The sequence below is a fragment of the Salmo trutta genome, chromosome 23 (genome assembly GCF_901001165.1).
Source record: "Salmo trutta chromosome 23, fSalTru1.1, whole genome shotgun sequence".
NCBI classification, from domain to species: Eukaryota; Metazoa; Chordata; class Actinopteri; order Salmoniformes; family Salmonidae; genus Salmo; species Salmo trutta.
Genome location: NC_042979.1, coordinates 14,680,869 through 14,801,307, shown reverse-complemented (window position 1 = coordinate 14,801,307; position 120,439 = coordinate 14,680,869). Strand labels below are relative to the sequence as shown.

Sequence of the window (120,439 nt, the reverse complement as noted above, 5' to 3'; positions counted from 1 at the left end):
CCACAACCAAGTCTCCCCTATTCAACCTGAGCGTCTTCACACTACTCAACACTGCAGCCGAATCAGAGCAGATCACCACTCTGAGTGTTTTAACCTCTACCCATCTCCAAGCTATAATCATGGCCATCAACTCTGCCGTATACACTGACACATAATCAGTTAACCGCTTACATACTCTAATGTAAACACCCCAGCCACCACCCTTCCACTGTACATATCCTTAAAAAGGAATCAAACCGCTGATCTATATATCTCTCCACACACCATCTCACGTCCTCACCCCATTCTCTCCTGCCCTCAATCATGTCCACATCTACACTTGGTTTTGGAAACAGCCACAGAGGAATGTTGCCCAATGCAATTGCCAGACCTATCTCTCTCTCCCCCAGTCCATATTCTACCACCGTCTGTCTGATTGTCCATTCGTATGCTCTGTGCTTACACCCTCCTCGCTCCCAGTATTCCTCAGTTGCCATGACTGCAGGATGTCATTCTAATTTCCCTTTCAACCTCGCCCAGTACGGTGATGTAAGTTTGTCCCACCTTATCCTCAGTGGCAGTTCCACACTGTCCACCTGCAATGTCTCAACAGGTGTCGTCCTGAAGGCACCCACACACAATCTCAGGGCCCTTGACTGACAAATTTCGGTCCCTCTACCAATAGTGGAGCAAAATTCCCGCCATGCCTCTGCCTTTTTTCCCTCTTAATCGTTCTTTATCGCTCTCTTCCTTTGATACTCCATGAGATTCCTTTTCTGTCAATCGATTCACTCTTCAGTACCCGTAGAGCTATATACCCTTCCTGCACCACCTTTGAGCAGTCATCTGTCCACCATGGCACCACCCTCCGTCTTCCTCCCCCCGAACACACTGGAACAGTCACATCTGCAGCTGATATAATTACAGATGTTACTGCCTCAGCGTTCTCATCCACAGACCCCTCCATTGATACTGTTTGTCCCGCCCGCTCACACAGGTACTTGAACATCTTCCAGTTAGCGTTCTCAAAGCACCACCTCATGTTATTACCTCTACTCTGCACACACACACCATTATTGACCTTACATCGAACCGGAAAATGATCACTCATCACTTCCCATTCACACCTATGTCGTGTCTTTGGCTATGCCGGATTAAGTGATATGACATGCTAACTTATAAAATGATTTCTCTGTAATTAATATTACCTGATTAAGCTAATCATGGAAATGTAATTAACTAGAAAGTCGGGGCACCACGGAAGAACGTTTATAGAGCTGTTATCTTCCGAATAAACTCTTAAAATACTTAGTAATATTTTACATCGATAGCAGTCAATATTAACCCTTAAGTTATTTTCAGTCTCATAATGAAAGTTGTAAATTCTTGGTTATCTTCACGAACCCTGGCTAACAAGTTGAATCAGCAATACAAAATTGGGTTTAATTATTTATTTACTAAATACCTAACTAATCACACAGAATTACAAATACACAGAATACAAATGATGTCATACAGAAAACGTCCTGGTGGACGGAGCCTGTATCATGGCTGGTTACACAATGGAAAGGGGGTTGGGCTTGAATGAAAGAGCGGGAAGATTTAGGAACAAAGAAACAGCAGCTATGCTATCGTAAATACATTATCTTATGCATTCTAAATTACCGCCCATTTGGAAAAGGAAAATGCAATAAATATTTACTCTGAGCTGCGCTTCGGTAGATTGGTCGTAGATGCTGGCCGGGTTGGCCAACAGATCTTCCTGTAGTGGAAGAATGTCAATGGTGGTAAATTGGATACGTGGTGGTATCTTCGTCTGGTTGTTAGACTGGATCCGTCGTCCGTCCTTTCCTAGCCCACGTTAGCAGCGGCTAACTCAACGACTAGGAAGTATCACTTCTGTAGTGAATAAGCTCAAAGTTCATACCAGTTCATACCATAGCTCACGCCGAGGTTGGCTTAGTTCTCATGTCATGTGTGTCCTTCTAACGTAGAGGCTGCAGACCTCCCATACTGGAACTGCTGGTTATCTTTTCATCAAAGGCTTATATAGTGGAGAGGGGGAAAGGAGGTGTTTCATCATTTATAACCCCTGTCTCTTCACAGGGTTAGCCACTGATCGAGCAGGGCACTTTCCTTATGAAAACCCAATTCTCTCATTTGGAAGCTAAAATTACATTTAATCTCCTAACAAACAATTTCAATATCAAACATTTCAATTGCATAACAATTCCATGTGACTCTGATAACTAGAGGGTGTATACTTTCTCAGGTACAGTTTATGTCATCCTGTCATCAATCATAATGTCCCAGATAACAACGAACCTGACATACATACTCATTACGTTATCAAGCATATTTCCAACTGGTTTTATTATGTAAATATGGTTCCTTTCCCCATTTGTTTGATGTTCCCAGACTCTCTATATTTAACAGGACAGCAGTCCTTCAGTAGGGTCAGTAAGAGAGGGGAAGGGAGAAAGGTATTTATGGGGGGGGTCATAAACCTTACCCACAGGCCAACGTCATGACACCTCCCTGCCTCTGCCGCAGGTACCAACGTCAAGTCCAAGCATGACTCCACATTGATTCTTGTCCCCCTCCCATCATTAACACCCACCAATCCCCTTTCACCAATACATTCTTCAGCTCTACTCCCATTGTTATCTTTAGGCGTACTTCCCTAGAATTCATTATGGGCATTAAAATCACCACACCATATTACCTTCCTACCCCTACATGTCCTATCAATCCCTTCTAACTATGCTAACATGAACGGTTTGCAGGGGTTGTAGAAATGAACTATTACAATCTTACCCCTACCCCTATATACTTCTATTCCCACACATTCCATTTCTTGTACCTCCAATACTCTGTACGCCATCCCATCTTTAACGAACGTAGCACAACCCCCACCCGACCCCTCCACTCTATCATACCGTACCAAACTGAATCCCGGAATCACAAACTCCAGTTGAGGTTTGAGCCATATCTCTTGTATACACACTACATCTGGTACTACATCCATGTCATATACAAACTTCTTAAACTCCTGCCCGTTAGCTATTAAGCTTCTAGTGTTTCACTGAAGGACCTCAAAAACCATACTGAAAAGGATGTTCCGACCCATCACCTCTTGGCTGATTCAACATCTCATGCATCATTACTCCAGTTGCTTCTGTAATTCCCAGGAAGGAAATCTTTGGCCTCGCGTACCACCACGTCTATGCTTGCAGACTTTTTGTTAACCTGATCACTCATATTCATCACCCTACACATGAACACCAAGAAATCAACCCTGTTCACCACCAACGATTCTTTTGTAACCGCACACTGATATTTCATGGAAACCGAGTTTGTGCGATTCCCTCACCTCCCCCTTCCATCGGACGCCGCTGTGCCAATTTCTTCACAGGTTCTGTACTTTGAACTCTCCGTGCTGCTTCAGCATATGCTACCTTGTTTGTGATCTTATATCTCAGTATCTCCTCTTCCTGCTTCAGTACTATACAGCACCCAAATGCAGCACTATGTTCCCCGACATAGTTACAGAACCTTGCCTTAACCTCAACTCCACACTTGCCATATTCATGCGGTCCCCCACACTTCGCACAACGTCTCTGCCCCTTACAGATGCCAGCCACATGTCCCATGCGTTGGCACTTAAAGCACCGAAGCGACTCTGGCACAAACTCCATAACATACAAGCTGATGAATGCTAGATGTGCTTGTCTCGGAAGATTCACTTCAAACTCTAGCAGCATCATAGTGCTTTCTACTCCACCCTACCTTTTCTTACTGTTCATTCGCCTCGCCTCAACCACTTTCCCTCCAGTCACCTCCCTCTTAAATTCCTCCATTGACACCTCCATTGGTACTTCCGCAATGACCCCTCTCACTTTCACCCTACTGCCAGGGATTTGGCATTTCACCCTACCTCCATTTAGAGCCTCCATGTTCTATATCTTGTCCCTCTGAGCTATATTAACTGCAAATATCAATACCTTTCCTTTCCCTACGGACCTTGCATCTTTTACATGTCATATATCTGATTTAATGGCCTTGACAATGTTATCAGATGTAACACTGCTGGTTGGCTGAGGAAAGACCACCATTACTCTGTTCTCCTGTACCTCAAGTCCCTGCATGTTTGCTTTTCTAGATCCCCCCCCCCCCCATCTGTGGTAAATCCACCCTCATCCCCTTTTCTGAACCTTTTCCTGTTGTTTTTTCCATACAGTCGTGTAGGTAGACTCATCACTAATCCGACTACTGTCCTTCATCCATCTCAGACTTACTCATTGGTGAAAGTAGATTTCATTTCTTCCCAGTACTTGACCTCCTATGTGTGCACACATGTGCATTTAAGAAATGTATGGGCATAACAGGCCCGGCTCTGGACGTTCTGCTGCCCTAGGTGAGATGCAAAATTGCCACCCCCTCCTATCCCCGCTAAACTAGAACAGGGGTCGGCAATAGGTTTGGCCCTGGGCACATTTTTTTCACAGCTAATAATTGGCAGAACAGAACATACTGGCAATACATGTTTAACACATCTGGTTAGTAGGCAATATATCAGTTCAATGTCAATAACATGACGTATACACATTTTTTTGTTAACTTAATTTATTCACTTATAGCACCACCTGAACCTCCTGCCTCCACTCCAACTGCACGACGGGTAGGAAGTAAAAGGCCGAAATGGCTCTTCTGGCTCCCCTGGTGACATATCCAAACCCTCAGCCACGGCCACACCCTGACAACGCGACAGCCTATACAGCATGGGACCCCGTGCTGTGGATTCAAAAGACTTGGTGACATGGTGAAATTAATGACATTGCAAAAGATCTTCTCGATCTCAGTCAGGACTCTGTCAAATTCTGTGTTGATTGTAAACAATTGATGAGACAATACAAACCCTCTGCCGCCGAAATTAGAAAAAATAAGGGTTTGAGATGGGGTGATGTAGAGGGTGGGTTTAACTCCAATTTATTTTGGCAGAATGACGGTGAGTTCCAGAACCAACTGGGACAGTTACTTCAGAGGATAAAATATCAATATCCCCCTAAAACAGACTGACCAGCGATTCAGACATGTACACAAGGTGACGAAAAGTGCCTGGAAGATTACAGGAAATGCCTGGAAACCTGCTTTCGCCAATTTAGCGTGTTGAATAGGCAAGAAGCTGGGTATGAACGTTTGTTAAAAAGCGCCTTGGTGTCTGGCTTGCGCTCTGAAATAGGGAAGATGGTGAGAACAACCTGTATCGGATGGGAAACTACGCCACTTACAACAGTGGTGGAACCTTGCAAGCACGCCGAACGACAACTGACACAAGAAATGAGTGAGACGCAGAAAGCTAAAAATGATGAACTACATGCGGCCAAACTGACTTTTTACCAGGGTAAAGTAGAGGGGAGAGGGAGGGGACATGGAGGAAGAGCAACTTACAGAGGGAGAGGACGTGGAGGACCAGGGGGAGATTGGTGCTGTTTCAACTGCGGGAAACCAGGACACTTTGCTGTTCATTGTAATGAGCAACCAGCCGCAGGAGATAGAGCCTGCCAGGACAACCAACAACCAGGCAGAGGATGAGGGGCACCGAAGGGAAGGGGAGCCTATTCAACCTGGCAGATGGGACCACCTGCCCAGAGAGACAGAGGACGAAAAGCAAAAAGAGGTAGTTGGAAAGAAAGAAACAGGGGAAGTAGAGAAAACAGGACACAGTCATGAAGAGCACACTATTTTTCTGAAACTTTATTCTGAAGCAAGAATGGAGCCAATAATGAGGGCCTGTGTGAGTCAATACATTTTCTTATTCATACTGAGGCTGCAATGTCAGTGATTAACTGTAGAGCTATGGAAAAACCTCACATGTCTAGTGAATCGGTCAAAACTGTTGGGGCATTGGGCATTTTTATGAGAGAATATCTCTCCATGCCTCTATCAGTAGAATTCCGTGACAGAGAATATCAGCATTAGTTCCTGTACTCTGACCAAAGTCCTGTAAATTTAATGGGGAGAGATCTCCTCTGTAAATTTGGAAGTAACATTATGTGTAAAACAGAGGGGTTAACAGTAACCCATGAAGAGGGACATGATGATTATCTGATGTTGATGTCTAAGTTTTGTGACTGGTACTATTCATGGGATGTTACAAATGACTGCACTACACTTGAGCGTGTTCTTTCATTTGCAAAAAGCCACTGGAATCATGCAGGCAGCTTCATGTCATATACAGACTTGCATTGCATTTCCCACTTCTCACCATTGACCAGGGACCTCCACTTTGAAGAATCTTGGCTACCACAAGTGTATCAGTCAGAGCAGTTGATATGTGAGAAAATGTATTGCAGTAGTGATTTCTGAGCTTTATGGGTTAGTTTAACCCCTGCACAGAAAAAGTGATATCTGTTTGAGAATAGTGTGCCTCATGTGTCTATTGCTAAGTCAGACCAAATTGAGTGGGAGGATACTGGAGTTTGGATGACAGGGGTGTCGGGAAATACTGATTGGCAAACTATGTCTGGTGGGTCACAGTTCTCTTTAGGCACTGCTGTCATCTAGTGGCCAAAATCTAAATGGCACCTGGGCTAGAATAATACATTATGGCCTTTCTCTTGCATTTCAAAGATGATGCAAGAGAAAGTATTATCTTTTACCAGATCCATTGTGTTATATTCTCATACATTCCTTTCACATTTCCACAAACCTCAAAGTGTTTCCTTTCAAATGGTACAAAGAATATGCATGTCCTTGCTTCAGGGCCTGAGCTACAGGCAGTTAGATTTGGGTATGTCATTTTAGGTGAAAATTGAAAAAAAAGAGGCGGATCCTTAACCTCTTATGGCTAGGGGGCAGTATTTTCACGGCTGGATAAAAAACGTACCCGATTTAATCTGATTATTAGTCCTGCCCAGAAACTAGAATATGCATATAATTATTAGCTTTGGATAGAAAACACTCCAAAGTTTCTAAAACTGTTTGAATGGTGTCTGTGAGTATAACCGAACTCCTATGGCAGGCAAAAACCTGAGAAGGTTCTGTTCAGGAAGTACCCTGTCTGAACATTTCTTGCCCTTGTTGATTCTCTCTATCTATTACAAGGGATCTCTGCTGTTACGTGACACTTCCCACGTCTCCAATGGGGTCTCAGAGCCCGGGAAAAACAGGAATGACGTAATTCAAAGCCCTGGCTGAAACACATGAGAGCAAAAGCTAAGTGGGCTATCAGTGGAGAAATGCTTAGGCTCGTGACCTGCCCCGCCCCCGTCTTTCGGTGATTTACCATTGGGATAGTGTCTAGAACGCACAAACAAAACGTCGTTGATGGAACATAACGATGGATTATTTGGGACCAAACCAACATTTGTTATTGAAGTAGAAGTCCTGGGAGTGCATTCTGACGAAGAACAGGAAAGGTAAGACCATTTTTCTTATAGGAAATGTGATTTTGGTGAAGGCTAAACTGGTTGGGTGTCTAAATAGCTAGCCCTGTGATGCCGGGCTATGTACTTAGAATATTGCAAAATGTGCTTAATCCGAAAAGCTATTTTAAAATCGGACATATCGAGTGCATAGAGGAGTTCTGTATCTATAATTCTTAAAATAATTGTTATGCTTTTTGTGAACGTTTATCGTGAGTAATTTAGTAAATTCACCGGAAGTGTTCGGTGGGTATGCTAGTTCTGAACGTCACATGCTAATGTAAAAAGCTGGTTTTTTATATAAATATGAACTTGATTGAACGGACATGCATGTATTTAATAACATAATGTCCTAGGTGTGTCATCTGATGAAGATAATCAAAGGTTAGTGCTGCATTTAGCTGTGGTTTTGTTTTTTGTGACATTATATGCTAGCTTGAAAAATAGGTGTCTGATTATTTCTGGCTGGGTACTCTGCTGACATAATCTAATGTTTTGCTTTCGCTGTAAAGCCTTTTTGAAATCAGACAGTGTGGTTAGATTAACGAGAGTCTTGTCTTTAAATAGCTGTAAAATAGTCATATGTTTGAAAAATGGAAGTTTTCGGATTTTAGAGGAGTTTGTATTTCGCGCCACGCCCATCATTGGATATTGGATGTAAGAGGTTAAGTTGTTAAGCACTCGCCTTGGAAGGCAGTTCCATCATGTTGCCACAATGTCTGTGCTCACGTGGGTGTGGTTACTGACTCGGCAAAAGCTTACATGAAAAACTATTCTCCTCTAGAAGGCTAAAATCACATTTAATCTTCACACAAATAGTTTCATATTTAATCATATAACTTTTACAACATTTTGATGTAAATCTGATAATTGGGATGTATACATTTGTAGAGTTACAGTTATTTAATTATACAATCCTTAATGATATCACAAAACAATACATTTTTGACAGGATTTATTGTTTGGATCCCCACCAACCATTCCAGACATTTGGATTTGAAAACAAATGTTCCAATGCACAATATTTTGATGTTTGAAGTTTTGGCAAGAGTTTCTCTCTACACACAAAGGATTTTTGACTTCTCCACACTGCAGTGCAAAAGAGAGAAAGTTTACGACCGGCCGTTAAAGTCATATAACCGGCCCCACTCCCCCCTTCCTCTCTGGTGGAAGAGAGTGGGGGCTGTCTTTGATTCTCACCCAGAAGGGAAAGTTATGAAATGACGCTGTGCATGCGAGAGCCCCAATTGTTCCAAACCAGACTACACTGCTATCAGCGGTACCAGCAACAGCAAATTGGTTTTCAGTTGTTGACCTGGCTAATGCTTTTTTCAGCATTCCCCTCGCACCAGAGTCACAGTTCTGGCTTGCATGCATGTTCTTAAATCGCCACTGGACTTGGACGGTGGCGCCAATGGGGTACACCAAATCCCCCGCATTTTTTTCTTCCGCATTGGCACAGCATTTTGAGGGTTTCATGCCCCCCGAGGGGAGCAAGCTGATACAGTACGTCGACGATTTGTTACTGTGCTCTGAAACCTTTGAAGCATGCGAAATTGACACCAGAGCTCTGTTCATGATTTTAGCAGAAAATGGCCATAAAGTCTCATAGAAAAAGTTGCAACTTGTCTCCCAATCAGTAAAATATCTGGGCCATGACATTACTCCAAATGGTAGGCAACTGGGCTCAGAGAGCATCAATGCAATTCTGTCTGTGCCACAGCCAGTAACAAAGCAGCATATGATGACACTTACTGGAATGGCAGGGTACTGCAGGGCATGGCTGCCTGAATATGCAGAGGTTGTCCAGCCATTGTCTGGTCTAATTTATGGTCACAAGATGGCAATGAATGACAAGATAAAATGGACCCCTGAAGGACTGGACTCTATTGACAGACTGAAACAATTGTTGACTTCTTCTCCCTGTTTAGGATTGCCTAACCACTGTAAACCTTTTAACGTTTTGGTTTGTGAAAAGAATGGGTTCATGTCGTCTGTCCTTACACAGGAACATGGTGAAAAGCAGAGACCTGTGGGATACTACTCCAAGAGACTTGACAGTGTGGTGAGGGGGCAGGTGTGTTGTCTTAGGGAAGTAGCATCTGCTACAGAAGCAGTTTTGGCATGTGCTGATATTGTAGCAATGTGCCCACTAACTGTTCATGTCCTCCATGCTGTTCACACTCTGATTTCACAGGCCAAGACTGCTCACTTGAATCCTGAACGGTTGATTCACTATCCGATGTATTGTTAACCATGTCTCATGTTACCCTAAAGAGATGTACCATTTTGAACCCGGCAACTCTGTTGTCTACCGAAGATGACGGGGAACCACATGACTGCACCGCTCTGGTGGTGCTGGTGTCAAAACCACGTTCTGACCTATCGGATATACCACTACTTAATGCTGATTTTGAATTTTTTGTAAATGGCTTTGCACTGCGATCAGATAATGGACCGCCATTGGTGGCATAAGCAGTAACTTCTGCTTCCACTACACTGGAGAGCACTAAACTCCCCTCTCATCTGTCAGCACAGGCAGCTGAATGATTTTTGGTACATTGTGGAGACAGCGTGGGTTCCTCACCTCCTCTGGAAAGACTATTTCCCATTCAAAACTAGTGGACAATTTGATAAAGGCTATTCTTTTGCCTTCGGAAATTGCTGTTTGTAAATGTCAGGCTCATACTAACTCTTCTGACCCTGTCTCGAAAGGAAACACAGTGGCTGATCTATCTGCGAAAGCTGCCAAAACACTCCTCTGTCTCACCCATTCTCCAGATGATCTTACTTCCTGTTTCTGTAAAAAACATGTTTTCTTTACAGGACGTTTCTGACCTGCAATTGTCTGCAGGCCTGGTGGAACTTTGCCTATGGAGAAACAATTGTATATATGACCCACAGGAAAACCTATGGTTGGGATCAAATGGCCTGACAGTTTTTCCTCGCTCCACTTTTCCATATATGGCTAAGTTGGCACACGGTCGAGAGCATGTGTCAAAGGGGGAGTTGTGGATATTGTAAATCATTTTTGGTTTGCTCCTGGGTTTTCAGTATTTGCTGAACAATTTTGTGCAAAATGTGTGACATGCATGAATAACAATCCAGGGAGAGGTGTTCCTATGTCTGTATCAGCTCATCCAAGGCCCGAAGGACCTTTTGAAAATTTGATGATGGATTTTATTGAACTAACTCCATGCCAGGGGTATAAATATAGCCTGGTAATAGTTGATGCATTCTCTAAGTGGGTTGAAGCATTTCCATGCAAGCATGCACAGCAATGGCTGTTGCAAAGAACTTGCTGTGAGAAACCATCTCTAGGTGGGGTCTGCCGTCCAAATTAACATCAGACAACAGCTCACATTTTGTAAATATGGTAATACAGAGCCTGTCAGAAAGCCTACAGATTGATCTAAGGACACATTGTAGTTATCATCCACAAAGTGGGGGGCTCGTGGAGAGAGCCAACCAATCGGTAAAAGTGAAATTAACTAAACTTATGGCTGAAACTGGACTGTCATGGGTGACATTGATACCCCTGGCTTTGATGTACATGCGCGGCCGAGCGCACTGTACCACTGGTTTGGCACCACATGAGATACTCACAGGAACACCCATGAGAATGTTAAACATCCCTTTCCCACAGAACAGGTTGACTTTGATGGGCTGCGATGACCAAATAATCTCTAAATAATGTTCTGAAAGCTATCTTTTCCAGGGTGAAAGCAGCTCTACCACAACCGAAAGAGAGGGGTGTCTACACAAACTGTAGCCTGGTGATTGATTGGTGATCAAGGATCTGCGCAGGAAGTACTGGAACCAAAAGCGTTGGACTGGCCCATTCCAGGTGCTCCTGACAACCCAGACTGCTGAGAAGGTCGCTGAGACATCAACGTGGGTTCACGCCAGCCACTGCAGGAAGGTGCCATATGATCCAGTTCCAGATGTACTGGAGGATGGGCCTCCGCCTGCCACTACCTAGTTGGCCGTGGGAGAATCAGGATGAAGTCAGAAGAATCCTGGTATTTGCATTCTAAATGCCACCGCAGTCCCACAGCGGGAATTAAATAACAGCCGCTCCAGCTCGAGCCAACGCCAGGCTCAGGACAGGAGTCCAGTAAACAATAGCCGCTCCGATACCAGAAAAAGCAGGAGGTACTGCATCCTCCTGTTATGTATGTAGTCTTTTTCCACACTCAGAGATCTCGCCGTTCTTACAGTGTTCAGTAGAGGCCAGCATTAATGACACTCTATGTGCACTGGAAGTGCTCTTATTGAATGAAACTTCATGGGGTAAACCTTCACAGGGTTAAACTTTGAAGGAAAAATGCTTTAATGGTGATTTGGCATCGACAAAAGATATGAGAGATGGATTTGATCGTAAACGTTGGTGTACCAAAATTCTTTTATAACCTAGACACCGTGTACCAGAACCAATTCTAATCCAACCCCGGGGAACCCCATTCCGAACCTGCCATTGTCACAACCCAAGTAATATCTCCATACCACAATCTAATGAATCCTATTTGGGAATGTCAACATATGTTAGTTATAGAGTCTTCCCAATAGGATGTAGCTGGATAAATGGAACATGCGATTCTAACTGGCCCGGTAAACTGAATGTGGGGCAGACCTTTATTTAGCAACAATTGGACAGGGTGCTGTGTTTTTGGTAAACTAAATATCTCCATTGTTGTAATGCATAAAACGAACTATCCCATTCCAAGCAGATTAAGACGGATTAGGAGGAGCATTTCACAATTGAATGATGTTTCAATTGCTGGATACTGCCCTCACTATGCCATTGCTTGATGATCATGCTTTATCTGAGGATGATGATGAGAATAATGATGATGTGAATAAATGATAGAATGCCTGATTTTCAAGATCAATTTCCTATTCCTGATTACATATCTGATGATGAGGACCCCAACCCTAATCTTAGGGCTGAGGGTATTGAACTAATGGTCCACTCAGTTTATAGAAAATGTCCCACAAGAAAGGTAGATGTTCTTGGTGTAAAAATCAATGAATGTTAAGGATGGACATTTTCATCATGCTGACCCATACCATCGTGCATGGTGCCAGCGTGATGACTGTCCTATTTGCTGTAATGAAGCTTGTGTGCGAGTTTTTTTTTCATGTTTAATTTTCTGTTCCATATTGACTGTTTTGATTAGAAAGGTCTAAAACTCAGCAACCCAAAGGAAGGTTGTTTACCGTGGATGAAATGTCAGGCGCCAGAAAGATGTATTTGGTTTGTTTAAATGTATATTTAACAATAATTACCGTAATTTCCGGACTATTGAGCGCACCTGAATATAAGCCGCACCCACTGAATTAAAAAAATATATATTATTTTGAACATAAATAAGCCGCAGGTGCCTACCGGTACATTGAAACAAATTAACTTTACACAGGCTTTAACGAAACACGGCTTGTAACAAAAATAAATAGGCTTTAACGAAACACGGCTTGTAACAAAAATAAATAGGCTTTAACGAAACACGGCTTGTAACAAAAATAAATAGGCTTTAACGAAACACGGCTTGTAACAAAAAATAAAAAATTAGCAGTAAACAGTAGCCTACCAAGAAAGTCATTGGTCACTATCTTCCTCTTCCTGAGCTTGTGTGGCCTACCACTTTGTGGCTCAGTTGTTGCTCCTAGACATTTCCCCTTCACAATAACAGCACTTACAGTTGAACGGGGCAGCTGTAGTAGGGCAGAAATGTGACATACTGACTTGTTGGAAAAGTGGCATCCTATGACAGTGCCATGTTGAAAGTCACTGAGCTCTTCAGTACGAGCCATTCTACTGTCAGTGTTTGTCTTTGGAGATTTCATGGCTGTGTGCTCGATTTTATAAACCTGTTATCAACAGGTGTGGCTGAAATCCACTAATTTGAAGAGGTGTGCACATACTTTTGGCCACGTAGTGTAGGTTGTAATCTCATTATTAATCAACATATCAACCAAATATTACCCAATTCTCCACGTTGAAATGACGTGGTGTGCCGAGTGGGTAGCTACTCTAACTTCATTGATATGTGACTGTACACCCAGTTATGTTTCTTGCCGCTTGGTCTACTAGATTAAGATTCATATATGTAAAGAACATTTCCCACCCTGAGTCCACATTAAGTTCACTTTATTAGTCAATTGCACAGAAGGTCCAATCGAAATGAGATTTTCACGTTTAACCCAACACCTCCGAAAGACACAAATGTTTTGGGGAGGTGCAGGGGGCTGCCACATTGGGCACCCAGGGAGCTGTTGTGGGGGTTAAGTGCCTGCCAATGGCATCTAGGATTTAATACAAGCAACCCTCCGGTTGCCAGCTCACTTCCCATCAGATTTTTCTTGTTGGACCTGGGATTCGAACAACAACCCTCCAGCTGTTGGCTCAACTCTCTAACAGCTAGACTACCTGTCACACAGAGCTCAGAGCTTTAGTCTAAATTGATAATCTTTCTAATCCTCAGAGTAATTATTCCGATTGCTAAAGAACAGGGGAACCTACGACTACGACACAGCTTGTGTGCATGTATCTCTCAGTCATGGAGTCATGACAGTGTTTCCTTTCTCTGCTATGTGTAACACCTGGGGCTGCAACTGTCAGATTCATTTTGAGTGTCTGCCATGTCAAGGTGTGACTGTGCAGCCTACAGTAGCTTTTGAATTGGGAGACAGTGTGTGTGTTTGTGTTTGTGTGAGAAGCCTTCTCAGCATATTCAGGGCTTACCCATAGGATAAGCTGCTTTCCATTAGCCCCTGTCTCAAAGCCCCCTCTCCCCGCCTGACTTAAATGCCCCTCGCACACACACACACATACATATTTGCATCTGTCTAACAACATTTTGCTAAAAAGGCAATGCACTTTTTCACCAGTTCTATTGTTCTCTATCCCAGTTCTTGACTTCATTCTTTAGTTTTTATTTTATTTAAGATGACAGACACCAGTTTCATTGTTTTATCAAATCATTCAATACCATGGGATGAACACAATGTTCTACTTCCAGGACTGAGACAAACTTGATACTTTTAGTCCAAATATTTCTCATGACATGAAATAGCATAGGTACAGCAGATCCCATTATTGTATGGGACACTTTTAAGTGTGCCTTTAGAGGCCATGTAATTCAATAGTCATCTTTAAAACAAAATATGTTTAAGTCAAAATAATCCATATTAAGAAAGGAAATAGAGGAGGACTAACAGTACAGATAGATAGCAATACAAACAGTACCATAGAGGCATGGAATATGTTAGAGGTAAAACAAAAAGAAATGGAGGAACTTGTGAAAAAAAGATCAAGTGTAGTATACAATATCATAAAAAATAAAGCAAACTGGATGGAATATGGGGGAAAATGCACAAAATCTTCAACATAGAAATGCGACCAAAAATAATTTACTGAAACTTGTTTCCAGTGTTGGAGTCACTGTCACGTCCTGACCAGTAAGGGGTCATGTTGTTATTGTAGTATGGTCAGAACGTGGCAGGGGTGTGTTTGATTTATGTGTCTTGGGTTTTTGGGTGATGTCTATTTAGTCTATTTCTATGTTCAGGTTTTGGTTTGGCCTTCAATTGGAAGCAGCTGTTCTTCGTTGCTTCTAATTGGAGGCCATATTTAAGTAGGGGTTTTTTGTCACTGTGTTTGTGGGTAGTTGTTCCATGTATAGCTGTGTAGCCCTACAGGACTGTTTTCGTCATTGTTTGTTATTTTTGTTAAGTGTTCACGTTTATCCAAATAAAAAAGGAAGATGAGCATGATACCCGCTGCGCCTTGGTCCACTTTTTACGACGCACCTGACAGTCACCCATGATTCACCAAATTATATTTTGAAAGAGGAAGCAAAGTACTTTAAGCATCTGATTTTGTTTCAGTCTCCTCCATCTCCAGTAACCAAAGTTAATTGTAAGGATTGTTTTCCTATTAATAATGTAAAATGAACAGTTGTACAGAAAGACAAATTACAGAGGAGGAACTTATTGATGCAATTAAAGCCTTTAAGTCCAGTAAAACTCCAGGGCTGGATGGCATACCAGATGAGGTATACCAAACCTTTTTTGATATACTCAGAGGACCGTTATTAGCATGTTTTAACCACTCCTATAAAAATGGTAGATTATCAGATATTCAACAAGAAGGTCTGATTTCATTATTAATTTACAGGACCCAAGTGGTAAATATAAAGATCCAGTCTACTGAAATACTTATTTCCGACTCATTAAAATGCAAATCATTTTATAACATTTTTGACATGCGTTTTCAGGATTCTTTTGTTGTTATTCTGTCTCTCACTGTTCAAATAAACTTACCATTAAAATTATAGACTGATCATTTCTTTGTCAGTGGGCAAATGTACAAAATCAGCAGGGGATCAAATACTTTTTTCCCTCACTGTACTTCTCAGAAAGTAGCCACTATTGTCAAGAGGAGTAAACAAGGTTGTCCGCTATCGGCATATCTATTTATTATGGCCATTTAAATGTTAGCAATAATATCAAGGGCCTAGAATACCAGGGCTTAAAAACAAATGTGTCATTGTATGCTGATGATTCATGTTTTATTTTAAATCCACAGCCTCATAGATGGTCTAGATACTTTTTCTAGCCTCTCTGGATTACAACCAAATTATAAGTGTACTATATTACGTATTGGATCAATATAAAATACAACTTTTACATTACCATGTAGTTTACCAATAAAATGGTCTGATGGTGAAGTGGAAATACTCAGTATTCATATCCCAAAAGAAAAAAATTAGCTCATTACAATACATTTTAATAGAAAGTTAGCAAAAATAGATAAGATGTTGCTACCGTGGAAAGGAAAATCCCTGTCAATCGTTGGAAAAATCACCCTGGTTAACTATTTAGTCATATCCCAGCTTACCATTTGCTTATGGCCTTGCCTACACCTAGCGACTTGTTTTTTAAATTATATGACCAAAAAAGTCAATGAGATCTTCACTTTCTTGGCAAATTCTCGCATGGAACAGCCTTGATTTCTCAGAACAAGAATAGACTGATGAGTTTCAGCAGAAAGTTTTTTGTTTCTGGCCATTTTGAGCCTGTAAACGAACTCACAAATGCTGATGCTCCAGATACTCAACTAGACTAAAGAAGGCCAGTTTGATTGCTTTTTTAATCAGAACAACAGTTTTCAGCTGTGCTAACATAATTGCAAAAGGGTTTTCTAATGATCAATTAGCCTTTTGAAAAGATAAACTTGGATTAGCTAACACAACGTGCCCTTGGAACACAGGAGTGATGGTTGCTGATAATGGGCCTCTGTACTCCTATGTAGATATTCCATAAACAATCAGCCGTTTCCAGCTACAATAGTAATTTACAACATTAACAATGTCTACACTGTATTTCTGATCAAATTGGTGTCATTTAAATGGACAAAAATGTGCTTTTCTTTCAAAAACAAGGACATTTCTAAGTGACCACAAACTTTTGAACGGTAGTGTATATATATACAGTTGAAGTCGGAAGTTTACATACACTTAGGTTGGAGTCATTAAAACTTGTTTTTCAACCACTCCACAAATTTCTTGTTAACACAGGTTAGGACATCTACTTTGTGCATGAGACAAGTAATTTTTCCAACAATTGTTTACAGACAGATTATATCACTTATAATTCACTGTATCACAATTGCAGTGGGTCAGAAGTTTACATACACTTAGCTGACTGTGCCTTTAAACAGCTTGGAAAATTCCAGAAAATAATGTCAGGGCTTTAGAAACTTCTGATAGGCCAATTGACATCATTTGAGTCAATTGGAGGTGTACCTGTGGATGTATTTCAAGGCCTACCTTCAAACTCAGTGCCTCTTTGCTTGACATTATGGGAAAATCAAAAGAAATCAGGTAGGTACCACATTCATCTGTACAAACAACAGTAAGCAAGTATAAACACCATGGGACCACGCAGCCGTCATACTGCTCAGGAAGGAGACGCGTTCTGTCTCCTAGAGATGAACGTACTTTGGTGCGAAAGTGCAAATTAATCTCAGAACAACAGCAAAGGACCTTGTGAAGATGCTGGAGGAAACAGGTACAAAACTATCTATATCCACAGTAGAACGAGTCCTATATCAACATAACCTGAAAGGCCGCTCAGCAAGGAAGAAGCAACTGCTCCAAAACTGCCATAAAAAAGCCAGACTACGGTTTGCAACTGCACATGGGGTCAAAAATCATACTTTTTGGAGAAATGTCCTCTGGTCTGATGAAACAAAAATATAACTTTTTGGCCATAATGACCATTGTTTTGTTTGGAGGAAAAGGGGGATGCTTGCAAGCCGAAGAACACCATCCCAACTGTGAAGCACGGGGGTGGCAGCATCATGTTGTGGGGGTGCTTTGCTGCAGGAGGGTCTGGTGCACTTAACAAAATAGATGGCATCATGAGTCAGGAAAATTATGTGGATATATTGAAGCAACATCTCAAGACATCAGTCAGGAAGTTGAAGCTTGGTCGCAAATGGGTTTTCCAAATGGACAATGACCCCAAGCATACTTCCAAAGTTGTGGCAAAATGGCTTAAGGACAACAAAGTATTGGAGTGGCCATCACAAAGCCCTGACCTCAATTCCATCGAAAATTTGTGGGCAGAACTGAAAAGGCGTGTGCGAGCATGGAGGCCTCCATCTCTACTCAGTTACACCAGCTCTGTCAGGAGGAATGGGCCAAAATTCACCTAACATATTGTGGGAAGCTTGTGGAAGGCTACCCGAAACGTTTGACCCAAGTTAAACAATTTAAAGGCAATGCTACCAAGTACTAATTGAGTGTATGTAAACTTCTGACCCACTGGGAATGTGATGAAAGAAATAAAAGATGAAATAAATAATTCTCTACTATTATTCTGACATGTCACATTCTTCAAATAAAGTGGTGATCATAACTGACTGAGTTAAAATGTATTTGGCTAAGGTGTATGTAAACGTCCGACTTCAACTGTATTTACAAAAAAATATATGGGGGATTGGAAATGATGCAGACAATTACATTGATGGAATCCACAATCTATCTGCAATATTAAAGTTGATCTCCAGCAAAAAAAAATTAAAAATCCTAATAACATCAGAAAAATGTGGAACATAAGTAGGTTACACCAAACATTGTGAAGAAGCTGACCAGAAGATGGCAGTTACAGTTACATATTAACCTTCTAGTTTGCAGAAGATATGATGACAATGAGTTCAACCTCACATGTGCAATATGAAAATATCTAGATCATTTTTACAAAACCTGTGGACTCTTTGCACATAATAATTATGAGCTGTCCAATTGAATGTTCTGTGCATGATAATACAAAATCAAGTCTCTTTTTCATGTTGTTCGTTTTATTTTCTTCACACACCCTCACACAACCAATATTTCAACAACCAAAACAAACCACTAAACCATTAGAAGTCTTAACGCTCTGAAAATAAGACAATATTATTTTCTCAAACATGTACAGTGCTACACATATACACACAAGATGGGAAGATTCAGAAACAAACCACTTTAATATAAGCTGGAGCTTGGGAGTATAGAAAGACAGATATCATACCACACCAAGTGATCCAGGCCGATAGGTAGAACATATTTATAGACATCCCTTCAACTTACTATATAACAACAATAATGTACATTGCAGATTTACTCTTGCTTTGGTTTTACATTTGTGTACATACAGTATTGATACGAGTCTGTGTAGCACTTCTTGGGGTAACGCTTAAACTTTTAGCGATTTGGACTAGCCCCCTACAGGATGGAGTCACTGATAAGTAGATTGCTCTTAGATGTAAAGCCCCATATTTAGGGGACTTTGAGCAGTTCCGAACAACATTTTTGTGTACAGAGTGCCCTGTGAATGGCGCAACATCGATTGCTGTGCACTCCGTGAAAGCTCTGGTTGTCACTCTTCTCATGCCGCTCTCCGCTCTCAGCTGAGATGCAGTATGTGAAATTGCATATGAAACGGAGAGCCTAGCGATTGCAGATAAAGCGGTCTCATCTCGCTGTAATGTTCTCAGATGGATTTAGAGCTCACAACATGAAAAAATAAAAAATAATTTAGTAGAATTGAAACAATGAGACTTTCTCTTGGTCACAGTGGGAGGAAATCCCTTTGTGCTTAAAGCTGGCGTCACGAGTCTGCTGGAATTTGAATGGCGTCTCTGCGTCGCTCAGAGGATGTTGGGGTGAAAAGTCTCTGTCGTCAGTTATTTGAAATGGTGCCAATTTTGTATGATCATATTTATTTTAGTTATAAGGTGAAATCTTAGAGTAAGTCGTTTATAATTTCATTGTAACTATATTTTGAAAGCATTTCAATAATTAAAATTCATAATCCATATTCCCCCACTTTTGTTGAATAGGAAAACAAATACATATATGATGTTTCATATTTTCATATTTGCACAGTGTACTTGAGCTTGTATCCTCAAAAGTGACTACACCTTAGCAACTTATAACTATTTTTACCAGAATGGTGGGATTGTAATCTTTCTGGCAGTATAAGCATTAGCTGGTATTGTTTATGGCCCTCTCATGATAAATAATTAATTTTGGGTATGTCTATTTAGGCAGAAATCTACATGTTGACATTACATTTAACAGGTTTTAAGAAATAGAGACAACTGGTTGACCACCATGAGGAATGTTGCAAACTACATCTCGTACAATGCACTGCTTTTATGAGTGCAGTGACAGTGTGAGGTCAGATCAGCATAGAAATAATGGACCATATCAGCCCTAGATACTATCATCATATGGTCTTTACTGGCCTCATTTCAACAGTCTTATCTTAGGGATAGATTCAATCTGTATCGCAGAAACAAATTTAAGGGTAATTTCCGATTGAGCCGAACATATGCAGCGTTTTCCGGGAACACAGTCTCCGTGAAAGCGGGAACATTGCCTTTAAATTTCGAGCTATAATGCTACAATAATTCTTCGATATGGATTGAATTCAACCTTTAATGTCTCTGCATATTCATGACCCCACAGATATTGTTGGTTGGGCTCCTCATAAACTTGTCTCTCCAGTCTTGCCTGGTGACCTGCCCCCTGTGGGGGTGACCTGAGTTTGTCTATGCTCCCCCAGGATGGCAGCGATTAGAGCCTCTGGGGCTGAGACCCCGCCTCCAGGGGACACAGGGCTGCGGGGGGTGAGCGGGCTGATGGGCGACGGCAGGGTGTCCTGGGGGGACACCAGGCGCTCCTTCTTAGCAGCAGAGCAGGGCGAGCGGCTGCTTGGGAGCCCCTCTAGCGGACGAGGATGCAGGCTGAGGCCCTGCAGGGAGGGCATGGGGGTGTTGGAGTGAGCAGGACTGCGGCTGCGGCGATGGTGGTGTTTTCTTTTTCCAGGGCTTGGGCTGCGGGAGCTAGCAGGGGCCAGCAGGACCAGTGTGCTGTCATCCTCTGAGCTGACGTCAGAACTGTCTGAGCGGCATACTGGTGGGGCTGTCGGGCTGTGCACAGGAACATGGATCTATGGGAGATGGAGGAAGGTTGGAGAAGAGAGTAAGAGAAAAGGGTGGGAGGGAACAAAATTAGGAGAAAAGGAAAAATATCCAGCAGAACTGAATGGCAGACAGCAACTGCTTTATTCTCTGTTCATTGAACAACACAGGAAGGAAAATGTCAGGAAGGGTCCTGACCTGAAAGGGCGATGTCACGCCGATAATAGTGTTCATGTTATTACTGTAGAAACCCAAAATGTATTCCCCTTCATCCCTGGGTAAATCCTCCTCTGTAAATGTCACCTGAGAGAAAGGGGAAGAGAGTGAATAAAAGTACAAATAGAGAAAATGGAAACATTGTAAGTGGATGTGTGGATAAATGTTTTCTCATCTCAATGGATAAATGAGGTTGAGTTTGTGGGAGTATGTTTGTCAGGCTTTGTATCCTACCTGTGACCCATGATCTGCTTTGGCCCACACATATGTTACATAGTCCTTGTGATGTTTGAACCCAACCTGTGTAGACAAATCACAGACTTCAATTGACCATGGAACAATTACGCATAGCCCTAATAACCTATAGATATTGTGTGAGAGAAAATATGAAATCTCACTGCTTTGAAGTTGAAGTCACAGTTACCTTGTATATTGCAACCCAGTCCCATGAGCTGCGCTGGAAGTTGGACATCACAGTGAATCTGACCGTGGCATCAGAAACCTTAGTCCACTCCTTCACATACTCTAACGTTACAAGAGGAAGGTCCACTTTAAATGGGAACTGAGGGAGAGAGCATGAGAGTGAAAAATAAACAGAGAGATAGAAAGATAATTTCAGAGGGTGATTCTTATGTGATTACTTTCTAAGGCTATAATGTAACAGTAACTGTGAAGGTTTTTCACCATATCTGGATAAACATCAAACAGTGACTGCTGGGGTGAGACCCCAGGGGTCACAGGGAGGTTGGACTTACATGTAATGAGAAGACAGCAGAGACAGGCTTGTGGTCGCTGCAGGTGTAGCCCATGTGACTGCGGTAGGAGTGTTGCACCACCTTGGTTGCCCCACCCAGCCAAGAGGTCAGGCCGCGCTGCAGCGCCGCATTGTGGGTAGGAACAGGGGAGCCCGTACAACGCAGACGCCACAGGATACGGTCTGTCCATGCTGGCTTTCGCTTCTTACTGCTGTGAGAGGAACAGAGAGAGAGATAATAGTGGGAATTGGAGGTCAGTGAATCAGTCAATAGAGGTGTTATTATGAAACCAATAACTTGCCAATTTTGCTGCACTCATTATGTCTAAGGCCTAGCTACAAGGTCTGTAACCTGATTTGATGTGTGCATAAATGTGAGAAGTAAGCGTATGCAACCAGGTGTTGAATGCATGTACCCGGGATACAGAAACCTTACCGTAGGTTCAGGGCCACCTCAGTCAAAGTGGTAAGCCATAATAAATAAAAACAAAAGAAAACTACAAAGAATGTATGAATCTTTACGTATATATATATATATATATGTATATGGGTATGTGTATGTATGTATATAGATATATATATATTTACCCCAAAAATATATGGGGGATTGGAAGTGATGCAGACATTTACATTGATGGAAGCAACAATCTATCCGCAATATTAAAGCTGATCCACCCCCCCCTAAAATAAAGAGGCTAACTAACACAAAACAACACCAAACACTGACAGGCCGAGAAGCATCTGGTCAAACACACACGCACGCACGCACGCACACACACACACACACACACGTCATCCTGATTGCTCACACCTGTCAACTTCTCCAGGCTTCCTGGCAGAGCACAGCCCTTGACCCGGTTGGTGCTGCCACCTGGGGATGAAGTGTGGACGTGTATCCTGGTAGTGCGCTGCCTAACTGTGTCCTAACTCTGAACTACCCCCCATATCATAGCAAGTCAGTAAAAAGGGAGCGTCACATCAATCACAAACCATTTATTGCTCTACACAGTATCACGTACCTGGTGTCGTATGTGTGTGTCCCCACATCAAACTTATATGTGGGGGGGAATTTGAGAGGGCCTTCTAAGAAGCCGTCTAAGATGGACTCACTGTTTTTGGCTATGTTGAGCTGCAAAACAAACATGCGAGAATGAAGAGAGAGAGAGCGAGAGAGAGGGAAAGAGAGACACAGACAATACAATTGAATCATCAAAGTAGCTTGCTTGACTTGATGCAGCCACTGTGTGATTGAATATTATTGGGTGTAGGTTCATTTTTGTTGGTGCTATAGCTATTTCTGCTGGTATTTAATCAACAGTCATTGTTTTCAAAGATAAACATGACTTCCATTTGGTACTCTGTTTTCAAAGAAAATTCCATTTTGACTTTTTCCTTAAATGTCAAATAACTGACAGATTTCTCACCTGGTCTCTCTCCCACAGCAAAGGTAGTTTATTGCTGTCAATGGCACTCTTCACCACATGAATGTCATAGTCCTCTATGCGGAAGTTAAGATCTCCAAACCAGAACACCACACTGGGAGAAGAACACAGGACCATTTCACCACTCTATGAGCCAACGACTGATCATCAGAACACCAGGCTCAAAGATGGCGCCGGAGGGTAGGGCTGCCGTCTTATCGGCTCTTAAGCAACCATGCTATTTTGTCAGTTTTTTCGCGTTGTTCGTAACTTGTTTTGTACATAATATTGCTGCTACCGTCTCTTATGACCGAAAAGAGCTCAGAACTGGGATTACTCACCTCAAATTGGACGAGGAGTTCTTCTTCAATGAGTCGGACGCGAGGGATATACTACGGACACCCGACCAGGCCCAGATCCCTGTGATTCGCTGGAAAAGGAAACGTAGGTTTCGCGGAAAGAGATCAGGATGCCTTGTGAGGATCAGGCGACGAGTGGCTAATCTGCCCTTGCCTTCCATTCTGCTAGCTAACATTCAATCGCTGGAAAATAAATGGGACGAACTGAAACCACGTATATCCTACCAACGGGACATTAAAAACTGTAATATCTTATGTTTCACCGAGTCGTGGCTGAACGACGACATTAAGAACATACAGCTGGCGGGTTATACAGTCTATCGGCAGGACAGAACAGCAGCCGCTGGTAAGACACGGGGCGGAGGCCTGTGCATATTTGTAAACAATAGCTGGTGCACGATATCTAAGGAAGTCTCAGGGTTTTGCTCGCCTGAGGTAGAGTATATCATGATAAGCTGTAGACCACACTATCTACCTAGAGAGTTTTCATCTGTATTTTTCATAGCTGTCTACATACCACCACAGACCGAGGCTGGCACTAAAACCGCACTCAATGAGCTGTATTCTGCCATAAGCAAACAGGAAAACGCTCATCCAGAGGCGGCACTCCTAGTGGCTGGGGACTTTAATGCAGGGAAACTTAAATCAGTTTTACCTAATTTCTATCAGCATGTTAAATGTGCAACCAGAGGGGAAAAAATTCTAGACCAGCTTTACCCCACACACAACAACACGTAGAAAGCTCTCCCTCGCCCTCCATTTGGCAAATCTGACCATAACTCTATCTTCCTGATTCCTGCTTACAAGCAAAAATTAAAGCAGGAAGCACCAGTGACTCGGTCTATAAAAAAATGGTCAGATGAAGCAGATGCTAAACTACAGGACTGTTTTGCTAGCACAGACTAGAATATGTTCCCGGGATTCCTCCGATGGCATTGAGGAGTACACCACATCAGTCACTGGCTTTATCAATAAGTACATCGAGGATATCGTCCCCACAGTGACCGTACGTACATACCCCAACCAGAAGCCATGGATTACAGGCAACATTCGCACTGAGTGAAAGGGTAGAGCTGCCGCTTTCATGGAGTGGGAGTTTATAAGAATCCCGCTATACCCTCCGATTAACCATCAAACATGCAAAGCATCTATACAGGACTTAGGTCGAATCGTACAACACTGGCTCCGACACTCGGCGGATGTGGCAGGGCTTGCAAACTATTGCAGACTACAAAGGGAAGCACAGCCAACAGCTGCCCAGTGACACAAGGCTACCAGACAAGCTAAATAACTTCTATGCTCGCTTCAAGGCAAGTAACACTGAAACATGCATGAGAGCATCAGCTGTTCCGGACGACAGTATGATCACGCTCTCTGCAGCCGATGTGAGTAAGACCTTTAAACAGGTCAACATTCACAGGCCATTGGGCCAGACGGATTACCAGGACATGTACTCCGAGCATGCACTGACCAACTGGCAAGTGTCTTCACTGACATTTTCAACCTCTCCCTGTCTGAGTCTGTAATACCAACATGTTTCAAGCAGACCACCATAGTCCCTGTGCCCAAGAACACTAAGGTAACCTGCCTAAATGACTACCGACCCATAGCACTCACGTCTGTAGCCATAAAATGCTTTGAAAGGCTGGTCATGGCTCACATCAACACCATTATCCCAGAAACCCTAGACACACTACAATTTGCATACCTAATCCAACAGATCCACAGATGATGCAATCTCTATTGCACTCCACTCTGCCCTTTCCCACCTGGACAAAAGGAACACCTATGTGATAATGCTATTCATTGACTACAGCTTAGCATTCAACACCCTAGTGCCCACAAAGCTCATTACTAAGCTAAGGACCCTGGGACTAAACACCTCCCTCTGCAACTGGATCCTGGACTTCCTGACGGGCCACCCCCAGGTTGGAAGGGTAGGTAACAACACATGCGCCACGCTGATCCTCAACATGGGGGCCCCTCAGGGGTGTGTGCTCAGTCCCGTCCTGTACTCACTGTTCACTCATGACTGCACGGCCAGGCACGACTCCAACACCATCATTAAATTTGCTGATGACACAACAGTGGTAGGCCTGATCACCGACAACGATGAGACAGCCTATAGGGAGGAGGTCAGAGACCTGAACGTGTGGAGCAAGGACAACAACCTCTCCCTCAACGTGATCAAGACTAAGGAGATGATTGTGGACTACAGGAAAAGGAGGACCGAGCATGCCCCCATTCTCATCGGCGGGGCTGTAGTGGAGCAGGTTGAGAGCTTCAAGTTCCTTGGCATCCACATCACCAACAGACTAACATGGTCCAAGCACACCAAGACAGTTGTGAAGAGGGCACGACAAAACCTATTCCCCCTCAGGAGACTGAAACGATTTGGCATGGCTCCTCAGATCCTCAAAAGGTTTTACAGCTGCACCATTGAGAGCATCCTGACTGGTTGCATCACTGACTGGTATGGCAACTGCTCGGTCTCCGACTGCAAGGCACTACAGAGGGTAGTGCGTACGGCCCAGTACATTACCATGGCCAATCTTGCTGCCATCCAGGACCTCTATACCAGGTGGTGTCAGAGGAAGGCCCTAAAAATTGTCAAAGACTCCAGCCACCCTAGTCATAGACTGTTCTCTCTGCTACCGCACGGCAAGCGGTACCAGAGCGCCAAGTCTACCCTAAGCCATAAGACTCCTGAACAGCTAATGGCTACCCAGACTATTTGCATTGCCCCCCCCCCCATGCTGCTGCTACTCTCTGTTATTATCTATGCATAGCCACTTTAATAACTCTACCTACATGTACATAATTACCTCAATTACCTTGACACCGGTGCCCCCCGCACATTGGCACATTGACTCTGTACCGGTACCCCCTGTATATATCCCCGCTATTGTCATTTACTGCTGCTCTTTAATTATTTGTTATTCTTATCTCTTACTTTTTAAGGGATTGTCTTGAAACTGCATTGTTGGTTAAGGGCTTGTAAGTAAGCATTTCAATGTAAGGTCTACTACACCTGTTGTATTCCGGGCATGTGACAAATAACATTTCATTTGATTTGATAATTAGGACCAGGAGTATTTCCTGACCACACATGACCTGACCACCTGACCTCACCACCTGACCTGACCACATGACCTGACCACCTGACCTGACCACATGACCTGACCACATGACCTGACCACCTGACCTGACCACCTGACCTGACCACATGACCTGACCACATGACCTGAACAAGAAAAAAACGGTGACACTTTACTTGAAACCCAGTGACATAGCACGTTATGACACGGGCATAACCATGTCATAATATGTCATAACAGCTGATGTAACTTGTCATAATCCTAACATTGTCATGACATGTATTTTTACACATATATTGTGTTATTTTATGGCTGGTTATGACACCTACATAAGACTGTCAAAACCCATATTTATTCAAGTAATTTTTTTCCCTGCCAAGAAGTTTCCTTTCATTTGAAAGTTTGTTTCTTAAATCATTTGTTGTTGTAATTAATGTTTTTTCATCATATTTTAAATATTTGGTAGAAAATACACTTTATGACACTGTCATGAAGCATTATGACCATCCTGTGTCACTTTACTTAGACTAAGAAAATACACTTAATGACACTGTCAAGAAGCATTATAACATATAATCCTCTCTAGGTTTCTTCCTAAATTCCTGCCTTTCTAGGGAGCTTTTCCTAGCCACCGTGCTTCTACTGTACATCTGCATTGCTTGCTTTTTGGGGTTTTAGGCTGGGTTTCTGTATAAGCAGTTTGTGACATCTGCTGATGTAACATCTATAAATAAATTTGATTGATTGAGATAGGCCTATCAGGTACATGCTCTTATGTCAGTCATCAGTCAAAAAGAGGATGTCTTGTCCTGCTCCTGAAATATACTCCTGTATTCATCCCAGTCATCAGCAAAAGTGCATTGGGGTAAGTGAATGTCTGATATCAATGTGTGTGCATATACAATGCTAATTTAATATGGTCAACAACAAAAAATAATGATATAACATAAACATACTGTTGACACGTAGGCTGTGGTGTAATGGAATGTTTTGCCTTGTGTGGTAGGTTATGTGGGTTTTGACAGTCTTATGTAGGTGTCATAACCTGCCATAACAAATGCAATATATGTCACAACAGGTCTAAATATATATGTTATGACAAGTTATGTCAGCTTTTATTACTTTTATTACAACGTGTTATGATGCTGGGTGTCAAGTAAAACGTCACCAAAAAAACTCCCATAGGTGGTCTGGTGGGATAAACTCCTGGCCCTAGACATACTGTTTACATCAGCCCTCCCCATCCAAATGACCCACTCGTGGTCCAGCACACCCGAGGCAGTCCCGCCCTCAAACTGCTGTTGCTGTAGAATGCTCCCAAAGTCCTCCATGCGCTGCTCCAGGTTCCGCATGTGAGCCGGCAGGTGACAGTTCAGGAAACATACCGGGTGGCCGAACATCGTCATCCTCGCACTTACACCCCCTTTATTACCCTGGGGGAGGGGAATAGAGAGATAGTATGAAAATGTAACACACACTGATGGATAAAAGATGGATGCTCTACCAGCCTTTGTAATCAAACATCCACTGTGATAAGGATGAAAGGACAGATGGTATTTTGGTATCATCTGTATCAAAGAGCCAGACAGTCAGACAGTCCTGCTGCACTGACCTCAGAGAGAAGGAGACTGCTCTGTCAGCCAGTATTGATGCTGACATCAACACGCTCAGGAAGGTCACACACACACACGCACGCACACATGCACGCACGCACGCACGCACGCACGCACGCACACACACACACACACACACACACACACACACACACACACACACACACACACACACACACCTCTTTTCTCTCTCCCTGGCATATTAACATATTTTGATGCAATTTAAAAGCTACAGTGCATTCGGAAAGTATTCAGACCTCTTAACTTTTTCCATATTTTGTTACGTTACAGCCTTATTCTAAAATAGATTACATGTATTTATTTCTTTATCAATCTACTCACAATACCCTATAATCACAAATCAAAAACAGTTTTGCAAATGTATTACAGATAAAAAACAGAAATACGTTATTTACATAAGTATTCATACTCTTTGCTATGAGACTCAAACTTGAGCTCAGGCGCATCATGTTTCCAATGATCATCCTTGAGATGTTTCTACAACTAGATTGGAGTCCACCTGTGGAAAATTCAATTGATTGGACATGATTTGGAAAAGCACACACCTGTCTATATAAGGTCCCACAGTTGACAATGCATGTCAGAGCAAAAACCAAGCCATGAGGTCGAAGGAATTGTCCATAGAGCTCCGAGACAGGATTGTGTCGAGGCACAGATCTGAGGAAGGGTATCAAAAAATGTCTGCAGCATTGAAGGTCCCCAAGAACACAGTGGCCTCCATCATTCTTAATGGAAGAAGGTTGGAATCACCAAGACTCTTCCTAGAGCTGTTTGCTCGGCCAAACTGAGCAATCGGGGGAGAAGGGCCTTGGTCAGGGAGGTGACCAAGAACCCGATGGTCACTCTGACAGAGCTCCAGAGTTCCTCTGTGGAGATGGGAGAACCTTTCAGAAGGACAACCATCTCTGCAGGACTCCACCAATCAGGCCTTTATGGTACAGTGGCCAGATGGAAGCCACTCCTCAGTAAAAGGCACATGACAGCCCGCTTGGAGTTTGCCAAAAGGCACCTAAAGGAATCTCAGACCATGAGAAACAAGATTCTCTGGTCTGATGAAACCAAGATTGAACTATTTGGCCTGAATGCCAAGCGTCACGTCTGGAAGAAACCTGGAACCATCCCTACAGTGAAGCAAGGTGGTGGCAGCATCATGCTGTGGGGATGTTTTTCAGCGGCAGGGACTTGGAGACTAGTCACGATGGAGGGAAAGATGAACTGCTCAAAGTACAGAGAGATCCTTGATGAAAACCTGCTTTAGAGTGCTCAGGACCTCAGACTGGGGCAAATGTTCACCTTCCAACAGGACAACGACCCTAAGCACACAGTCAAGAAAACGCAGGAGTGGCTTCGGGGCAAGTCTTTGAATGCCCTCGAGTGGCCCAGCCAGAGCACAGACTTGAACCCGATCAAACTTTTCTGGAAAGACCTGAAATAGCTGTGCAGTGACGCTCCCCATCCAACCTGACAGAGCTTGAGAGGATCTGCAGAGAAGAATGGGAGAAACTCCCCAAATACGGGTGTGCCAAGCTTGTAGCATCATATCCAAGAAGACTCAAGGCTGTAATCAATGCCAAAGGTGCTTCAACAAAGTTCTGAGTAAAGGGTTTGAATACTTATATAAACGTGATATTTAAGTTATTTATTTTTTATAAATGTTTTTTTATAAATGTCTAAAAACCAATTTTTGCTTTGTCATTATGGGGTATTGTGTGTAGATTGCTGAAAAAACAACAACAATTTAATACATTTTAGAATAAGGCTGTAACATAACATAATGTGGAAAAAGTCAAGGAGTCTGAATACTTTCCGTATACACTGTATGTATTTAACAAGGGTTTTTGGACACTGCATTTACCAACAAGCTCCTATTTTAGAGCAGGGGTTGCCAGGGTGACACTCACCCAGTAGCCCCCGAGGCCTGTGCGTGTTTTCTCTGTCTGCAAACCCCTCAGAAATGGAAGATGACAAAATTTTGAAAACACCAGCAACAGCACCCCCTGCATACGCTGGGACGTCACCTACAGCGATAGAGGGGGAGGTGAGAGAGAGAGAGAGAAATAGAGAGTAACTGTATCCACAGAGATTGAGACAGTGACTGGCCTGGCACAACATTGCAAGTTAACTCTTTACTGACCAGCACATATCCAAATCGACTCAGTGTGTCCATGCAGAGTTCACTCCACTGGTCGGTGAAGAGAGCATCCTTCAGCCGCTTGTTAATCATAGAGTTCACTTCCTGTAGCCTGAGTGGGGAGGAATAGAGAAAGAACAACTCATAACTCAGTGGGAGGAGAAGAGGAATAAGAAGAATGTTTGGATGATTAGATGTGGTGACATCAGTAGTAGAGGAGAGATCAGAACAGTGACAGAGGTATGATGGAGGAGACATTGAATGCTGGCACCGTTTTGATTGGAGCAGAAGCTCACCCAATGATAAACATGTCTGTGCTCCCATCGCCAGCATGCGGCCCAAACAGAGAGGTGATGTCATCAGGAGGAAGAGCAGAGCCCACATTCCATGTGACAATGTGAACCCTATCAGAGGACGACACAGGAGGTAATGCACATCCTACATTATCAGTAAAACTACATACATTAGTTAAACTTTACATACACTACATATCCAAAATTATGGGGACACCTGCTCGTCGAACATCTCATTCCAAAATCATGGGCAGTAATATGGAGCTGGTTCCCCCTTTGCTGCTATAACAGCCTCCACTCTTCTGGGAAGGCTTTCCACTAGATGTTAGAACATTGCTGCGGGGACTTGCTTGGGCAATTAGGCCTAGCTCGCAGTCAGCATTCCAATTCATCCCAAACGTATTTGATGGGGCTGAGGACAGGGCTCTGTGCAGGCCAGTCAAGTTCTTCCACACCAATCTCGACAAACCATTTCTGTATGGGCCTCGCTTTGTGCACGGGGGCATTGTCATGCTGAAACAGGAAAGGGATCTTCCCCAAACTGCTGCCACAAAATTAGAAGCACAGAATCGTCCCGAATGTAATTGCATGCTGTAGCGTTAAGATATCCCTTCACTGGAACTAAGAGGCCTAGCCCGAACCATGAAAAACTGCCCCAGACCATTATTCGTCCTCCACTAAACTTTACAGTTGGCACTATGCATTGAGGCAAGTAGCGTTCTCCTGGCATGCTCCAAATATAGATTTGTCCGTCAGACTGCCAGATGGTGAAGCGTGATTCATCACTCCAGAGAACGCGTTTCCACTGCTCTAGAGTCCAATGGTGGTGAGCTTTACACCACACAAGCCGACGCTTGGCATTGCGCATGGTGATCTGAGGCTTGCATGCGGCTGTTTGGCCATGGAAATCCATTTCATGAAGTTCCCGACGAACAGTTCTTGTGCTGACATTGCTTCCAGAGACATTTTGGAACTTGGTAGTGAGTGTTGCAACCGAGGACTGATGCTTTTTACGTGCTTCAGCACTCAGCAGCCCTGTTCTGTGAGCTTGTGTGGCCTATCACTTCGCTGCTGAGCCGTTCTTGCTCCTAGACGTTTCCACTTCACAATAACAGCATTTACAGTTGACCGGGGTAGCTCTAGCAGGGCAGAAATTTGATGAACTGACTTGTTGGAAAGGTGGCATCCTATGACGGTGCCACGTTGAAAGTCACTGAGCTCTTCAGTACGGGCCATTCTACTGCCAGTGTTTGTCTATGGAGATTGCATGACTGTGTGCTCGATTGTATACATCTGTCAGCAACGTTTGTGGCTGAAATAGCCGAATCCACTAATTGGAAGGGGTGTCTACATACTTTTGTAGTGTAGATTTGCAATCATAACTGTGTAGTAATGTAATTATTATGTAATAATGTATAGCTCAATGTTATGGAGACTATAAACTGCACCTACAGGAACAATCTAATCTAATATCAGTAAAAGTGATTTAAGTGGTTGTGAATAGAGAGAGAGAGAGAGAGAGAGAGAGAGAGAGAGAGAGAGAGAGAGAGAGAGAGAGAGAGAGAGAGAGAGAGAGAGAGAGAACACTGTCTGGGACCTCTGTCAAGGAAATGTGCAGCCTGTATGCATTCTGTCTAGTTCAGATGGTTCTTACTGAGATGTATGGCATTTGATTCACATGACACATTCTGGCTCATATCAACCCATCATCCTGCAAATGGCTTCTAAACCTGAGGCTGGGTTCTGCCTAGCTCGTTTGCCATGCCAAGGACGGAAAGAGAGAACAATCTCCATGGAGACAACAACATGTTACTGTATTTAGTCAGGGAGTAGAAAGAAAAACTAGAACAAATGTAATATACGGTTGGCATGCTACTGAAATAGTACTTGGCGTCATCATTCGTGATCTGTCTCACCTGAAGCCGTAATCTGTTTCTCCTTCAGTCTTGTCAGTCTGTGGCTGGTTCTTCACTGCGCCCCCAGGGGATCTGGTCCTCTGGGGTTGTGGACTGGAGCCTGGTTTGGGGCTGAGGCTGGATGGCGGGGTGAGGCAAGGCTGAGGCAGGTTAGGCTGTGGGATGAGGTAAGACTGGCCTGTGTAAGGCTGAGTGCTATGAGGACTCTGAGGACTGCGGGACAACAGGGAAGACTCTGTGGGGGACTGGGACAGGGAGATGGGGCTGTGTGGTCCAGGAATGCGGTTTGGAATAAAGGCCTTATCCTTCATATCAGCCTCTGGACCTCTGGAGGAATTCAGTGCAGTAGGTCTGGGACGGCTGATATTGACTGGAACTGCAGCACTGGACCCAGGCTGTACATTCTCCGGCCTCACCGGGTCTGGCATCTCACGTACACCTGAGGCCTGAACTAGACCCATTCCTGGGAGTTTCCCAGACCCTACTATGGGACAGGTCATAGAGGTGTCCTGGGCTGTTGGTTGCAGGGGTAGAGCAGGTCCTGGAACAGCATTCAACCCAGGTTGTCCAGAGAGTCTTGCTGGATCTATGCTGCTTTGTTTCTGCTGCATTTGATCCATTAACCTGATTAGTAACCACAAATCATGTGGAAGGGATGGGAGAGCGTTTGTTAGATAAAGAGATTGAACAGATGGGAGAGCAATTACAAGAGAGAGGAATGTGCAGTCTGCTGGGCTGGTTGTGTAATTGATGCAAATGTAGAATGAGAAGATGAGAGACCTGTGTTTGTTTTCCTTCACAACCCCTTCCCTCATCCCCCCTCTGATCACAGACTGTCTCCATCTAACACCGAACCCTGTGGCCCGACTGGGAGGGGGAATTGACATGGAGCCAGAAGGGGGTGAGGGAACTGGCTCACACTGAGTACCTGTTCACCTCCTGCCCCCCAGTCCCCAGACATCACAGTCGACATCATAACCATACTAAAGCATAGGCAGTCGGTGGGAACCAACTTTCTACCCCAATCCATGTCTACTTTCCTGTTGCTTAGCAACACATTTCAGTCCCCTAGTTCAATCCCCTTTCTATCCCATGACTCCCTGCTCCATTCCCTCCTTGCATCTTCCCTTTCAACTACTGTATGTTATGGAGGGGAAGGGTGGGCTTTTCTACTCTTCAAACTAATCTATCATGCCCCTCTGCCTCAGAAAATGCAGGTAGAACAATGTATATCTCTAACACACTCTAACATACACACTATGTGTTGCAGCGAGATAGTCTCAGACAGAACACCAACCCACTGCAGCAGTAGATACAGAGCAAGAACACAATGGGTCACATGACATTAAGTAGGCTACATAGTAGTCCTCACTCTATGAGAATCAGCCTATAAGATGCCAGTGACAGCAAGAACAGCTCACTTACCAAACGCATTGTTTGTCCGCCGACCTCCATAAATGAAATACCCCCCTGATTTATTCATGACATTCAGAGTGGCTCTGGAAACTGAAAGGTACATGTGACCACTAGAATGTGCAAGGATAGCCTAAACATAATAGATTGTGGTTGTGGTCATGGAAGGTGTGTCACTGTCAATAAAGCAATAATTGGAAAGAAAAAAGCCATCACAAATGTTGTTGTTAGTGGCTATATACATGTTGATTCAGCCATTGAATGGACAGCCATCGATCACGTGACACCAATCATTCCTATGTGAAGACTCAAAAGCACATTGAAGCCAAATGGTGTCGATTAAGATGGCATCTCATGGACACATAACATGCACAGTTTGAGGTACTCCAGGAAGTGACATTGCAGGCTAGCTCAGTGCTCTCATTGAGTAACTCCAGTTGAAGGTGGCTGGGGTACTGCAGGCTGCTATTAGCAATTCAATAATCCTTAGAATTTATTTTGTGTGCAATTTTAAAATAATCGGTTAAAGAACATACATCTGGTGTATTAGAAGCAATTACGTAACATGATTATCTTCGAAAATAAAGTATTTTCACAAAGATTGCCATTTTCCCATTCACTACAGTGTTTGCTGACAATGCCTGCAGTACCGTGGTCGGCCTTGAACTTCCGTGGCTTCAATGAGTGGGAAGCCACAGAAGCCCTCATTCTCCCCTGGAAGACCTGGTTTCAGAAGAGGTGGAGTCATATAGGTGGACTACAAGTGACCTACAGCAGCTGTAAGAAAGCCTGTCCCTTTAAGAGCTCAGTGATGATGTCACAGCTGTCGCAAGCTGGCAGTGTTTAGTTCATTACCAAGCGCAGCTTGCCGCCTATAGCTGTGAACACAACTCTCAGTTTTGGACATTATTTATTTTCTGACCAATGTATTCATCACTGTGCGTGAATACCAAAACTGTAAGGTTTATGTTTTCCCCCTGTTTTACTGACGAAGTTGTCAATAGTTTAAGAATATTTTCATAATTATTACAGCATTATGTGTTTCATTTTTTATGCTGAATGTGCCTTATCTTAGTATTGATGCTTATTATTTTCAGACCACATCTTGTATGGATAAATGGCCAGTTAATTGGATAATCAAATCTGAATGACATGACACAAAATTGCAAACATTGTTAATCTCCAATCAACATTAAAGAATCCTAAACTGCGGAACTGTCTCTCTCACCATCTCTCTAATAGGAGTACAATCTCCATAACTTCACCTACTCAATCACTGAATAAATTCCAGAGGCATCATCCTCTAATTCATGGTCCTTAGAGTTGGATTGTGTAAACCACCTGAAGATATGGATCCGACACATACGGACCCATCCAAGAAAGACATCCCCTAACTCACCTGGGCGATTATACTGTTGAATATCTCCCCACCACTCAGGCACCCCCCTCATTAGGACGAAGGAGTAGTCGAGCGGACATCCGATCAGAGAGGAGTGCTACCAGATCCAGATATAGTGCCAGCTTATCGGTGAGTCGCTTCCCAGATCTATCCCACTTCCAAGCAGCTATGTTGGAGAAAAGAATGAAGCTCATGGAGTTTAATGACCTACAACGCCAGCTAGAGCAAGATCACAACGTTGACGTAGTGTCGACGCATAGCAGCCGAAGCCAGAGAAGTTCAGCGACAACAGGAAGAAACTCAGTGTCGACAGGAGGAAGCTCATCGGGCCCGAGAACCAATAGCTACACAATTGAACAGGCAGTGGCATCTACAGAAGGTAGCTAATGAGCTTGATCTAGCCAAGCTTGTCACATCCTTTCTTAAAGAAAAAGATGAAGGCGTTGATGCAGCCAGAACCCAGATGACTCAGTCAGAGCAGAGGAGCCCCTCACCAGCACTGTCTGATGAATCATGTGACAGCTTTGCGTCTATCCCACTGACACAACCACAACACGCCAACCTAGGAGAAAGAGGCGGAGCCTATGAAGACTCACATCATCTTCTCCCTGCCTACCCGAGGCACTCATCAGCAGCTCCCGTGGTTCCGCAACCTGCTCCAGCACCTGTGGTTCCGCACCCTGCTACAGCTCCCGTGGTTCCGCACCCTGCTCCAGCACCTGTGGTTCCACACCCTGCTACAGCTCCTGTGGTTCCGCACCCTGCTCCAGCACCTGTGGTTCCTCACCTTGCTACAGCTCCTGTGGTTCCACACCAAGCTCCAGCACCTGTGGTTCCGCACCCTGCTCCAGCTCCCGTGGTTCCGCACCTTGCTCCAGCACCTGTGGTTCCGCACCCTGCTACAGCTCCTGTGGTTCCGCACCCTGCTCCAGCACCTGTGGTTCCTCACCCTGCTACAGCTCCTGTGGTTCCGCACCCTGCTACAGCTCCTGTGGTTCCGCACCCTGCTACAGCTCCTGTGGTTCCGCACCCTGCTCCAGCTCCTGTGGTTCCGCACCCTGCTACAGCTCCTGTGGTTCCGCACCTTGCTACAGTTCCTGTGGTTCCGCACCTTGCTACAGCTCCTGTGGTTCCTCACCCTGCTACAGCTCCTGTGGTTCCACACCTTGCTACAGCTCCTGTGGTTCCGCACCCTGCTACAGCTCCTGTGGTTCCTCACCCTGCTACAGCTCCTGTGGTTCCGCACCCTGCTACAGCTCCTGTGGTTCCGCACCCTGCTACAGCTCCTGTGGTTCCGCACCCTGCTACAGCTCCTGTGGTTCCGCACCCTGCTACAGCTCATGTGGTTCTGCACCTTGATACAGTTCCTGTGGTTCCGCACCCTGCTACAGCTCCTGTGGTTCCGCACCCTGCTACAGCTCCTGTGGTTCCTCACCTTGCTACAGCTCCTGTGGTTCCCCACCTTGCTACAGCTCCTGTGGTTCTGCACCTTGCTACAGCTCCTGTGGTTCCTCACCCAGGATCGACACCTGCGGCTCCATATCCTGGACCAGCATCCGCAGCGCCATATCCTGCACTAGGATTTACACCATACCCTGTTCCAGGTGAACCCTACTTAACTGCGGGACAAAGCATACCTTATCCAGTCCCAGCAGCACCAGGCTTCCATCCAGGTTTAAGCGTGCCCTATCCCAATCAAGCAGCACCATATCCTGCTCCATCATACGGCATGCTGAAGCAGTCTTTGCCCTACTTTGAGAGCGGTAGAGAGAGTGACTTTGCCCTCCTCAAGATGGCCCTAGATACCTGATGAGCAGTCACAGACACCTAAACGAGTGGTATAAGTATCAAGTGCTCCTGGCCCACCTGAAACTACAGAGTGCAGTCCAGCTTGCTAAGGCCTACATGCACGACCCGAGACCTCACACTGTTGCCTTAAAAACCCTGCAGGACAAGTACGGTCAGCCCCGCCAACTCGTCCAGTGTGAGCTAGCCACCATCCTAAACTCCCCTGCCATCAGGTTCGGAGATGCAGAAGCCTTCGACACCTTTGCCCTATCATGCTCAGGACCCTTGAGGGGCAGAATGGCTATGAGCTCAGATGTAGGCCCACGTCGACCATCTCTTGAGCAAGCTACTGGGATGAATTCGTTGAGTACTGCTTAGATTGCGGCATCCTGAGGACTGGCACTGAACGGACGTACACCCTACACGACACCCTACAAGTCCCAGGCTAACCGCATATCAAGCAGAGCCACAGCCCTCTATCAATGTGATATGCCTTAGCCATTCAAGAACAACCACCGTGCCTTAACGGGACAGAAGGAGAAATCTGCTTCAATCCTTTTCAACGCAAGTGAAGATTCAAACCCAAAGGAGCCTGCTCAATCCAAGGGAGAAATCCAAACAAATCCAAGCCATACTGTGACAGTAAAGAACACTTTCTCAACACATGTGAAGAGTTCAAGAAGCTGAACACAGGACAAATCGTCAAGTGGTTAAGGGATGGAAAAAGGTGTTGGAAGTGTGGACGATCCCACAAAGCTGATGCTTGCACCCTCCGACGACCTTGCAAGACATGTAAAGAGCAACACCTAACGATCCTTCATGATGCCATACAGGAAAACCAGAAAAGCGTGATCATGGTGAGTATCCCGAAGACCAAGGTGTACCTGGACAGACCCAACCAATCAGCGAAAGTAATGCCACAGGCTGTTCAACAACTTAACCTCAATTCTAAGCCTGAGACCTTCACCCTCAGGACAGTTCGACAAGACGTTGTGCAACTGCAAGGTGCCTCAGTTACCTTTGACATGTTCCCCCTGCTCAATCCTTTCAAGAAGTATCAGATAAGACTGCAGACAACCTAGGCCTTTCCAAACACTCCCACCAAAAGCAATACGACCACCTCCGTAAGCTGCCTTAGCCCAAGCCCAACCTCTGCTGCTGATTGGTTCAGACATGCCTCACCTCCTGATACCCATACAGCGACAGTGTACAGGCCCGCCTGGTGGACCCATTGCCGTCCACACCGAACACGGCTAGTCCTTGCAAGGCCCTACTAGCTTAGTCCACACAGCACCAGCGGATTTAGTTTTTTTTACATTAAATATATTTGTGGTCATATTTGCAGTGAATGTAACAAATTAAAGGCCTATTATTATTATTGTTAAAAATGTGTTTGTGAAAAGTCATGTAAAATTGCTTATAACACCATTATACTTCCTAAACGGTTATTTATTTTTGGAAGAAAAAAATGATCTAAAAATAAATATACTCTAAAAATAAAGATATTAAAACAATTCACGGACCACCTGCAGTACCCCCATGGACCACAGGTTGGAAACCACTGACCTAGAGATTCTTTTCTACCCATCTGTCACACATCAAAGATTACATATGATCTATAACATCACTTGATACAGGTCTACTCAGCCATGCACCTCTTTGCTACGGCACACTGAACTATGAAAAATAAAAAACAAGAATGTATGATCAATCAACATGCAATAATAATCACATACAGACATGCTGTGGGGTTGCACACACTCTGTGACAAATAATTTACCTTTCATCTGCAAGGTGAAATGCTTCGCCAGTGAATCGGTCTCAATCTGGCGCAAGGCAGGGCATGATGAAATACTTATCCAATTGAATTAGTCCATGATATGGGACAAATATCTACAGGTTTTCAATCGTCAAAACACCAGCACTTTACTGTTAACGGCTTTCTTCTAGACTCATCTGAAATATACTACGCCCCGGGGAATGACAAGTCGATACCGTGGCGAATGACAGCCAGTGAGTGACACTAGCGCGACCTGTCAAAGGTGAAAAACCGGGCGCTGTTCCCGGTACGCGAGTTTAGTGTCCTAAAACGTGAAAAACAGTAGACTAGTGCCTGATGTCCAGTAAACACAGCATCCTTGAGATGGTGGAGCTGGTGGAGCTTCTGTGCGCGTGATACCGACTGTCCAGTTAACGGGACAGTTGCCTGCGCCTCGATCCTGCTTACCTGCTATCTCACCGGTGCAACTGTTTTCCTAGAGAGGAACCAACATCACTTACACACCGTCCTGAGACTGATTAAGAATAGAGTCAGAGCTGGCGACCGTAATAAATGCACCCAAAATGAATCTCAACCTCCAAATTCAGCTGACGTTGTGACTAGGATTACATAAATGAATTGAGCTTCTGTCGTGTCAATTATGTAATTAATCCGAGAGTTAGTCGTACACCGCCATACAGAGAATTAAAATGTCACAACGTCAGGCAGGTTGCTAGGCTACCTTAAAGCGCAGACTAGTGTAATGATATCGTTATTACAGGACACTGCGCAAGAGCGCCCGGAGTTGGTGCCCCACGTGACCACTATTCTTGAGCGCAGTTAATCATATTTCAAGCAAAATCATTCTGACAGGATTGGCAGAGATTACATAATTGAACTGTTATGTGAACTATGATTGCCCGTTTAAACCGTAAAATGTAGGCTCCTGGGGTGGATCTGATGAATATATCTGGTAAAACAGAGTAGGCTTATGTCATTAAACAGATTTTCAACATTTTGATGCTACCTTTATAATTATCTAAAATATATGCAACAAATTGTCCACCAACAGGTTTTTGTGACAATGCACCACACAACCAATAAGCAAAGCATACGGATTTCGGGCACTTCAACATCATGGTTTGCATTTTCACCCCCACCACCACAATCAAATAGACTATGTAAATTTCAACAAACAGAAACTACATCCCTCCCTTGTACCCAGTATCGAAGGCTTGGTTTGACTATCTCTTAATGTCATACATTTTTGGGGTGTTTTGTAACAGTGTAACACCCTGGCCATAGAGAGGGTTTTTTTGTTCTTTATTTTTGGTTAGGCCAGGGTGTTACATTGGGTGGGCGTTCTATGTTCATTTTTCTATGTTTTTGTATTTCTTTGTTTTGGGCCGTGTGTGGCTCCCAATCAGGCACAGCTGTAGTTCGTTGTTGCTGATTGGGAGTCACACATAAGGAGCCTGTTTTTCCTTTGGGTTTTGTGCGGGATTGTTTCTGTTTAGTGTTTTGCACCTGACAGGACTGTTTGGCTGTCGGTTTTCTTGTTTTGTGTGTATAGTGTTCTTACGTTTATTAAAATTCAAAGATGAACACTAACTCCGCTGCACCTTGGTTTACTCTCTCTTCAGACAGCCGTTACAAACAGATGTCTATTTCCATTCATCAAATGACGTTTGGACGTGTAACCGATGTGAAATGGCTAGTTAGTTAGCGGTGGTGCGCGCTAATAGCGTTTCAATCGGTGACGTCACTCGCTCTGAGACTTGAAGTAGGGTTTCCCCTTGCGTGGGTGTCAGTTGTTGATGTGTGCAAGGGTCCCTGGTTCGAGCCCAGGTTGGGGCGAAGAGAGGGACGGAACCTACACTGTTACAGATGCTGGAATGATATTTTGGACAAAAGTGCGCAGGTAGCCTACAGGAGACTTTTGAAGTAGCCCAATCAGATTAAAACATTGTTACTGCTTGTGTTTATGCCACACATAAAAGGTAATATATTTTAAAAGTGAAATGACAAATACTTAGGCTGTATTGAAGATTTAGGTTCTAGGGTGCTCAAGGAATAGCCTCAGAGAGGAGGCAAGAGCCTCATTAAAGGAAAATTCCACTCAAAAACTTTAGGTATTTGTTTCATTAGTCCTCTTTTGATACAGTTCCAAAATGTTTTGCATGTCAGCAATCAAGTTTTCAAGATCTTTAACTTTCAAAATATTAAAAAGTGTCACAGTATGATGTGTTTAGCACTTTCTGTATTTTGAAAGTTCTATATCTAGAAAATGGATTGCTGATAAGCAAAACAATTTGGGACTGTATCAATACTGGACTAATGAAACAAATACCAAGAGTGATATTTTCCTATAAAGATCCAATGCAGTCGTTTTTACTTCAATATCAAATCATTTAAGTACCTTACTGTGATAGTTTTCAATAAAATTGTAAAACAAAAGTTTCAACAATTTCACAGTGTTATTCAAACCTCAGTGTACAAATATACATAAAACACAGGAAAATCTAGGTTTTGACTGCACTGGGCCTTTAAGCTTTACTGAATAACTGGGCCTTCTGGGAGGATATGTATTATTATAGGACGACTTGTTGGGAGAATGATGATTTGCAACAGACTGTGCATTTCAGTATCACAAAATCAAAATACAGCCAGACTGGCCTGCTACTGTCCCTTTCTAGACCTTATAAACTGTTGAGTAGAGCCACAACTGATCCAAATGGAATGAATGGAATAAAACATTTAAATCACAGGGCGTTGCGCCATTATTCAAATTACATTTTTTCTGCAGTTTACAGCTTAGAGTAGGATTTTGTTCTCACTTGTACTCACCATAATACAAGTATTCATTGCATTGTGGCATTCTAGGCTACACTAGATAATGTTATTGTCCCTAAACAAGATCAACAGGGGAGCTTTTGAGCTGCATGTTTCATGTCTTCACTGTTCTTTCATACACAATGACACACCTGGCCTCTTCACTGCCAATCAGCTATTCCTCCTTGTTCTTGTGGATTTATACTGAAAATGTATGCAGCTTTGAATAATTGTATGTTTGGCTAGTTAACCTATTGCAGATCAGGACAAATGATCCACCTACCACTATTGTCACTGTGAATGGTAGATAGAGGGCAGGATATACAGTTAGACTTGTAGACTATATTGACCTGTGGTATAGTTAGCTGGCGGAAAAGTACCAAACCACCTTGCTAGAGAAGGTGCATGCAAGCAGAAGAGTAAATTACCCTCCCCCGTCCCATGTGCCCAATAAAAGAAACTCACAACCCTCCCGAAAACAAAACCCTCCCCTATATTGCAACTCGGTGTTTATATAGTATGATTCTAGTCTGTCCCTGAGCACATGGTGGTCCCGAGTAGTTTCGAATGAATCAGTCTTACTGTGAGCCACAGCCTTAGAATAGACTTCAGCGATATTTGCCATTTTTTGACAGTTACCAAACACGGTAATGATTGGGCAACAATCCTCTTTCAGGCTGAAAATGGTATGGGTTCCCCATAATAGAAATGTGGTAGGCTAGGCCTACTCTAAAATGTGATCAGAACAAAATAAATGTTCACAAATCAAATCACATCATTCACATTATATTTGACCTCATGCACAGTATCTTTAATCCATACATAGCCTACACACAAAAAGGCATTATAGTCAGGGCACAGCACCTCAGCACCCCAAAAGACCATTCACAAATTCACTATGGCTCTGACTGAGATTAATGTAGATGTGTAATCTCAGTGGAATGTACTGATCCTCAGTGCCAACTGTCTTCTGAAAACATACACAGATAAGTGTAAGCACACACAAACCAATACAAAGACACCCACACACAAATAATCCAAATCCCAGATATGTGCTTACAAGCTGCTGCAGCAAATTGCTAACTTTTATATCCCCTCCCCATGGCACGTGGACGCAACATGTATTTAAGTATATTGTGAAACAGTGTATTTAGAGTTTCTTTTTAGTTTTAACTAGGCCCTTCTCCACCAGGCATCGGTAGAACTCCTGGATGTATGTGTACACACACTTCCAGTCAGGCTCATTCATCCGCAGCAAGTCTTCAACGTCCAGCAGAGGGGGGCAATCTGCCAGCCTCCTGCAGCCAAAAGAGAGAAGAGGAGAGAGACACAGGCCTGAGCAATCACAATCATTATGTCCCCAGGCAGGATCTACTGGCAGTTGAGCTAGAGGACACTACAGGGGAGTTAAAAAAAGAAGTGTTTTTGTCAAGTTTAATCTATCACTGCACAGCCCTTGGGGCCTTCATGTGCATAAAGTAGGAGAAAGCGCATTTTGTCAGAGTAGGTTTCTGTGGCTATGTGTGTGTTTCAATGTTTGTTTAGAACAGATACAGAGAACTTACTCTGCAGTGCTGAAGGCCAGCTCAAAGTTGTCCTTGCGTGCGTTGGGGTTGAGGATGGAGTACTCAAATGCATCTGGGAAGAACCTGTGCACCAGCGCACAGAACGCTATGCCATCACTCCAACTAGAGGAGAAGTTGTGGATTTCCACCCCCTGCATGGAATAAGGGAGGAAGGGACAGAGAAAGAGAAAAACAAAGAGAGCAGGGAGAGTGTGGATTTACAAAGACAATTATATAGTGAAGTAAGGTTGGTATGCTGGGGACACAACAGGACATTCATGTAGACATAAGATGGAGAGTGTTCATATTCCCTGCCGTTCTGGGTGGCATCCTGTTTATGCACAACATTTGCATATTCTCCGGTGAGAACCTGCCCGAACTTGTTGAGTGCTCAACACATTTCCCCCTGGTGCACCTTGCCTTTTGTTGTTTCTTTACTGATAATAACTTTGTACATGTGTGCGTTCATGCAACAAAACCACACACACACACAAACACACAGTATTCAACATAATTTGCCATTAGACATCATAACTGTCTGTAACTGGAGTTGTTGACATCTTTCCTAACTAAGATTGAGGCCAGCTTTTGTATGACTAGCAACATTTAGTGAGCATATGCTCCTTTACAAGTGGTCCCTAGAGACAGATTAGTACATCAGCTGCGCTAAGGCATACTCCAGTAACTATTATGATGGAAAACAACAGCCAACACAGAGTCCCCGTCCCAGCATGGTCCGGTGAGTCCGACACATCTGGATGACTATGTGTTGATTTTCTCTCCACATCAAGGGCTCCCGAGTGGCACGGGGGTCTAAGGCACTGCCTCTCAGTGCTAGAGGTGTCACTACAGACCCTGGTTTGATTCCAGAGTGTATCACAACCGGCTGGGATTGGGAGTCCCATAGGGAGGCGCAGTGTCGTCCAGGTTAGGGTTTGGCCGGGGTAGCCGTCATTGTAAATAAGAATTTGTTCCTAACTGGCATGCCTACAGTAGTTAAATAAAACATTTGAAAATAAAAATCACCATGTTCCACCAGCGATGATGGAGCCATCCAACATGACATCAACAGCGGTATCAGTCAGTAGCGCTGAACTGAAATTTCAGTTATTTTTCGTTTTTTAAACAACTAATTGACCTACATTGGTTCAATTATTTGAATTCCATTTTGTTCGTTTTTTTTCTGTGAGCTCAATGTGCAGTCTCTCTAGAGACAAATCAGATCAAGCCCGGACTGTGCAACGTAGTCGGGAGTTGTAGTTTCCAACAGGCCAATATTCTACATAGTTTAGTGCATAAAATGTGGTAATTAACAACAATGATCATAATCCATTGCATACTTACTTGTCCGGTCTGTGTGGGGCAGACAATGAAAGGGAGATAAGAGACAAAAGACATGCGATCGAGAAGGAGTTGCTTCGTGAGGTATCTGTAACTGAATATACAATATCTAACTGATTAATAGTTGGTATTCAGCAGTCATAAAAGTATGCCTTATTTACTTTGAAGAACTACTAAAATAATGATTTTGTCAGACAGCATAGGCAGCAGCTTTATAAAACAAATGTAATATACACAACAATTGACATATTTGTAATGTGATTAAATGATGGTTAATAAGTGATAAGCCGTAATGGGCAGTCACTACCATCATGGGACTTTTGTTAATTGTTTTATTTTGCGTTGTTACAGTATTCAACCCACATAATGCATAGTGCATTTAATGTTTAAAAAGATTATCGAAACCAAAATCAAAAACCGTGAATATTTTTTTTACAATCAAACTCAAACTGAACCGACCTCAAAAAGCACCAATTGCTCAGCACTACCAGCCAGGGGACCTGCATCAACTATTCAACTCCCCACGTCCAGGAGAACATGAGGACGAGAGATAGTGATGCATGGAGTCATGCGTTATGGACATGAGCAAGCAGATGAAGGAACTCTCAGTTGTTATGGGCAACGCAGCACGAGCGCCCTACCCCCACAAGTACAGTCGTGGCCAAAAGTTTGGAGAATGACACAAATATACATTTTTACAAAGTCTGCTGCCTCAGTTTGTATGATGGCAATTTGCATATACTCAAGAATGTTATGAAGAGTGATCAGATGAATTGCAATTAATTTAAATAACTCCTTTGCCATGCAAATGAACTGAAACCCCAAAAAACATTTCCACTGCATTTCAGCCCTACCACAAAAGGACTAGCTGACATCATGTCAGTGATTCTCTCGTTAACACAGGTGTGTGTTGATGAGGACAAGGCTGGAGATCACTCTGTCATACTGATTGAGTTCGAATAACAGACTGGAAGCTTCAAAAGGAGGGTGGTGCTTGGAATCATTGTTCTTCCTCTGTTAACCATGGTTACCTGCAAGGAAACACATGCCGTCATCATTGCTTTGCACAAAAAGGGCTTCACAGGCAAGGATATTGCTGTCAGTAAGAATGCACCTAAATCAACCATTTATCGGATCATCAAGAACCTCAAGGAGAGCGGTTCAATTGTTGTGAAGAAGGCTTCAGGGCGCCCAAGAAAGTCCAGGAAGCGCCAGGACCATCTCCTAAAGTTGATTCAGCTGCGGGATGGGGGCACCACCAGTACAGAGCTTGCTCAGGAATGGCAGCAGGCAGGTGTGAGTGCATCTGCATGCACAGTGAGGTTAAGACTTTTGGAGGATGGCCTGGTGTCAAGAAGGGCAGCAAAGAAGCCACTTCTCTCCAGGAAAAACATCAGGGACAGACTGATATTCTGCAAAAGGTACAGGGATTGGACTGCTGAGGACTGGGGTAAAGTAATTTTCTCTGATGAATCCCCTTTCCAATTGTTTGGGGCATCCAGAAAAAGCTTGTCTGGAGAAGACAAGGTGAGCACTACCATCAGTCCTGTGTCATGCCAACAGTAAAGCATCCTGAGACCATTCATGTGTGGGGTTGCTTCTCAGCCAAGGGAGTGGGCTCACTCACAATTTTGCCTAAGAACACAGCCATGAATAAAGAATCCTCCGAGAGCAACTTCTCCCAACCATCCAGGAACAGTTTGGTGATGAACAATGCCTTTTCCAGCATAATGGAGCACCTTGGCATAAGGCAAAGTAATAACTTAGTGGCTCAGGGAACAAAACATTGATATTTTGGGTCCATGGCCAGGAAACTCCCCAGACCTTAATCCCATTGAGAACTTGTGGTCAATCCTCAAGAGGCGGGTGGACGAACAAAACCCCACAAATTCTGACAAACTCCAAGCATTGATTATGCAAGAATGGGCTGCCATCAGTCAGGATGTGGCCCAGAAGTTAATTGACAGCATGCCAGGGCGGATTGCAGAGGTCTTGAAAAAAAGGGTCAACACTGCAAATATTGACTCTTTGCATCAACTTCATGTAATTGTCAATAAAAGCCTTTGACACTTACGAAATGCTTGTAATTATACTTCAGTATTCCATAGTAACATCTGACAAAAATAGCTAAAGACACTGAGGCAGCAGACCTTGTGGAAATTAATATTTGTGTCATTCTCAAATCTTTTGGCCACGACTGTACACGTATCCTTATATCAACAGCCTATACGAATATCCCTCATACATCTTGCAATACAACAGCTTTCCTCACCTGGAGCCTATTCCCAACCCTATCAAACACTCATCCTGGAAGTCAGCCCAATTCACTCCCCAGTGAGAACTACTCAAGTTGAACTGACACAGCTGGTTCCAGCTCCTCAGCCAGGGCCCCAGCCATTCCAGCCATCCCAGCCAGCATCACCGATAGGTCCAGCTTAGCATGCCCAGACACCTCCACGTCCTGGGTCACAGCCCCTAGATCCAGCGCAACCTGCCAAGTCACCTCAGCCCAGGCCACAAACAGCGACACAACCCGGGCCACAGCCAGCTCCTCAACCCGGGCCACAACCAGCTCCTCAGCCACCACATCCCGTGCCACAGTATCCAGTGCTACCCTACTGTCTGCAGATAGCACCACCGTATCCAGTGCCACTGTACTGTCTGCAGATAGCACCACCGTATCCAGTGCCACTGTACTGTCTGCAGATAGCACCACCGTATCCAGTGCCTCCATTTGTACCTCAGCCTCAGCCTATGCCACCTATGCCGCATAATGGAGATGGCCATTACGTCATTCTGCGGGATACCCAAGCCTAATACACCATCTTCAGCTCCGGCAAGGAGAGTGACTTTGTCATGTTAAAGAAGGGACTGGACAGTGTACTTGGCAGACATCGGCACCTAACAAAGGAATACAAATAACAGGTGCTGCTGGATCCCCAAAGATCCCAGCACCTACCAGGTGGCTAAACGGTATGTGAATGACCCAACACCATATATAAAGTCTAAGCAGGCCCTTTAGCAGAGGTACCGTAAAACCCAGAAAACTGGTCCATGGAGAACTAAAGGCTATCCTGAACTTTCGCTTCAGCTGCCTACACACTAATGGGGATGTTAAGCACCATGACCGGGTCATCTAGATCTGAACTAAGTTGTGGTTCCCACGTTCACACACTGCTCACCAAGCTTCCCTCCAGCTACAGAGACAGTTTTGCTGAGAAACTATATATCCCGGGGCATCATCAGTGGCAGAGACCAAATTTACACACTACCGGATTTCGCACAGTGGCTCGCAAATAAGTCCCAGGCTATTCAAGGCTACCATCTACCTCAACAGTGAACAGGAGACAGAGAGTGTTTCTCCTCTAACATGCAGATCTTCATTCCCTAACTCCGGTTATACTTCCACACCCAGGAGGAGTAAGTACAAGCCTTTCTGCCCTTACTGTAGTTCTGAGGAGCCCTTCCTAAACTCCTGCACAGACCTCATTAAGTTGAACCCTGCTCAATGGGCTACATGGGTCCAGGAAAAAGGCTACTGCTGGCGTTGTGGAAGAGGCCACAAACCAGAAGACTGCACCCTTAGGAAATCCTGTCTAGCCTGAGGACACTTGCACCTGACTATCCTACACGACATGACCATGACACAGAGCCACCACTAACGTTCACCTCAACCAGTCTAGCCACTCCAGTCGAGTCCCCCTGAAGGTCCTCCCACTCTGGAACAACATAAAGTCAGTGGACACCTTCGCCCTACTGGATGATGGTTCAGAGAGAACCATCATTCTCTTGGAGGTGGGACACCAACTCGGTCTACCAACTCGGTCTACAGGGCCCAGAGGAGAAGTTGGCCCTCCAAATAGAGTGGGATGTTGTCCAGCTCCTAGGGCCTTCTCAGCTGCCCCTTGGAAGCACCTATACGTGCACCTGCAAGGACTGCCTCTCCAAAACTTTGAAAGGGCCAGTCCCTGATAGGTTCAGACAACCCGCACGTAATCACCCCTACTCAGCCTGTGGACCCGGGCCCACCAGAGACTCCCGTCGCAGTATGTTCTGCACTGGGTTGGGCTGTTGAGGGGCCTACCGACCACCTCCCTGACTCAAGCCCTGAGCGCCGGCTTCTTCCGACATCCACCACTGCACTACCTCTGGGTTCCTCCAAGCCTGAGGACTCCAGTGCTGCAGTAAATTGCCCCACATTCTGTGGCCTCATAGTAACAGAGCCCTGCTACAAGACCAGCCAACAGTGTCTTCAAGGGGCAGCTGCCTGGAGGCCTCTGTCCTCTGCCCCTCAGGGTCTGCCTAAGCCAGGCAGGAGAGAGCGCAGATAACTACACCCACACAGACAGTGTGGACTCCTCCCATGCAATCCTAGACCTCCTAACACTGTTGCCGATGGAGCAGCCACGGTTGAGAACCCCCAGCTAACAACTAACACAACTTTAGAGAACGTTCCCTTTTATGAGTCTCATTAGGTCATTAACTAGTATTTTCATAGGAAAGTTCCTGTGATGGGCCTGAAATGTTTCCAAGAGACCATTCCCTTAATGTCAAATATAACTTATCTCAGAATGTAAGATATTAATGTTCTAGACATGTTTTATGGGAACGTTGTAGGAACATTTCTGTGTATCAGTTGTCAGGATAACGCCTGATGGAACCAAAGAAACGTTCTCCCCAAAAAGTAACACGCCTTGTTACTGTTTTCGAGCCAATCAAGGCCCTGATTGGTGAACCACTCATAGCTCTGTATAATACCACTCATAACTCTGTATAATACCACTCATAGCTCTGTGAACCACTCATAGCTGTATAATATTCCCTGCTGTTCTGAGTGCTACCTCACTCACCTGTTTCTGTGCATGAGTAGATATGTTTTTGCATATCCTTAGGTCAGAACCTGTCCAAACTTCTTGAATGCAGCAACATATTTCCCCCTGGTGCACCTTGCCTTTTCTTGTTTCCTTACCGATAATAACTCTGTACATATGTCGTTCATGCAACAAAACCACACACACACACACTTACAAACAGTATTCAACATCATTTGCCATTAAACATCATAACTGGAACTGGAGTTGTTGACATCTTTCCTAACTAAGATTGAGGCCAGCTTTTGCACGACTAGCAACATTTAGTGAACGAACACTCCTTTACAGAGAGACCTCAAATGCTTACCTCATATGGTTTGGTTTTGGCCCTGCACCAATCCAGTAACATCTGCTTGACATTTTTCATGTTGGGTGCTGCAGCGACAGGGGAAGACTGATGGGCTGTTGTGATAGCTGGGTTGGCCATGCTAGGGAGAGAGGATAAACACGTTATTTAACACATTCTTAGTGTCACCGTGCTGAACAGACATACACATGCAGAATTTGATCAATCACACGTGAAGCATGGCTGACCGTTAGCTCAATGACTCACCTGCTAGTTGTCTTAGACAAGGAGCTGGTGGTTGATGCAGGAAATTGGCTGTGCACTGTAGAGAAACAGAAGGGGATAGCAAGAAAGAGGCAGGGAGTGATTTTGAGTAGGGGAAAAGTTCATCTTTGATTGATTTGATTTGAAAGCCTGAAGCTTGAAGTGTGTGTGCGTGTGTGTTTATGTATGTTTGTGTGTGGCACGCGTGTGTGTGTGTGTGATGTGTCCTGGTGAGGACATGATACTCACTGTGGGATTTAGGCTGGTGATTGCTGGTCTGGCCTCGGTTCATTCCCATTCGTCCTGTGCCTGCTTTACTCAAAGCCTGCTGTCTCAGGTCATCTTGCCGTGACCCCCGCTCTTTCTCTCGCTTCTCTTTAGAGAGGAGGAGAGAAGTAGAGGGAGAAATAGCATTGTCGTATAGAAGAAGGACAGCGAGTAGACATTAGAAACGATTGTCAGTAGTTATAGGTACTAGAAGAGCTGGGAGAGTGAGAAACGAAAGATGTGATCCTGGCAAATTTCACATTGAAGTTCTCTCTGACCTTACCTCTCTTCTTCTTGAGCAGGTCCCTCAATGCAGCGCGGATCATTCGCCTTTCATCAAAATCCACAGCCTTATCCAACTGTCAGAGGTAAACACACGCAGAAACCAATAGATGAGAAGTCCAAAATCAACCCAACTACTGCATGTCTATGTGAAGTACGCACCGCGAGTGCCCCACCAGTTTATTCAGGACTTCTTCATCCTCAATAGCAGCTAGCTGCAGACTGGTCAGTGTGCCTGACGACGTGTTGCTGGGGGTTGTCTCGGAGGCCTCGTTGGCAGACGCAGCCCCCACTGCTCCCTCATCAGGTCCCGCCTCCATGTCCAATATACTGTATGGGACTTATAAAGAAGGTGGATAATGGAGATAAGGGGGTTCCAACGGCAAGAACTCCTACACAAATATCTAAAGAGCCAGAGCAAATAACGTTGTTAGTTTGATTATCATCCATCATTGATGGATCCATGGAAAGTAGTTGCATAGTTGACAGACATACATGGGCCTACATAAAACATCAACCATCTCTCTTTTCCCATGTGGCAAGACACGTGGTCAGAGGAGGAGGACAAAGTATAATCATTTGGTGGGGGCTTATATTGGTCCTCTTTCACACATGCACAATTGTGTATTAATACACCTGTGAATTGGAAATGTGTTTTTTTGCATATCCCAGAGAGACCCTCAGAGAGTGGGGTCAGAACCAGGCTCTGCCATTATCAATGGTGACCCTGGAGCAATTAGATGCCTTGCTCTATGGCACATTACCAGATTTTTCAACTTGCCAGCTCAGGGATTCAAACTAGCGACCTTTTGGTTACTGGCCCAACACGCAAACCGCTAGGCTACCTGCCACCCTGTGTGTGTGACACGTGTGCGTGCGTGTGTGTGTTTACAGCACTTGTGTGCTAGAGAGGAAAAAGATGTGTAGGTGTGTGGAGAGGAGAGGGATAGTTCTATCTTTAGTAGCCATTATCAGTACATACTGTACCATCATTCATAAATTATAGTTTAGAAATACCTTCATAAAACTGATAGGGTTAGGCACCATTGGCATTTTAAGTTTCAACTCCCAGTGATGTGCAGAGAGCAGAAATGTCATCATTTAAAAGCATAACACCCTCTGTTCAACCTGTAGTCTGTTCAGCAATCTGAATATAAACACCGGGGGGTCTAAACTGACATAAACCATGCTGCTCTCGAGAACTGTTTGATTTAACACTGAAGTGCCCTTCTTATTCTCTTAGCAACTGGCCTAGAGCAGCACACAAACAGTATAAAACAAATATAGTAATAACATGTACAAATATAGTAATGTAGCTTCGCTCATTTAAACATCAATCATCCATGAAATTTGCACAAGTACATAGAATGAGAAAAATAGATGGATAAAAACACAGACGCACAGACTGACCTAAATATCCAAAAAGTAACTACACATACAGTACACAAAGCATAACGTCAATTCATATAGAGGAGATAAACCCACAGGGCACACCACGTCATTTCAACATGGATAACTGGGTCATATTTGGTTAAGAGGTTGATCAATGAGATTACAACCTATATTCACCCACTCAAAAGAGACAGCCAAAAGTTAGTTGAATTCCCAATGTGTTATCATTATGCCTTCAACCATCTAAAAGCACAACCAAATTCCAATGGTAAAACAATGTTTGATGTTTGGTTAAGTTTTCGCTGTGCTTTCAAGCAAGTTCAAATGGGAATACAATGTCAGATATTTTGTTTATCACTGTGCTTCATCTAATAGCAGAACCAAATGACATGGTGCAAGTGATCAATAACATTTGAGATACTGCACAGATTATTACAGCAATTGTGAATTTCTCCATACTGCCCTACCAAGCAAAAAGGCAGTAACTGCTCATTTGGTCGAAAATGAGTTGTAATTTTCCTACATTAAATACATGCTTAATCATGTGGACATGTATCCTTCCTCTGTTGTATTGTGTTTGGGAGAAAATGGGGGTCGTGTTAGCAGTAACTGCATAAAGTTACTGTGAAACCAAGGTAAATAAAAGCCATTTTTCTCACTTCCACGCTATGAGCAGTTACTGCCTTTTTGATTGGTAGGGCATCATAGACCTGCGATGACCTATGCATGCTGTCTTGAACTGTCACGTCCTGACCAGTATAAGGGTTATTTGTTATTGTAGTTTGGTCAGGACGTGGCAGAGGGTATTTTGTTTATGTGGTTCGGGGTGGTGATTTATGCAGTTGGGTGTTTGATTTATTATTTCCGGGTTTTAGTCTATGTTCTTTCTGGTTTGTTGTATTTCTATTTTTAGGTTGATGGGGGTTGGACTCTCAATTGGAGGCAGGTGCTTTCTCGTTGCCTCTGATTGAGAGTCCTATATATGGGTAATTGTTTGGTTTGGTGTTGTGGGAGATTGTTTCTTGTTTTGCTGAGTGTGCGTGACAAGACTGTTTTGTTGTTTGTGTGTTCTTTGTTTGTTATTTTGGTGTTCTCTTTTATTAAAAATAAATACAAGATGAGCATCCACATTCCTGCTGCGTTTTGGTCCTCTATTCCCGACGACAACCGTTACATGAACATGCATGCTTTATGTGATTACATAAGAAGACATTTATAGTTACAGTAACCTCAAAATGTGACCATGGATGTGTTACTCATTTTAAGGTTAAATGTTTCATTCGTTTGTAGTTTGCCTTAACTTCAGGCCTTTCACCGTATTAAAAAAGTAATATTGAATTGAATTTGGTTGTCAACGCAACCAAATATCAACATTTGATGGGGATTCATCTTCTGCTTGGATAGTTCCATCTATACCACTGACTTAGTCTGGCTTTAATTCCAGTTTGTCTACAAATTAATAATTGATATGTTAGATTCAGGTCTCCATCTCAACCACACATCTAAGCCCTTTCCTGCAGTCAATGACCAAAAGCACCCTCTTTGGCCTCATGGGTGGAATGTTATTCATATTTTTCATCATTTTATAATGAATAAATATATGTTAACAATGAATGTCTGGTGTTTCTATGTCAAAGAGTTTTGTTATATTTCAGTCTTCTGTGATGACTATAAAGTGTAATATTGAGTTGCAAACTCAACATTGAATACATTTGAACTCTATATCTGACGTAGTAAACTTGTCTTCTTTTTATAAGCCCGTAGACATATGTGTGAGGTGTATACTTTTGTTTCAGAATAGATTTGTTGAAGACACTGATTTAGCCCACTGCAGTAAAAAGTTAAAGAATCGGACGAAATCAAATCAAAGTTTAAATCCACATTAAATGCTACTATGTATATAGGCCTAAATAGCATCATTGATGATCTATGAGAGATACAGTATGGTCACATTTCATTTGCTCTGTTAACCCTACCCTTTGGAATGACTTCAATAACAACAATGAATCTATTTTATTTTTAAGCAGAGATTTCCCAACAATCATTCTCATCATAGAACATTGGCAATAATCAGTGTTAAACATCATGGCTAAGCAGGGCTGAGCTTGGTTAAAACCCTGGATGGGAGACTAAATGGTACTATAGCTGTAGATATATACATTCTCCAGTAGGTGCTTCTCATCCTGTAGTTTTTTTTATGATAGTGGATGTAACGTTGAAGATCTGACATTGATGTAAAGGTACAAATTCAACATATTTTATGCAAAAAGTAACCACCCGCAACCGCAGGGCTCTCCAGAGGGTGGTGCAGTCTGCCCAATGCATCACCGGGGGCAAACCACCTGTCCTCCAGGACACCTACAGCACCCGATGTCACAGGAGGGACAAAAAGATCATCAACGACAACAACCACCCGAGCCACTGCCTGTTCACCAGTACAGGTGCATCAAAGCTGGGACCGAGAGACTGAAGAACAGCTTCTATCTCAAGGCCATCAGACTGTTAAGCAGCCATCACTAGGTGGCTTCCACCCGGTTACATAACCCTGCACCTTAGAGGCTGCTGCCCCATATATATAGACTTGAAATCACTGGCCTCTTTAATAATGGAACACTAGTCACTTTAATAATGTTTACATATTTTCATATACTGTCTATGCCACTCTGACATTGCTCATCCTAGTATTTATATATTCCTTCATTCCATTCTTTTACTTTTAGGTTGTGTGTATTGTTGTGAAGTGTTAGATATTACTGCACTGTTGGAGCTAGAACCACAAGCATTTCGCTACACCCGCAATAACATCTGCTAAACATGTGTGTGACAAATACATTTGATTTGATTTGATTACAAGGTTTTTCTATGTTGACATTTGGTTACCATGACCTAATCCTGTGTTTGAAATTTCACCTTCAAAACAACCGTTGCTGAATTTTTAAAATCCATATATTTTTCACCATACGTTGACAAATTACATGGAAACAATGTTGATTGAACCAGTTTGTGCCCAGTGGGAAGGCTGTTATAGGAATAGAGACTAGAAGAGACAGCAAGGGAGTTAGAGTGAAAGTGTCACAGACCTACCTGTTCACTGGGTTCTGTCGGTGCGTCTTAGGGGACAACGCAGCAGCTGTTTGCGGCAGGTGATGAAGACTTGCGTTTTCCCTCGATGTTCAGTACCCCTGTCCCACTCTCTCCTCTTCCTCAGACTTGCACAAGGGAGGGCTGAGCCCTAACACCACACCCCCTGCCTCAGCGGTGGACCAGAATGGATGTTTTGGGGGGGAGAGGGGTACTAGTGAAAATAACTACTTAGGGGAAGGAGGAGGGAGAACAGACTGAATCGTGGGACTGTCTGTCCTCCCTTCCCTTGCTACTTCCTTCAAAACTCTTCTCCTCAATTGACCTTTATGTCATGTAAAACTTTATGAGGCTTAACTAGATAGATTACCAAGTCTTTGTAATGACACCATTTTGACACAAAGCTCAGGGGGTGAGTGAAATGTTGTTTAGAGAGCCCTATATACAAATGATTTGAGAGTAAGGGAAAGGGTGAAATGCTGAGCAGAAGGGGGAGCAACAACACTACCTTATTCAGGCAAAAAAGCCAAGGAGTTGTTCAGCGACATCACTCTGTTTACAGAGAGCCAAGACATCCCTGTATGGGAAGAAAGAACACACACATATTTGGCTGAGAATTTAGATAGAAAAAATGATCTACTCTCATTATGTTATTTTCTTACGACAAGGTTGACTGGGGGATTTTGAGGTCAAACATATCAGTAACCAGGGAAATGGCTCCACCATGTATGTGGTAAACTGAATAAAATTCATACAGTATTGTATACAGGTAGTCTGGCTATTTATTTTACTACAGTGTGTTTGGGCTGTTTGTTCAACTGTACTTTGTGTGTTTGCTTAGTGTGTCTAGACATGCCATTGTCCATTTTGCTAAACTAAAATACGACAGGAGACACATATGTTTTTGAACCAGTATATTTGAGCCAGCCTTCCATGATTGTAAAATCAATACAATAAAATAATTATTTACATGTAACGTTTTCAGACAACATCAACAGTATATACATAAGAGCCATACACTGTAAAGGCAGCATCTCCATAACTCGTCAGTGCAATATGTGTGTTGCCCTGCCCTTACAGCCAGTCAAAGACAACCTCTGTGTGAACAAGCAGCCTGACTAGTCAAACCCAGAGATGTCAAACTGACTTAGTCTGACAAATCAAACCCAGATCTGTGACGCTGGTACAGTTTAAATAGGTTTTTCTAAGGGCTGTGTGATTAAAAAGTATCTTATCATAAATTCAAAGTTGCTAAACAAAATTGGCCTTTCGATCAGTAGGCTATTTAACAAACAGATTATAACAGTTGAGCAGTAGACAAACCGTTGTTGTGGGCAGACATGCTTTCAGCTATTTGATCTCGCTTCAACTGCCAACTTACTTAAGTCATTAAACAAATGGTTTACAACAAACTATGTTGAAGACTGAGGTATTTAACTACCATCAATAACATGATCCTCTCAATAGAACTCTGTGTTACATTTTTTGGGGAATGGCATTCATCTGATCTTCATTCAAATTACTAATTTATCAGGTTGAGGCTGGAAACAAATCATTCTGTGTCTACTGCTGTGCATATGACAACATATTGGGGGAAAAACATCAGGCGGGTATAACAAAAAATATATAACCATTTCCAAATAGTCTATCAAAGGCTGAACTGAGGGGCTAAGTCTCACACCTGAAGGTTCTTTGACTGGGGAAGGAAGATTAGAAACAACCTTTCAGTAGCACTGGCCTTAAGATGGGTGTAATTGAATGACTGTATATGAATGGACAAAGCCATTGATCACGTGACACTATTCATTCCTATGTGAAGACTCAATAGCGCATTTGAAGCAAAATTAAGTCGGTCAAAGGGCCTCCCGAGTGGCGCAGTTGTCTAAGGCACAGCATTGCAGTGCTAGCTGTGCCACTAGAAATTCTGGGTTCGAGTCCAGACTCTGTTGCAGCCGGCGTCGGGAGACCCATGGGGTGGCACACAATTGGCCCAGCGTCGTCCAGGTTAGGGGAGCGTTTGGCAGGCAGGAATGTCCTTGTCCCATCACGCACTAGCGACTCCTGTGGTGGGCTGGGTGCAGTGCATGCTGACACGGTTGCCAGGTGTACAGGGTTTCCTCCGACACATTGGTACGGCTGGCTTCCGGGTTAAGTGGGCATTGTGTCAAGAAGCAGTGCGGCTTGGTTGGGTTGTGTTTCACACTTCTTCTGTGTGTGATTTTAAAATAATAAATTCAAGAACATACAATAATAATATAAGCAATTATTGTTACCATTTTTATTTAGACAAAGATTAATCACGAAGATTGTCATTTTCTCATTCACTATAATAGAGGATCCTGTTTTCGGCAAACAATGCCTGCAGTACCGTGGTCAGCCTTGAACGTTGTGGCTTCAATGAAAGGGGGCCCTCGTTCTCCTCTGGTGTAAATACATCAGATTCGGTTCCAACAGCCAAAGATCTACAGTAACTTGTTGGAATGCAATCTCACGCCTGAGTCTGGGAGTTACGCTAGAACTCCAGTCACAGAACATACACTACCGTTCAAAAGTTTGGGGTCACTTAGAAATGTCCTTGTTTTTGAAAGGAAAACACATTTTTTGTCCATTAAAATAACATAAAATTGATCAGAAATACAGTGTTGACATTGAACCTGTTATGGATAGGGGGCAGTATTTTCACGGCCGGATAAAAAACGTACCCGATTTAATCTGATTATTACTCCTGCCCAGAAACTAGAATATGCATATAATATTATATAATAATATGCATATATATTAGCTTTGGATAGAAAACACTCCAAAGTTTCTAAAACGGTTTGAATGGTGTCTGTGAGTATAACAGAACTCATTTGGCAGGCCAAAACCTGAGAAGATTCCAAACAGGAAGCGCCCTCTCTGACCATTTCTTGGCCTTCTTGATCATCTCTATCCAAAACAGGGGATCTCTGCTGTAACGTGACACTTCCTACGGCTCCCATGGGCTCTCAGAAGGCGGCAAAAAGCTGAATGGTGGCTTTGCAGGCCCTGGCTGAAAAACATTAGCGCATTTTGATAGTGGTCGATCAGAGAACAGAGACTGGAGGGGCGTGCACGAGGCGACCCCATGTTTTTATTCTTTCGTCTTTGAACGTAAACAACGACTCCCGGTCGGAATATTATCGCTTTTTTACGAGAAAAATGGCATAAAAAATGATTTTAAACAGCAGTTGACATGCTTCGAAGTACGGTAATGGAATATTTAGATTTTTTTTGTCACGAAACGCGTCGGGCGCGTAACCCTTCGTCACCCTTGGATAGTGTCTTGAACGCACGAACAAAACGCCGCTATTTGGATATAACTATGGATTATTTTGAACCAAACCAACATTTGTTTTTGAAGTAGCAGTCCTGGGAGTGCATTCTGACGAAGAACACCAAAGGTAATCAAACTTTTCTAATAGTAAATCGGAGTTTGGTGAGGGTCAAACTTGGTGGGTGTCAAAATAGCTAGCCGTGATGGCTGGGCTATCTACTCAGAATATTGCAAAATGTGCTTTCACCGAAAAGCTATTTTAAAATCGGACACCTTGATTGCACAAAGGAGTTCTGTATCTATAATTCTTAAAATAATTGTTATGTTTTTTGTGAACGTTTATCGTGAGTAATTTAGTAAATTCACCGGAAGTGTTCGGTGGGAATGCTAGTTCTGAATGTCACATGCTAATGTAAAAAGCAGTTTTTTGATATAAATATGAACTTGATTGAACAAAACATGCATGTATTGTATAACATAATGTCCTAGGCGTGTCATCTGATGAAGATCATCAAAGGTTAGTGCTGCATTTAGCTGTGGTTTTGTTTTTTGTGACATTATATGCTAGCTTGAAAAATGGGTGTCTGATTATTTCTGGCTGGGTACTCTGCTGACATAATCTAATGTTTTGCTTTCGCTGTAAAGCCTTTTTGAAATCGGACAGTGTGGTTAGATAAAGGAGAGTCTTGTCTTTAAAATGGTGTAAAATAGTCATATGTTTGAAAAATTGAAGTTTTGGGATTTTTGAGGAATTTGTAATTCGCGCCACGCCTATCATTGGATATTGGAGCAGGTGTTCCGCTAGCGGAACGTCTAGATGTAAGTTAATTAATGTTGTAAATAACTATTGTAGCTGGAAAGGGCTGATTTTTTATCTACATAGGTGTACAGAGGTCCATTATCAGCAACCATCACTCCTGTGTTCCAATGGCACGTTGTGTTAGCTAATCCAAGTTTATCATTTTAAAAGGCTAATTGATCATTAGAAAACCCTTTTTAAAATATGTTAGCGCAGCTGAAAACTGTGGTACTGATTAAAGAAGCAATAAAACTGGTCTTCTTTAGACTAGTTGAGTATCTAGAGCATTAGCATTTGTGGGTTTGATTACAGGTTCAAAATGGCCAGAAACACTTTAATTACTTTCTTCTGAAACTTGTCAGTCTATTCTTGTTCAAAGAAGTGAAGGCTATTCCATGCGAGAAATTACCAAGAAACTGAAGATCTGGTACAACGCTGGGTACTACTCCCTTCACAGAACAGCGCAAACTGTCTCTAACCAGAATGGAAAGAGGAGTGGGAGGCCCCGGTGCACAACTGAGCAAGAGGACAAGTACATTAGAGTGTCTAGTTTGAGAAACAGACGTCTCACAAGTCCTCAACTGGCAGCTTCATTAAATAGTACCCGCAAATCACCAGTCTCAACATCAACAGTGGAAGGGCGACTCTGGGATGCTGGCCTTCTAGGCAGAGTTGCAAAGAAAAAGCCATATCTCAGACTGGCCAATAAAATTAAAGATTAAGATGGGCAAAAGAACACAGACACTGGACAGAGGAACTCTGCCTAGAAGGCCAGCATCCCGGAGTCGCCTCTCCACTGTTGACGTTGAGACTAGTGTTTTGCAGGTACTATTTTTAATGAAGCTGCCAGTAGAGGACTTGTGAGGCGTCTGTTTCTCAAACTAGACACTCTAATGTACTTGTCTTCTTGCTCGGTTGTGCACCAGGGCCTCCCACTCCTCTTTCTATTATGGTTAGAGCCAGTTTGTGCTGTTCTGTGATGGGAGTAGCACACAGCGTTGTACGAGATCTTCAGTTTCTTTGCAATTTCTCGCATGGAATAGCCTTCATTTCTCAGAACAAGAATAGACTGACGAGTTTTAGAAGAAAGTCTGTTTCTGGCCATTTTGAGCCTTTAATCGAACCCACAAATGCTAATGCTCCAGATACTCAACTAATCTAAAGAAGTTAAAGTTTTTCTTTCAAAAACAAGGACATTTCTAAGTGATCCCAAACTTTTGAACGGTAGTGTACGTTAGTTGGCCAAGTGACAGACCAGTTGACTAGACCTCCAGTTACTGAGTGACTTCTAACATATGTCAGTGTTCTGGACACATCATGTAAGAGCTTTCCAACTTCAATAAAGTAGTTTTAGTTTCTGATCAAGGTCAATTCTGGTAAGAGACATACTACAGCTTTTGTATTCAATTTAGTAGGTGGCAAAACAGAAATCCAATAACAACTTCCTCTTTGTCCTGTGTAAGAATCATAAACAGGACAAAGAATAGTGTTGCTTACAGAAGAAAAAATAAATACAAAAATACCATTGCATCATAAATATTCAAAAATTCAAATGGAGTTACAATAACACTGTCCAGCAGAGGTCAGTTATAAAGACTAAATGTAAAGGTTAAAAACAGTGGCACCCTCTGAGTGGAGAAGACATTTCTGTTCGAGTGGCGGTAAGGAGAGGATGATGAAATACTTTTTATGGAGTGTGCTAAAGATGAGTGAGACTCCTTAGAGAGTGGATAGGCCTTATAATAGACATTTGCTGCAGTGAGAACTGCTTTAAAGGTAGGAGGTTATTAAACTGATTATAATAGGTTCCTTTTATTAAGAGGAAATGAAGTGAAATACAATAAGGAGTCGTTGAGTGGGACAAGGTGGCTCCCCTCAGATCTATGCCTCACTATGCAGTAGATTAACATTGTGGTTTACTGGCCGCCATGCCTACAAACAGCCAGGAGAAATGATATGCTGAACCTGTTAGCTTGAATGTTTCCGCCATTGTAAACTTCATCTAGACAAAAGCTATAGCACTATAACAAATGCAGAACCCCCATTTTAAGATCCCCAAATAAAAAGCTGCCAGAAAACCTCTTTCCCACTGATATGAGACCAGGGGAATGTTAGGTAACAGTACCATACGTTTAAAAAAAAAAAAATTGTGCCTATCCATATGAGGAGTGTTCCTAGTCCTTCCCACCCAACCATCCCACTGAGCACTCACTCAGAGAGAACATTTTCACAGTGGAGTAGTGTGAGTAACAGTGCATGATATCTCATGAGATGTATCACATAGTTTGTGTGCTCATGCATGCATACCAGTATGTGTGCATGTATGGGTATTTGAACAGTACAAACTCAACTGTCACTTTCCTAAAGGCATCTGTTTTTTTTTGTCAGCTGGCCTAGACTGACTTCTGTTCCATGAGACCATGGCTGAAATAAATACATTGGCACAGTGAAGAGGTAAAAACAACCCAACCAAACAAGTTCTGTCACTCATGTCATCATCATCAACTATGACATCATGAGGTCACAGCCCATTTCCTGAATCTCTCCACAGAACCACCTGACTTAACTAACCCTAAGGACAGGAAAGCCTATTCTCTCTCTCTCTCTCTCTCTCTCTCTCTCTCTCTCTCTCTCTCTCTCTCTCTCTCTCTCTCTCTCTCTCTCTCTCTCTCTCTCTCTCTCTCTCTCTCTCTCTCTCTCTCTCTCTCTCTCTCTCTCTCTCTCTCTCTCTCTCTCTCTCTCTCTCTCTCTCTCTCTCTCTCTCTCTCTCTCTCTCTCTCTCTCTCTCTCTCTCTCTCTCTCTCTCTCTCTCTCTCTCTCTCTCTCTCTCTCTCTCTCTCTCTCTCTCTCTCTCTCTCTCTCTCTCAGTCCATCTTGTCCTCTCGCTTGCCGCCAGCGTCTACTCTCTCCTGCTGGTCTTGGGGGGGCGGTTGGAATGGGCCAGCAATATCCTCCTCCCTCACTCGGCTGAGCTCCCTGGCTTTAGCTCGCCGTGCATCCAGGTAGTTGGAGATGAACTCAGAGTTCTGGTAGATGAGCATGCCAGAGAGAGTAAGAGCCACCCCGGCACAGCTGAGCGCTGACATCTCGTTGCCGAACAGCAGCTGGGAGAGCAGCAGGTTGCCCACCACGCTCAGGTTGCCCAAGATGTGCAGGGTGACGGCGGAGGTGAGGGTGATGACGCAGCAGCTGGCCAGGTTGTACACGACAGAGCCCAGGCAGCTGAGCAGAATGAAGAGCCACAGCTTGTGGTCATAGTGCATTGGAGACTCCAGCACGGCCCAGTTCTCCAGGGCCAGAGCAGCTACGGCCAGGATGCAGAAACTGGGGATAGACATCAGGTACAGCAGGAACACAGAGTTGATCTTCTCCTCCTGGAGCAAGATACCTGAGAGACACACACAAAGAAAAGCATTTAAATATAATCTACATATAGAGAAGCAGAATACACACAAAAGTTGGCTTAAATACAAAGTAGTCTCATGACAGACTAAACATTATAGCGCAAACACAAGATTTGGTTTTGGGTGGCGCGATTAAATACAAAGATAAGAGAGGATAGAGAGAAATAAAACCCAAATCATACAAAACACCACTGTAGTTCCACATTCATATCATTGAGATGTGTTATATTTGTGAAACAACACGTCAGCTAATTGCATGGATACCAAGGGAGTGAGCCGCCTGTAGCAAAATAACAAGACACGTGCACCACTGATATGTGTCATATAAAGTAAACACGTGAGACCTTTACGAGGGTAGTTTGAAAATAGCAGCTGAAATACGACACGACACCATCCAACTGCATTGGTATTTCAGGGTGGTGGTTCTGAGTGAGTAGAAAATCCAGACCATGAGTCATTATTTTAACATAATGTCAAATCTGCCATGTTCAGAACATGGAAATGTCATAGGTTTGTTTACTTAGAATGGATTTCACATCATGAGACTAGCAGGTTCATTATCAGTACAGCACTATACAGTACACTAACAAAACAAGTGGAGAAAATATATGAACAAATTCATACTGTTCAAATACAGGAAGGAAATTAAGGAAGACTCAAGAGCTTTAATCTATACTTTTCATAGCTGTCTATTTTTACATTACATTTCAGTCATTTAGCAAACGCTCTTATCCAGAGTGACTTACAGTAGTGAATGCATACATTTCATACATTTTTTTTTCTCCGTACTGGTCCCCCGTGGGAATCAAACCCACAACCCTGGCGTTGCAAACACCATGCTCTACCAACTGAGCCACGCAGGACTATTTGCCACCACAAAGCGATGCTGGAACTAAGACCTAAACAAATGACAAAATGCTCATCCAAATGCGGCGCTCCTAGTGGCCAGTGATAACTGAAATCCATTTTACCTAATTTCTAGGGCCAGGCTTCCTGCCATCCAGGACCTCTGGACCAGTCAGTGTCAGAGGAAGGCCCTAAAAATTGTCAAAGACTCCAGCCACCCAAGTCATAGACTGTTCTCTCAGCTACTGCACGGCAAGCGGTACTGATGCACCAAGTCTGTAACCAACAGGAATCTGAGCTGCTTCTACCCCCAAGCCATAAGACTGCGACATAGTTAGTTAAATAGTTACCAAGACTATCTGCATTGACCCTTTTTGCACTAACTTTTTTGACCCATCACGTACGTGCTGCTGCTACTGTTCATTATCTGTAACTTTATTCGTAGTTATATTTACATATCTACCTCAATTACCTCGTACCCCTGCACATCGACTCGGTACTGGTTACAAGTTATCGTTATTCATTATGTATTTATTATTACTTTTATTATTATGTGTTTTAGTCTTCTATTATTTCTCTATTTTCTTTCTCTCATCATAGTTGGAAAGGGCCCTTAAGTAAGCATATCACTCTTAGTCTACAGCTATCGTTTACAAAGTATGTGACATAATATTTGATTTGATTTGAAAGTATGACAGTAATAAAGTGATAGGACTAATTCCTGGTAAACAGGATGGAACTCTGCCACAGAACTAGAATGAGCTCTCTGCCTGGTTTACCTGGCAGGAATTAGTCCTTTTTGAGAAGTTTTTATTGGGTCAGCCCTGTCAGTAGTTTTGAAAGTGTCCTTAGCAAAAGGCAACACAACACCTCTAGCTAGACTGGGTGTGTTACTTGGTGACTCAGAGCACCAGTAAAAATGTCCAGCACTGACTGCAGTGTGGGAAGTTTAATATGACCATGGGATTGGAGAGAACACCAAATATACACTCTCACTGATGTCAGAGAATTTCAGTTAGTGGACATGTTTTCCACTCTCTTGAAAGGAAAGTATTTAAGTACACGGACATTTCTGATTTGTCCTCCAAAATCTGATAGCACCCATATGTTGATATTGCTTATGGGTCATTCCATATAATTGCCATCACTTCTGACTGCACCCCGTTTGATTTGAACGAAACCTTCCATACATGTTTGCCCATGGTAGAAGTAGTCAGAAAGTGACTTTTTGGACCTGAATGCCAAAAAATTCAAGAGATAGAGGTGCTTAAAATTGACCCATTTTGCATACCTGTCACATCCTGACCTTAGTAAGATGTCATTTTCTATAGTAGTGTAGGGCAAGGCGTGACAGGGGGTGTTTTTGGGCTGATCTATATTTTCTAGTTCTATGTTTAAATTCTAGTTTTCTATTTCTATGTTGGATTGTTTGGGGGTTGATCTCTAATTGGAGGCAGCTGATCCTCATTTGCCTCTGATTAGAGATCATATTTAAGTAGGGGTTTTTCTCATTGTGGTTTGTGGGTTATTGTCTTTTGAGTAGTGTGTTGTCCTCTCTGCGTTGCGTTTTTGTATTTTCAAGTATTTCAGTGTATTGCGTTCAGTTTCACTTTTAATAAATATGTGGCACTACGAACACGCTGCATTTTGGTCCGCTCCTTCGAACAGCCGTGACAGAATAACCCACCATAAAAGGACCAAGCAGCGTAAGAAGGAGCAAGAGGAATGGACATGGGAGCAGATATTGGAAGGCAAGGGATCCTGGACATGGGAAGAAATCCAAGCTGGTATGGATCGCCTCCCATGGGAACAGGTGGAAACAGCGAGGGAAGTACAGCGACGAGATCAACAGGCAAGGCAACGAAGTAAGTGCGAGAGGCAGCCCCAAATTATTTGGGGGGGGGGGGGCGGCACACGAGGAGTTTTGCTAAGTCAGGATGGAGACCTGAGCCAACTCCCTGTGCTTACCGTGGGGAGCAGGTGACGAGGAAAGCACCGAGCTATGTGGAAATGCGCACTGTATTGCCCATACGCATTCAAAGCCTGGTGCGCTTGGCGCAAGCTCCTCATCGTTGTTGGGCTAAGATTGGCATTCAGCCAGGAAGGAGTGCCTGCTCAGCACGTTTGGCCACCAGTGCGTCTCCTCGGCCCAGTTTATCCTGCACCTGCTCTACACACGGCAGCCCTCATTCCCCAGCACAGCCCAGTTTGCCCTGTGCCAGCGCTCTTCCCGTGCCAGGCTACAGTGACCAGCCAGCCAGAACGGGTTGTGCAGGCCGTGCGCTCCAGACCTCCAGTGCGTCTCCAAGACCCAGTGTACCCTGTGCCTGCTCCGCGTACTCTACCTCCAGTGCGCCAACATAGCCCAGCACGTCCTGTTCCTACTGCCCGCACTAGCCTGAAGGTATGTGGTAAAAGCCTGGCGCCTCCTATGCCAGCCCCACGTAGCAGACCTCCAGTGTGTCACCAGAGCCCAGTACGTCCTGTTCCTGCTCCCCGCACTCACCCTGAGGTGCGTGTTACTAGTCTGGCGCCTCCAATGCCAGCCCCACGCATCAGGCCTCCAGTGCACCTGCCCAGTCCGGGGTGTCCTGTTTAAGCTCCTCGCACTATTCCTCCAGTGCGCATCCATAACCCGGTACAGCCAGTGCCTGCTGTGATCAATCGGCCCTTAGTGCGTCTCCCCAGTCCGGTGAGACCGATTCCTGCTCCTCGCGCTCTCCCTCCAGTGCGCCTCCATAGCCCGGAGCCTCCAGCGACGCTCCGCAGCCCAGTGTCTTCAGCAGCGGTTGGCGGTCCGAAGCCTCCGGCGATGATCCATGGTCTGGTTCCTCCGGACATACAGAAGCGGGGGGGGGGGGGGATCAGCGGGCGGTGGGGGTACTACGCCCGGAACCAGAGCCTCCGCCATAGACGTCACCCACCCTACCCTCCCTTTGTTTTTTGTGGTTGCTTTTTGTTTGCATTCGGAGTCTGCACCTTTGGGGGGGGGGGGGGGGTACTGTCACGTCCTGACCCTAGTAAGATGTCATTTTCCATAGTAGTGTAGGGCAGGGGTTGTTTTTGGGTTGATCTATGTTTAAATGGTAGTTTTCTATGTTGGATTGTTTGGGGTTGATCTCTAATTGGAGGCAGCTGATCCTCATTTGCCTCTGATTAGAGATCATATTTAAGTAGGGGTTTTTCTCATTGTGGTTTGAGTTATTGTCTTTTATAGTGTTGTCCTCTCTGCGTCACGGTTTGTTTTGTATTGCATTCAGTTTCACTTTTAATAAATATGTGGAACTACAAACACGCTGCATTTTGGTCTGCTCCTTCGAACAACCGTGACAATACCCCACCCTAGCATGAGACATGTCTTCATCACTGAAAAAATGTAATGGTTGAGTTTAATATCATTTGAGAATTTACAAACAGGGTTGTCAAATGTTTTAAGCTTTAATGTCAATTATCTAAACGCGTAAACTCAGATTTTTGTGTTTATATACGTTTTAGCTTAGACAATATATTACATCATCTGAGGTGTTTGTTGTGCCTGCCATCAGTTGAGACACAGCATACTCTTGAATACAGGGTGAGTCATGTTTTGGCTGATAATGTGAAAAAGTTAATGTAAACTTTCAAATGGTATAGTACTACAAAGATGGTTGGTCTACAACATCATTAAATTATAAAATAAAATGATGCTCCCGCCTCAGCCGGGCTAGACAATCTGGACCCTCTCTAAAGTTATCTGCTGAAATTGTTGCAACCCCTATTAGTAACCTGTTCAACCTCTTTCGTATCGTCTGAGATTCCCAAAGATTGGAAAGCTGCCGCGGTCATCCCCCCCCCCCCCCCTCTTCAAAGGGGGTGACACTCTAGACCCAAACTGCTACAGACCTATCCTACCCTGCCTTTCAAAAGCCAAGTTAACAGCTTACCGAACATTTTGAATCCCAGCGTACCTTCTCCGCTATGCAATCTGGTTTCAGAGCTGGTCATGGGTGCACCTCAGCCACGCTCAAGGTCCTAAACGACATCATAACCGCCATCGTTAAGAGACATTACTGTGCAGCTGTATTCATCAACCTGGCCAAGGCTTTCGACTCTGTCAATCACCACATTCTTATTGGCAGACTCGACAGCCTTGGTTTCTCAAGTGATTGCCTCGCCTGGTTTACCAACTACTTCACAGAGTTCAGTGTGTCAAATCGGAGGGCCTGTTGTCCATACCTCTGGCAGTCTCTATGGGGGTGCCACTGTGTTCAATTCTTGGGCTGACTCGTCTCTGTATACATCAATGATGTTGCTCTTGCTGCTGGTGATTCTGTGACCCACCTCTACACAGACGACACCATTCTGTATACTTCTGGCCCCTCTTTGGACTCTTAACTAACCTCCAGACGTGCTTCAATGCCATACAACTCTCCTTCCGTGGCCTCCAACTGCTCTTAAATGCAAGTAAAACTAAATGCATGCTCTTCAATCGATCACTGCCCGCACCTGCTCGCCCATCCAGCATCACTACTCTGGACGGCTCTGACTTAGAATACGTGGACAACTACAAATACCTGGGTGTCTGGTTAGACTGAACTCTCCTTCCAGACTCACATTAAGCATCTCCGATCCAAAATTTAAATCTAGAATCGGCTTCCTATATCGCAACAAAGCATCCTTCACTCATGCTGCCAAACATACCCTCGTAAAACTGACCATCCTACCGATCCTTGACTTCGGTGATGTCATCTATAAAATGGCCTCCAACACTCTACTCAACAAACTGGATGCAGTCTATCACAGTGCCATCCGTTTTGTCACCAAAGCCCCATACACTACCCACCATTGTGACCTGTACGCTCTCGTTGGTTGGCCCTCGCTTCATACTCGTCGCCAAACCCACTGGCTACAGGTTATCTACAAGTCGCTCTGGATAAGAGCGTCTGCTAAATGACGTAAATGTAAAGTCTCTGCTAGGTAAAGCCCCGGCTTATCTCAGCTCAATGGTCACCATGGCAGCACCCATTTGTAGCACGCGCTCCAGCAGGTATATCTCACCGGTCACCCCCAAAGCCAATTCCTCCTTTGTCTTTCCTTCCAGTTCTCCGCTGCCAATGACTGGAACGAACTGCAAAAATCTCTGAAGCTGGAGACTCATCTCCCTCACTAGCTTTAAGCACCAGCTGTCAGAGCAGCTCACAGATCACTGCACCTGTACATAGCCCATCTGTAAACCACCCATCTATCTACCTCATCCCCATACTGTATTTATTTATCTTGCTCCTTTGCACCCCAGTATCTCTACTTGCACATTCATCTTCTGCACATCTACCATTCCAGTGTTTAATTGCTATATTGTAATTACTTCGCCACCATGGCTTATTTATTGCCTTAACTTACCTCATTTGCACTCACTGTATAGACTTTTTGTTTTATTTTGTTCTACTGTATTATTGACTATGTTTTGTTTATTCCATGTGTAACTCTGTTTCTGTTGAATTGCTATGCTTTATCTTGGCCAGGTCGCAGTTGCAAATGAGAACTTGTTCTCAACTAGCCTACCTGGTTAAATAAAAGCCTACCCTATTCCCTACTGAAACGTACAGCACACAACAAACCATCAAACATAGTCCAAATAGTATTGTAGGACTACGTAAATCCATGACTCTTATATTTACCATGCGACTCACGTAGACCTACACATAATAAACCATAGGCCTAAAATTAAAAGACTGAGACTAGAACATAATTGAAATTTCAAATGGTACCACAAAGATGGTAGGTCTACACATCAAAGAATGTTGCCTTGAGTGAGAATATCCATTGTTATAAATTAAACTATCAATCTTCCATTGAAATCCTATATATATATAATAGGATAGACATTCCCATTCAAGTTGACATTCGACAGTGGGTGGACCATCAGCCATCTTACTGGTAGTAATTAGAAGTTTCAATTAAATGTAAATGTCAATTGTGTAGCAGCTAAATTGTAGCAAAGATTGTCTATTATACAGTATTAACAAGATATTCGAGTGACCGCTCTAGCAATGGAAATACATGTCCTCAAACAGAAAGCAGGCGAGATCAGGTGGGACCATTCTAGCCAATGTGAGGGCAGATGTGTGTGAATACCAGGCCAAAGAGATTACTCATCTTTCTATGTGTACCATTATAGCATGGGCGGTGCCATTGGGGCTACCTATCTCCATTTTAAAGAAGTACATTTTCTTCTCCATTTGCTGATTGCTCCCAACTCATAGGAATCCCCACCCAGTGGACTACTTTAAACTGGGGGAAGTCCTCAATGGCAATGTCCATGCTAAAACAGATTATATCCATGATGAGTCCTCTATCTCTCTCTATGACAACAGGCACAACTCCAATATAATGTTTCTTTCAAAATGCCACGTGCGTCCACCTATATCAGTGCATTCGTAACTAACAACCAAACCATTACAAAACGTATATTTGCTCAAATAAGCCTCACATAGCAAATTAGCATTTACATTTTCCTTTGACCAAATTCAACACTCACACTGACCTCTATACAAAAATGTTATTATTATTTTCTTGGACAGATTTTGGGTGGAGTAAAACCTTTCTCTTCGTGTCATCTGATTGCAGGGGTCTGAAGGGATAGGTCCATTCTATGAATTATATTTCTATGATTGAAATTATACCCAAGAGTATGCTGTGTCTCAATCGATGATGGGCACAACACAAATACTTCAGATGATGAAAAATAGGGTCTAAGCTACAACATTTGAAAATGAGAAACATCTGAGTTTACACGTTTTTAGATAATTGACGTTAAAACTTTAAAATGATATTTAAAAAAAAAAAATTCTAGAAATCATAAAATAGTTTGACAACCCTGTTTGTAAACTTTCAAATTATATCAAACTGAATCTTTTTCAGTGATAAAGACATGGATGTCTTATGGTAGGGTATGCAAAATGGGTAATCTTTGAACACCTCCACCTCCTAAATGTTTTGGCATTCAGGCCAAAAATGAAACTTTCTGACCACTTCCACCATCGGCTAACATGTAAGAAAGGTTATGTTCAAATCAAAAGTCAGGAAGTGATTGAAATCCTTAGGAACGACCCCTAGGGCTTATTATACAGTTATACAGAAGTTTATTATACAGTTCAACATTTATAAAGTGATGACAAATATGTCAACCACCATCAGAGATGCAACATAACAACTATCATAAAGACAATTTGAAGGTAGCAGCTGTGACTAACCTTGTTGGATGGTTTTGACACCTCTCAACATTGTCGCAGCGAATACGAAGAAGCAGCCTGTCTGGTCGTACTGGACCTCGCCCATGATGCTGAACGAGGCTCCCAGACAGATGGGCATCATGGCTGTGTATTTGAGGATGTGGTGTTGCTTGCCCAGGATCAGAGTGGAGATGGCCAGGGTGAAGATTGGCGTGGTGGTGTAGATCATTTGGGCAAATGACAGCTGGACATAGTTTAGACCCACGTTGCCAAATGCGATGCTGGCACAAAATGTCAAGCTCAATAGAAACACCTTGCATTTGGCGCTGGTGGTAAGGTCCTTCTGGTTGTCAACCCCACCGTTTTGCTGGAGCATTCGCAGTTTAATAAGCCCATAGTCCACCACTATCGCTGTCAACATGTGCAGGGCCGACAGCAGTAATGGGTACCTGAAGTTGTACACTGCAAAAATCCATTTGTTAAGACTGGAGATGGTCGTCCCCGTCACAAGCCAGACAATGACAGCAGACAGAAGGTGCAACATCTCCGCCTGTGGCCTTTTCCCAGGCTCGCGCCAGGTCGCCTCGCATTTAGAGAGGCCATCGGTGCTAATCATGTTGGTTTCATCCTCGTTTCTGTAAGGCAAACACATTTTGACTTGGTTAAGCAATAACTAGCCAACTAAACTCCACTCCATGATTCACGATGGAGTTGAGCAGTGACTGTGTGGGCGGACTGAAGCTCCAACGTCACATAAAATTAAGTTTTTATCAAAAACAACTGTTTTCAGCACCCAAAGAATAGCCTGCAATTACACAGAACAATGTTGTGTACTTGCAGCTAAATTGACTTGAAAATGGCTTAAATTGACTTAAATGGCTGTGTAGCAATGATCAACAACCAACTTGATAGAGCTTGAATAATTTTTAAAAGAATAATGTGCAAATATTGTACAAACGAGTTGTGCAAAGCCCTTAGACTTACCCAGAAAGACTCACAGCTGTCACCCAGCTGCCACCTGCCAGCTGCCACCCACCACCATTCTTGGAAATATATAGAGATGTGCTCAGTGATGTGTTGTGTTGGATTTGCCCCAAATGGAACGCTTTGTATTCAGGACATAAAGTTCATTTCTTTGCCACATTATTTGCCTTATTGCAAACAGGAAGCATGTTTTGGAATATTTGTATTCTGTACAGGCTTCCTTCTTTTCACTCTGTCAATGAGGTTAGTATTGTGGAGTAACTACGATTTTGTTGATCCATCGCCAGATTTCTCCTATCACAGCCATTAAACTCCGTTACTGTTTTAAAGTCCCCATTGGCCTCATTGTGAAATCCCTGAGCGGTTTCCTTCCTCTCTGGCAAGTGAGTTAAGGATGCCTGTATCTTTGTAGTGACTTGGTGTATTGATACACCATCCAAAGTGTAATGAATAACTTCAACATGCTCAAAGGGATATTCAATGTCTCCTTTTTTTATTTGACCCATCTACCAATTGGCGCCCTTCTTTGCAAACCATTGGAATACCTCCATGGTCTTTTTGGTTGAATCTGTGTTTGAAATTCACCGCTCGACTGAGGGACCTTACAGATAATGTTATTTGTGGGGTACAGAGATTTGATTTGGATCTCTTTTAGTCCCCATTTGGACTAATCTTCCAAGAGTCCTTAAATATTAAAATACAATTTATATACGAACACATTTTCACATATAACACACTATTACAAACATACATAATATACTAACGTAATAAACCAATAAATAATCAATCTAAAAAATATGGATTCTTCATCTACTGTAATCCCACAACATTTCTGTGTATTATATTTAAATTGTTTTAAAATAATGTTTCAATTTATATATTGAAAGGTTTCTGGTTTGCTCAGTAATTTATTCAATTTCTTTATTGCTCTAAATCGAAATGTTATTTTGCCTATTTCTCTTTTCTGTCTGGATAACGCATAGATGGTGGACAATCTATTCCTAGTATTTACGGAATGTCTGTCTCTTACCAACTGATTACCATTGTGAATAGAACTTGGCCGTTTTAAATGATGTATATTATGAAATAAAATAAGCATGTTTTTTTCAATTATCTTGTCGATTGATGACCAACCAAGAACATTGCGTATGACTGCAACAGAAAAACCATATCTCCACCGTAAAACAATCCTTGCTGCTTTGTTCTGTGCAATCTGCAGCCTCCTAACTTCACTTGACGATGCATTTCCCCAGATCACAGAACAGTAGTTCACTTGACTCTCAATTAAAGCTTGTGTTATTTGCTTAAGGATTTTTCCTGGTAAATATTTAGCTATCCTTCTGATTATACATGCTGTTTTAATATTTTTTTTTACAGAGATTAGTTATTCGAGATGACCATGATAAGCAGTTGTCTAGCTGCACTCCTAATAGTTTGGTTTCTGCCACTTCTTCAATTTGTACTCCTCCCATACTTAATTGTATCCCATGCTGTTTTGGCCTTTTCCTAGGGGGTACAGAGATGAGGTAGTCATTCAAAAATCATGTTTATCAATATTATTGCACAGAGAGTGAGTCCATGAACCTTATTATGACTTGTTAAGCAAATGTTTACTCCTGAACTTATTTAGGCTCACCATAACAAAGGGATTGAATACTTATTGACTCAAGACATTTTAGCTTTTCATTTTGTATTAATTTGTCCAAAACACAATTCCTTTATGAGGAACTTTATGAGTCAAAATGCAAGCCGAGTGCAATTCTCTGCAGGGAGCGGGAGATGAAGTGCACCTACAATGTATTGTGTGATATCAATTCAATGCATGGGCGGAGAAAAGTTATAGTGGGCAAAGTTCGATTTCCCAAAAAATTACTAAAAATGATAGGCTCATTACATTGACTGGAAATAAATGGGCAAGACAAAATACTTAAGTGCCTTTGAATGGAATATGTTAGTAGTTGCCAGGTGCACCGGTTTGTGTCAAGAACTGCACCGCTGTTGGGTTTTTCACGCTCAACAGTTTCCCGTGTATCAAGAATGGTTCACCACCCAAAGGACATCCAGCCAACTTGACCAAACTTTGAGAAGCATTGGTGTCAACATGGCCAGCATCCCTGTGGAATGCTGTCGAGACATTGTAGAGTCCATGCCCCAACAAATTGAGTCTGTTCTGAGGCTGTTCTGAAGCTGTTTAACTCAATATTAGGGAAAGGGGATACCTAGTCAGTAGCACAACTGAATGCATTCAACCAAAATGTGTCGAATCAGAGAGGTGCGGAAGGTGTTCTTAATGTTTTGTACACTTGGTGTAGTAGCGACCCGTCATTCAGCGCAGGTGGAGTTGCCTGTTTTGCGTGTTATTTTGGCATTAATAGGTGTCACATATCAGTTTGCAAACAATGTAAAAGAAAATAAAAAACATTGAGTTAATAAAGCCACATACAAACATGGTCTCTTTTTTGCTTTCTTGAAAATTCAAGCCAATTGGGTGCTGCCATAGAGTTACATTAGGAGTCCCCATCCAATAAGTCTCAAGGCAAGCACCACACACGACAAAACACCAATCCAATGAGGGACCACGAGCAGACGGCGCTGTGAGTGGAATTAATTACTCTCACAGCAAGACCAGCAGCAGCTACCCTCCTGTACAAGATGAGAGAGAAACCCGTTCTTCTTCCAGAACAGTCGTAATGTTCCTGAAGCTGATAGGAGAGGAAACTGAGAAGTTGACACGGGAGATACTGGAGCTATCGGAAGAGCTAAATTAATCCGCATCAATTGGTCCCAAACAGTTCAAGCCACTAACTACCCAGGCTGACTCGCAACAATAAGGATAGAGCCTCACCTTCATTAATAATGGCCAACTCACCGGCCCCCCATAGCAGGCGCACCTCGACTAGTCAGCCTGAGTGGGCACAGCTGGTGACAACCAGAGATGATAAACTGCAGTTACAAAGGCAGTGTGATAAGATAGAGCACCTCATTGAAAACCTTAGGATCAGAGGGCTCTCCTCCTCAGACCAGTCATCCTCATCATCATCATCATCTACTCAGTCAACCCCTCGACATCGTGAGTCATCGCACCAGCGAAACCGGTCGACTTCTCATTTCAGAACTTGGAGCACTAAAGCGTCACCCAGAGGGCTGACTTCACAGGATCGCCAACGTCAGCCCTAACCTAACCGCTGCGGTCAGCCTACACCTGATCGCAGTCGTCAGCCCACACCTGATTGTCGCCGTCGCGACTACTCACCTGACCGTTACGGTCAGCCTACACCTGATTGCCGTCGTCAGCCAACACCTGACTGTCACCGCCGCGACTACTCACCTGACCGACGCCGCTGCGACTACTTACCTGACTGCTATGGTCAGCCTACGCCTGATTGTCGTTGTCAGCCCACGCCTGTCACCCCTGCAACTACTCACCTGACCGTCGCCACCGCGACTACTGACTTGACCATTGTCATCACCCCTCACCTGACCATCGCCACTGCAACTACTCGCCTGACCGTCGCCGCCCGGCCTACTCACCTGATCGTTGTCGGCACTCACCTGTCCTCTACCGCACACCTTCTCCACCCAGCCGGGAGTGCGTCTACCGACACCATGGATTCCCTCACAGAACTGTATGGCCAGCACCACCAGCTTGCCCTCCAATGCATCACAGGGTCAATGGATGGCCCCAACATCAAGAGTGGTGACACCAAGGCATTCCAAAGATTCGCTCTGATGGTGCACTCTGAGAGTGAGCTACACTGCAGAGACCCTCTACGATGATCAACCTTCCAGCAGCAGCAAGGTGCTGCTGAAAATGAGTCGAGTCATCTTGCGGAGCGGCAACAAGTCACTTGACACGTACACCCTGTTGAACGACAAGTCAGAGCGCACTATACTTCTACACGAAGCAGCAGAGCAGGTAGGCCTCCTAGGCAATCCTGAAGACTTGGCACTTTGTACGGTTCGTCAAGATATCCTAGACGTCCATGGAGCTTCTGTGTGAGTGGCCCCTGTTAGTCAACCAAACAGGTCCTTTGACATCCACAGAGCCTTCCCAGCTGGGCGTTGCACCGCATACCTACTGGACAAAGCCCTTCAGAAAAGATATTGGCACCTCAAAGGCCTACCCCTTCAACTGCTGGATCAGGTGCAGCTGTTAATGCACATCAGATCAGACTATCCCCATCTAATCACCCCAACAGAACCAGTGCATTTGGATCACCCTGGCAAAGCTGCCACCATCAAGACTCAGCTCAGATGGACCCTTTATTTCACTACACAAATCAGTTAAGAACAAATTCATATTTACAATGACAGCCTACCAGGGAACAGTGGGTTGGTTAACTGCCTTGTTCAGGAGCAGAACAACAGATTTTTACCTTGTCAGCCCGGGGATTCGATCCAGCAACCTCCCAGTTACTGGCCCAACGCTCTAACCACTAGGCTACCTGCCACCCCTTCAAGGGCCTTCAAAGGGTCTTTAAACTTACACAGATGTCTCAGGTCACACTGCTAAGGTGTTAGTCAAGTATTCACGTTTTCAGTGATGCCTCAGAACATGCGTACGGTGCCGTCGCGTACCTCCGTACTGAAGACACCAATGGACGGCTCCAAGTGACATTCCTTGCAGCAAGATCAAGAGTGGCCCCAAAACGGAGAACAGTCCATGCCAAGACTCGAGCTCTGTGCTGCACTCACCAGTGCCCAGCTGGCCGTGGTCATCAGAAAATAACTCACCTTGGAAATCCATGAGGTCATGTACTGGTCGGATTCTACAACAGTCTTAACCTGGCTCCAGTCAGACTCCTGTAGGAACAAAGTATTTGAAGGCACAAGAGTCACAGAAATACAGGAGCTCACGAACCCCCAGGCCAGGCGTTACATGGACACGGAGAGAAATCCGGCTGACAATATCACACGCGGCAAGACGCTGTCTCAGCTTTCAGAACACAACCTTTGGAGTCAAGGTCCTCCATTCCTGTGGCAGGCCCAGTCATCCTGGCCGAGAAGACCAGACCAAGTACCCCCTGATGAAGCAGAGGAGCTGTGAAAGCCTACCTTCTGTGGGCTCCTGTCAACGGACACCAAGTCGTCTCTCCCTGATGTTGCCCAGTTCAACACTTTCCATGAGCTGGTGGAAGCCAGAGTGCAGTTTCTACATGGGGCGGCCAGTAGTGCCGACAGCCCTTCAGCCAACAATTTCAAGCAAGCAGCAATTCAAAGTACTCAGACATGCTCAGTCTGAGATCTTTGCAGAAGACTTCTCCCTACTAGAAGCAGGCAAGCCAATCCCTCTGAGCAGCTGTCTGGTGACGCTGACCCCGGAGCGTGACAACGACACCGGACTGATTTGTGTTTGAGGTCGTCTTCAGAGGTGTGACCTGTTGGACCCTGACGTTCTTCACCCAGTGGTTCTGGACCCAGGTCATCCACTCACCAGGTTGTTGATCAAGAAATATGATGAGCAGCTGAGGCACCCGGGCCCAGAGAGGGTGTCCGATCGAGGAACAAATTTCAAGGGAGGGGAGCAAGAACTACACAAGGCATTCATGACTCTCCACCAACAGCTCCAGTAACAGTTAGCCAGTCAGAAGATTCGATTCACCTTCAACCCACCAAATGCACCACACTTTGGAGGATGCTGGGAGAGGGAGATCAGATCCATCAAGACTGCCCTGCAAACAACCCTTGGTGCGCAGACCATCTCCAAAGAGGTGCCGAGGACTGTCCTAATCGAAAAGAAGGTATCTTGAATTCCAAGCCCTTGGGATATGTGTCTTCGGACATCACGGATTCGGATCCAATCACTCCTAACTCTCTTCTCATGGGGCAGCCAGACTCGTCACTAGCACAGGTGGTCTACCCAGAGTCTGAACTGCTCAGTCGCAAAAGATGGAGACGCAGCCAAGTTCTAACCGACCATTTCTGGCACTGCTTCACACGGAACTACTTACCTGCCCTTCAAGGCTGCCATAATTGGCACAAGGATAAGGAAGACCTTGTAGTTGGGACCGTTGTGATGATCGTGGATGATCAGTGTCCTAGGGCACTCTGGCAAGTTTGAACTGTAAACTCAGTTATCCCTGGAGCAGACGGGAAAATGAGGACAGCAGAGATCCAAGTCAAGAACAGAACCTACGTCAGGCCTGTTGCTCGACTCATTACGCTGCACGCCCTTCCTCAAGAAGCTACTGACCCTTAGCTGGCAGTTTAATCAAATATGTACAACACATTTGGGGGCGGCTGTAAATACGGCCAGCTCGTCTTCTTTCCAAGACCCCAACTTTCCTTTGGGTTTCCTATTGGAATATGGTCACGCCAATGATCATAATATTATTAGCCAATTAGCAGCCTTTTCCCCCATGACTTAGCATAATACCGGACCAGGTAGGGCTTCAGACAGTCTGTAGTTTCCATTCTGATGACCAACCTGTTTTCTCTCCTGCTTATTCTACCCCCTTAGGAGAAATTGCTTTTCTTTCTGATGTTTATTGTGTGTGCAGCTAAATGTAAGTGCCAATATCCTGGTGTCTTGTTGTTTGGAGCTAAATAGTGCCTGTTGTAAATATGTACCATTTGTGTTAAACTTGCTACCTTGCGTACACTTTGTAGCGTTAGCATTAGCATTGTCATCCAGAATGCATTACTATTTAGCATGCTTATTAGCGATTAGCATTTGTCTGTGGTGCTAGGCCATTTTCAATTTTAGATTGCTCATGTTTATTTTGTTTTATAATGTGTAGATATTTCTACATTGCTCTATTGTTCTTTGTTCAACTAACGTGTTTGGGTCCACATAGCCTGTTTAGTAGTTGACATGCAAATACGCATATTTTTCCCATACTGTACTATAGCCTAAGTTCTCCTCTTTTCTTTACAGAACCACAATTAGTATCAGAGAGAGTGGTGTTGTATGTGTGTGTGTGTGGATCTTCATTAAACCCTTGAGCTGGAACTACTACTTCCTCGTTTTCTGAACAGACACCCTGTGGTGGTTACTACCAACCTAAAATCCAGGACATAAGATTTTTATCCCTTTTTATTGGTCCTTCGAACTCCCCATATTTTTCACACCCCCTCCCTACCGCTTGCTATGAATTATATCTGATGGTGTATGTGTAACTGGTGTAAAATGGCTAGCTAGTTAGCCGGATGCGCGCTAATAGCGTGTTAATTGGTGACGTCACTCGCTCTGAGATCTTGAAGTAGTTGTTTCCCTTGCTCTGCAAGGGCCGTGGTTTTTGTGGAGCGATAGGTAACGATGCTTTTTGGGAGGCAGTTGTTAATGTGTGCAGAGGGTCCCTGGTTCGAGCCCATGTTGGGTTGAGGAGAGGGACGGAAGCAACACTGTTTCATTGATACTGCGGAAAAGGAGGAGGTCAAAGGGGGGTGAGCGTGACAGGTGTGAAATAGTTAGCGAGGTGCGTGCTAATAGCGTTTCAATTGGTGATGTCACTTGCTCTGAGACCTTGAAGTAGTTGTTTCCCGTGGCTTTTGTGGAGTGATGGGTAACGATGCTTCGAGGGTGTCAGTTGTTGATGTGTGCAGTGGGTCCCTGGTCCGAACCCAGGTAGGGTGAGGAGAGGGACGGAAGCAAAACTGTTACATATGCATGTTTAGGCCAGTGCTTGACTTGGACCCAAATAGCTGCCGGGACCATTTATATTTCGGTGCAGGAGTTCCTCAATAATAGGTTAATACTTTTGAGAAAATATTCTAATATTCTATAGGAGATGCAGGAACTCAAGCAGAAGACAATTTGAGGTGCTGGTACTCAGTTCCAGTGAGCTCTTGCCCAAGTCAATTACAGTGCTTAAGTAAAAAGACAAATAATGTCCCATTTAGAACACTGACAAGTAGAGCATAATTCATTTTTTTGTTTGTTTTTTCTTGCTCAGTCTGCGCCTACACAGTCCCAAATCGCTATGTCAGAGTTTACACTTCTTCTTCCATTTATAACGTGGGGAGGTCAAAATAACAAAAACTATCTACCAAATATATTAATTTTAAAATGCTGATTACTTCACCTTGCCATTATCAATCACCTGATGATAAGACATGCAGGGCCGGCTCTAACCTTTTGGGGGCCCTAAGCTAGATTTGGTTGGGGGGCCCCCCACCAAGCAAAGAGAAACATTTACGTTTTAAAGTACATTTCCTGCAGTTGTACACATTTTTCCATGGAGCGGAGAAAATATTCTGCAATTTTATAACACATTTCATGCAATTCTACACATTTTGCCATGACTTGTGCTATCTTAATATCTGAGTGAGAGTGACAAACAAAATCAATGGGGCCCCATGGAGGTCAGGGCACCTGGGCACATGCCCTGTGTACCAGGTCCGTATTCGACCATGATTACTACTGTACAAGTTTAGATAAATGGCTAGACTAACTTACCAATCTACAAATTGTTAGCTGACATGGCCAATTAACTGACTGTCAGGGACTTACAAAAGAAGAGAAAAACTGCTGATGCACAATCACATTTCAAACTTGCACCTTGTGTATTCTACTATTCTAAAAGCCAATTTAGGCTTGATCCAAACATGTGGTCAGAGGCTTTGTATGGAGGGTGTGATGCAATTGCGGAGCCATGCAGAGGCCAGATCAAGATCTGTACTGCATCGCTGTGCGCCTCTCAAATTTTGTAACAATGCGGAGGGCTCCGTATAGCTCCGCATTGACATGATTGGTTGATGGTAGGTGGTACGTCCTGTATAAACACAAACTTCCTTCCTTGACAACTCCCTTCACAATAGCTCTGCTAATTGCAAGAAGTATGAAAGGCCTGAAGTATTTATTTTATCTTTATTTAACTAGGCAAGTCAGCTAGAAAAACACCTTATTTTCAATGACAGTATAGGAACAGTGGGTTAACTGCTATGTTCAGGAGCAGAATGACTGATTTTTACATTGTCAGCTCAGGGATTTGATCTTGCAACCTTTCATTTACTAGTCCAACACTCTAACCACTAGGCTACCTGTCGCCCCAAGGCTACCTGCGGCTGTACGGCCACTTCAGACATCGGATTGACCATGAAAAGCATTTTACTTTCAACAGTAAGTTGAAAAACGACTGAGTTCCTAAAAAAAATCATTCTATATATAAATGTGGGTTAGGGGGCCTAAGCGACCGTTTATGTCTGGGAGGGGGTTTCCTAGGCAAGAAAAGGTTTAAGACCCCTACCATTGAAAACTGTTGACTCTTCTACTTCCTCTACAGGTGAGTCTGTAATTGGTTACAATTTCAAATCCAAAAGTTATGACAGAGAAAAGTTTCCAAAGAGTATTACATTTGCTACATTCAGCTGCGGGGATGCTGTACATCTTTTGCCTGAGCTGGTCCTGCAAATTGATATCTGTCCCTATCTGTCAGCTAATACAGGACTATTAAAGTCCCAGTGCCCAATTTTTTACATTATTTTAATTCCGATTTTTCAGGGGGCACCATTACTTCCCGCGGCTATATTTAGCTGGCTACATATCTCCTACTGTTGTTAGCCAGAATGAAGTCGCCAGCCAGGAATGTAAGCAAGCCTCCGCTCTAGCAGCTGCAGTCGCAAGTAGCTATCGAAGATTAATTTATGCAAGTGGTCTCGTGATTAATAGTAGCAGAACTACGACGATTCATTTAACCCACTCGACAGCTAGGCTACACATGAGACATGAATCAGAAGCGCGAGCGCGGTGTAGAAAATCATGACGTGTCCTATCAACTGAAGTTGTTATAACCCACCCTGTCCTACCCGTATACATAGGGCGGCAGGGAGCCGTCCTAACGGTTAAGAGCCTTGGACCAATAACAGCAAGGTCGCTTATTCAAATCCCTGAGCCGAGTAGGTTAAACATCTGTCGATGTTCCACGGAGCAAGGCACTTAACCCCCTTTGCTCTGGATAAGAGCGTCTGCTAAATGATGTACATGTAAAACAAAGTCGGAATAAAATATTAGAGGTGATAAACGACGAAACACAGAATCGTCAGCTACCACTGCAATGACAGACCAGATTAAACAGCAAGTGAAACATCCTCACCATACGCACATTTAACATCACGCGGCAGCATAACGCTATTGCCTATGCTTTTTGGTTACATTTACCTCTTTCTTTGTGGATCTTCGGCTTGGTAACATCACAAAAACATCCCGGGCGCACATAGCGGAATGCTTGTCTGCCTCGTTACCGCCTGATCAGCTGTGCGGTTCACGTCACTGCAATCACCCTCTCTTCATTCACTGGGACAGTCACTAAGAAAAGATGACCTCGGCTAGGACAAAAGCTGACAGCGGAAGAAGAAGCATTACTCTATTATGCAGTGTAAGCACATATGGCACACCTCTTAAGGCGTTTGTTTTTATATAACACTTCATAAAACATGTCTGCAGAAATTTGAATTACATAACCTAAACAGAGCACTCAATGTACACAGTGAACAAACGTTGACCTACTGCTGACTATTAAAAAACAAACAGTCCACCAACGCAAATATAGCTTATGGGAAAGAAATCACAGTGAGAGATTGTTCCCCTCTCACCCCCACCCTGCTCTCCCACCTTCAAGTGAGGAGTTGTAGTGTGAAGTATGCATGAGTAGGACACTTTTTGGTAGATTGCTATGTAGACAAATCAGAATCAGTTATTTAAGTGATGTGTATTTCCATTAATTAATGTTGAAACAACTTGATAATGTATTATTCAGTGGATGCTACAACCCCTAAAACAACATCAGACCCGTACTTTTGCTAAAGGGCCTCTTTCAGTGTCAGTGGGACACTTTAGTAAATGAACTGGGACACTATTTTCTCATTAGAAATACATCAGTGTCCCACTTCACCTCACACTTGTTACGAATTCATCAATACGACTTTGTAGAAGCTTGGAGATAACACAGGGTGAGGGAATACACTCCTATTTAACTAGTCTGTGACTCACTTATTTAACTAGTCTCTGACCTTTCCTGGTCAGAGGAATAAGGCAACCTCAACACACGCAGGAACGTTATTGCCAAACAGGGGTATGGACACGGAAATGGCCTTTCCCCATGCACTCCATGAACTCACTGCCATATATCCTCCTCTGATCTTACACTGGAAGGTTAAAGGCGATTGACAATATGTTCTATATATAGGGCTAGCCAGTGCAGGACCAGCTAGATGTCCTTAACCAATCAGAGGGTGCATGATCAGTTTGGGGAAAGTGGGCACCAGCTGATTTAGCTGAGACCACTGGCCATGCCCTGATCGATATCTCCTCACGTGAGGAGAGCTAGACTCAGCTAGCCAGCCAAACATAAACAGATGTGCACATAAACAAGGAGAAATGTGAAATAAGGTCCTGTAATGCCCTCAACAGGGGGAATTCTGGACACACACTGTTTTTACAATTTTATGACAATAACCTTTAACTAAACCATCTCCATGACCTTGGAAAATATATTTGGGGACATTCCAAGGTCTTGGTGAAAATCTAACTAAAGGAGTTTGCACAGCTTTTACTTGATTCTGAAACACCTCTACTTTCCCCCAAATTCTGTCCCCTTTCATAAATGTACCCTCTTTTCTATCCTCCCTTTGTTATTACATCTCACTGTGCTTCCTTTCCTACCCTTGTTATCCTCTCTAATTTCTTCCACAGTCATCCTATGCTGTTTATTTGCTATATAACATCTACAATTGTTTCAGAGAGCTTATGAACAACTAAAACAACATATTTCAATGTATTTTAGAATATCCAATGAATAAAAATACATTTAAATTGATTAAAGGTTCATTTTGTGCATTTTAATAGCTGAAATGGTCCGTGTCCCACTATCCAAACACCATTCAGGGGAAGTGGGACAGTATTCTAAATCTGATTTAGTAAAGTGTGTGTGGCGTACAGCAGGTCAGCCACCAGGGGGAGACTCATCGAGGCCTGGTGACAGACGGAGTATACATCACGAGGCGATGGCTCCATCTGCTGGACTGCCAGGTCTCGACGGGCTCTATGGCCAGGACTAATTGGGGCTGATTGGGGATTGGTGGGTAATCAAGGGCTGATTGCTCACCAGCTGTACAAGTCCCATAAAGCTGCCAGAAGGGCAGCACACAGGGAAGAGACTGGGGGGGAGGAAAGGACTCCTGTAAAGTTGAGGATGGTACCAGAGGTAACAGGAGGGAGTTCAGTTTTTAATCCCCACAGGATTCAGCAAGACCTGGAGCCCAGAAGAGGGTATCCCAGAGAGGGTCTCTTGGGGGAGACCTATTCTTTTCTTTTGGACTGTTATTTTAATAAACACCTTTGAAACTGTGCTAATCCTACTCTGTCCGTGTCTGATCTGTGTAAACGTTTTGACCCAACCCCCTGGTCTGCCACATATGATAACTGTTTACATGAATTATTATTATATTTTAAAACTACCAATTACTATTAATTTTAACACCAACAGGTAGATTGTTGAATTATAATCGACAGCATTACAGCCATATCATTAAAGCGCAAGGTTTCATATATACAGTGTTTTTTCATGAGTTTCAACTGGTTACCCCATCTAGGAAACCTGACCACACACGCTACAATGATGTCACACTAACCAAAACCATTTTTCAAGCACAAAACACATTCAGCAACAAGCCAATAAAATTGGTTGTGATTGGGTTGCAAAATGATCACAATATAGTACCCTCAAACACAAATGTACCACTACACCTGATGTCCCACTAATGCTGACAAAAACAAATGCAAACTGGATTGCATGACACTGCCTCAGTTTGGAACATACTGTTCTCAGTGTAGAATACAGTACATTGCAGATATGTCATATAGTCAGGGAGCACGATCGGCTTCGGTTTTATTTACACAAATAGGCCTACGTAAATGCATGTGCCACAATGGTGTACTTTGGCAGTTTACAGTAAAGAAAACTGAATTGCAGGGCATCTTACATAAGATACTAAGCGCATAAAAAACATTACAATGTGATCTACCCTATCCAATGTCCATTTAATAGCTTAATCAGCTAAAATATGTACTAACATTAAGTACTGTACAATAAGTACTGTAATGCGTAATTCCAAAAGATCTTTCATAAGAATACGTACTAATACTGGGATATTCTATTCTCTAAATTTAAGGTAACCATAGATTATGTGAATCCTCAATTCTGAGGATTACATAATTCTGTGCCATATCAATGAGGTAACATAAGGTTGTGTATGTACAGTACCAGTCAAAAGTTTGGACACACCTACTCATTCAAGGGCTTTTCCTTATTTTTACTATTTTCTACATTGTAGAATAATAGTGAAGATATTTAAAAAATACCAAAAAAGTGTTGAACAAATTAGTAGCCACCCTTTGCCTTGATGACAGCTTTGCACACTCTTGGCATTCTCTCAACCAGCTTCATGAGGTAGTCACCTGGAATCCATTTAAATTTAAAGTTAAGTTGTGGAATTTCTTTCCTTCTTAATGCATTTGAGGTAGTCAGTTGTGTTGTAACAAGGTAGGGGTGGTATACAGACGATAGCCCTATTTGGTAAAATACCAAGTCAATATAATGGCAAGAACAGCTCAAATAAGCAAAGAGATATGACAGTTCAGCATTACTTTAAGAAATGAAGGTCAGTCAATACAGAACATTTCAAGACCTTTGAAAGTTTCTTCAACGGCAGTCGCAAAAACCATCAAGCTCTATGATGAAACTGGTTCTCATGAGGACCGCCACAGGAAAGAAAGACCCAGAGGATAAGTTCATTAGAGTTAACTGCACCTCAGATTGCATCCCAAATAAATGCTTCACAGAGTTCAAGTAACAGACACATCTCAACATCAACTGTTCAGAGGAGACTGTGTGAATCAGGCCTTTATGGTCGATTTTGCTGCAAAGAAACCACTACTAAAGGACACCAATAATAATAAGAAACTTGCTTGGGCCAAGAAACATGAACAATGGACATTCGACCAGTGGAAATCTGTCCATTGGTCTGATGAGTCCAAATTTGAGATTTTTGGTTCCAACCGTCGTGTCGTTGTGAGACGCCGAGTAGGTGAACGGAGGATCTCTGCATGTGTGGTTCCCACCATGAAGCATGGAAGAGGAGGTGTGATGGTTTTATTTTATTTAACCTTTATTTAACCTTTATTTAACTAGGCAAGTCAGTTAAAAACAAATTCTTAATTACAATGATGCCCTACCAAAAGTCAAAAGGCCTCCTGCGGGGACGTGGGCTGGGATTAAAAATATAAATATACATAAAAACACACATTACGACAAGAGAGAAAACACAACACTACATAAAGAGAGACCTAAGACAACAACATAGCATGGCAGCAACACATGACAGCATATGTTGTCAGCATTGTAGCGGGGTGCTTTGCTGGTGACACTGTCTGTGATTTATTTAGAATTCATGGCACACTTAACCAGTGTAACCGATGTGAAATGGCTAGTTAGTTAGCGGTGGTGCGCGCTAATAGCGTTTCAATTGGTGACGTCACTCGCTCTGAGACCTGAAATGGTTGTTCCCCTTGCGTTGCAAGGGCCGTGGCTTTTGTGGCCCGATGGGTAACGATGCTTCGTGGGTGTCAGTTGTTGATGTGTGTAAGGGTCCCTGGTTCGAGCCCAGGTTGGGGCGAAGAGAGAGACGGAACCTACACTGTTACACCAGCATGGCAACCACAGAATTCTGCAGCGATACGCCATCCCATCTGGTTTGCGCTATCATTTGTTTTTCAACAGGACAATGACCCAAAACACACCTCCAGGCTGTCTAAGGGCTATTTGACCAAAAAGGAGTGATGGAGTCCTGCATCAGATGACCTGGCCTCCACAATCACCCAACCAACTTCAACCCAATTGAGATGGTTTGGGATGAGTTGGATCGCAGAGTGAAGGAAAAGCAGCCAACAAGTGCTCAGCATATGTGGGAACTACTTAAAGACTGTTGGAAAAGCATTCCTCATGAAGCTGGTTGAGAGAATGCCAAAGCTGTCATCAAGGCAAAGGGTGGCTACTTTGAAGAATCTATAAACTATACAAATAAAGAGAGTCGCACACTACATATATAAACTCCCAGTAATTTATTGGGTAAATCCCCAACATTTCCGCATCACTGTGCCTTCTTCAGGGTAATGTCATGAATACTTGAGCCAGGTTATGTAGACAAACAGTATAATTAGTGCAACCAATGACAATAGTGATGGGTGTGTCATAATGATTACGTTAATTAGAATGAATTGAGTGAAACTGTTAAAAAACAATAGTTTATGGCAAAAGTTTAGTTTATTGTTCATAAGAAGGGCCTGAGATCAAAGTCAATATTCAGACCACTGTTTTTATTCTACTTTGAAGAATCTAAAATCTAAAATATATTTTGATTTGTTTAACACTTTTTTGTTACTACATGATTCCATATGTGCTATTTTATAGTTTTGATGTCTTCACTATTATTTTACAAAGTAGAAAAAAAACCTTGAGTAAAAAACCTTGAGTAGGTGTGTCCAAACTTTTGACTGATACTGTACATCCAGGATATTTCACATCAGTGTATCAGGTGAAGAACAAGGAATGACCTATTCACTGTTTGCAATGCAATTTCCTTTTCCTTTTTCCATTCATGTACAGCCTAGCCCATTAGTACTTGTAATTGAATTATTAGGCTACCTGAATACTGAACTTGTTGCCACACCAATCAGCTCAATAGAAAACTCATTATTTGTATCTTTGGAAAAAACATGGACACGATGACCATAGATCTGCACTCAAAGGCATGCAAAAAGTCTGCACAGTGCCAGTTAATCTCTTACTATAGTGGGCTAAATTAGGGCCATATAGAGTGATTCTTAGTAGCCTTCAACAAATCTACTTTGAAACAATAGTATACACCTCACAAACATGGTTATGGGCTTAAGAAAATAAAACATCTGTACCCTGTCAGATATAGAGTTGAAATGTATTACATTTTGAGTTTGCGTCCCAATATTGCACTTTATAGTCATCACAGAAGACTGAAATATAACAAAACTGTTTGACATAGAAACACCGGATTTCCATTGTTAGAAAAATAATAAATATTTATTAAATTATACATTTATGAAAAATATGAATAACATTCCACCCATGAGGCCAAAGACGGAGCTATTGGTCATTGACTGCAGGACAGGGCTACACCACCGAGATTAGATTAGCAGGTTTTTCTTACTGTAAGTGGACATGGCATTACAGCAGCAATATTAGAATGTAAACTATGTGGCACCTGCTGTATGTAAGTGCTACTGCAGCAACAAATACGTATTTGGTGGGTGCTTATATTTCTCCTATTTCACACATGTAAAAGTGTGTATTAATATGCATGTGTGAATTAAGGAAAAATATGTTTTTTGCATATCACAATTCTCCTTAAGACACCCTCCGAGAGTAGAGTCACAACCGGGGTCTGCCATTATCAACGGAGACTCTGGAGCAATTAGGGGAAGTTTCAACATCTCCATTACCACCCCTATATGTTATTGGAAAAGCTTGTCTTCCTATATCTTTTTATTTACTACAAAACATAGAAACACACCATTTTCACATATGTAGATGTTGGAGTGGTGCTGTGCTGGAGATGACGAATATAAAGTTTAAAAATTGTGGAATGTCCCTTTAAGTGCGTTGCTCATGGGCTCCTTTGACAGATTTTTCGCCTTATCGTCTCGATGAATAGAACTAGTGACCTTTCGGTTACTGGCCCAACGCTCTAACCTTCAGAGGTCAGTTGAGGGTGAAACATTGATCAAGAAAAGCCAATAAAGTGCACATAGGTAGATTTACTTGTGTTTATTGAGTGTTACACCTTGAATACATGTGTGTGCTAGAGACAAGGTGACATCAAACGAGTAGCCTAAAGTGGAGTGTGCAGCCCTCAGTGTCCTTTCACTACCCCATCATGAGACCCCAGGGCTTCTGCTGCTCCTTCATCCAACCAGCAAGCCCAGATCAGACAGATGGTCCCAGTGGAAATCTCTTGGCTATGGGTCTTCAGGGGACATCATCCTTCCTGAAGGCTTGTCTCATTTATTTATCATCTTTGTCTCGAGAACTGACACCAAAGCCGATTACAACATTAAAGACCATCTCTAATGACATTGCGAGTGTTTGAAAGACTACATTGAGACGCTTTATGCGTTTGAGCTAATAAAATATATATTTCCGAAGGCCTAGGGCACAAGAGGTGAATCCACATGATGTTCTTCTGTGAATGAAGTCTAGAAACAACTAATTGATACTAATTAATGCCTAATTAATACTAGATAACAGTGTATGAGCACACTAAACCATGCATGAGCTACACGTGGTGCCACAACACTCGTTTGAGTTCACTGATTGTGCATGTTTAAAAAGATGTGTAATAATTGAATTACCCACCTCAATTGCACCGTGAAACTCGCCATTACACATGTTATAGTATAATTCATATGATTTCTTAATATTTAAAAAAATATAAGACTTTGAAACATTTCATTGCACAGGGAGGAATCATGAAACAATTTATGATTTTGTCTGTACACAATTAGGCACTCAAACACCCCTTATAAAGTCTTCACATTTTGCTGCCTTAAAATACAGTACATCTAAATATTGATTCATTTGGATTTTTGTTCGTACTGATGTACACAGCCAACTTCACATTTCCAAAGTGAAAGAAAAATTATAGAATTGTCCAAATTACAAAAAAAAAACTAGAATGAAGATGTCCTGATTGTGTATGTCTTTAGACCCCAGAGTTAATACTTGGTGGAAGCACCTTTGGCTGCCATTACAGCTGTGAAACATTTTGAATAAGATTCTACCAATTCTGCACAACTATTAGGGCAATATATCCATACTTTGTCAAAATTGCTCAAGCTCAGTAAATTTGGTAGGGAGTCGTTAGATGGACAGCAATATTCAAATCTAGTCTTAGATTGTTAAGCATATTTAAGTCAGGACTGAGACTGGACCATTCAGGAACACTCAAGACCTAAAAGCTGATCTGGTGTGTCTTTCCCATTAACATTAACTCCTCAGTCCCTGCCAGTTACCAGCATACCCATAACATGATGCTGCCACCACAATACTTGAAAATAGAAAAGGATCAACAATACTGCATTCGCATCCACATTACTGACCTGTATGACAAAGTGAAAAGAATAAAGCCTGTTTTAAAGAATCCACTCCAAATCATCCATTCTGTTTGCAACAAGGCTGTTAAGTAATACTGCAAGACAACACAGCAGACATTGACTTTTTTGCCTAAATTAAAAACTACAGGCTTGGGTCAAATCCATTGAAACCCTCAGTTTTTTCAAGTATTGTGGTGGCAGCAACATATTATGGGTATGCTTGTCACTGGCAGGGACTGGGGAGTTTGTCAGGATAAAATAAAATAGGAAAGGAGCAAAGCCCAGGTAGAAATTTAGAGGAAAACCCACCTCAGTCTTCTGAAAAGCTAACCCTGGGATAGTTTTATTATTGTGGGATGATTACACAATTTAAAACGTGAAAAACACCAGAATGGATTGATGAGTGTTCCTGCCTTAAATTTACTTGAAAATCAGAGGTTTGAATATTGCTGTCCATCAATGATTCCTACCCAAATTTATTGAGCTTGAGCAATTTTAACAAAAACAATGGATAAATGTTGCCCAAAGGTGCTTCCACCAAGCATTAACTCTGGGCTGTAAAGACATACGCAATCAAGACATCTTTGTTTTTTATTTAGTATTCATTTGGATATTTTTCTAGAATTCTCTTTAACTTAAAAATGTGGATAAGGTTGTGTACATCGGTAGGAAATAAATCAAATGTATTCCCTTTTGAGATTACATTTTAAGGCAGCAAAATGAATTCACAAAATGTGAAGACTGTGCAAGGGGTGTGTAGACTTTCACTAGCGACTGTATGACCAACATTTGAGAAATCAAGACATTTGAACAAAATCGATATAATCGTGGGTAGCTTGTTACATCCTCAAAATTCCCCAAATTATTTTAGGTCTGTACTAATCTCTTGTGGACAGACACACGTAACATAACTGGTATAGATTTTAGTTCTGGGTCTCAGTGTCACGGTTGTTGGGAGAGACGGACCAAAGCGCAGCGTGATTGCATCTTTATTTTAGTGAAACTTAAACAAACCAAGAAACAACCATCGACCGTGAAGTACCGTAGTGCTATATGCACTCACTCAAAACAATATCCCACAAAACACAGGTGGGAAAAAGGCTACCTAAATATGATCCCCAATTATAGGCAACGATTACCAGCTGCCTCTAATTGGGAACCATACAACTCACCAACATAGAAATACAATGACTAGAACACCCCCCTAGTCACGCTCTGACCTAAATACCATAGAGAACCAAGGGCTCTCTATGGTCAGGGCGTGACACTCAGAGATTATGTCTGTACAGATATTAAATCAAAAGTGCCCATAGTGATACCAGCGTCCTCTACACCTGTGTTTTCATGCACTGCAGAAAAGCAGTTTGTTACAAACCTGGGGAGTGCCTAGTTGTTGCATGGAAGGAAACATAATGTTACATATAGATATGTAAAGTATATTGGAGATACTTGAAGTAGAGTCATGTCTGTTCTGGTTATTCTATTTCTATGTGCAGCTTTTTGTTTCATAACCTTTCAGTTAGACAAACCTGGGGGAGCTTTATCTCCTGACATTACTATTGGCCAGTGCAACATAAATGCAGTCCCCTATATCTCCAGCAGGAGGAACACTTTGTTCCTAACCAGCTCAGAGGAACAGGACATCCTATCCTAGCACCAAAACCCAAACTCTTTTACTTTCCTTCTGGCCTCTGCCTATTATTGTATAATATTATATACTTACGGTAGTTATTACCTTATTACCAGATCAATGGGGCACCAGGCACCACCATACATACCAGCTCAAATAAATATGGTTTTCCATGCAGTAGCTATTTTCTAACTCTTTCCCTCACACTCAAAATATTCTCTAATAAATAGTTATGTCTCTCTCACTCACGCTGTTGCACACACACTCACACACTCACTCAGTGAGTAACACACAGGTGTTATGATATAGAGCATGTTTGATTAGAGAACTACATCGGGGAGGGGGACAGATGATGTTTATATCCCAGTTCCTGAAGTATGGGAAGTTTACATTATTCTCAATGGAGGGCTCTGTCTTTCTGGAACACACACAAATACACATACACAGACAAAGAGCTGTCCACATCTCCATGCGTCTTCAGCGTGTGGATCCTCCCTCTGCTTGTCGATCGGTCCCTCAGCTCGGCCCTCCAGTGATGATGTCACAGTCCCAGGGGCGGAGCCTTAGAAGATATCAGGGCATTGGCTCCAGTCCTGTCCGTCTTTGGCCTCCCAGTATCCACCCCTGTACACGTAAGTGCTCTCCCCAGTTGAATCATCTGTCCTCCTCTCGAACCACAGTGGCTGGAAGCCCTCAAAGTCTTGCCCTAAGGAGTCAGAGACACAAACATACACAGATGTTCCTCAATATGGGTAACATTTTGCTGACATACACTGTATCACAATTGTCATACTTTCTTTTCCTAGTTTCTATACTGTAATCTCTCTTGAGATGTCTTATCTAGTACTTTCACTCCCCTCCTCACCTTCTTCCAGGGCCTGTGTGGCCTGTGCCTCCCTCTTCCTTCTCTCCAGCCTCTGTCGTTCCTCCAGACGCTGTTTGTGGGCGTTGGCCTCGTCCCACAGCCCCGCCTCCATCAGCCGTTGGTCGGGCCTGAGGCGGCTGTCAGTGGGGGCCACGCCCTCCTCAGGCTCGTTCAGGGTCAAGGCCAGGGAGGAAAAGAAGTGCATGTTCTCAGCATTCTCCCTGGTGGGTGGAGAAGGCACTGAGGTGAGACAGATAGAATGGACAGAGAGGGAGAGGGCGAGTAGCAACGGGTAGAGAGGTGGAAGTAAGATAATGTGCGAGGATGCAAGAGGAATCAAATAACTTGTATAAATAGGTTAGCGTGCATTATGTGCTATAAGGCTGACTTCATAATATGCAGGCAGGCTGATCTTACGGAAGTGGGTATTTCTTCCACAGCAGTTTGGGCTGGAGGGTCTGGTAGACAGTCTTTTGTTTGCCCTCTGACCCTCCACATCCCCGGCTGCTTTCTACTATCTTGGCACTCTCCATCTTCTCGTCCCAGGTCCCAGACAGGATGTGGTGGGCCGTGCCCTCGCTGTCTGCTACCACACCTGTCACCTGGAGACACAACACCAGAAGAGGGAGGAGACATTGAAGATGGTAAGGACTGACAGTTTTTTTTTCATTAGCTTTTTCAACTGTTCCGCATGCAGCACAGAGACCCAAAGGGCAGAGGGCAAACCATGGATTTACCTTGCGTGGGAGGTCTCTGGAGAAGTAACTGTAAGGGACAAACTTGAGGTGGCAGGTGTCCTTGGTCCTGTGGTTGACTATTTCAATGTCCCCAGACTACAGAGAGAAAAACACAGGCTATTTTATCCCAAGCCTCAGGCTGATGATTCTCCTAGCTTTAGCAATATTTACATACTTTCCACAACATGCCAACATGCCTTATATCCACAACATGCAATATTTCTAGTTTATCAATGTTAGCAGTCTATCGTAATAATTTACTATGGATGTCAATAATCATAGTACGGGACACTGTTAAGAGTGAGAATAGCAGAGCAGTGCATAAAGGGATGGAGACAAATGGGAGAAAACAAATATGATGAATATTGCCGACATAATGAGAGACAGTAGAGGAAGGCAGAAACCACGGGGCAGATTCTGCAAAACACCGCACACATCTACAAACAGTATGGACAAACAGATCAAACACAAATATACAAACACACATAAAAAATGTGAGAGACATACCTGGTCAATCCACAGTTTTCCTACTATGATGTTGTGCACTGTGGAGGTGACTTTGCCCCACACATAGTGATTCCCACTGGAGTGGAACTGCAGGTGGATACAGCCTAGAGAGAAATAGATCATTAAAATAATCAGCCAGTGGAGGCTTCTTAGAGGAGGAAGGAATGGACCATCCTCCTCTGGAAATTTCATAAAAAAGAAATTGTGAAACATAAACAAAGTTATCCGTTTTAGATAAAACTATACTAAATATATTCAAATGTCACCAAATAATTGACTAAAACACACTGAAGGTGTACAGTAGCCTCAACAGCACTCTCTGGGGTAGCACCATGGTGTAGCCGGAGGACAGCTAGCTAGCTAGCTTCCGTCCTCCTCTGGGTACATGGACTTCAAAACAAAACCTAGGAGGCTCATGGTTCTCACCCCCTTCCATAGACTTAGACAGTAATTATGACAACTTCCGGAGGACGTCCTCCAACCTATCAGAGCTTTTGCAGCATGAACTGACATGTTGTTCACCCAATCAAAGGATCAGAAATTGAAACTAGTACAAAAAGCATAAGCTACAGCTAACTAGCACTGCAGTGTATAAAATGTGGTGAGTTGTTGACTCAAAGAGAGAGAAATACAATAGTTGAACAAATTAATTTCTTCACAAATGAAAAAGAAGCGAGAGAGAGAGAGCTAGCTATATTTTGTTGAATTTTTTACACTTTCACTTACTTAGCTAGGGAATGCAGCTAGCTAGTTTAGCCTACTCAAACACCCAACTCAAAGAGAGAAGGATGCTATGTTAGCTAGCTGGCTATGGCTATCCAACACTGAAAATCTTCCAAGTCAAGGTAAGCTTTTGGTTTTATTAATTTATTGCCAATGGGGCCTACCGGTGTAACTGCTAAACTACTTGTTGACTATACACTGTACTGCATGATTGTGGGTTTACTAAAGCGTTAGTTCTAGTAGCTATGCTGACTATGACGTTAGCTAATATGGTGACACAGCGATGTAGACTGTGTAGCAGTTAGCGGTTATGATATGAAGGTTTGGCTTAGAGAGGTTTTTTCGCCTGGTCACAGACAGCTGTTGTGTTGTGCAATGAGTGAAGTGAAATAAAAAGGTGAGAGGAGGAGAGTGCGTAGAATCGATAAGGAATTATACAACGAGAAAAGTGATCATGCTGTTTGTATGTAGCTGCTATGAAAGTGAACTGTGTTTGCAGGTGATCAGGGGTGTATTCATTCCGTCGATTCTGTTGAAAAACATTCCTTAAATGGAAGCAAACGGAACGGGGATAAACATACCTGAATTTGTCCAATAGAAACACTCGTTGGCAACTGTTTGGATTAATGATTACACCCTAGGTCAGCTAGATGCAGGCAAGCGTGTGCAAGGCGGTATTGAATGTGTCACTGTTTGTCATCTTGATTACTCACATATTTCTCTCGACCTGTGAACCTACATTGTAAACTTTCATTCGTAGGCTAGGTTGTAACAACCTCATGATGGGTCTAGGGAATATTTGAGTATGTACAGTAGTAGCCTAAACCTATCAATGTTACATTGAGCTGGGTGAATGGAATATGAATGACAGTCATCCAATATGCTGTAATAGAAATAAGTCCATGCTCATTAAAAAAACATTTGTCCTCCCTAATCTTAAATGGCACTGACCACCACTTGCAAAATGTGAATTTTTTAAGAATAGCTATGTGACATGCTTCTGTATGTGTAACCAACAATTATTCCATATCGGAGGAACATTCATGTAGTGGGTATGCATGGCTCACCTAATGGCATGACAGAAATGTATTTCCCTCTGAACTTGCTGTCGATAGTGATCTCCTGCCACAGGGTCCAGCCTCGCTGTGACGTCACATGGTGGGCGGCGGCTGGGGGGTGGTGACTGACCTGAGAGAGCAGGAGGAGGATGACATTGTCAGTACATAGGGATGTGAACACTGAAATAAAATTGGGATCCTTAACATGAAGAAAAATCTCTGACTGAAAAACAGTGGGTTTTTTTTTTCCTCCCACAAAATTAAAATCACAGTGCAGTTATCACAAAAAACATTATTTTCCGTGTTATAGCCCAACTAGACGATAAGCTATAAATGCCTGGGGAAGTTGTGTAATTTAAATAAAACCAGAGAGGAAGAGGTGAACTTTAGGCTACTTTGGTGAATTTGCGAGGCTTCCAAGACATATGCCCCTTCTTCTCTCTCCCTCGCTCTGGCTCACCTGCTCTTTCTCTTCACTAATGATGCGAGTGTGTGTTCAGTCTTCGGTCTTGCGTGTAGAATATCCTATTCTTTGATGATAGGCCATGCTTTACTGAAGTTGCGAGCCAAGAAATTGCGAGATACTGGTTTTGATTGCCGAAAGATATGCCTAGTGAACAGTTCTGACTGCTTTGTGGCTGACCTGCCTATACTGTGCGACTCGCTTCTCTCTATGAAAGATGCGAGGGTTTGTGTTCTCGAAAGTATGGCAAATAATCAGTCTTCTCCGTTCCAAAAATACTGAATCTTAGCAGTCGATTCCTAGTGCAATCGAATCTTGACACTCAGAAATGAGAGTCGATGTGCAAGGAGTCGAGGAATCAATTATTTTGGAGTCGACTCTCCAGCAATACGTCATCGTCGTTAAGAGTTGGAAAAATGATAGAGAAAGGCAAGCGACAGCAGCGAAGTCCTGTATGGGAAAACTTTGAGAAGTTAAATGAGATGGAAATGAAAACTTTGTGAGGTGGAATTGACGTACAGTAATGGTAGTACAGGTGCAATGTTTAACCATCCAAAAGGGATGCACCGTGAGACCCAAAAAGATGTTGGCAGCCGCACAGCTGCTTTGTGAATTCACATGGATATTTCTGATTTTTTCTTAGCGTTTTAACGGGAAACCGATAAAAAATGGCAGTTTAAAAGTTAAGAAAAAATGACCATTTGTCACATGCCTAGTCATTAGTTTGTGGGGCTGTAGACTTTATTCTGTCTGTCTCTGGGTCTTTCTATAAACTAGGCTACTAGTGAGGAACCTGTTACAGCATTTGATAAGTTATTGATAAAAAAATGTCATGTCATTACATTAAGATAAAAGGGGATCATAGCTATATTCAATAAAAGTCATGAGTTGATTTAAAACCCATGTTTAACCCTTTATCATGGTGGGTGTCTTGATGGATTTTAACAAAATCGGGTGACATAAAACATTACTTTTCTGTCCTTGCATTTATGGCAGTGTAAGTTGTCGAAATATCATACATTAATCATTAATAAGTTAAAATAGACATTGAACTTGAACCCTGTAAGAATCCTGGATCTAGCTTTCGGACAGTTTTGAAAACAGTTTTCTTGGGCACACAAATCTGAAATAATGTATGCGATGGCAAAATCGAATGTTTCTATCCGAAAGTCATCTTTCCTTGATACTTAAAAGCTAAATCCATACTGTCATTAAGGTGGTTCTTCAATAATTATGCATAGTACCTTTTGGATGCGCATTTGGTGTCCAGCTGATTAGTTACTGCGTGAAGATTCCTTCCTGATCCAGGAAGGAATCTTCCGAGTGACAGTCAAGTGACAAAAAGCTGTTGTGATAGCACAAGTGCTGGAAAAAAGGTGTTCGCGAAGAATGTCCAGAATATTTTGGTGTCTCATTCCTTACGCCGGTGAAGACAGTTGTGGCTGGATCCACGTTGGATCGAATATCCCTAGCGAATTGATGTTGATCATCTGTTATTTTCTGCTTGATTTAGAGCAGGGTCTCGTTAGATTTATCATGGAAAGCATCAAGGTAATGAGTTTGTGTTTTCATATGTCTTTGTCTACTGTGCGCAATTGTTAGGATAGACTCTATTCCTATTAATTATTCTGGATATATTGACAACAAAATAAATATCCTAGTGGGCTTATTCACAATATGATCTGGTAATGTAATAACAAAATTCAAGTGCTGGATTAGGCCTACTACTGGAACAGACATTTCCTCAATTTGGTGCTTAAAGTTCTTGTAATTATTGTAGCCAATTTATATGTTATTCTGCTCCCTTATAATTATTCATGATTTCTTTTTTTATCTGTTTTTGTGAGAAATGTGGCCACTTTCGTTTGTTTCCCGCAACTTCAATATTGTCGTCCTCATATTAAGTGCTTGAAAAAGTTCCATGATGTCCTTGAATTTGACTTACCAATGTCTGTATGAACCCTGCTTAAAGGATGTATAGTCCTTGTTGTTTAGGTGGAGTTATGGGCCAATTTGGATATATTTTCACTTTTAGTACATGTGGAACTGCATGAAAATGCTTTTTATTTTAATTTCAAACCATTTAGAAATTGTTATCCCAATGTCACCCATTGGCCCCATTATTTATAAAAAGATCCCTCTGTGCATCTCAGACATATGTTTCAGAGAGAGAGAGAGTGTGTGTTTGCGTGCGTGTGCTGTGTCTGACCTGCTCGCAGATGGAGCGGTAGCCGAAGTCGTCCAGGCGGTCCAGCTCGTAGGTCTCCCCCAGCAGGGGGTTGAAGGGCTTGGCAGTGCGGTGGATGGTGGTGGAGTAGGAGGACACAGAAAAGGCTGCCACCAGGCACATCTGCTCCAGGGAGGATTCACAGCGAGCCGCCCGGTCCAGCAGGTCACTGTATTCCAGATCCTCAGTCAGACGCTGCAGCATCGACAGGGGCTCGTTGAAGTTCACCTGAGGTTACACACGCAGGACCGCACGCACACACACACACATTGGAGTTAGACCCAACTGAGTTGCTGAACTGTTGCACCATCTATAGCCCTCAAATTCAAATCTGGACTTGGAAGCCAGTCCCACTGCTTTGTTTCATTCTTCCCCTCTAATCAGGGTCTGATTTAGACCTGGGACACCAGGTGGGAGCAATTAATTATCAGGTAGAACAGAAAACCAGCAGATTTGAATACCTGTGCTCTATAGCCACCATGGTTATTATTTTACCCTGCTGGTCATCTATGAACCAGTCTTTAAATCTCCAACCGGTACAGCCAGAAGTGGACTAGCCACCCCTTGGAGCCTGGTTCCTGCCTTCTACAGTTTTTCCTAACCACTGTGCTTCTACATCTGCATTGCTTGCTCTTTAGGGTTTTAGGCTGGGTTTCTGTAAAGCACTTAGTGACAACTGCTGATGTAAAAAAGGCTTTATAAAATAAATGTGATTGATTACTGGAGCTTGCATTTAATACGCACACACTCCATAGTGCAAATACTAGTACAGACTGCAGAATCACTTCTCGTTTCTCTTACAGGCATGGGAATCTTGGACAGCTCTTTGCCGATGCAGTTCTTCATGATGCTCCACAAGTTGAGGGAGTAGTTGGGTTTGTCTGGGATGCGGCTGCGTCTAACTCTGCGCAGCTGCATGTTGTCGGAGCCAGCGTCCTGAGAACAAATACATGTCAAACAGTCAGGTAAGCTGAGGTATTATAGGATAGATCTCACCATTAAATACTGTATCATATAATCCCTTAGGCCCTAAGGTAAGATACAGTTGTCCATAGTTTACTACGGCTGGGTATGTAAAGGCCTGCAGACTCACTTTCTCGTCGTGGCTCCATTCATTATTGGGTAATTGTCCGCTCATGATACTCTGGTTACTGGCTGAGCGTCTGAAACACAAACGCACTATGACTACTGCATACACAAAACACAGTACAATGAATTCATTAGACATAAAGAAGTATAATGAATTATACTAGCATCGTCATATTACATAGCTATATGAATGAACTCTACTTGGCCCCATGATCAGTAGAAATTAGGTCAGCGACCCTGACTGAGAAAAGAAAAGCCATATATTCTCACAGTTCCGATGCAAAATACATGAAACTAATGTTTCAACAGCAAACCTTCCTTCATCAGGGTTTCATCCCAGCGACCCCGACTGACCTGTGCTGGGTGTGGTCAGTGGCAGTCACTGTGATGAAAGCAGGGGAGTCCTCCACGGCATCAAAAAATTCTGTGTCCTCATTCTCATCACTGGCATCTCCCTCCCGCCTCCTCTCACCCCCGTCTGCCAGGGACACAAGATCATTCAAATCAAATCAAATTGTATTGGTCACATACAATTGAAGTCGGGAGGATACATACACCTTAGCCAAATACATTTAAAGTCCGTTTTCACAATTCCTGACATTTAATCTCAGTAAAAATTCCCTGTCTTAGGTCAGTTAGGATCACCACTTTATTTCAAGAGTGTGAAATATCAGAATAATAGTAGAGAGAATGATTTATTTCAGGTTTAATTTCTTTCATCACATTCCCAGTGGGTCAGAAGTTTACATACACTCAATTAGTATTGCGTTTGGTAGCATTGCGTTTAAATTGTTTAACTTGGGTCAAACGTTTCGTGTAGCCTTCCACAAGCTTCCCAAAATAAGTTCGCCGAATTTTGGCCCATTCCTCCTGACAGAGCTGGTGTAACTGTGTCAGGTTTGTAGACCTCCTTGCACGCACACACTTTTTCAGTTCTGCCCACAAATGTTCTATAGGATTGAGGTCAGGGCTTTGTGATGGCCACTCCAATACCTTGACTTTGTTGTCCTTAAGCCATTTTGCCACAACTTTGGAAGTATGCTTGGGGTCATTGTCCATTTGGAAGACCCATTTGCGACCAAGCTTTAACTTCCTGACTGATGTCTTGAGATGTTGCTTCAATATATCCACATAATTTTCTTTCCTCATGATGCCATCTATTTTGTGAAGTGCACCAGTCCCTCCTGCAGCAAAGCACCCCCACAACATGATGCTGCCACACCCGTGCTTCACGGTTGGGATGGTGTTCTTCGGCTTGCAAGCCTCCCTCTTTTTCTTCCAAACATAACGATGGTCATTATGGCCAAACAGTTCTATTTTTGCTTCATCAGACCAGAGGACAATTCTCCAAAAAGTACGATCTTTGTCCCCATGTGCAGTTGCAAACCATAGTCTGGCTTTTTATGGCGGTTTTGGAGCAGTGGCTTCTTCCTTGCTGAGCGGCCTTTCAGGTTAATTCGATATAGGACTTGTATTACTGTGGATATAGATACTTTTGTACCTGTTTCCTCCAGCATCTTCACAAGGTCCTTTGCTGTTGTTCTGGGATTGATTTGCACTTTTTGCACCAAGGTACATTCATCTCTAGGAGACAGAAGGTGTCTCCTTCCTGAGTGGTATGACGGCTGCGTGGTCCCATGGTGTTTATACTTGCATACTATTGTTTGTACAGATGAACGTGGTACCTTCAGGCGTTTGGAAATTGCTCCCAAGGATGAACCAGATTTCTGGAGGTCAAAAAAAAAAATCAGAGGTGTTGGCTGATTTCTTTTGATTTTCCCATGATGTCAAGCAAAGAGTCACTGAGTTTGAAGGTAGGCCTTGAAATACATCCACAGGTACACCTCCAATTGACTCAAATGATGTCAATTAGCCTATCAGAAGCTTCTAAAGCCATGACATCATTTTCTGGAATTTTCCAAGCTGTTTAAAGGCACAGTCAATTTAGTGTATGTAAACTTCTGACCCACTGGAATTGTGATACAGTGAATTATAAGTGAAATAATCTGTCTATAAACAATTGTTGGAAAAATGACTTGTTTCATGCACAAAGTAGATGTCCTAACCAACTTGCCAAAACTATAGTTTGTTAACATCTGGCCCAGCTGCCCACTGCATTGAGGATAGGCGACACGGTCACCACCGATAAATCCATGATAATCGAAAATTTCAATAAGCATTTCTCTACGGATGGCCATGCTGTCCTCCTGGCTACCCCAACCCCGGTCAACAGCTCCGCACCCCTCGCAGCTACTTGCCCGAGCCTCCCCAGCTTCTCCTTCACCCAAATCCAGATCGCAGATGTTCTGAAAGAGCTGCAAAACCTGGACCCGTACAAATCAACTGGGCTAGACAATCTGGACCCTCTCTTTCTAAAATTATCCGCCGCCATTGTTGCAACCCCTATTACCAGTCTGTTCAACCTCTCATTTCGTCCGAGATCCCTAAAGATTGGAAAGCTGCCGCGGTCATCCCCCTCTTCAAAGGGGGTGACACTAGACCCAAACTGTTACAGACCTATATCCACCCTGCCCTGCCTTTCTAAAGTCTTTGAAAGCCAAGTTAATAAACAGATCACTGACCATTTCGAATCCCACCATACCTTCTCCGCTGTGCAATCCGGTTTCCGAACTGGTCACGGGTGCACCTCAGCCACGCTCAAGGTACTAAACGATATCATAACCGCCATCGATAAAAGACAGTACTGTGCAGCTGTCTTCATCAACCTGGCCAAGGCTTTCGACTCTGTCAATCACCATATTCTTATTGGCAGACTCAATAGTCTTGGTTTCTCAAATGACTACCTCGCCTGGTTCACCAACTACTTCGCAGATAGAGTTCAGTGTGTAAAATCGTAGGACCTGTTGTCTGGACCTCTGGCAGTCTCTATGGGGGTACCACAGGGTTCAATTCTCGGGCCGACTCTTTTCTCTGTATATATCAACGATGTCGCTCTTGCTGCGGGTGATTCCCTGATCCACCTCTACGCAGACGACACCATTCTGTATACATCTGGCCCTTCTTTGGACACTGTTAACTAACCTCCAAACAAGCTTCAATGCCATACAACACTCCTTCCGTGGCCTCCAACACTCCTTCCGTGGCCTCCAACTGCTCATAAATGCTAGCAAAAGCAAATGCATGCTTTTCAACCGTTCGCTGCCCGCACCCGCCCGTACGAATAGCATCACTACTCTGGACGGTTCTGACCTAGAATACGTGGACAACTACAAATACCTAGGTGTCTGGCTAGACTGTAAACTCTCCTTCCAGACTCACATCAAACATCTCCAATCCAAAATCAAATCTAGAATTGGCTTTCTATTTCGCAACAAAGCCTCCTTCACTCACGCCGCCAAACTTACCCTAGTAAAACTGACTATCCTACCGATCCTCGACTTCGGCGATGTCATCTACAAAATAGCTTCCAATACTCTACTCAGCAAATTGGATGCAGTCTATCACAGAGCCATCCGTTTTGTTACCAAAGCGCCTTATATCACCCACCACTGCGACCTGTATGCTCTAGTCGGCTGCATATACTACATCGCTACATATTCGTCGCCAGACCCACTGGCTCCAGGTCATCTACAAGTCTATGCTCCGCCTTATGTCAGCTCACTGGTCACGATAACAACACCCACCCGTAGCACGCGCTCCAGCAGGTATATCTCACTGGTCATCCCCAAAGCCAACACCTCTTTTGGCCGCCTTTCCTTCCAGTTCTCTGCTGCCAGTGATTGGAACGAATTGCAAAAAAAATGTTTAAAAAAAATAAAAATAAAATAAAATAAAATAAAATAAAATTAAAAAAATTAAAAAAAAAAATCGCTGAAGCTGGAGACTTACATTTCCCTCACTAACTTTTAACATCAGCCATCTGAGCAGCTAACCGATCCCTGCAGCTGTACATAGTCCATCTGTAAATAGCCCATCCAATCTACCTACCTCATCCCCATATTGTTTTTATTTACTTTGCTGATCTTTTGCACACCAGTATCACTACTTACACACCATCATCTGCTCATCATCATCTGCTCATCTATCACTCCAGCGTTAATCTGCTAAATTCTAATTACTTTGCTACTATGGCCTATTTATTGCCATACCTCCTCATGCCATTTGCACACACTGTATATAGACTTTATTTTTGTTCTATTGTGTTGACTGTTCGCTTGTTTATTCTATGTAACTCTGTGTTGTTGTTTCTGTCGCACTGCTTTGCTTTATCTTGGCCAGGTCGCAGTTGTAAATGAGAACTTGTTCTCAACTAGCCTACCTGGTTAAATAAAGGTGAAATAAAAAAATAAAAATAGTTTGTTAACAAGAAATTTGTGGAGTGGTTGAAAAAGGAGTTTTAATGACTCCAACCTAAGTGTATGTAAACTTCCGACTTCAACTGTACACATGGTTAGCAGATGTTAATGCGAATGTAGTGAAATGATTGTGCTTCTAGTTCTGACAGACCAGTAATATCTAACAAATTCACAATGACTACCTTATACACACACAAACGTAAAGGGATGAATAAGAATATGTACATATAAATATATGGATGAGTGATGGCCATGCGGCATAGGCAAGATGCAATAGAGGTTATAGAATACAGTATATACATATGAGATGAGTAATGTAGGATATGTAGACATTATTAAAGTGCCGTTATTTAAAGTGACTAGTGATACCTTTATTAAATCCATGTATGAAATGTATTAAAGTGGCCAGATATTTGAGTCTGTATGTTGGCAGCAGCCACTCTGTGTTAGTGATGGCTGTTTAACAGTCTGATGGCCTTGAGATCAGTCTCTAGGTTCCAGCTTTGATGCACCTGTACTGACCTCGCCTTCTGGATGATAGCGGGGTGAACAGGCAGTGGCTCGGGTGGTTGTTGTCCTTGATGATCTGTTTGGCCTTCCTGTGACATCGGGTGCTGTAGGTGTCCTGAGGGCAGGTAGTTTGCCCCCGGTGATGTGTTGTGCAGACCGCACTACCCTCTGGAGAGCCTTGCAGTTATGGGCGGAGCAGTTGCCGTACCAGGCTGTGATACAGCCCGACAGGATGCTCTCGATTGTGCATCTGTAAAAGTTGTGAGTGTTTCAGGTGACAAGCCAAATTTCTTCAGCCTCCTGAGGTTGAAGAGGCACAATTGTGCCTTCTTCACCACGCTGTCTGTGTGGGTGGACCATTTCAGTTTGTCCGTTATGTGTTCGCCGAGGAACTTAAAACTTTCCACCTTCTCCACTACTGACCCGTCGATGTGGATGGGGGGATGCTCCCTCTGCTGTTTCCTGAAGTCCACGATCATCTCCTTTGTTTTGTTGACATTGAGTGAGAGGTTATTTTCCTGACACCACACTCCGAGGGCCCTCACCTCCTCCCTGCAGGCCGTCTCGTCGTCGTTGGTAATCAAGCCTACCACTGTAGTGTTGTCTGCAAACTTGATGATTGAGTTGGAGGCGTGCATGGCCACGCAGTCATGGGTGAACAGGGAGTACAGGAGAGGGCTGAGAACGCACACTTGTGGGGCCCAAGTGTTGAGGATCAGCGGGGTGGAGATGTTGTTTCCTACCCTCACCACCTGGGGCGGCCCGTCAGAAAGTCCAGGACCCAGTTGCACAGGGCGGGGTTGTGTTTTGTGTTTTTGTTTGTGTAGATCTGATTTTCTAACCTGAGTGCGTGTATGATATAAATGAAATTCTGAAAGACAAACCAGCGACATAATCACACTGATACAGTGCCTACTTTGCGTGCAGTGCCAGGGATGACGAGAGGAGGGCCAGCTTCTTGTGAGATTCCAATCCATACCAAGCAATAAACTGCATCAAACTACCTTCACAGTAAGAGCTTAAACCATTGACAGTGTTTTCTAATCAGTTGCACTATCAAATATGAGAGGAGAGAACAGATTGCAGAGTGTGTGTGTGTGTGTGTGTGTGTGTGTGTGTGTGTGTGTGTGTGTGTGTGTGTGTGTGTGTGTGTGTGTGTGTGTGTGTGTGTGTGTGTGTGTGTGTGTGTGTGTGCCTCTGACCTGGGTGTGTGCTGGGAGCCTCTCTCCAGGCCCTCTCCAGGCTGTTGTGCTGCTTGGCTAGCTGTTCAATAGTCTCCTCCAGGTGGTGGCGCTGTTCTCTCTCATACTGCAGGGCTCTCTGCCACCTCCGGCTGTGTGTCTCTGCTACGTCCAGGAAGTCCCGACAGGCCTGCAGCCACAGAGGTGATAATACATCCATAACACATCTACAGAGCTTAGCTACACCACACAGTCATTATGTAATAAACACTTCTATTGATCGTGGTATTGAGAGTTTATATTGTTGTATTGATTAAAGCATTAGATTGACTAATAGCATTGGTCATACAGAAAGATCGATTGAAGTAGCCAGTAGGCGTTGTACTGAAATGTTAGCAAAGTGTTAGCAGCAGTGAGTCGGTCCTCACATTGATCATAGCATTGGAGGTGATGCGGAAGAGCGTGGCACGCTCGTTGACAGTCTTGAGTTTGTCGGTGCCGTCGGTGGCCGTGCGTAGGTCCTCGAGCTCGCTGAGGGATCGCTGCAGGGCGGTGCCGTGTTTGCCGATTAGCTCGTTGCAGGTGCTCAGGTCATCCAGCTTACTGGCCAGGGTCTTCAGAGCCCCCTGGGTCAGGGCCCGGTCTGGCTGGGGCACGGGGGCCTCGTCTCCAGAGTCATCTGCAGACCAGCCACGGTGGAAGGCAGAGTCAGAGAGCACTGAGTTACCATGCATTCAGGCATTTGCTTACGAAGCCAGATTCTTAGAATAGCACTTATAGCTTGATTCAGTCAGTAAGTGGAAGACATTATGATTGATTTTGAGGGTGGAAAGTGTTATTTTCTTTCATGCCGTAGGACGGTCACACTCATTTAAGTTTCCATTATGTTCCAAGAAGGTGAGGCATAGATACTGTGGACACTTATAATTGTGACGCACTCAGATATAAAACAACTTCACACTGACAAATAGACATGGAGACAAAGGAAAGGGAGGGATCGATGGAGAGCTATTACGTGAAGTCATGTATGGGAATAGATGGAGAGAGTGTGAGGGATGGAAAGATATATTAACTCTACACACTGTCGTTGCCCCCCCTCATTCCCCCTTGCCCTCGCCAGCAGAAAGCTGTGAATGACATTTCCACCGTTGCCGTGGAAACACAGGCCCATGCAGTTGCAGGGTTATTTTTAGCAGCGGGAGGGAGAAAAAAAGATGACGCACTTCACTTCCCTCCGCTCCTCCCCGTGTTGGTATGAACAGGGCCATCAGTCACAGGCAGCTGAGAGGAAATAAATAGGCCCGTACCAGCAGAGACAGACATATTCCTGGGGAGGGATCATTATATGGACCTTAAGGAACCCAGAGACAGGGAGAAAGGACTTCCCAGTGAGAGAAAGAGCAGCAGTGTTACAGACATCTCAGAGCTTCTGGAGTCTGGTGTCTGACCACCCGCCACGGTCACCAAGGTCACCCCGACCCTGCCATCTGCATCCGACAACAACAACAACGTCACCTGGAGTCTACATCATTGACACCTCAGAACTCTTACATACTAATGACACTACAAGTGATATCTACAAATAACGTTCTAAAACCATGACACTTTAAATAGAGAGATATAAATAGTAGGCTACTCATTTACATGGGGATATTTCTACAACTGGGTCAAACTGTTGTGGCTCTAGTGGTTGTGAGTAAATTTGATCATAAACAATGTAAAAATCACAAATGCCTACAGTAGATCCTACTGGGCCAAATCCATCAGCTCCTGCATTTGCCTGCTTCACGTGACACATGCATTCATATATACGCTACAATCTCCCATTCAGGCAGGTAGGTTTTCTGAATCTAGGCCAGTGTCAGGCAGAGCAGCCTTGGAGCTCCAGTGCACAGTGAAGTACTCCCATGGTGTCCAGATCACCAAAAAATGAACATGGTCCAAGCACACCAAGACAGTCGTGAAGAGGGCACGACAAAACCTATTCCCCCTCAGGAGACTGAAAAGATTTGGCATGGGTCCTCAGACCCTCAAAAGGTTACAGCTGTACCATCGAGAGCATCCTGACGGGTTGCATCACTGCCTGGTATGGCAACTGCTTGGCCTCTGACCGCAATGCACTACAGAGGGTAGTGGGTACGGCCCAGTACATCACTGGGGCCAAGCTTCCTGCCATCCAGGACCTCTATACCAGGTGGTGTCAGAAGAAGGCCCTAAAAATTGTCAAAGACTCCAGCCACCCTAGTCATAGACTGTTCTCTCTGCTACCGCACGGCAAGCGCTACCGGAGCTCCAAGTCTAGGGCCAAGAGGCTTCTAAACAGCTTCTACCCCCAAGCTATTAGACTCCTGAACATCTACTCAAATGGCTACCCAGACTATTTGCATTGCCCCCCCCTCCATCTTTTACGCTGCTGCTACTCTCTGTTATTATCTATGCACAATCACTTTAATAACTCTACCTACATGTACATATTACCTCAATTACCTCGATTAACCGGTGCCCCTGCACACTGACTCTGTACCTGTACCCCCTGTATATAGCTTCGCTATTGTTATTTTACTGCTGCTCTTTAATTATTTGTTACTTTTATTTATTTTCTTTCGGTATTTTTCTTAAAACTGCATTGTTGGTTAAGGGCTTGTAAGTAAGAATTTCACTATAAGGTCTTCACCTGTTGTATTCGGCGTGCGATTAAAACGAGAGAGTGAAAACTTCAGGCATCTGCATTGGTCCGATGACCCATATACAGCACAGTGGGAGAGAGAAAGATAAAAGTGCCCAGGAGACATCTCTCTCTCACACACACACACACACACGTACCGCCGACAGCTGCTCGGCATGGTACTGCTATGACACCAGGTAGTTAACAACTGCATCTACATAGTCACCAAAACAAGTCTGTATGAATAGGCACACCCCTGCTAAGACACAAACTGTGATAACGTAGTCTAAATGGACTGTGAGAAACATCTGCGATACAGTAGGACAGGAGGAGGGCTGCATGGTATGTGTGTGCGCGCGCAATCGTTAAGTACCTATCATCACTGGCATGTGTCATGTGTGGGTGTCAGAAGAAAACACGTCAGCAGATAATTGTTCGAGATGGCCCTTGTTGGCCCTGATTCTGAGACATCTCACTATGATCCACCCCTACAGCTGATGGAAAGGGAACCCACAATAGGGACGGCGACAGAAAAGATACCAGATAGTGTTACTAGAATAGAATAAGACCCTGACAGATGATGGAGATCGCAGCAGAGCTACCATCCAGTTTAACAACTGGTGTGACAATCTATTATCACCTATGATGTCATTACTGAAGACCTCTGTAGTTATAATAAGCAAATCACCCAAAAGCCGATCACACGCAGACACACACATAGCCCATACAATCTCTCGCTCGCAAGTACGCTCGTACACGCACACACAAATGACTTCAGTAAACCCCAATCTGGTGAACTTCTGATGGGACAAAAACAATACCAGAACAATATCAGTCACTGTTAGGATGTACAACTCCTTAATATGGTGGCAGCTCTTTACTGGTGCCCAACCTCATTGACTAGGGAATTAGAGCAGAAACCATAAGACTGATACTGTTAAAATCACAGCTTTGGGAGTGTAATGTAGCTAGTTATCTTTCAGTCGGTCAACTCAGTATAACACAGCTTTGGGAGTGTAATGTAGCTAGTTATCTTTCAGTCGGTCAACTCAGTATAACACAGCTTTGGGAGTGTAATGTAGCTAGTTATCTTTCAGTCGGTCAACTCAGTATAACACAGCTTTGGGAGTGTAATATAGCTAGTTATCTTTCAGTCGGTCAACTCAGTATAACACAGCTTTGGGAGTGTAGTGTAGCTAGTTATCTTTCAGTCGGTCAACTCAGTATAACACAGCTTTGGGAGTGTAATGTAGCTAGTTATCTTTCAGTCGGTCAACTCAGTATAACACAGCTTTGGGAGTGTAATGTAGCTAGTTATCTTTCAGTCGGTCAACTCAGTATAACACAGCTTTGGGAGTGTAATATAGCTAGTTATCTTTCAGTCGGTCAACTCAGTATAACACAGCTTTGGGAGTGTAATGTAGCTAGTTATCTTTCAGTCGGTCAACTCAGTATAACACAGCTTTAGGAGTGTAATGTAGCTAGTTATGTTTCAGTCGGTCAACTCAGTATAACACAGCTTTAGGAGTGTAATGTAGCTAGTTATCTTTCAGTTGGTCAATTCGGTACAACACAGCTATGGGGAGTTTGCGCACTAGCGCCCTCTACTGAAGAACATTAGAATCATGCCTGACAAGGCCAATGAACACCCTGCCTCACCGGAAGCCCCGCCTTCCACAGGTGATAAACCCACTTCAGGGTCTACAAATTCAGAATGCTCACGAACAACCGGTTGTTCTAGTCAGCGGTTGGTTCACCTCCATCGTCCTGAAGGACGAGTACTGTCATGTGGCCATGTACCCCCCTCACAGGAAAGTTCCTGAGGTTCAATTTCGAGGCTGTAGCCTACGAGTTCTGTTCCTCCCTATTGGGATTTCCCTTTCGCCTCACACTTTCACTAAAGTTGTGGAGGCGGGTTTGGCACCTACGCAGAGTCTGGGGCTCAGTATATTGGACTACCTGGTCAAATGGCTGGTGGTAGCAGAGTCGAGGGAGTATGTGGTGTTACATGCATCATTGCTGGTTTCCCATGTTCAGTCTCAGGGTTTCATAGTGAATCAAGAGAAGAGCTGTTTGACTCCATCTCAGCGCATTCCATCTCTGGGTCACAAGTTAGACTCAGTTGAGAATCGTGCCTCCGGTTTCCGGCTTTGCTTGGTCCAATTTTGGCTAGGTCACCTAGTGCATTTTCACCAGTGCCTGCACCTATTAGGGATGATGGCATCTATGATAGCAGTGGTTCGCTATGGGCTGTTGCGACCCTTCCAGCAGTAGGTGATAGACACTCTCTTGGACGTATTGCGCCATCTAAACCGCTCACCCCGTCATGCCTACAGGCTCGGTGGAGGGACCCGTGGCTGTTGTCACTGGGGGCCCCCATGGTTCGAGTTATATCCCTCAAGGTGATCATGACAGATGCATCCCCTCGAGGGTGGGGAGCTTAATTTGGGGGTTGTGGACAGGGTCGCAGAGCATACTGCACATCAGTTACCTGGAGCTTTGTCCTGTTGTTGGCCGGCCAGTAGGTGCTGGTGAGGACCGACAGCGGGACAGGTCAACAGATAGGGAGGGGTGCGTTCTCGCTTCCTCTTATCCTTAGCTCGCTCCCTACTGCTGTGGAGCGGTGCACACTTTCCCTCGCTCCGGGCGACGCATCAACGCGGGTGCGAATCTGATATCTAAGTTGGGTGGAGGGGGGTCCAGTTCTCGGGGGTCTCCCAGATATGGGAAATGTTTGGCTGGGTCGATATAGACCTTTGCGTATTGTCGGCTGTTTTTCTCAATAAGGGACCTGAGTATTCTGCTGGGAACAAATGCTCTCGCGCACCAGTGGCCTTGGACCCTCCTTTGCACGTTTCCCCAAGTCAACCTGATTCAGCCCACGCTGGAGAAGGTGAGTCGTGGTTCACGGAGATCATTTGCCTTTTAGAAGGGGACCGGTGGCAACTCCCATTGCGCAGGGACCTGTTGTTCCAGGCACATTGGCAGGTCTGGCACCCCTCCTGTATGAAGTTCGCCCTTGGCAACTTGAAGGTGACGTTGCGTCCTAATGCGGCCTTCGTCCCTAAGGTCATGACTATGTCCTACAGGTCCCTAGCTTTTGAGCTTTTCGCTTCCTCAGTATGCTTCTGAGGAGGTTACATGCCCTGTGTCTGGTACAAGCGCTACGCATGTACATTGACTGGTCAGGGGTGTCCGTCACTAACTTTTTGTCTGTTTTGCTAATCTGACTCATGGTAGAGTGCTTTCTAAGCAGTGTCTCTCCCACTGGATTGTGGAGGCCATTTCTCTGGCATATGATAGCAAAAGGCAGGGATTACCTAACGGTGTACACACCCACTCCACCTGGGGTCTGGCAGCGTCTTGGCCATTGTTTAAAGGGTTGCCTGTAGGAGATATTTGTGCTGCGGCGAGTTGGGCGCCACCACACACTTTTGTGAGGTTTTATTGCTGGATGTCACTGCCCCCAGTGTAGCCCACAGTATGCTTACGGCTGGGGCAAAAGAGGGTCATTAAGCAGCGTGCAGATTGAACAATACCCAGGTACTGCAGGTTTTCCTGTCGGGCTCTGGGAGGTCTGCAGTGGGCCATTTAATTTGGGGTCCGCTGTGGTCGGCTTAGGGATTGATTTCACGTCCCCATAGCTATGTTGTACCGAGTTGACAGACTGAAAGGGAAGGTACAGTTATGACTATTGTTCCCTGAAGGAGGGAAACAAGGTACAACATCTGTTTGACCCCGCACCGCCTAGTTCTGGGCTCATTGAAGAGCGATACTGAATTGAAGGAATCTGTGTGGAAGGCGGGGATTTCGGTGAGGCACGGTATTCATTGGCCTTGTCAGGTGTGATTCTAATGTTCTTTAGTAGAGGGCGCTAGCCCGCGAACGCCACATAGCTATGTTGTACCTCGTTTCCCTCCTTCAGGGAACAGTTATAGTCTTAACTGTACGTTTACTGACATAACCATTATTGCACCATCAGTGTCCACTGTACTGTAAGCACTTTGAGCCATGGGCAAATGTAAAACCATCTAAATGGGCTCAAACCCTTCAAATCCTGTTGACTTAGCCTAGCTTTATTGCTACATATGTTTGTTTGGCCGCACGGACCCTAGCCACTTGCCTGGCTGTTATTGTAAATAATAATTGACTAGTTAAATAAAAGGTTGAATAAAGAAACAAAGGACTTTAAAGTTTGAACCCATGTTCATAAACACACAAGCATACGCAGACAAACCAACCTTCCAGAGGTAAAACTACTGGGGACAGAGGCCCACCCCTCTCCTATGAATGCAGAGCCTGAGAAAAATCTGCCATAAACCCTATCTGTAGAAAAACATACTTTACATTTAATAGACCTATTACCACCATCTGTCATATTTAGGTCAGTTCAAATCAATAAGGAGGAAAAAGAGAGAGCGTCGACTCAGCATTTCCGCCAAGAAAAGCGAACATATAAAAGATGCCAAATAACAAAGTAGCAGGTAAATCACACTTGTCCCATTGTGCAGCTGAAAAATTAAATAAGGGGCCCAATGAGGTTGATTGGTGTTCAGCTCATCAATCTTGTGACACACTACTGGGAAATCTGTCATAGTTCATAAACACACACACTAGTAAAGTCCCATACAGAAATAAGCCTACCCCACTTACTGTCAAAGTGAATTAGCATGAGGACAAAAGAAAAACACCTTACATTACAACACAGGGAATACACACACACACACACACACACACACACACACACACACACACACACACACACACACCCCTCCACTATAGCTTACTTGACATTTCTGTCCTCAATATAATTATAGCAGGTAATCAATACTTACAGAGGAAAATTCATTACAGAGGCTGCATTCAATCTCTTTCTCTTCTCCTTACAGTGCAGACGGAAAGAAAATTCTCTCAATGAAAATATGAAGCAACCCTCCCTCTTACTCCCCTGCCTCTCTCTCCTTCACCTTCTCTTACTTCCTCCTCTCTTTCCCTCTCACTCTCCATAGCAGAGTGGGAGGAGGAGTTAAAATGCTGGAGGATCACTTCATTCAGCTCTGGCTGGCGTCATATTCAGAAAAAAGGGAGGGGGAGGGAGGAAAATAGAGAGCAAGTATGTGAGGGAAGATGGAAATTAGATGTGAAAGAGTGAGTAAGAGAGAGAGAGAGACTGGGCCGCCATTACAAACTGTACCCTTGCACCATCCTTGGCAGTCACCCTCATTTCCACATGCCCACGAAGTGCAAATCAGAGACCTGGACTGAGACCAGCAATTGGTGGAGACATAGCTCAGAATTAGACTGTTCAATCAAGCCAATGTATTTTAAAGGACCCTAGAGCAGTGTGCCTACTTAGCAATGCAATGTGCAGAAAGGCCACATGATAGCACTGGAAGATTTTAAGAGAACAGACAACAAACCACCAAAGTAAAATTAAATTTAAATGTTGCATTATATATAGAGAAAACAGGGATAATTGTTCCATTTGTTTAGCAAGTGCACCACCTTGTGGTTGATGCACGAATAACACTGGTAACCTTGACATTGAATACTACACTACGATTTGTTTACCTCAGGTCCTTAACCCTATAATTTTCAGAAAAGTAGTGGATGCTTTAAAGGTTAGTCAACGTTGCAATATACATTCTCGCCTTGAATGAGAAGAAAGCCCAAAGGGCAAATATCCCAGTGAGTTTCATATTGGTTTGATATAACTTTTTCATAATTTATAGTCCATTTCCTTTCAACAGGGTCACAAATCACTGTGTTCTGTACAGTAGTACGGCCACAATTCCTACAGTTTTGTCCTACTTTCGTTATTTCTAAATATATACGAAGCTAAGCATTTTTTACCCACTCTCCCGTTTAAAACCTCCCAATCCACCCAAATAGGATTTTCCTCTTGCTCGCACCTGATTGGTGCATCATGTGAGTGGTGTTGGCCTTAGCCTGTTGGAGAGCCGAGACCCAGCGCTGACTCTCCCCATCGGAAGTGGCCTTCAGGTGGTAGTTCCGCCCTCCGCTGGTCAGCACCAGGTGGCAGGTGTCACCCACCTCAATGTGTGCCGTCGCCAGGGTGATGGTGCCACGGCAAGTGTGGGCCATCTCTGCCTGAGTCCTAATGCACAGAGACACATTCACACACAGACACACGTACACACAGAGACAGGGGAGAAGAGGCTGCTGACTAAATCTAGTTCTACAGAGACAGAAATGATACATAACAGGGCATGCATACTCTCGCACACACACAAATCCACACACATGCAATTGTTTAATATTTCATAGAAGTATCCCACTTGAACATAGCTGAGCAGATGTGAGTGCTTGGAAGTGTGTCCGTGTGTGCGTGTCGGCGCAATGTGCATGCGTTGGTCAGGGCATAAACTCTTTATACAGTGGTAGTACTCGAGAGTACAGTTACATAAACACACATGCCACAGAGGAGAGTGGAAAGAGAGGGAAAGTAGAGTTGAATATACAAAGGAGCAGTGCATAAAACCCATTAGGCTCTATAAAAACACAGTGAACACAACAGCTCCTCCATTAGGCTCTATAAAAACACAGTGAACACAACAGCTCCTCCATTAGGCTCTATAAAAACACAGTGAACACGACAGCTCCTACATTAGGTTCTAAGTCTAATGTGATCAAACGGTATGCGCCCCACAGCCTTGGGGAGGCTACAGCTGCGGTACTGTCTGTGGTACTGAATGACTGAATGGAAGTTTTTGCATTCACCACCAGTCCTTGCCTCTATGCTTTTCATTTTCTCTATCTGTGTCCATCTCTCTTTGTTGTGAATGACATAACAGCAGAGCTGTGCATTCCCACCTGAGACTGTAGGGCAGCCTACACACACACACACACACACACACACACACACACACACTTCTGACAAATGCCTCACAATGAATGTGCATAACACTGACTGACATCACTCACTATTAACTGGTTTCAGGGAAATGTGCCTAACAACTGGCCATTACTGAATCAGAGGACCACACTTTCACACATTTTTAAAGCATCTTGATGCATCAGATAAAACATGTCATACATTATCATCATCATCATCATCATAATGAAATGTTAGGACCCTACTTGTTACATAGAGCATACTACACTACATACAATGACAGTCGTTCCTGGAATAGAACATATCTAGGTCTAAATAAATAAATTAAATGTTCCAAAATATTATCTAGAAATCTAAAATATTATTCACAGGTTCATCTATAACAATTCTCTACATGACATTTGCAAAAATATCAATGACTACATCATATGGGCGAAAATCTATATTCATTTGGAGTCTGGTCCGTTTCTAGCTAGCTAGATATTTTGGGGGGTTATGCTAATTGTGTCCAGCTAGCTCATTCTGCATTTATGCCATGTCATTGACTGTGACTGGAGAATTACCTTCCTGTGGGAATGGGAGGGGATGAAGCTCGTGGCATGCAGTTCTTAATTGCCACATAACGTTATCTAAACAGATAAGATACTTGTTTTGATGAGTAATATTGGCCAACCTAGCTAGCTAGCTATGTTAGTTAAAAAGTCACTGCATTTATATACATTATGAACGTCAAGCACATTCTATAGACTGTCAACTACATGTTTAATCTAAAATAACAGTCACTGTGGGATTGGTTTGAAACCACTTGATTTTGCTAGGATTAATGCAGTGCTAGCTAGCCTGATTTGACATCTACAGTAGATAGCTAGCGCGTAGCTAGCTGCTAGCAAATATTACCTGTAATATGACAGAAGGCCGTTGCTAAGGACGAACCACCGGCGTTGGTAGCCCTTCAAGTAGTTTGTCCATTTATACAGCCAGCCTTTGTAGGTATCAGACCCCGCAGGTTGCCCCCCTGAAGAAGTAGGGGAAGGCAAACTCTTCACCGGTTCACTCATTTGCCCCACTGTCAGCGGTAGATGGAATCAACACAGCTGTAGCTTGCTCTGTGTGGAGAAATGATACAGCTAGCTAGCTTGCCTATGATTCATAGTACGAAAGACCAACATCGCACCTGCTTTACCCATCATGTAACGTTAACGCCGATGAGGTAACCCACTGTAATAGCTATTAGTCGTTCAGCTAGATAGAGGGGTTGCCACGGCGATGAAGAGCGTGTTTAACCTTCTCCTCCTAACCTAGTTGAGCCTTCAGCACTGGTCCTGATGAAAGTAAGGGGAGTGTGTCACGTAAATAGTGGAGGGGAGTCGACTCTCAAATAATCGATTCCTCGACTCATTGACCGTCGATTCCCGTTGTCGACTCTCATTTATGGGTGTCAAGCTTCGATTGCGCTAGGAATCGACTCCTCAACTCCTAACATTCATTATTTTTTAAACGAATGAAACTATTTTCCGTAGTCTACTTCGAAAACGCAAATTCTCGCATCTTTCACAACAAAGAAAAAGCGATCTAAGTGACGGAGAGAGCGAAATGGGAGGGGCACAGCCAGGAATGTCGGCTGAGCTGTTCTACACACAAGACCGAAGACCAAACACACACTAGTATTTTTTTTTTATAGCGAAGAGGAAGTGGAGCAGGCGAGGGAGAGAGAGGATCGGGGCAGGCAGCTCAAATCAGCAGGATGTGATGCATTGTTATTAGGAATGACGTCTACTACGGAGGGATTTCTAAAATAATGAATATAATCACACTTCATCAATTTAAATATTATGGGGAGACCTATACATTTAGCACCCACGCAAGAGTTGGTCAGTGTATCGTCTAGACATGACATTGAAATATCTTCACAACTACAATAAAAACATCCAGGCTTCCATCATAAGAGTCAATAAAAAAAGTAAGAATGACAGGGGGCAGTAGAAAAAACGAATCCTGTGTGAATCCTCCTCTGAAATACGTACATGCTTGGATAATAAATACAAAACCAACGTCTCTAGTAATACCGTCCGAATAGGGCTATAACATGAGGGGAAAATAGGTTAACAGCCTAGAGTGCGCCACATCATTCCATGGGATCTGTCAAGGCTGCATACAGCAGAAATACCACTGAAATATTCTAGTTCCGACACATCACCTTCTATATCAAAACAAAATATACATTTTATAGGCAGCACCATTTGGGATACCGAGGCATCACTACAGACCCTAGTTCGATTCCATTCACTATCACAACCGGCCGTGATTGGGAGTCCCATATGGCGGTGCACAATTGACCCAGCGTCGTCTGGGTTAGCGTTTGGCCTGGGTAGGCGTTATTGTAAATAAGAATGTGTTCTTAACTGACTTGCCTAGTAAAATAAAGGTTAAAAATCATGCTCATGTCAGTCCTCTAGAATGCAAATGTCTTCCTAGTTGGACTCTGTAATAATGAGATGGTTATCAATCAAATGTACACTGCTCAAAAAAATAAAGGTAACACTTAAACAACACAATGTAACTCCAAGTCAATCACACTTCTGTGAAATCAAACTGTCCACTTAGGAAGCAACACTGATTGACAATACATTTCACATGCTGTTGTGCAAATGGAATAGACAACAGGTGGAAATTATAGGCAATTAGCAAGACACCCCCAATAAAGGAGTGGTTCTGCAGGTGGGGACCACAGACCCCTTCTCAGTTCCTATGCTTCCTGGCTGATGTTTTGGTCACTTTTGAATGATGGCGGTGCTTTCACTCTAGTGGTAGCATGAGACAGAGTCTACAACCCACACAAGTGGCTCAGGTAGTGCAGCTCATCCAGGATGGCACATCAATGCGAGCTGTGGCAAGAAGGTTTGCTGTTTCTGTCGGCGTAGTGTCCAGAGCACGGAGGCGCTACCAGGAGACAGGCCAGTACATCAGGAGACGTGGAGGAGGCCGTAGGAGGGCAACAACCCAGCAGCAGGACCGCTACCTCTGCCTTTGTGCAAGGAGGAGCAGGAGAAGCACTGCCAGAGCCCTGCAAAATGACCTCCAGCAGGCCACAAATGTGCATGTGTCTGCTCAAACGGTCAGAAACAGACTCCATGAGGGTGGTATGAGGGCCCGACGTCCACAGGTGGGGGTTGTGCTTACAGCCCAACACTGTGCAAGACGTTTGGCATTTGCCAAAGAACACCAAGATTGGCAAATTCCCCACTGGCGCCCTGTGCTCTTCACAGATGAAAGCAGGTTCACACTGAGCATGTGACAGACGTGACAGAGTCTGGAGACGCCGTGGAGAACGTTCTGCTGCCTGCAACATCCTCCAGCATGACCGGTTTGGCGGTGGGTCAGTCATGGTGTGGGGTGGCATTTCTTTGGGGGGCCGCACAGCCCTCCATGTGCTCGCCAGAGGTAGCCTGACTGCCATTAGGTACCGAGATGAGATCCTCAGACCCCTTGTGAGACCATATGCTGGTGCGGTTGGCCCTGGGTTCCTCCTAATGCAAGACAATGCTAGACCTCATGTGGCTGGAGTGTGTCAGCAGTTCCTGCAAGAGGAAGGCATTGATGCTATGGACTGGCCCGCCCGTTCCCCAGACCTGAATCCAATTGAGCACATCTGGGACATCATGTCTCGCTCCATCCACCAATGCCACGTTGCACCACAGACTGTCCAGGAGTTGGCGGATGCTTTAGTCCAGGTCTGGGAGGAGATCCCTCAGGAGACCATCCGCCACCTCATCAGGAGCATGCCCAGGCGTTGTAGGGAGGTCATACAGGCACGTGGTGGCCACACACACACCACTGAGCCTCATTTTGACTTGTTTTAAGGACATTACATCAAAGTTGGATCAGCCTGTAGTGTGGTTTTCCACTTTAATTTGGAGTGTGACTCCAAATCCAGACCTCCATGGGTTGATAAATTGGATTTCCATTGATTATTTTTGTGTGATTTTGTTGTCAGCATATTCAACTATGTAAAGAAAAAAGTATTTAATAAGATTATTTCTTTCATTCAGATCTAGGATGTGTTGTTTGTGTTCCCTTTATTTTTTTGAGCAGTATATTTATAAAGCCCTTCTTACATCAGCTGATGTCACAAAGTGCTGTACAGAAACCAAGCCTAAAACCCCAAACAGCAAGCAATGCTGGAAAGGCCAGACTCCCTAGAAAGGCCAGAACCTAGTAAGAAACCTAGAGAGGAACCAGGCTATGAGGGGTGGCCAGTTCTCTTCTGGTTGTGCCAGGTGGAGATAATAACAGAACATGGCCAAGATGTTCAAATGTTCATAGATGACCAGCATGGTCAAATAATAATAGTCACAGTGGTTGTAGAGGGTGCAACAGGTCAGCAACTCAGGAGTAAATGTCAGTTGGTTTTTCATAGCCGATCATTCAGAGTATCTCTACCGCTCCTGCTGTCTCTAGAGAGTTGAAAAATGCAGGTCTGGGACAGGTAGCACGTCCGGTGAACAGGTCAGGGTTCCATAGCCGCAGGCAGAACAGTTGAAACTGGAGCAGCAGCACGACCAGGTGGACTAGGGACAGCAAGGCGTCATCAGGCCAGGTAGTCCTGAGGCATGGTCCTAGGTCTCAGGTCCTCCGAGAGAGAGAAAGAAAGAAAATTAGAGCATACTTAAATTCACACAGGACACCGGATAAGACAGGAGAAATACTCCAGATATAACAGACTGACCCTACCCCCCCGACACATAAACTATTGCAGCATTAATACTGGAGGCTGAGACAGGAGAGGTCGGGAGACACTGTGGCCCCATCCAATGATACCCCCAGACAGAGCCAAACAGGAAGGATATAACGCCACCCACTTTGCCAAAGCACAGCCCCCACACCACTAGAGGGATATCTCCAACCACCAACTTACCATCCTGAAACAAGGCCGAGTATAGCCCACGAAGATCTCCCCCACGGCACAACCCAAGGGGGGACGCCAACCCGGACAGGAAGATCATGTCAGTGACTCAATCCACTCAAGTGACGCACCCCTCCTAGGGACACACCCTTCCTAAGCGCACCAGTAAGCCAGTGACTCAGCCCCTGTAATAGGGTTTGAGGCAGAGAATCCCAGTGGAGAGAGGGGAACCGGCTAGGCAGTGACAGCAAGGGCGGTTCTTTGCTCCAGTGCCTTTCTGTTCACCTTCACACTCCTGGGCCAGACTACACTCAATCATAGGACCTACTGAAGAGATGAGTCTTCAATAAAGACTTAAAGGTTGAGACAGAGTCTGCCTCTCTCACATGGATAGGCAGACCATTCCATAAAAATGTAGCTCTATAGGAGAAATCCCTGCCTCCAGCTGTTTGCTTAGTAATTCTAGGGACAGTAAGGAGGCCTGCATCTTGTGACCGTAGCGTAGGTGTAGGTATGTACGGCAGGATCAAATCGGAAAAATAGGCAGGAGCAAGCCCATGTAATGCTTTGTAGGTTATGTGGTATCCCAGGTCTACCCCGGGGGATGGTAATAGAGGGGAGGTACGTGAGGCGACGTTGGCTCCCTCTGCTGGGAATACGGGAGCTGGGCACCCCGACACGGACAGCTAAGTGGAGGTAATTAGAGGAAAGTGCCAACCAGCCATGGAGGCTAAATAAAAGGAGCACGGTGGCACACTGCGGGAGAGAAGGGAGAGAGACGGAGAAGGAAGACCGAGCAAAACC

At 43.8% G+C, this 120,439-nt stretch overlaps 4 protein-coding genes across 5 annotated transcripts; all 4 read right to left on the bottom strand.

Moving 5' to 3' along the window:
- Positions 1 to 18,754: 18,754 nt before the first annotated feature.
- LOC115159443 (inositol polyphosphate 5-phosphatase K) lies at positions 18,755 to 39,831 on the bottom strand. The gene is made up of 13 exons (XM_029709161.1): positions 39,086 to 39,831; positions 32,706 to 33,329; positions 30,793 to 30,900; positions 30,500 to 30,608; positions 30,267 to 30,383; positions 27,989 to 28,164; positions 23,278 to 23,389; positions 22,873 to 22,982; positions 21,855 to 22,065; positions 21,524 to 21,661; positions 21,334 to 21,399; positions 21,082 to 21,186; positions 18,755 to 20,912 (listed from the first exon to the last, which is right to left on the bottom strand). Exons 2-13 carry the CDS (start codon positions 33,323 to 33,325, stop codon positions 20,448 to 20,450), a joined length of 2,337 nt encoding a protein of 778 aa, XP_029565021.1. The 5' UTR covers positions 33,326 to 33,329; positions 39,086 to 39,831; the 3' UTR covers positions 18,755 to 20,447.
- Positions 39,832 to 42,680: 2,849 nt separating this feature from the next.
- Positions 42,681 to 55,528, bottom strand: smtna (smoothelin a). Its single transcript, XM_029709160.1, has 8 exons — positions 55,249 to 55,528; positions 50,949 to 51,112; positions 50,774 to 50,849; positions 50,473 to 50,598; positions 50,227 to 50,281; positions 49,981 to 50,101; positions 43,462 to 43,613; positions 42,681 to 43,194 (listed from the first exon to the last, which is right to left on the bottom strand). Exons 2-8 carry the CDS (start codon positions 51,090 to 51,092, stop codon positions 43,047 to 43,049), a joined length of 822 nt encoding a protein of 273 aa, XP_029565020.1. The 5' UTR covers positions 51,093 to 51,112; positions 55,249 to 55,528; the 3' UTR covers positions 42,681 to 43,046.
- A 6,631-nt stretch (positions 55,529 to 62,159) lies between these two features.
- LOC115159439 (solute carrier family 35 member E4) lies at positions 62,160 to 82,204 on the bottom strand. Its single transcript, XM_029709156.1, has 3 exons — positions 81,884 to 82,204; positions 70,822 to 71,435; positions 62,160 to 62,727 (listed from the first exon to the last, which is right to left on the bottom strand). The coding sequence occupies exons 2-3, from the start codon at positions 71,414 to 71,416 to the stop codon at positions 62,204 to 62,206; spliced, it is 1,119 nt and encodes a 372-aa protein (XP_029565016.1). The 5' UTR covers positions 71,417 to 71,435; positions 81,884 to 82,204; the 3' UTR covers positions 62,160 to 62,203.
- Positions 82,205 to 91,586: 9,382 nt separating this feature from the next.
- Positions 91,587 to 116,391, bottom strand: LOC115159436 (oxysterol-binding protein 2-like). Of its 2 annotated transcripts, none has more exons than XM_029709151.1 (14): positions 115,630 to 116,391; positions 113,789 to 114,075; positions 105,640 to 105,890; positions 105,233 to 105,401; positions 99,559 to 99,682; positions 99,209 to 99,278; positions 98,917 to 99,051; positions 98,098 to 98,343; positions 95,435 to 95,555; positions 93,645 to 93,748; positions 93,138 to 93,233; positions 92,818 to 93,002; positions 92,401 to 92,621; positions 91,587 to 92,241 (listed from the first exon to the last, which is right to left on the bottom strand). In XM_029709151.1, the coding sequence occupies exons 1-14, from the start codon at positions 115,788 to 115,790 to the stop codon at positions 92,099 to 92,101; spliced, it is 2,313 nt and encodes a 770-aa protein (XP_029565011.1). In that variant the 5' UTR covers positions 115,791 to 116,391; the 3' UTR covers positions 91,587 to 92,098. The 2 variants fall into 2 exon arrangements, with proteins under 2 accessions (XP_029565011.1, XP_029565012.1); XM_029709152.1 differs by having other exon boundaries at positions 113,789 to 113,994; positions 115,630 to 116,390.
- Positions 116,392 to 120,439: the final 4,048 nt, after the last annotated feature.

Excerpts from the sequence above, each read along its gene's own strand:
- LOC115159439 (XM_029709156.1), bottom strand. The coding sequence starts at position 71,416 with ATGATTAGCACCGATGGCCTCTCTAAATGCGAGGCGACCTGGCGCGAG. Across the intron at positions 62,728-70,821 it reads TGTCAAAACCATCCAACAAG|GTATCTTGCTCCAGGAGGAG; the intron begins GTTAGTCACAGC and ends TGTGTCTCTCAG.
- smtna (XM_029709160.1), bottom strand. The coding sequence starts at position 51,092 with ATGGAGGCGGGACCTGATGAGGGAGCAGTGGGGGCTGCGTCTGCCAAC. Across the intron at positions 50,599-50,773 it reads CCTGCTCAAGAAGAAGAGAG|AGAAGCGAGAGAAAGAGCGG; the intron begins GTAAGGTCAGAG and ends TCCTCTCTAAAG. Across the intron at positions 50,102-50,226 it reads TTGTCTAAGACAACTAGCAG|CATGGCCAACCCAGCTATCA; the intron begins GTGAGTCATTGA and ends CTCTCTCCCTAG.
- LOC115159443 (XM_029709161.1), bottom strand. The coding sequence starts at position 33,325 with ATGGATCAAATGCAGCAGAAACAAAGCAGCATAGATCCAGCAAGACTC. Across the intron at positions 30,384-30,499 it reads GTCGATTTGGATATGTGCTG|GTGACGTCCCAGCGTATGCA; the intron begins GTCAGTAAAGAG and ends CTATCGCTGTAG. Across the intron at positions 21,662-21,854 it reads CTGCTGTCTTCTCATTACAT|TTCCCATTTAAAGTGGACCT; the intron begins GTAAGTCCAACC and ends TCTCTCCCTCAG.
- LOC115159436 (XM_029709151.1), bottom strand. The coding sequence starts at position 115,790 with ATGAGTGAACCGGTGAAGAGTTTGCCTTCCCCTACTTCTTCAGGGGGG. Across the intron at positions 93,003-93,137 it reads CCAGAGACCTCCCACGCAAG|GTGACAGGTGTGGTAGCAGA; the intron begins GTAAATCCATGG and ends TTGTGTCTCCAG. Across the intron at positions 92,242-92,400 it reads CACACAGGCCCTGGAAGAAG|GGCAAGACTTTGAGGGCTTC; the intron begins GTGAGGAGGGGA and ends CTGACTCCTTAG.